Source organism: Podarcis pityusensis (assembly GCF_964106645.2).
Source record: "Podarcis pityusensis genome assembly, chromosome: 3".
Lineage (NCBI taxonomy): Eukaryota > Metazoa > Chordata > Lepidosauria > Squamata > Lacertidae > Podarcis > Podarcis pityusensis.
Window position 1 is genome coordinate 39861087 of NC_138026.1, and position 144179 is coordinate 40005265.

At 42.6% G+C, this 144179-nt stretch overlaps 3 protein-coding genes and 2 long non-coding RNA genes across 8 annotated transcripts in view; 2 read left to right on the top strand and 3 right to left on the bottom strand.

Annotated features, from left to right (window-relative positions):
- The first annotated feature begins 6596 nt into the window (after nt 1–6596).
- Nucleotides 6597–33812, top strand: SH3BGRL2 (SH3 domain binding glutamate rich protein like 2). The gene is made up of 4 exons (XM_080998884.1): nt 6597–6866; nt 19674–19859; nt 26840–26920; nt 28084–33812. Exons 1-4 carry the CDS (start codon nt 6822–6824, stop codon nt 28096–28098), a joined length of 327 nt encoding a protein of 108 aa, XP_080855010.1. The 5' UTR covers nt 6597–6821; the 3' UTR covers nt 28099–33812.
- Nucleotides 18494–72648, bottom strand: LOC308473406. The gene is made up of 2 exons (XR_013984072.1): nt 72300–72648; nt 18494–19360 (listed from the first exon to the last, which is right to left on the bottom strand). It is a non-coding gene; the product is annotated as an uncharacterized lncRNA (long non-coding RNA).
- On the bottom strand, nt 68280–70273 carry LOC308473413. Its single transcript, XR_013984079.1, has 2 exons — nt 69351–70273; nt 68280–68551 (listed from the first exon to the last, which is right to left on the bottom strand). It is a non-coding gene; the product is annotated as an uncharacterized lncRNA (long non-coding RNA).
- Nucleotides 72649–80937: 8289 nt separating the features above from the next.
- Nucleotides 80938–125960, bottom strand: ELOVL4 (ELOVL fatty acid elongase 4). Its single transcript, XM_080998876.1, has 6 exons — nt 125796–125960; nt 100757–100944; nt 97420–97500; nt 86899–87070; nt 84776–84903; nt 80938–83734 (listed from the first exon to the last, which is right to left on the bottom strand). The coding sequence occupies exons 1-6, from the start codon at nt 125884–125886 to the stop codon at nt 83465–83467; spliced, it is 930 nt and encodes a 309-aa protein (XP_080855002.1). The 5' UTR covers nt 125887–125960; the 3' UTR covers nt 80938–83464.
- A 7985-nt stretch (nt 125961–133945) lies between these two features.
- The window catches only part of TTK (TTK protein kinase), a 40780-nt gene continuing 30546 nt past the window's right edge, over nt 133946–144179 (top strand). Inside the window, exon 1 of one of the 4 annotated variants that reach the window (XM_080998858.1) lies at nt 133946–134557. In XM_080998858.1, coding sequence (XP_080854984.1) covers nt 134470–134557 — 88 coding nt within the window. In that variant the 5' untranslated portion in view covers nt 133946–134469. The other 3 variants (XM_080998859.1, XM_080998860.1, XM_080998861.1) reach the window with 3 other exon arrangements.

Genomic DNA, 144179 nt, shown 5'->3' on the forward strand with positions numbered 1-144179 from the left:
TGCAAAAATGAGAACACAAAATACATAATAAAACAAACAAGCAAGGCAATAACTCTGCCCCCCACAAACACATTTAAAAAGCCATTAAAATTTTAATCAGGCGAAGCTCTGGTTAAAGAGAAACATTTTTCACCTGGTGCCTAAAGATATGTAATGAAGGCACCAGGCAAGGCTCCACAAGTGGGGAGCCATTGCAGAAAAGGCCCATTCTCGTGTGGCCGCCCTCTGGACCTCTTGTGGAGGGGGCAGATGAAGAAGGGCCTCAGATGGTGATTGCAGGGTCCAGGGCAGTTCCTATGAACGGTCCTTGAGTTCTCTTATTTGAAAAAGCGGTTGTTACCTTTTGGATGTCATCAAATATATAGTATTATCATATTTAAATTCTGCAGCAAATTTTCTTATTACACATTTATTTCCAGCACTCCAGCTCTCCAGATGTGTTAAAAGTGTCTTCACCTTCAATTTATGCATTCCCAATACAGTGGTACCTCGGGTTAAGTACTTAGTTCGTTCCGGAGGTCTGTACTTAACCTGAAACTGTTCTTAACCTGAAGCAAACTGTTCCTAATCTGAAACTGTTCTTAACCTGAAGCTAATGGGGCCTCCCGCTGCCGCCGCGCCGCCGGAGCACGATTTCTGTTCTCAACCTGAAGCAAAGTTCTTAACCTGAAGCACTATTTCTGGGTTAGCGGAGTGTGTAACCTGAAGCGTATGTAACCTGAAGTGTATGTAACCCGAGGTACCACTGTATCACTTTTTATTTGCACGGGTATTTACTGACTTGTTGCTACATGCATACACACTCTCCGTCCCCAGCTGTTGTAGAAGCTAGATTTGACACATTTTGAGCCTTCTAACTTGATGACTGCTACTGAAGTGGAAAATTCTGTAGATTCTTTCTGTGGAAGAACACCACATTACTACTGTAGATATTTCTTTGAAGCAAAGAGAGTTTGTTTTCTGGTTTTAAACATTGTAGAAGTATTTCTTGGATTTTATTCGCTGCTCCACTGATTGCTGCAGCTTCATGTTTTTGTTTTGCTGCTTGATGAATGTTTCTAAGTAACTAAATGTTTTTAGTATTTTAACTGTTTGAAACTGTGTTAATGTGAAGTTTCTTTGTTTTGGATATGTTGGACAATAATGGCTTTACCTAATACTGCGTAACTAACAAACTAGCTAAACATGCAGTCTCCCACTCCATAGAAATCTGAAATTATGAACATGCTGCAACCATTAAGACAATGCAACCCTCACATACATATCTACACAGAAGTAAGCCCCATTGAATTCCACTTAACTTCTTCCTAGGTGAGTGTATATGAGACTGCAGTCTAAATCCCAATGCCTTTGCAGAGAATTTGACACTAAGGCCGCTTCCAGACCACCTGTTTTTGTTCATAGATGTCTTACCTTACCTTCACTATAGGGTCCCAGGGCAGGTTGCAACAACAGAAACAGTTCAGTGTAAAAAAGACCAAGCAACCAAACACAACACGCATCCTGATTTGTCAGTTTCTGGAGGGCGGAGGAAGCAGGTTTGTTGTTTAAAAGTGCCAAATCCACTTTTCCTGATTATGTGATTGAATCTTACCCACAAAATGGCAACAGTCTGGATGTGCACCCAATGTTGTTCCCTCCAGATGTTGTTGAACTACAACTGCCATCATCCCTGATCAATGGTCATGCTTCCCCAGCTAAGGAAGGCACACAACTGGTAGTAATTCCTTCTTGTCAAAAGCAGTAGCTGCTAAGGTGCCCCGAATGCATATGTGCACATGCTTCTAGTCTCTAGACCAGGTCTGTGCCCTGCAGAGCAGTTGCAGCAACAGTGGGACCACATACATCATCTTATGTATCCTCATCTGATGGTACATAACAAACTATGTACGCACCCAACCTGAGGCTTCTCTTATATGGAAGCCATGGCTGCTCTTTCCTCTTCAAGCCCCTCCTGATTCTAGGAGACATTGGGGTGGGGATGGCGGGGATTTGACTGGCCCATCCCTCACCTGAACAGTCTTTTCTCCCACCTCTGACTTGTCCTGCATGCCCACCTTGGTCTCTGACAGCTCTGACCCTTACTTTCTCCACTTCCCTTGCAGGCAGCACAAACCCCATAAACTGCTATCACCCTCTCTTGCATCAGTTGCCTGACTGGCCCCCTGTCTCCATCACATGCTCATCAAGAGCCCCACCGGTCCCTGACATCAAAACCTGTGTTACACAAGAAGTGTAGTTTTCCTAGCAAAGAATCATACTTGAGAAATAATCCTGGTCTGTTGCGAGGAGCCAGGGTAGAATTATCTGGCAGCTCTGGGGTGGAGTATGTGGACTGTTCAGTGTTAGTAAAGAGCAAATTTGCTGAGACACTGAAGGAGCCAAGACAGGAGTTGTTGAGTAAGAGGAAAAGTTAGTAGAATATGATAGGTTATGAGTGCAGCCTGGAAAATCGGGAAGGTCCAGAAATTATACTGCATTTAATACAACAGGGTCAAACTGGAGCAAGCATTTGATTTTGGATTTGGATTTGAAGACAAATCATGCAAAATCAACTGCTTCCTGATGGCAAAAGGAAACAAAAAAATTCCTTAAATAGCATGTTTATATAATTCCCTCTCTTTTAAATTCTGTTATATAATTCTAATTACATTAGTTCCTTATGAGTCTTTCTGTATTACTTTGTATATTAGGAAAGGCATCATGCAGTTCTGTCCTGTGTCTGAACTTCTACTTAGTTTGCAGTAGACTGCAGAATGAATGGTTGGTGAGTTACATTTCTGACCCAAACATGCAGGCTTCCCTTTGTTCTCTAGCCCTCCTTGCAGCCTGCATGTGGCCTTCTAGGCTCCTTCCAGATGGCAATTGTTGACGGCCTTTAACAGTGGCAATCCATAGTATATCTGTTTCACCCAACATATGTCTATTGATTGTTATGAATACAGCAGGGGACAGAAGGCTCCACAGATGCCCTTCAGCGTTTGACAGAGGTGAACTTTTCTGTTCTACAGACCTTTCCAGTAAATCACTGATGATGAGTCTGTTGTAGGATTTATTTAGGCAGTTTGGTATTTATTTTGGGGGCACTATACTGATTCTTTTTTCCCTTTTATTGTGTAGTCTGTTTCTAAAGATAGCTCTCTCCCCCCCCCCATGCTCATCTCAGTTGGGAAGCCTCTTCTGCCTATGGAGGCTCCTGGCACAACTTAAAGCCCTCATTGGGCACAGGTTTAACTTCTCCTGGCCCTACATAACAGTATTAACCGAACAGGGCTGAAGTGTACTGCTAAAAAAGAAAAAAGGACAAGCTCCTCCAAACTCTAGGTCTGGACAATATCTTTATTGGGGCCAACTAAAATTTCACAAAACGGTGGCAAGCTTTCTGAGTTCTCTAGAACTCGTTAATCAGGCAATATGTTACAAAAAGGAGAAGAGGGGAGGGAAAACAAAACAAAAAGTATACAAATTAGGCTGGAGGTTGTAGCCTGTAGGCTTAGTTCCAGGATAGCAGATCACCCCTAAAGTCGCATATGCACTAATACACTGCCCCCCTCCAGTTTGAAATTGTTCATGCTCTTCCTTAACATGCTGGCTTCAGTCTAGATTGATTCTAGATCCTGTTATCCAGAAGAGAGAGAGAGAATAAGAGTTTGGATTTGATATCCCGCTTTATCACTACCCGAAGGAGTCTCAAAGCGGCTAACATTCTCCTTTCCCTTCCTCCCCCACAACAAACACTCTGTGAGGTGAGTGGGGCTGAGAGACTTCAAAGAAGTGTGACTAGCCCAAGGTCACCCAGCAGCTGCATGTGGAGGAGCAGAGATGCGAACCCGGTTCACCAGATTACAGGTCTACCGCTCTTAATCACTACACCACACTGGAGAGAAAGAGTGGTGGTTACTTGATATGCATTTAAAACCCCTCTCCTGGACTAGGTTCTCCATGCCGATTCTTCCCTGAATACGCCCCAAGTGAACAAAGAAGGAAGTGTGATTGTGATCTTGGTAAACATTCACCCACAACATCATTGGGCAGGGGTGAATACATTCCCGACATTGCCAGGACTGCCTATATTTGTTTTCATCTGTTCCCAAATAGACACACTGAAGAATAAGGCAGAATCAATCTGCAATGAGCTTTTATTATCAGAATGAAACCAGTTTCTCAAAAAGTACGCTTTGGGGCCAAAAAAATATGCAATGGATCAGGCACATCCAACTCCCAAGAGACTGAGATCTACTCCCAGAGTGGTTGCGCTTTTTTCCGGAAGGATTGCAAAGAGTTGCTGAGCCTTTTTTAAGGTATAAAAACATAAATTGCTCACCATGAAACCTGACGCAACAGAGGGACAGAGCAAGAGGGGCAGGGGGTGGAGACCGTCACTCCTCTTTTTTAAAAATACAGTGATCGAGAAGGATCCCATGATCGACCGCATTCTACCAGGATCAACCGGTGATCAGCCGGTTGGACATGTCTGCAATAGGTCTAAAACAGGGGTTCCCAAACCATGGTCCACAGACATTCTGGTAGTTCATGGGAGGTCTGTAAAAATACAATTAAAAATCAACCCACACCTAGAACAGCACCTACAATTGTTACAAGAGGCTGAAAAATAATTGAGTGGTCCACCAAGACCCTCAACAGTTTTCAAGTGGTCGGGGGGGGGGGGCGAATTTTGAGGACCACTGTTCTGGATTGTTTATGGGCTACATAGGAAAAACAAATAGTCTCCACTGATTCTCAAATCAACTGATTCTTCTCGGATCAAGAAGTAACGGCTGTGCCCCATTTTTTAAAACATAAAATCTGGCTTGTAACCCAGATCCGTTCTACTCCTTAAAAACAAAAACACAGCTGTTCCTGGTTAGACAGGCAGCAGAAGTAAAGAGAAACCAGGCAGGCTTTTTATTGGCAAAGCCAGAGGTTAATTTTGTGGGAAATTGCAGTCAAACATAGCTAGCAAGTGTAGGGCTAGTTAAAGTATGAAGGCGTTAAGACCACAGAATTGTATTCCTAGACTCAACTTGGTCACGCCCCTCACCTAGAAGGAAGTTAACTTTCCTTCTTTGCTTGTTCTCTTTCACCATGTGACCTCACTGAGGTAGGATGAGCCTGAGTTTGCTCGCTACAGGCTCAGAGCATGTGCTTAGAGCTATTGCACTGTATTTTGTATCTCAGGATTTCTGCCTCTGTTGACTTGCTGCTGCCTGGATAAATGCATGAACCCTGACCCTTGGAACTTTGTAAGTATAACATTTTAAAACTTACAAAGGTATGTAGTCTGTTCAGTACTAAGAGGGGTAGAAATGGAGAAGCTCTGCTAACAGACTAAACATAATATTAAAAGGTCTAACAACCTATATTCATCACACTTCATTCTGCTGCATGATTCTTTGGTTTTAAAACTCTGCTGGGGGCTCTCTCTTGCAGGAGTGTTTGTTTAGCTCTGTGCTTTGATTCTAGGAATCCAGCCAATTCTTGTATTAGATACCCCACATGGGTGAGCTATATAGGTATTTTCCCCACAAACTTTGCATTTGTGGGGAAAATACATATATTTAATGAATAAAAGATTATTCATTAAATATGTTGCTTGGAAGATATGTTGCTTGGAAGACATATATAGGGTTGCCATATTTCAAACAGTGAGCTTGGGGGAGGGGCAAAAAGGGAACAGAGCAGAGGGAGGAATGCAGTGGCCAATGGAAAATCAGCAAACACGATACTACCGCTGTCCAGATTTTCCCAGACATTTTGCCGATTTCTGCCCAGACACTGCTGCCGACTGCAATATTCTGGATATAGGACATGCAAAGGCAGGTGATGGCTGAGTCGTTAAGCAAACAAAGGCAGGGATATGTACCATTACCCATTAGCAGAGACTCTGTACAGCAGAGAGGTGGCCTTCTAGCTGTGTGTTAGCAAAAGTTGCGTTCAGGATTGCAGTTTACCAGATGTTAGGTAGAGAAGAAAAGTTGCAGTCTGTTAAAGGTAGCAGGCTGCAGAGGGGGAGTCAGAGCACAATGTGGGTTGGCAGTTTGAATTCGAGGCTGCAGAAATGGGAGAAACGTTACCTTCTTGGAGTGTAACACTGGAAGCCCCTCCATCATAGGCTCAGGTTGTATATATGGGTAAATAAACCACATACTATAAAGACACCGCAGTCTCTGCCGTGCCTCATCTCCAAAGGTAGCACAAGTGCCTTGACCCCTGAATCTCACACAGCTTGGAGACTGCAGTGGCAGGTAACAAGACGGTGTTTGGAAGGCATATATAAATTGCATCTGTGTAAAGGATTGGGAAACAATCTGTCAAAGGGGTCAATTAAAAATGAGGCAAAAGGTAACAATGTGATGATTCTTACATGAAATAGGGTTAGACCTCTCTCCACCCTTTGCTCGCTGGCTTGTCTTGGTTTTAATTGCTAATCTTTTGAGTAATGAAGCGATGACGCAATGACTCAACACTGCTACCTCATAACATTTCACGACTGAGGTGGGGTGGGGAAAGGGCGTTTCCAGGCAGTCACAGGACTCCATTTCCCAGAGATCCCCGCGCACACCTTAACCCCTCCCTGCCGCTCGCTCGCTCGCTTTTATCTCCCGAATCCCGCTGCTAGCAGAAGCCACAACCTGCTTATCTGGGCGCGCTCGGGCTGCGCTTCAGCAGGGCTGTGTGTGGGCGCGCGCGCGGCTGCGGCTGAAGCCCGGGCTGGGCAATTGCGCTCACCTTTCCCTCGCTAAGCCGCCGGGGCAAGAGAGAGGGGTCGGCTGGCGGTGCGCCTTCGCCGGGCAAGAGGCGAATGTAGGCAGGGAGAGAAGATGGTGCTCCGAGTGTTCGTCGCTTCCCTCTCGGGCTCCGTGACGGTGAGTGGGGGAGAAGGGGAAAGGGAGGGCGAACGAAGGCAGGCGGGAGCCGCTTTGCGCTGCGCTCCTGGGGGACTTCCTTGGGGAAAGCCCCGCGGGCGACTGGCGGCTGGTCCCAAGGGGGACGCTGCGTCCCCTCAGCGCCGAACCAGACGCACCAGAACCGCCGCCCTGCAGGTGAACGGAAGGAGGGAGGGGAATCCCCGAGAAAACCGTCTCATCACCCCAGAGGTGGAGCAGTTCCATTGAATGGAGAGCATTTCGGGTTGCCCTATGGACGCTTCTGCGTCGCTCCCCGCGGAGGGACAGCGCTGTGTTTCACCTCTGGCTGGCCGAGAAGAAGGCGCTGGCTTTGGCTCACCCCGAGCTCTAGCGGCCCCTTTGGCACCCAGCCCGGCAGGACCTCCTGACGTGGTGCCTGGGTTTCTGATAAACGGGGCTTCTTTCCTTCCTACAAAAATAAGGCCAGGGAGACGAATCCTTCCTCCTTCCATCGAATCAAGCAGCTCAAAAACAGCACCAGGGTTGCAAACTTGAATAAAATATTTTGGGGGAGGGCAGGTAAGCCCCGTCCCACGTAATCGATCACATGACCTATACTATTTGAATGGCAATGCTCATCAACTTGTTGGGGGGGGGGCTCAGATATTTTATTTTTGGGGGAGTTGGCAAAGGGACCTCAGCCCTTAGGAGTTCGCTCCTGTGGTCTGAAGCGTTTTTGTCCCCTTTGGTCTCCAGCCCTGGGGGGGCCCCATGTGGTAGTAGTAGTTGTAATATGGCGATCTGGGTTTCTGATTTTGGACTTCTGTTTGTGAAAAGGTCAGGGAGACAGTTGGTTTTAAGTAAAAAGGGGGAAGGATTAAAGCACCTCAAAATCAGCACAGGATGATGAATGCTCTACTTGGGATGCGGAGGGGAGATGCACATAAGCTCGCATGGCTTGGGGGGCTGTTGGATCTGCTCAGATTGCTGCACATCTAGACTGTGGTTCTATTCACACGTATTTGGGCGTAAATTGAAACTTGATGCCACAATGCACTACTGGGTAAACATATAATCATCATGTGCAGTAAGGCAAATTTCATTAAGGCATTGTAATAGAAGACATTAAGAGACAGAAGAGGCAAAAAAAATATTTACGTAACTGAACCAAAATGTGTGTGCTGAAATATAATTTATACTGACACATGCTGAACTGTTGAACAAAAACTTGTTTTCTTTCCCGGTACCATAAAATATAGACTAGTGTAAGTCAAAGACGTATGGTAAATATTAATGTCTGAGTCACTGCGATCCTAACAACTTATCTCCCGCTGTTAGATTTAATGAATAATATTGACACATGATGAACAAATGTGCTGCTTAACTAGTAGTAGATGGCTTTAATTAATATAAAGATTTTTAGGTCACTTAAAAACCTGCCTTTTAACTGGTTAATCAGTTTACATTGAGGTATACTTGTTTTTGCTGGAACTTCAATGGAAGTGTCTTTTGAGTTTGAAATACTGAAGGAAGTGCAGCATGACTTGCAGTGTAATAGGCAAGAGGTGCAGCTTTTAGCTGGAAGGAAAGGCCAAGTTTACTATTCCCACCCCTCATCCATGTTATGGTAACACCCAAGAACGAAGACAGCCTCTTGTAATAGAACAGTGTCACTTGTAACTTACAGATGTCTCAATTTTAAAGTTGTTCCCTGCCATAATTGCCCCACTCCAAATCCTATACATGCGTACTTCATAGAATTGTAGAGTTTAGAAGGCCCTACGAGGGTCATCTAGTCCAACCCCCTGCAATGCAGGGATTTTTTGCTCTCCAAGGGGCTCCCATGACCCTGAGATTAAGAGTCTCATGCTCTACCAGTGTCATTTGCCACTAAGACTTTCTCAGTAAATATGCTTATGAACTACTTAAGCTGAATGAACTACATACTGAGCCAAGCTTTCAGCCCTTGTTCATAGTTCCCTAGCCCATGACCTGTGGGAACCTATTCTGCACACCATCTTAAAATAGTCCTAAATGCTCAAGAAAAGCTTTCAGGTTTCTGTGTTAGCAGCAAAAAAAATTCAAAGTGTCTTGTGGCACCTTAAAGACTAACTGTATAATTCTAACCATGTTTACCTACTAGTAAGACCTAATGAATTCAGTGAGACTTAACATCAGGTAAGAGAATGCAAGGCTGCAATACTAACTCCAGTCAGGAAAATCCAGTCCCTGGTTGGCTGGGCAGCCACAGGGCATGATGGAGCCACCGCTTCATCCACAGCCCCATCACTCATGCTAGCAGAGGTGAAAGGCAGGGTAGGTAAATGGCCTTGCTATCCTGGAGCTGGCACAGCAGTTGGGCTTCAGGGATCCAGCAGATTCCAGGATAGTACAACCACTCTCTGAAATGCCCCATTTTGAAGCTTTCCACGGATTACAAACAGTGAGGATCTTGCCGGCAGTATTTCTGCTAGCCCATTTGGTGTGCATCTATGCCAGTCAAGTGATTCACCCCAGCCCAGTGCAAAAGAGGTTTGGGTTGAAGCTTTAGTGTCTAAGGTGCTGCAGGACTCATTGTTGGACTTAGGCTCTGGACTGCAATACCTTAAGAACCACCTCTCCCCATATGAACTGACCCAGGCCCTGAGACCATCATCTTAAACCTTCCTTCATGTGCCTTCTTCACAGAAGGTCCAGAGGATGGCAATATGAGAACGGGTCTTTTCTGCAGTAGCTCTTCATTTGTGGAATGCTCTCCCCAGGGAAGTTTGTCTGGTGCCTTCATTTAGGTGCCAGGCAAAAGTTTTCCTCTATAGCCTGGCCTTTGGCATTTAACTACATATAGCTTTTTAGAAGTGGGTGGGGTAAGATTTTTTAATGTGTTTCTCTTTCCTTTTAGTTTTAATGTATCTATGTGGGGTTTATTGTTTGCTTGTTTATTTGCTTGTAAGTTGTTTTTGGTTGCCCTGAGCAAGAGAAAGCAACTAACAAATTTAATAAATAAGTAAACTTAGCTTGTATATCTTAGTCTGCATTCTTGCAACAGCACCAGTTTGGTATTAGTTTGATAATTTAAAGGTCCTAGGGCCAAGCAAACTATGTCACATTGAAAAATTAAATAAATTGTCACAGTCATGTAGTAGTACTAAAATCAAATCAATATTTCTTCTGGCTTTGTGTTAGTGGTTCAAATGTCCTATATCTTTGCCTTGGTGTAATTGCTTTTTCATATAACCAGAGACAACTGCGTATCCATTTCATCTTGTAATCCATTTATCTATTAGGACTGGTAATTCAGATTTCTGTAATTCTGCTAATTCTGGTATCTGAAAAGGTAATCTGATTGTAGTTATTGATCCACATATGTTCTTGAGCAGACTTATTGGAGAGCTTCTCTGTGATGGCAATGAATTGTGCTTCAGTAATGCTGGTACTGAACTTTGCATTCTGTACAAACATATACACACTGCATCTGTAGACCGTGCATTTCTGCTGGAAGACTTTTAGCTGTATAATATCTGTGTTCATTTCATTGGCACAATGAAAGTGGAACCTCCTAATACAGCTTAGCATGATGCATATGCAGTGCTCAGTGGCTAAGTACTAATGGCCAATAACAATTATTTATCCACGTCAGGAGCCTGCTGTGTAAACATAGATTCTTTTCGGCACTTGTACAATGTACAGTCATTGAACACTCATAATAGAAGCCTTCCTCCTATTATTACTGTCAGTTATTAGCAGCTAGCTTATATTGTAGTAATGCAACACCAACATATTTCGGTTTTGTCACATTTTTTTTTTTAAAGGGTGCAGATGCTTTCTGTGTATGACAGAGGTAGGGAATCTTTTATAGCCCAGTGGACCAGATTGTTATCTCCTCTACCTCCCACAGGCCAAGTTTGACAGGTGGGTAGAGCTGCCCACCTGTCAACCACTTGATGTCACAATTATGTCAAGTGACCTTTTTTTTTTGCTGTAGGGCTCTTAAGGAAAACTCCTCAAAATATTCTCTCCCTCTGCACTTAGAAAATGGCTTTACAGGTGCCTACAAACACACTGTCAGCCAAACCCTGGCCTTACCATTGGGCATCATAACAAGACAGGTGTGGGCAAGTAGGCATGGCTTGGCTGAACTGGCCTCATGGGCCTATTTAGGCCTGCAGACTGGAGGCCTCCCTGTTATGTATGGCGTAAAAGCTAGGGTACTGTAAGAGATGGGTTGCTTAGCGCACCTTGGAGTACAAGAAGTGCTAACCTTGTTTTTCCAGCAGAACTTGAGATATGCAGGTGGAACTCCCATGATATATTAGCAGTGCAATTCTGCTGGTGAAGAGGTGCTGACAGGGCTGGCAAAAACAGGGTGGAATCATGGGGGAGGATCACGACTTTACCCCCATTGGCTGCCAGCTTTTTACACCAGGAATTTCTTCCCATTGGCTTCAGTGGGAGCGGGAGAAACAAAACAAAATCTTGCCATAGTGGCATGACATAGCATAAGATAAGGTGTTGTTCAACACCCAGTTGCATCACACCACCAATTGTATATGAACCCTGCATAGGGAGATAACACATCAGATAAGAAGGTGCAGTGCATCCCGGGGCCATATATCTCTGGCTCCAAGTCACACATACCTAGAGCTCACAAAGGAATGTCCTGGTTTTTGGGGAGGGGAACTATGGAGAAAGGAGCACATTACCTAACAAGGGGGCTTTTCTGTGCACATTGCTAACGCTTCCCCTACTAGAACCCTGATAGGTACTCTGCCACGAGAGGATCAGCCTCCACTCTGTTCCAACAAAGTGAGTTCCCAGGAGAGAGTACCCCACATGGGTAAACAAGGGAAGAGAGGAAACCACTGTTTTAGTGGATAACTGCTGCACCCATCTACCACTTCCTTTGTCATATGCAAATACTTGGTTCCTCCTCGCAGGCTTTGCTCAAGGGCCAGGCCTTCCACTCCAGCCATTGCCACTGCTGCCCAATTCACCACCACTGATGGTGTTTAATAAAGGCTGTAACAATTCCAGCTGTGTCTCTGTTCCTGTAATGGTCAGCAGATAGGGTCCTACCACCCTTCCCATTGTAATGTACCTCAAGTATTAGCATCCAGGGACAGAGGGTTCTTCCCTTGCTTTCTGAAGATCCTGTGCTTGTTGATGGTCCTTGTACAGGATGGTGAGGGGAGCAACCCCAGAAAGTCATTGCCCTTCTGGCACTCTCCCCTCTTCTTTCCACCTACTCCTGTTACGGTTGTATCTCCAGCTGTTGGACCAGGAGAAGCGGAGGGGTTTAGGCGCATAGCAAGGTGATCCCAAGAGGCACCAGTAATTATAATGTGAATGAGCATGTGTGGCTAGATTGGATGGTGAGGTCTAAGTGAAAGCTGCCATGATGCCCTACAGTCACCATTTGCCAGTCACTTTGGCTATGTCATTGCTGAGGCTCAAGCCTTATTTAATCCCTCCCAACCTCAATTACGGTATATTCTAAGGGGAAGAGCAAGGGTGAACTCACTGTTTCCTGGATGCTCTCCATACACTTCCTTGAGCCCTCTGCATTATGTGTTGGGGGCTAAACTTTTGCAGTAGGGTGCCTGCTGTATTCAAATTGGCTCCTTATGTGTTTTGAAACCCCAACCAAGCCCAGACATGCTTTGGCACTTGCTACTGTTATGTGCCTCTGCTGCTTGTTTGTGTGGCTCTGTCCATTCTTTTGAAACGCATGGGATGCCTTTGCAGAAATTTGTACACAAGGAAGTGCTGTGTGTGTGAGAGAGAGTACTGAAAATTAGCAATCGAATCAATGTTTACTTGTTAGGAAAACCAACAAAAAAATATATTGTAGCATCTCAATTTATTTTAGTATAAGCCTTCATGCATCTGATGAAATACACTCCAGTACGCACACTTATATGCCATAACCAATGTGTCAGCCTTTGAGGTGGGATAAGGAACCCAGGACCCTCCAGATGTTGTTGAAGAACAGTTCCCACCCACCCTGAACATGGGGCAGATGGGATTTGGAGACCCACATAATCTGGATGATTGCAGCAAATTCCATGTGTTTGCTTCAAGGGATCCTTCCACTTACAAAATACCAATGTAGCTACATCTCTGGAACTTGCTACTTGGAAATAGGACCCAATGGATCTTGTATTCACTGAGTGCAAGCCTCACACTCTCAAATAAGTGTGTGTTTAGGATTGCAGCTTAAAATTCTTTTATTATTATTATTATTATTATTATATATTGTAGCTAATCTGTTTCTGTGGCTTTTTGTATTAGAAAATCAATGGAGCAACAAACTTTTAAGATGGGATGGGCATTGATAACGCTGACGAAATGTTGGACTTGATTTTGTCCAGCAGTGGTTCATCTTTTATTGCATCAAATGCAGACCTTTCCTCAAAGCCGGCAACAATGAAAAGCTGTTTCTGCACATGAAATGCATCCCCTCTGAGAACCTCTCTTCCACTTCTTCTCCCTACCCCGCTACCACAGAAAATAGGTTTCTCTTATTTCCAAGTGTGCCTCACTAATCATGTGGTGAGTGATTTCATTTCTGGCAGCACTTATTTGGAAGATGAGGGAAAGGAGGGTAACTGAATCTCCTTCTTGGCAATTTGCGCTGTCAGAAATTGCAGTGCCAAGCATCTATCTGGCTTGGAGAGGTACAACCCACTTCACCACACAAGCTTTTTGGGATCAAGTGTGCTGCTTCTGTAACCCCCCCCCCCCCGTTATTGCCTTTCATTGTTGAAAAACAATATCTGAATTTGATCATTTTCTGTGGGTTTGAAAAAGAAAACATTCAGTGCAATGGCAATGTCAGACAATTGGAATGCTTTGTCTGGCTTCTGATGGTGAGACATGAATGCAGTTGGAGAAGGCATCTTCTGTTGGGATACTGACAGGGAAACACAGTCCATCATGGCCCCCAAGCCGCCTCTGGACGTCCGTCGATCTCCCGTAGGCACGCAGTATCAGCAATTAGCGACATGAGCTCTAGAAATAGCCTGCCACATTCTAGAGCCAATGCACGCTCTATCAGCAGATAATGCACAGCAAAAGTTGCAGGCAGGAGAGCATTATTTACAAGTTTTATTCAGCGTTGATCAGAACAAAGAAAAACATGACTGCCTGCTTCAGTGTCTCTGACACACAGAGAGCGAAAACAAAGACACAACAGAAACATCCTGTGAAACAGGAAATACGCAGGCTGTGTGACTCAGAAAGCCTGCTCCCTTTTAAGGTGGAATGGAAATATCCTAACATCTTCTGCCTAAAAGATGGCCTCATACTCTACTGATCTTGGCATTCTGTTGAAGAGGGTCTCCTACATAAAGCATTTCGGTTCTGCACTGTACAGGAATTGGGCCTTAAGTGTGACACGTACCCTTTGGAACTTCATCCTGTTATATATCAGACAGGCCCCATCTCTATTGCTCTTTTGGCATCTATTGAAGACCTTCCTTTTCCATCAAGCCTCTTAAATAGAAATCTTTATCCTAGTTTGCATCTGCTGTACTGGATTTGAATTTTTTTATTCATATAGAATCATTTTCAAATGCCAAAGTTTTTTGTTTTTTTACCATGAAATCGCTTTAAGGTATTTTATGGAGGGAAACCTCTCAGATCCATGCTTTCTAGACACAGGACAAACAGAAGTGTGGACAAGCCCTTAAATGGAATCAAATAAAGCGTCCCTTCATTTCCATGCTGGTAGAATACACATTTGAAGTTCTAGAATTGTAGGTGCCTGTTCTTTCACCAAATAAAATTAGTTTTGCTGGAGTTATAAGTCCTTGCTCATTACTTCTTTGGAAGTGTGAAGGAAATAAAGCAACCCTTCTTGGGAATGTACGGCTGGAAGTTTTCCATCTTAACTTGTTGACACCTGTCTGGCGACTGCACATTTTTTGTGCCTACTTCTAAACTGCTTAATACAGTATTGACATTTGTTTAGCCGACTCTTGTTATCTATCTGCTGATTCTGCTTTCGGGCTAAGCTGCTGAATAAATTTGCTCCGACGTGCAGAAATGCTAGTCCTGTGTTCCCTACCAGTTGATGAGCTAATTGTCTCTGTTGAAAGGGGGAGTGTAAGCTCTGCTTGTGAACCAGCTGACAAATAACATATTTCAGAGGTTACTGCATTTTGCTTTGTCCATTGGCATTAATGCATTCACCGAGCTGAGCTTTCCCCATTTACATTCAAAATGTGTGTGTGTGTGTGTGTGTGTGTATAGCAATTAGCAAGTGCAAATCTCCCCCCCCCCCCTTTCCTATATTAGAAGTTTGGAATGGTGCACTTCAGTTTTATTCTTTTGGTCACTTTAAAGGCACTGGAACAAAAAGTGCACTCTGTATATTAATTACTTGTATATGAATGTTAATGTGGATTAACTAGGCACTTGCCAGTGTGGAGCAGTGAGAGACAGTGTGGTGTAGTGGTTAAGAGCAGTATGGTGTAGTGGTTAAGAGCGGTAGTCTCGTAATCTGGTGAACCGCGTTCGCGTCTCCGCTCCTCCACTCTTCCACATGCAGCTGCTGGGTGACCTTGGGCCAGTCACACTTCTTTGAAGTCTCTCAGCCCCACTCACCTCACAGAGTGTTTGCTGTGGGGGAGCAAGGGAAAGGAGAATGTTAGCCGGTTTGAGACTCCTTAGGGTAGTGATAAAGCGGGATATCAAATCCAAACTCTTCTTCTTCTTCTTCTTCTTCCAGCTGACCTGCAAGTATTTGGCTTGCTAGTTTGACACAGGATATGTAGTCTAGTGTCTCATGGTCCCATTGACTTTCATGCCTCCTTGATACCTTCTGCCAAAGTTGACCAGTCATCAGAGCTGTTGTGCCTCTCTGTTCCCATCCTGCCAAGAACATAGTCCTGCACAAGAGTTTCCCCTAGCCCATCTTTCCCACTAATCCACCAGATGAGTGGGGTATAAATAAAATAATAATAATAATAATAATAATAATAATAATTATTTCTCGTCTCTTTAGACTCATTTGTCCTGAGGCCCTTTCCTGCCACTGCATATAAACAGCAGATTATTTTCCTCATCTCCCTGCTATATGTTCTCTATATTTCATCCCCATGGCCTATGTCTTCCCTTTATTTCAGCTACGCTTCCTCTAGGGTATCTCTCAGTCTTCCATGCATCCTGGATTGAGAGTACAGTATACGCCATCAAATTTGAAACAACAAAACACACTCCTTTCATGGGGTGTATACACACTACCCACACTAGCAGGAAAATGTAGCTTTTTTCACTTCCCTGTGTCTACAGGTAGTGGAGTAGACTTGCATAGCCACCTTTATTAAAATACGATGATGTATACACAGCATATGCTTGTAGTTTCTGAAGCAACCCTGAACTCCCTTACGTTCCTATCCTAATCCTCTCTTTTACTTGGTCAGCATTGCTGGTTCTTGACTACATCTCTCCTCCTGGTGCTGAGATTGACAATCTGTTCCTGGTAGATAGATGTATATAATATGTGTAACACGATGCACAGTGAAAAACACATGTCATTGTTGTAAATGCAGTAGTGTATCTCCTGTGAGGTTTTGCTTCCTAGCCAAAGTTTCCTTCGCAGAAGTTGTACTTCTTCACAACAGTCTGTCAATGAACTTTTCCCCTTCCAGCAATTAGAACATTTTGCAAACAACCCAGGCAAAGATTGTAGTTGATAGTTAAAATGATATTAAAAGTGGCTATTATGTGTCACTGTCTCAATAACTCCACAATTCTACAGTTCTATGATTTTATGAAGTAGTGTGGTAACCCACTATTTTAGGAAATACTGGACTACAGGATAACACTTATTAAATATAATTGTGCTAACAAGTGAAAAAAGGGATTGTATGAGTATGTGTATTATTATTGTGTATGCATTTAATTATATATAATTAACTGCATACATGTAATACAATATAATCTCCCCCCCCCACTTGTTAACATAATTACATTTAATAAGAGTTGTCTTCTAGTCAAGCAAATCCATGGTCTGTAGACCTTTTTTTTTTTGCTAAGATTACATGTTTGAGCATAGAAAAATGTAATTTTCACAAAACAGAATGTTAGGTTAAAGGAATTAATGTTGAGTATACTCAACATTCTGGATGTCATCTGGTGAACCTGCATTTTTTGAAATTGAGGAATTTCTGCTGTATTTTTGAGGAGGACTAATGCGCCTGTTATCTTGCAAGCAAAACACAAACTCATACCAGTGATTCTAGATGTGAACAATATAATGTATATGTATAACATTACAATAACTCCTAGGCTGCATTGTTATGCTCATGGAACTAAATGCAATTTACATCTGAGTAAGCAAATACTGGTATATGTTGCCATTTATTGTAGCGCACTATATTGTGCTTCTATCTTTGCCATTTTTCAGACTGGAGATACGAGTGAAAAACACTCACCAGATTGTGCTCTATGGATTACTTGCTGTGAACAACCCATCTGTAAATCTCCATTTTCTGTCTTCTGAACAGTCATTAACAATGTATGTGCATACAGACATGTCCTTCATGAATTGCCATTACTAAATACATTTCCCACTTACAACAGCCAGCAACAGCAACAGCAAAGATGTAAAAGGCGCATAACAGGCATTAAGAGAGCCTCAATGCTATATTTTTTTTAAGAGGCAAAAGGATTGCACCGTGTTATAAGGACTAGACAGATCTTTGCAAAAATTAACCTCCCACTGCTGGGGTTTTTTTTATGTTTAAAAACTGGAGAGCATATTGCATGATAACATTCTCTCATCTCCCCACGCCCCAAATGTGTGGCACATTAGAAGTTAATTGAACATCTGCCTGAAGAAGCCAGCAGCTCTCCTGTGATGTACATAATGATGCGGTTGCCATGGCAAATAGCCACCGAATCACTGATTTTCGCCTTTCTCAGGCCCCCAGCGGGGCTTCTTAACAGAGTATTGCTCAGATGATCCCAGCATATGTCTTAGCTGAGTCAATGGCCTGCTGGAGAAACGGTTTTTATTGACTGTTGCCTAATTTCGCTCCATAACATCAACCCTTTCCCTTGAATTCAAGTTTAATTATTTGTAAGGAAACAAGAGACCCTGCCCTTTTCTGTTGAGGTGTCAACAGAGGCAAATTGGTAGCTTCATGTAACCCTAGAAAGCTAGAAAGCGATGACAAGGCCACTTAACCCACCCTGCGCTTTAAGAGTAATCCAGAATAAAATTGCTTTGGAGTGAATTTTGTGCAACCTATTGCGTCCAGGAATTCTATAGGTTCACAGAATAGTAAGATATTCAGGCATAGCCCATTGGAAACATTCTTCAGTTTCCAGTGAGGGGCTTCAATGCAAATATGAAAATTGGACATCTTCAAAAAAAAATATCTAATTTCAATCAGTTTAGCAATGAAGAAAGCTCTTATATATCAAACACATTGTTGGCATCCATCTCTCTCAAGAGACAATGGAGTGTGCATCTGGGGGTGAAGTCAAATGGCTGCTTTAGCAGCACGCAAGGTTGCATGGGGTGCAAGGTCCCGGGCTGCCCAGATAACAAGACCCACTCTTAGCCTTTCTGCTGTGGTCCAAAGGAAGGCACCAGCTTGGCTGCTGGAGTTGCCGGAAGGAGGCGTACAAGGTGCCATCCAATCATCTTAGCGATTCAACTCTGGATTTGTTTAGTGTTTACCCCTTTGCCTTTTCTCAGGGAGATACTCTTTTTTATCATAACAGTTGTAATCCTCTCAAGTCAGTTTAGAGGTGGCAGGCTTGGGGATTTCTGTCTTTCTCCTCATCACAACCCTGCAAGGAAGGCCAAACTGAGAGGCAGAGGCTGAAGATCACGCATCATGAATCCATATTCAGATAGCAAAGATGCCTTGTGTTGCTTCCTTCAGTTCGGCAGTGACGGAAGCTGTACTCTTCTCTTTTATCAAAGCATATTAAGGCCCAGGCAAGATGCTGGTTGCGTTATCTGGCATTTAGACAGGATAAGGTGAACAGCTTACTATGCTCTAGTGATTTATTCCCTGAGGGAACCAACAGAAACAAAAAATTAGAAAGCAGGCACAGCCAGTTAATAAGACACCCATGGCTGCGTCAACCACGTCTGCCTGCCTTATGTAATGAGGTTGCAGACAGAGAGTCCCGAGTGCTGACAGTATACTGAACTAAATACCAAATACCATTCGTTCATATATTGAGTCTGAGTGTGGCTCCATCTTGTCTGCCTCTCTTCACCCCTAGCTACATCAAGTGGAAGTGTATGGTGATCTACTCATTGTTCAGGTAGGTTAGCTAAGCTGGCGCTAATGGGCGCTGTAGTCCAAAGTATTTTCAAGGCATGATGAAGGTGTCTTCAAGGCACCAGGCTGATGGGTTAGTCCTGTTCAGTGCCTTCAGTGCTTCCCTTGTTGTCACATGGCTTAGGTCAGCTCCTTTGAATTTGGATGTATCAGGGAGACTTTTCTGCTTGTATCTAAACCTGCCCATTGATTCAGAGAATAAAAAACCTGTGGGGGAAAATAGAATTTAAAATTGGCCATAGGAATGAAAAGCTGCATCCTTGGATTCAATAGTTGCACTTAAGAGACCTGCATCGACAAGAACATTTTTTGTCTCCCAGTTCTACCATCATGGGGTTGTGATTGGGGGGGGGGGGATGCAGGAAATCCATCACACTTAAAAGCCCTGTTGCTAGAAATCAATTGTACTGCATGTCTTCAAAGTAACTTTATCCCACTAACTTGGTTTGCATAGTGTCTTAGCAAACAATTAAGTTGCATCCTGATTTTCTTTTGTTCCCCCTGCCCCCCCCCTTCCCAGATAAAGAAGAGGCAGCAAGACATTGTACGATTTCTGGAAGCCAACAAGATCAACTTTGAAGAGGTGGATATCACCATGTCGGAGGAGCAAAGGCGATGGATGTATAAAAACATTCCTCAAGACAAACAGCCTGCACAAGGCAACCCGCTCCCACCCCAGATTTTCAATGATGATCAGTACTGTGGAGTAAGTAACTTTTGAAGCTTCTATCTTTCTCACCTGTGTTAGCTTTGGCCATCCTCATCTTTGTGAACTGCATAAGCACCACTGGTTTTTCCTGACAACTCAAAAATCGAGAGAACGACCATAGTGGTACTTTGTTGTTGTTCCCATCCTGCATTGGTAGATAGCATGGCAATGAGGAATACCCTATGCAGAATGGTCAGGGTTAATGCTCAACTTTTGATCTGTTTTTTGGTATTTCCTACACTAACAATTTTGTATTTGGATCCTAAATGCTTGATCGTCTTTGTCTTGGAGCCACGCGCATGCTGCTTTGGGAAATTTCTAGGGCAGATTATTGACTCATTCCATTATTCAGTATCATCATTAAAAAGTCATTAAAAAGAATATTAAAATTGTTATTTCTAGTACCAGGGTTGTTTTTCTTCTGTATCCAAAAGGTTTGGGTTACTTTCTAGCCTATTGCTTATTGTAGGCAAAGGCAAACTCGGCCTTCCAGATGTTTTGGGACTACAACTCCCATGATCCCTAGCTAACAGGACCAGTGGTCAGGGATGATGGGAATTGTAGTCCCAAAACATCTGGAGGGCCGAGTTCGCCTATGCCTGGCTTATTGGCGACATGCTAGTTTTAATTCCTAAGCAAGTTCTTTTTGAAGGCTTTTTCATACAAAATTTGTCAGTGAAATTCTACTCAGTATTGATCCAGAGCAGATTCCAGTGTATAGTTAGCAGAGTAAAAACTTCCAGAACCCTCTTGAATAAAATAGAATAGGAAAGATCTCTACACATCAGATCAATACTTTCTGCACTAAGAAATGCCAACTGACAAAATTGTGGTCCTGAAGTGGTTTCATTCTGCAAATGTTTTAACACTTACCTTGTAAGATCACACACATGTAACCTCTTTGCTGATAATGACTTCATTATCCCGCTCACAAGGACTTGGCAGTAACTGGGCTATGGGATGTGTATTTGAACAGAAGACTCATCTGACCCTGCAGTTCATCCTTAGATGAAAGGATTGTGGACTCAAGGAGATCCAGCACTCAAATGCAAAAAAGTGCACAAATCACTCATTATGACTCTCACTCTCTCTCTCTCTCTCTCTCTCTCTCTGTGTGTGTGTGTGTTTTGGGGTGCGGTTGGGGAAGGACAGGATTATTGAAAAGATCTTAAGGCCTAACCTTCAAAGCACGACCAAAACCATTCATGTGTGTGTGTGTGTGTTAGCTGGGTTCGTTGTTGTTGTTATTGGGGGTTGGAGCTAATCTTACTAGTGTTTGTGCAGTAATTGCTGTGTCCCCATTGGATTATGATTGATCAGCAGAGTTGACCCCAGGCTTGTGGGGCATGCCTAAACACCCACCATCCTTGGACTGAGCCAACATCTGGAAATACCCTTGCACTATTATTTAATGCCAACATAATGGGACGATTCTGTTAATATATCTGAGTTCCCAGCATCTGCTTTAATCTCGTTCTAGTTGCTTGATTGTGCTGTCTTTGCAATTAAGTGTAATGAGCACCTGAGCTCTGAAAATTGATAATTGAAAACGGGAGCTTCAGTCTTGTGATGGTGGGGTCATGAGTGATCTAAATCTGATTTACAAAGTATTATTGGTGGTTCTGACCATCCTTGGAAAGCAGCCAAGCTCTGCCCTTTCTTGTTTTATATTCAGTGCAGTCTGTGCTTGACAAGCTGTTATCCATTTCTGCAACTATGGGAGCTTTCTTTGCCTTTCTGTATGTTTTCAGATGCTGTGGAGAAGGGTGAAGCAAACCTCTTTGCATATTTTCTCATGGTTGAGCAAGGACCCTGAAGATGGGTTTTTGCTGAAGATTTTTTCTGCAGATATAAGAGTAAAAAAGAACACCCTGTGTTCATCATTTTGCCTCTTCATTTCTCCCTGTGCATCATCATCAGTATCAATTTTGATTTATCACCTGCTTTTCATCCTAGGGCGCCAGGGAGGGTCACAACAATTTAAAATACAACATTAAAAACAAATTACATAATTACAGTGTGTGCGTGATTAAAAGAGAGAGACATAAAATCATGCTCTGATGCATGCTTTGAACACTGAGCTCAAAGGTGATAGTTTTACCTTTTAAAGCTTGTCACTGTTCTATGTATTTATGCAGTTCCTGCACACACACAAAATCTGCAAGGCATGATTGATAAATCCTTTCAAAGTGGCTTAATGATCTGTCTCTTCTGGTAATTTAGTTCATGCAAGGAGATGCAAAACTATACTTCATTTATCAGGGATGCTTCCTGGGTGACATTTTAAAGACAGCAGGTGTACTCTCAAGTCACCCGCAAATGTGTGTAAATGTGATGTGAAAATGAAAACACTCAGCACAATAAGCTGGGTTTCTCTATTAGGTGAGGACCAGAATTCTGCTCTTGAAACTGCCAAGGAAGGAACTGTTGCTTCAGTAGGGATGCTGTTATACCTGAATGCTCATTCATGGATGTTCCTGTGGTAGTTCTTGCATATGGACCTATGGCCTGCCAGATACTGCTGGGCTGCAATACAACTCCCATCATCCTTGGCCATGCTGGGTGCAGCTGATGGGAGCTGGAGTCTAGTAACACCTGGAGGACCACAGGTTCCCCCACCACTTATGGTAGGTAAGTCAGTAGGTCCAACTCTCAAATTGCAAAGGGGGGACAGAGAAGATGGGCAAGGGAACTGAGGCTGAAAGCAGTTTGCCTAAGGCAAACCAGTGAGTTCATGGCAGAAGTAAGATTGAAAGCCAGAGAGTTTCTGATTTTTGTAGCTCAGTCTCTCATCCACTTTGCCATATCAGGACAGCTAAATGCTTCCTCAGCTAAATCCTGGGATTTGATGGAATCTCCCCTTTGTGCAATCATTTTAATTAAAAGGAAGCCTTCTTGTTTTGATGCTGTGCAGTGATAACAGGATCTAAGTACAACTTTTCCATCCTGATATTTTGGGATCTTGGCTTCCACATATCAATTTCAGACAAACTTTGTGTATAGCTCAAAACGAAGCTGGACAACACCTGCATGGGTCTGCCTAAAGGTGTTTGGCCCATTCGTTATGCGTTGGTGGGATCCCTGTGTGCTGGGGCTTGTAGAATTTGGGTCCATCAAAGACAGTTATCTTACTTGCCAAACCCCACCATCCTACTTATTGGAGTTGTAGGCAGGTAGGGTTGAGAACAGAATGAGGACAGTTCTTAGGACATGAATCTCTTCATAGAATCATAGAGTCGGAAAGAACCACCCCATGCAATGCAGGAATCTTTTGCCCAACATGGGGCAAATCCTTGACACTGGAATAGTCTCATTCTCATCCCCCCTATTTACATAAAAAACAAATCAGGATTTTGCATATTCCCAACAAATACTTACAAAAACCTTTGAGAGTTTTTGTGAATACTCAAAAAGAATGCTTGCAAAACACTCGAGTTTCTTCCCAAGGCCGTTGGTGTCAGTTTTTAGAATCAAAACCATTGGGGCATCATTAATTAAAAAGCAAACAAGCACCCTTGCCTGTTGGGGATCCCTTCATCACATTATTTTGTGTGTAATGTGATGCTTGCTTGGATAGAATAAAGAGAAATCAACCTTCTTTACAAAATGGTTTCCTTTCATGTAAGAGATAGTGGTGGTGTGTGCATGTTGGATACTTGTTAAGACCAGCTTTTGTGTAGGAATATCTTATTGGAGGTATTAGAAGTTCACTTAACATTCACTTGAAGGAGGGGCCCTGTTGAGGATATGTTACCCCCGCTGCAACCCCCCACCCAGCCCCTGGCAACAGTGCTGATGGAATGAAGTGGTTGGAATCTTCCAACAGCAGCATCAAAAATATTTTTCAGTCCATGAGCCATATGCCTTCATGGGCCACCTTCCAGGAGCATGCTAGTGGTGGCCAGAGCAGTGGATGTTGCAATGCCATGAACAAGTCAGAGGTTTCTACACAAACATGCGTATCTCCATCCTCCAGCCAAATAAGTGAGGTAAATTATCACAGTCGAAGGACACATTCCAGCCAAAGAAGAAACACTTGCAGGGAGGGCCTGGAGCAAGTTCATTGAGGTGCTTGACCTACCATGAGTTCTAAGGTTCCACTGCAGCGTTCTGCTGTTGATCCTGTTAACTAGTCACTTGCCTGAAGATTTTCAACAGTTAAGTGAATGCGCTTGATTACTGTAGATCCTATAAATTGACAGTACAATCCCCAAAGAATATGAATATATTAAACTATGTGAGGCCTTTTTCTTCAGGGAAGTTTACAGCAGAATATCTTGCTTTCCTTTTAGATGTGTGGAACACAAATTGCTTCTTGTTGGCTGGACTCCAGTGAATTTTGCCTCTGTTGCCTTTTGGAATTCAGATGCCAGCCTGAGCCAAAGCTCATCAAACTTAGCCAGAGTTTCCTACCATATTACCCCCTGTTCATATGCTGTGTCTTGCAAGTAGAGTGGCACAGCTGTTTGGTCATTATGTGTGCAGGTTGCATTTCCTTGGCAAATTGTATAATGCTACTGCAGTGAATACTTCTTGAGCTCCCGGGGAGAAGCTAAACACATTCTCAAACTAATTTGCATGCTTTTAATGTAATTAGCAAAATAACTTGCATGCCCTTTCCATTTGTGCTGCAGGTGGTACATCTCATTTGGTGGGCATATTTCACTTAATCTCATTTCCTTCAGGAGATGGTCTGAGAGCACATGATACAGCCACTTTGCAGAAGCTAAGCAGGGCTGGGTCTGGTCAGTGCCTGAATGGGAGACTTAGAAACCTCTTGTACAGCACCTTGAGTTCCATGATGGAAGAAAGGTGGGATAGAAATGTGTGCAAATACATTACCAGTTCCATGTGCAAAATGCTTAAGTCAGTGCTAGGAAAAAGTACCTGGAAAAACTATTCGAATTTGGCAGACATAATGAACTTAACTGGCTTCCATTTTTCCAAACAGTTTAATACTTTCTCTTGCTTTAATATACCGTATATCTACAAATGTGATATTTTTACTTCTTTATGTAAAATCCAAATAGAAAAAGTGTGGATTCTAACAAGGCATGCACAAAAGTGTTGACTGAGATCTGTTGAGAGGGTTGATTGGTAATCCTAAACATGCTACTTAACATTTATAAGAGCTTTGGATACATTATGCCCTTAATTCTTACAACAATCTTGTAAAGCAGATCAATGTTATTCCTTTATTGCAGAGAAGAGGCTGAAAGTAGGTTAATTTAAGGGCAAGCTTCATATGCAGAAGGCTCCCTTGCAATATGGTGCAAGAGTAGAGAAAATTTGTGGGACAGAATTAACCCTTTTCCTACCAGATGGTTCTTGCCAGGTCATTTTTAAACACTGTGTGCATGTATACAGCTGCATTCCAAAAGTAGAAGCAAGGTGGGAAATGACCTCTGGGACATTTGTAGGTGAGAAGAGTTGGGTGCAGGATTTTCAGACTTTTCTCTAGCATGTACCTCTTTTCTCCACCACCCCACATTCATGTTATTTCAGCAAAAAAACAAAAACAAAAAAAAAACAAATTTTAAACATATACCAGTAGCTCCATCCTAAAGCAAGGTTGTGGCCGAAGCAAGGTCTGAACAGGGGTTTCTTAAGTAAATGCAGGTTGCACCACCGTTAAAGTGTCCCAGATTTTGGAACAGCTTCTCCAGAGTTGTATGCTCAGTCCTCTTACTGCCCAATTTTAGACATGTCGTGAGCTGGTCTTAGGTACAAATAGGGTTTCCTGAAAAAGGAGGATTGATGAGTAGCTGCAGGATGGAATTTTTAGCCCAAGTAGTTTTCACATGATCAGTAGTGAATGACGTGTCTTTTGTTTCTTTAAGCTTTTAACAACAAAGCCCCTATTCAGACCATAAGGCTCTTAGCAGAATGCTAAAGCAATAGGTTGCAAACAAAACTGAAGGGTGACGTTTAAACACACACAGAGGTTTGTCAAAATATCAACTCCCAAAAGCAGTGCAGAGAGAGCTTTCATTTGTAATCCCACAGAATCTAATTGCTCCTTAAAGCCAGGAATCTGGCCTTTATTGTCATTGAGACAGTGATATTAATCCTTTAAGAAGTCAAGGGGTTTGCTAGCTGGCTCTGAATAAATTTATTGATATTTCTGTAAGAAAAAAAATTAATCAGCTATCCCTTGCCCATTTTTTTGGGGGGGGGGGCAAGATATGAGGTAAACCTGCTATTGATTTATTGAACTTTTGTTTAGAAACCTGCCTTAGGAACAGGTGGCTCTTAGCTATACATTTTGGTGCCGCCTCAAGTTATGTTGCAGTCTTGTACAAACTTGCCGGCCTGGGAGTAATCCCCATTTAACTCAGTGGGGCCTACTTTTGAGTAGGCGTGCATAGGACTGAACCGTCAGGTTGTTTGCTTTCTTCTTATTATTTTTTAAAAAACTATTTAACATTTAGGCAATTTAACCAGAAATTGCAGCCTCTACTCCTTTTTTCACGTGAAACTTGAAACTAAGCCAATAGCTGAGAAAGCTGCAGAACCTGTTTCTGGGAAGTAGGCCTGAACTGTGTGTAGGCTGTTTGGTGAAATGCCAGAGCTGTTTGCTTCTTACAATGAACATATGTAGTTATATTACTGTGAATTATTAATCATTATCTCCGCTTCCACTCAGGGCAGTATGCTCGATGAACCAATGATCTTATTAAGTTCATCTGATAAACAGCTCTTTATGCTCCTTTGAATTGCTTTGATGGTGCCTGGATTTAACTAAATTTATTCTCTCTGCCTCCCTCCCTCTCTCTCCTTTTTCCATATCAATTACAAAGCAGGAGCAAGAACACACATTCTGAAATGATGGGTAAACTGGAATTATCCTTCCATTACTATAATAAAGTTACTCCTTTATATATCAGTAAGCATGATTATACTGCATCTCTGATACAATATCAGTGGGATGAAGTTCTAAAAATAACTTACCTTTCCCCCCCCCCCCTTCTCTCTAGGATTATGACTCATTTTTTGAAGCCAAGGAAAGCAACACCGTCTTTACGTTTCTTGGGTTGAAACCTAATTTGGCATCAAAGGTGAATATTTCATGATATGAGGCTTAATGAGATTCAACTTGTAGTTTTCAATGTATATTTTCTTTCTGGAATAGATGGCGTGTTCTTTGATTTGAAAAATGAATAAAGGGGTATGGGATATTTTTGGCAACATCTTAGCTTGAACCTAAAATAAGCACAATTGGTTATTTTTTCATAATTTATAAACACTTAAAGTCACAATGTACTCAGTTAAATCCAAGTAGCGCAATTGATTTTTTAATTCAGCTATTTTTAAATTTCTTTTCAAGTTTAGGGTTTGATACTAATAAAATATCAAAGAAATTGGTCCTCATTGCAACACGTGTATCTCCTACTGTGTTGCAAACTTACTGGATTTCCTGGGAATATTGCCAAACCAGGTCACAGTTTGCTTTGTGTGTGACCTGGAGTCATAGCTGGTTCCTTTGGCGTCCTCTTAGTGAGCAGATAAAGCTTAGAGCCTATTCCTATGAGGCACCTTTCCGTTGCTCTCTTAACTTGTTTGGCCCTATTGACCATCAGTCCTCCATGCTATCTTTTTAAAAAATTGGGATTGGCATAGGGGCAATTGAGGCTCAGCTACACAAACTATGATATGTAAGCCCTATTCATGCATTTCCTCCTCTACCCACTGTTAATCACATGGAAGAGGAAACAGAGAGGATGACTGCAATTGCCCTGCTCCTTCTATCCCATTCCCGGTCATTCTCCATTAAATGGTGGGTGACCCTCTACACCACTGCTGGGGAGCCTGTGGCCGTGTACTACAATCCCCTTCATCCTGTTCCTTGGCCATGCATGCTGGGGTTGATGGGAGTTGTAGTTTAGAGACATCTGGAGGGCCAAAGCACGAGCCTGTTTTTCTCATGTAGGCTTCCCATGTGCTTTTGAAGGGTTCTAAAATGCACAGGGAGTCTGCATGAGCAGAGCAGGTGTTTCTCATTTTCTGTTTTCAACTCTTGCTGATAAAGTTTTCGTTTAACATGCTTATTTGTCATGGTCATTGCTGCATTTTTTAAAAAAATGTATATTTCGATGCTTTATTATTTTAATGTTATGTGTGGTTCGTCACTTTTGAGTAATTTTTGTAAGGTAAAATAAGTGTTTGACAGAAATAACTATATAATTGTTGGTTCTTTTTTTAAAAAAAACAACAACAACAGGAGTCGGAGCCTTAGAACAAGTTCCTTGAGGATTCAGCAAGCACATTGTCTGGGTGAATGAAATTCTTGATGTCCAGCACACAACAGCTTCCGTAGTGGATCACTGTGATGCACACCAATATGCACCATTAATATTTTGTTTGACACTGAAAAGATGAAATAAGACAGTGGCTGCAAAAATGGGGTATATGGTGATGGTAAAATGGTAATGACGGGTGGGGGGTGTCCTTCCTTTTTCCCTTTTCTTTTTGCAAACATATTTGTGGTGGATGCTGGGTACCATTGACCCTAACAGTATCTGATGCCACATTTGAGACATTACTTCCATTCTGAAAGTGACAGGTGGGTGTGTTGAATCTGATTGTACAGTGAGCATTGTCAGAGTTTCAGATGTTTACTGCATTCTGAGCTGAGAGTTAATGGCAGGTGTAACCTGCTGTTCTTGAACACAGTTAAATGCTAAAGTCAGCAGCGTTGAGCTGCAAAGACACCACTCCAACAGAATATGTGCTAATTGTGCTATTTGTGCTGAAATGTGCTTATTGTGGTAGATGTGGCCTGGTATTACCTTTCTACTTGGAGGGGGCAGCGAATCAAATCTCACATCTCCCCTGGTTGGTATTCAGCAGCCAGTTCTTAAAACAACAGCCATCTTGCATGTACTTCATAGATTGCTCTGAGTTGCAACTTGATGGAAAAGAATTAGCTGGCAAGTATATTCTAAAATGAGAAGCTGACAAAATGGACCTTACCTCTTGATGAGAACACCAGGCATGTCTGCCATTTTGAGCTACATTACATGCATTTGCCAAAAAAATGTTTTGTATGAATTATAGATTTCCCCCCTACCTTACAAGCATTGATATTACTTAAAAACCCTATTGCTGTCAGTGAGATTAATTGTAGAACAAAGGTTAAAATCTGTAGTGTGCCATGTAATACAGTATAATCAGAGCCTGCAAAAGCATACAAGCCAGAACCTTAAGTAGATTAATAGTTCTATTGCCTTAAAAGTGGAAGGGTATTGGGGGGAGGGTTTCCTAAAGAAAGAAGCATTATATTTTTGCCTGTAAAATGTATCACTTTACATAATAGTGCTGGGTTGGACTAATGTGTTTAGCATCTTCCAGTTCAGAGTCCCAAATAGCTATACTTGGCAGTACGGATCGCCAATTCTGTGAATCTGTGTGGCATCTAAATGAAAAGTGTGGGACCAAACAATAGCAGCACAATCCTATGCATGTCTACTCAGAAGTGAGTTAAATAGGTGCATAGCATTGCAGCCTAGCTGGGTTTTAAAAGACCACTTATCAATTGAATATTTATTGTTTGAAGCGCAAGCACCCCCTGGAAAATATAGATGCTCTGATTTAAAGCTGGCATGAGGTGCACATAAGCCTGTCCCAGATCCAAGACAAAGTTCACAGTCAAGAGAAAGTTAATAATCTTACCAGTGGAAGAAGCTGGTTGTCTCTTGCTTGACTCTCGTTCATTTTAGTGGGCATTTGAGCATGACGAAAGCCCTCTTCAGGCATTCATATTAAGCGTAAACATGTGACGGAGGGCTGCAACGATGAACCCACCCTGCCCAGTCACTGTTACCATTTGGAGAGTAAATGTATGAAACAGGGAGCTTCCTGTTAGTTCCATGTGCCACAGCCTTGACTTTCTAGCTTTCTGAAATGTGTAAAAAGCTCCCAAAAGTACAGGAGAGTCCCTGCTCCACCTGTTTCTCACTCTCCAACACACAGGGAGCTATGAGAACAGGATCAGAGCTAGTGCACTCATCCCTGCAGTCTGCCTCACCTGTTTACACAGGATACGAAGACCTGAATACGGCTTTACTAGCTTTGGACTGGGGCTAAAGGACTTCACATATTTGTTGTGGGAGCGAATATGTCACTTATCCCCCCATTTGCTAGGGCTTCCTTTTTAATTTTGATCAGGGCATGTTCCTTGTGTGCATTTTGGATCCTCTGTATCAGGGCAATAGAATAGTTCAGGTGTTGGTCCTAAAAGTACTAAAGGAAAAGAGGAAGGTGCTATGGAATCTTTAATGATAAAATCACAGATGATTATAAAGCAGGCATAGGCAAACTCGGCCCTCCAGCTGTTTTGGGATTACAACTCCCATCATCCCTAGCTAACGGGACCAGTGGTCAGGGATGATGGGAGTTGTAGTCCCAAAACAGCTGGAGGGCCGAGTTTGGGGATGCTTGTTATAAAGTATTGTATATGAGCCCTATTTTGTTACTCATAGCTCAGGGAAGTTTTGAAAGCAGTTTTGTTGTTGGGGGCAGAACAAGTCTGCTCTTCTGGGATGTGTGGGGATGGCAGCTTAAAAGTCCACTGTGCTCTATCCATTCCACCAGGAGCATGCAAGTTCTTGAGCAGCTCTTTGGAGTCTAGTTAATTTTAATTATAATGGCGTTTGCAATAAGCAGAAGGCACATCATTTAAGATGCCTTAATGGGTTTTATGTGGGGTATGTGGGTGGGGGGAGTGTATTCTTAGAATGCAAGAATAGTTCAAAAGGTGCCCTGTTTTCATGCCTTTATCAGCTCTATAAATTCACTGGTGAATGCTATTTGATTTTTAATTCAGAGTTTGGCTTTCATTTTTATATTAAAATTTTGTAAGGTGCTTGAGTTCTTTCTGTTTTATTTTCATTATATTGCAGCCTTCTGGTTTTCTTTTATGTAAAAGAACATTAGAATGCATTCCTTTCAGTTGGTGGTTAAAACCCCCACTAAACTCTCATTTATTTTTATCTCTTTCTTGTCCTGCCTGTTCTGTTGTTTCCCAGCCCCTCCTAGGATGTACTCTTATCAGGAAAATTAATATGGAAAATTAATCTATCTCCATGGGAAATATTCCAATAGTTTGAGACTAGCTTTGATCTGCGTAAAAATATACCCCCCTCATGTGATCACCTGATATTATTTATTGTGATAAAAGGTATTTTTTTCCATGCGCAGTCACATCTGACAAAAAAAAAATAGTTGTGTTCATAAAGTGGGCCACATCCTTTAAAAAGCATAAATCAGTGCAGCTCTGTTGGAGCAGAGTTTATCGTCACTTAAAAGCATGCCAGACTCAAGAGTCATCACCATGTTTCATAAAGTTGGGATACACTATGATTTGGAAGAAAAGGAATTGACCGAATTATCAAATTCTGGACCAGCCAGTTTTGCTGCAAGGATTAGCTTTGCCTAAGGCAGGGGTGGCTAGTCCATGACCCTATGGAATTAGCCCCAGCCACTATGGCCAGGGGTCAAGGATGCTGGAAATTGTCTTCCCAACAGCAAAGCCACAGGTTCCTTATCTCTGGCATCAAATCTTAAGCAGATGTCCCCTTCCAATTTCTATATGGGATTAGCACTTGATGGAGGGAAAATGGGTCTCACTAATTCAGGTGTTCAACTCTACTTTTGAGCATAAAAGCTTGCTGCATCAGGTCAGTGTCTTACCTAGTCCAGCACCCTCTTCTCATAAGGGCCAATTGGATGCCTGTGGGAAGCCCCAACAGCAGGACCTTAGCTTTCAGCATGTGAGAAGAAGGCAGGAGAAGGACAAGTGTGCTGACTCTGTCTTTGTCCCCATCCCACCCTGGTCCCCAGGGGTAAACAGAGAACCTTTCTCTTGTGCAATGTGGGACCCTGCTCATGGTGGTGAAGCCCTAAACATGTAAGCGATCATTGGAAGAGGGCGTGTGTTGGATTAGGATATGTGACAGCTTCCCCGGTGTACCTTTTCTCTCATTGGGGAAGTGGAATGTCACTGTTTGCAGATCACACCCTTAGTTACTATTCAAAGCACTTGTGACATGTAAAGCGCTGCCTCAATTTACACTGGGAGAAGGGAGTTGTCCGTTTCTCTCCCTTCTCTGTTGCAGTTCTCAAAATCCTTTTGCAATCCATAAAAACCGTCAAAAAGCTAAAGCAGACCTGAGGGACTCTAAAACCTAGGCGTGGCTGTATGCCAAAGCAGTGAGAAGACCCATGTTACAAGTTGACCTTGGCTGCAACTAGTAGCTCAAGATGTTCTGCCCCTCCTCTTTCAATCCATCACCTTCTTTATCCATTTTCATTCTTTGCATGGGTCCCTCCCCCAATGTTCTTTTTCTGGAGGATATGGGGATGATTGACAGGACTCCATGATATTTGCCTCCATGTTGCAAAAGTGGCTACACACATTCCGAGAAGTATTAATTTTGACCAGGCCAGCTGTCGGCACAAATGACAAAGAAATTAATGTTTATTTCCAGTGTTTACATTTGGATTTCATCTCTCAATGCAAGCTGCCTTTTGCCCCTGAGTGCAGGTACCAGAGGACAAGCTAGATGCTGGCGTGTATGACTTCCTTTTTCCTGTTACTGTTTCTGTGTGTGTTTTAAAGTGAAAACTGACAATTTGGAAACACAGCCGCTGCTACATGTATGTTTTTTGTGTTCAGGTATCTGCTTGGAAGCAAAGTGAGAAGCCATCCTTGTATGGAGTTACAGTTCTCCTTAGTTTCTTAAAAGCTCTGTTGACACATGCATGCACATTATTCCATGAGTGCAGCACTCGGTGGTGACTTGCGTCTGTGAAAGAGCCGTTGTGTCACAAGCAGATCATTGATCTCACCCAACATCACTTCAAACACAATGTTGGGAGGTTTTTTCCCATGTAAGCACATTATATATTCAGCTGCAAGTAACCAAATGTTGAGTAACCAAGGTAATGTACATGAACAAGTCCTGCACAAATGGCTCCCATCCTTTCTCCTCTACGTTGTCTATGTCACTTTTTGCCAATGTTAGTCTTGTGCTTTTCTGATAAACCGTGTGTTGTAGAGGACCACCTATACACGCTCATGTAGCATTGTGGCACATCTGTTCAGCTATTTTACTGGCTGCTAGTTCAAGGCAGCAAACCAGATGTTTGGGAAAGGTCCTTTGGTTCGGCAAGTACAGTGCCGCAAGCCAGCCTAATGTTAAACCATAGTGCCATAGTTTCAGCAGACACTGTAGCATGCATTTGCCCCATTATGCGCTCCGTTGGCTGTGTGCACGACTTGGAGGGCCATTGCAAGTGCGTTCTTGAGGCATGTATGGCTCATAGAGCTCAGATCTACCGAACACATCAATTCTTAAAAACAACAAGGACACCTTAGGACATCTCACGGGAGCCTCCAAGGTGCCTAGCATGGTGCCTAATTGACAGTTGCTTGTCTTGGGGAAGATCAGTGAGTGCAGCACCTCCTGTCCTGGTGCTGAACAGACAAGTCTGCACCTGCCAGATTTTGACTTCCTGCTCAGCTATTTGGCATATTGAACTCACTTAGAGCAAGAACTGGCAAACCTAGATCCGGCTCCTGTGTCTTCAATACCAGGCAGCAGGAAAAGATTCACTAACGGCCCTTGGAGTGATTGGAAGAAGCTGAGTGTGTGACATCTCCCTGCTACACATTTCATACCAGGAATGGAAGCTTCTTTAAGGCAGGATATAGCAGCCCATCCAAGTATCCATTTCTCCCTGGCCTCTGTTTCCCCAAAGCCTGTTTCTTTTGTGCATTAAGGTATGGCACTGAATAATGTCAGACAAAGATTCCCATCTCTTCTGTTGTATAATATGACAGATGGAATTCTGTGTAATGTGTCTCAGGTGTACTGTGTTTAAAAATAAAAATAACTTTTATATTTAATGCTTAAATTGTCATATTAAACCTACATATGAAGAAGAGTATGGCTTCTGTGTGTTTGTCACATTCTGTTGGCATCTCTCATCTGTCCCTTAAAAGGCTGTGTCGTCTCTAAATGTGACCTCACAGAAACGGTTGTGGCCTCTCCTGTGTGTTTTGTAGACATTGTAATTTGGTATCTCGTGCTAACAGAAAATACTTATTAGGAGCAAGTGCCATTAAACGGAGGGGTTTGCTTTTGAGTAAACATGAGTAGGATTGTGTTGTTCGGCTGCAAACCCATAGCCACTTGTCAGAAATTGGCCCCATTGAAATCAGTGGGAGCTGCTTCTGAGTAGACTTGTCTAGGATTGCAGGAGTATATTTATTTAAGAGTACATCACTTTCTAAAACAAGCCCCAGGAAGAAGAGTGTTTTAAACTGGCAAAAGCTTTCTTAGGAGAGCAGAGAAAAAGTAGCACCCAGTTGATTTCATGAGTTTGCAAAAAGGTATCTTGTGTGTGAAATTATTTTCGCAAAGCAGTCTAAAATAAGCTGCTATTGATAAACAATTTTTAAAAAAGATCCTTGGTGTTATTTTCAGATTTCCAGCTGGTGTCTTTGATTTATTCTGTGAAGCAAAACCAATGTTTGTGAGGAGTGAATCTCTCCTCTTTTTTTTTAGCTTTCCAAATGTGAAATATTTCCCCTTTCCCTTTTATTTATGTCTACATTTATTCAAAGTATAATATTCTTCCTTTTAGAGCACAGCCCACACAAAGCAGTGTACAACTAGCAACTACACCACCCAAATTACATTTGTGTGGTTGTAAATATAAACGTCTTGAACCATAAGCAAACTCCAAGGCTGTTTGCTCTTGCTGCTCAGTTTCTGTTTGCACTGACTCAACCTATCCTACATTGAATACACCCCCTTAAACATGCCCACATTTCATTGGATGCCAGGATTGGGCACCCACCCATCCTCCTGTTCTCAACAAAGAAGAGGTGTAAAGAATTTCTCCCTGTGAACGAGCATGGGGGAGGTTGGTGGTGTGATGCCTTTTCTCCCATTGATGGGAGAAGAACATGCCCACACCATTTTGTACTCTTGTCTCTCTTTCTGCTGTTTAGATGTCCCGGTATTTTGTGTAGTGACACACATCCCAGAACAGCCATTTTGTGATATGCCAGTTGCAACCCCCTCCAGCAGTCATTTTGTGGAACAACTTATCAACATGCCCACTGCCCTCAAAGTGTTGATGACCTCTCCTAGAAAAACCACCTTGCAGGGATCATTTGTGCAGGATTGTGTGCTACTGTTCTGGCTTTCCAGACTGTAAATCTCCCCAGAGGCACACAAGGATGGCTACAAAAAACTACTACACAAGAAAAAGGGATTGGCATAGATGTGGCTGTGCTAAGGGCCACTGAATGTTTGCTGCAGTTTTGGGGCATCCAAAACCAAGGGCAGATGCATTAGGACAGGGGTAGGCAACTTGCTGCCCTCCAAATGTTGCGACTGCAACTCCCATCATCTTTGACCACTGGCTGTGCTCCCTGGGATGATGGAATTAGGATTCAAATAGCAACTGGAAGAAATCCTATTGGCTAATCCTTGCATTAGATTTTGTGTGTGTGTGTGTGTGTGTGTGTGTGTGTGTGTGTGTGAAATATGCTGTCTGTTGAGTCATTGGTTGGGTGATGCGACATGAATAAGAGTTGTGACCAGCACAAAGCTTTTTGCCAAAGCTTCAAAGAATAATTTCAGAGATTTAAAATGGGTTATCTGAAGTGGCACATCAGGATGTGTTTTAAGTGCAAAGAAGGAATTCTCTCTTGCACAAAAACTTAGCATTTATTATCTCCCTCAGACAGATGTAAATGCCAAAGTAGTATTGAAAGACGGGTAATGATTAAACTAAAGTCAACAACAACCACCCTAGTTTATGCAACGAGCATAACTTCATCCTTTGTTCCGTAAATGCAAAGCTTAAAGGTATTTCTACAAGGAGAGTAAAGTGCACTTCTGATCCTCTTTGAAACTGTTTGGCCTGCAGCAGAGGGAGATTGTTAATGGTGGACAGAATGCAAGGAAGACCTTGGATGCACGTTATAGGTTTTACATTCATGTTATAGACCAATTTAAACACAGATCAATGTAAGCCTCCTATAAAACTGCCTACATTTTCAGTTTCTTGAACTCATCAAGCTGCGTTAATAGATGTATTGTCAAGAAGCTGCTTGAGCAAAGCCCTCAGTGCAACAAAACATGATTTGCCGCTGCTTCAGTTCAGCTCTTTTGGACGTAGAAAGAGGTTTGTCACTAAATATAGCCTTCATTCTATTCGGGAACATAATCCAAAATCACCATGAATGCAATGCACACGCCTTTTGATCTACAAAATGTATATATGCTTCAGGGAGCAGTTGTGAAACAAAGGATTGCTTTTGGTGCATACATGTGAGGGCAGTCAGCAAGGCCGCTTGCTTGCAGACTGAAATGCTCAGGAGCAAGGGATGGTAAGATTGTGCAGTATGGTATTATGCATGGAGTATTTCTCCATGATAAATGTCCCTGAAGTTTGGGGCATACCTGGGCAAAGCAGCCCACAAAGGGAAAAAAGAATCCTGCAGCCTTTGGGACTCCAGGGACCATTGAATTGTGGTCATGATTTCCGCAATAACCAATACAGTTTACCTATTGTGTGTATTTCAAATACTTCACCACAAAAATTCACATATAATTGCCTCTGGGTTTGTTATTTCATGCAGGAAAGCAGACTTTAACTCAAAATGTTTGATAGATGGAAATGGATTCAGTTTTAAGAGATTATGCCTATAGAATTTTATATGCTTTTATTACCTTGAATATTAAATTGGGTTATCTTCAAACTTAATGGATACACACACACACACACACACACACATACAAGGATGGATAAAAATCCATATATATATGGATTTTTATCCATCCTTGTAGATGTATAAAAGAGCCTCACAATTCAGTTGTAGCTGCCCTGGCAACTGAATTGCACTGGCATAAGTCATGTATGAGTTGGCACTCTTATCTATTAATATAAGGGAAGTATTACTTCACCATTTAGAACTGTGATAAAGGAACGAACTTGAGATGTCTGCCATATGATCGAGTGGTGCTTTCCCGTTCTTCTCTGGGAAAGTTGAATGGAACAGTTGAGCATATCTCCTAGCGGCGCAGTTATGGGGTGGAGAAAAGTTCTGCATTTGGTTGATATGGGAACCATGTGTTCTCTGGACGCAGAATAACATTTAGTTGGTTTAAAAGCACCAGAGACTAGAGGGCCAGAATTTCTACATGTGAGTCCCATAGGCTTTAGAAGAGGGGAAGGGGGGAGAAATAACCCGAATACAAAGTACAAGGCTAGAATTAAATGCAAAATAGAAATAGAAATGGATGGGTTGAGCCTACTGGTGACCCCTGTTGTAGGGGAGTGAGCTGGCCAGTGGTCCTGGGACTCTGGAGTATAGACCTTGGTCAACAGCCAGACAGGAAGTACCTCTGGAGGCTACAGAGCTCTTCAGACTGCAACAAGAGTGGCACTAAGCAGTGCGGAGTGAGAAGTCTTGTTTTGTCCCACAAACAAAACACAGTACAGTGGTACCTCGGGTTAAGTACTTAATTTGTTCCAGAGGTCTGTACTTAACCTGAAACTGTTCTTAACCTGAAGCACCACTTTAGCTAATGGGGCCTCCTGCTGCTGCTGCGCCGCCAGAGTACGATTTCTCATCCTGAAGCAAAGTTCTTAACCTGAAGCACTATTTCTGGGTTAGCAGAGTCTTTAACCTGAAGCGTATGTAACCTGAAGCATCTGTAACCCGAGGTACCACTGTAGTTTGAGGGAAGGCATGACTCTGTCACATAAGACGTTTCACGTTGGGAAACACATTTACATTAAATAAAAGGTAGATATCTATCACACACTCAAATGATAGTCTGAAAACTATTGCATTAGCATAAGTCATGTATTAGTGGGCGCTCTTATCTTAGCCTGGAAACTGTCGCGGCCCCAAAGGAGAAAGGGCTGGAGAAAGTTCCACGGACCACAAACTGCTGCTCTTGATCTTCTTTGCTCCTGACCTAATTTGGGGCTTTGCAGACAGGAAGAATGGAAAAATCTTCCTCCAGTGAGAATATCCTCTCCACAGGGAGGCTCCAAAAGAAGATTGGGGCAAACAATATATGCTCTGTCTAGGGAATGGGGCAAGGGAGCATGAGTTGCAAGCTTCTCACATCCGTTGCTACTAATCCAGTTGCCTCAGGGCAATCTTGCACATGGTGTCTTTTTCTTTCGTGGATACAGAAAAAAGTATCCTCTTTTACAATCATATGTAAAAACTGGGCATGTGTTGGTGCACACATGTGGAACCCAATGGAACTATCTGTAAGTAGTGCAACCTGAAATGGACTCTCGTCGCCATGCATTTAGGAAGGGTCCAGTCCAGAACGATGCAACGCTATGCAAATGGTACAATGAAGAATCCCTTCACACAGTTTGGTTCCACTTGTTCCTACCACACTACAACTGCAATGCAATTGGAGGGGGTGGAGATAACTCTATGAATTTACTCTGAAATCTGTTCTGAGTATACAAACAGCTTAGAAAATTATAGGTGGTTTCTCTTTCTCTCTCAAACCAGACAACTCAAACTCCTTCAATGTAATCCTTGGTTAAAAAGCACTGGCCAAAGGTGATACCGTACATTAGGCATGGATTCCACCCCTTCCTGTTATTTGTTTAGGTGAAATGAATTGTGTGATGCTGACATCTAGAGGGCTACAGAAAAAAAACACGTTCTTGTTTGGAAAACCATGGCGGTACTTCATTAGTGGATACACAGAAACCATCCCAGAAATCGCATGACATTACATCCAGTACATGATCGCAAACATATGCTTGCCACCATACGTAAAAAGGTGGTGTGAAGCTGCAGTCAACCCCAACTCTCAGCAATGTATATCCGAATAATATTTGCAAACATGCATTTGTCGTGTGTGTTTGTGCGCACACGTAAGAAGCAGCCTCCTAATGCTCCATCTTCAAACTTTTTTAATTAGAGGATTCCCCCCCACACCCCACACCCCGAGACTGGGTTTTAGTCCACATTTACACACTACTAGATAGAATCTACTTAGCAGTAATGTCTCAGCGCTCATATAATCCAATATCCCCTCCCCCCCTTTCCATTTCTTCTCATGTTATACTTTTAACAGTTCTATAGGCTGGCAAAAAATTGCAAATGCAAATTATACCACAAATGTCAAGTGAACCCTGCCCACCCAGCCCCTCCCCCCAGTATAGTTTTCCTGGAGGAAAATGTAGATGCCTAGTTCAAATGATAAAGCTGATCACTTAGCTATACATTTACTTATTCATTTGTTCGTTCCTTGGTTCCTTTATTTTATATCCCGCCTTACCTCCCAAAGAAGTCCAAGGCAATCAACACATTAACAGTAAAAGCATAGTAAGTAAGTAAAAGCATTTCTAAAACTGCTTAGAACATTCTAAGGACAGTTAAAAACATTCCCTCTGCCGGTGATGGCAGGCTTGCCATGAACAGAGTCTTTCAACCATCATATGCTTGGGTAAATTCCTCCTAAAACCAGGCATGAGGGAGGCAGGTGCACCTCAACAGCGAGGACATTCCACAAATGGGGAAGCACCACTGAGAAGGACCTGTCACAAGTCAATTCCAACCAGGGATCTCCCAGAGGGGACACCATCAATGAAGCCTTAAGTGCCTGCCATAGGGTTGGAGACGGCTGATATTGGGGAAGGTGCTATGTTAGGGACTTAGGTCCCAAGCCATTTTAGGTACACGTCACATATTGATCTTTACTTTTATGCTACACTGGAAAGCATTTCTTCCCAAATCCTGAATGAACACAGAAATAACGGTCAATGTTCTGCCTAAAAGTTGATGGTCAATACTTTATTTGGTGAATGTTCACGTGTAAATTCTCACAATTTCGGGTGACTTTTCTGATTGCCTGAAAACACACCTGTACATTTCTCTTACTTTTCATAGATACATCAGTGGGTACTGGCAAACATTATTCATCCCTTTTCAGGCAATCATAAAGTTTCTCTGGGACTGTTAGCAGAAGCAGCATGCTTCCAGGAAGAACTTCTCCTGTTGGAGTGTGAAGGAGGACTGCTAGGGCCTGCTGTGCTGCAACCTGTTCCCTACCTGTATGGGATGCAGAACCTGGTAGGGATTAGCAGCTGGTGTTAGATGAAACTTCTGGGAATGACCTTGAAAATGTCCCAGACAAAGGAGCTCTGGAGGAAGGGAGAGGGGCAGCACCAGAGGGACTGCCTAAACTCTCCATCATGGCAGAGAGCAAACTCTGGTAGGAAGAACCCAGATGCCCAGTCTGCTTTGAACACTTTTACCCCAAAGTTTCCTGGAAATGTGGGTGAGTTCCTGGAAGAGACATGCAAGAAGGTCCCCCCCCCCCGCCTTCTTCAAATGCCTGTTCCAGAAAAAGTCTGAGTCAGAGCTGCCAGGAAAGGAGCCGCCAAAGGCACTCAAAACTCTGCTAAAAAACTGAAGGCGGAACTCGCTTCTTCTACCTGCTGCTGCTGCAATAGGCCTCACCTCTGGTCCACATGGGACAGACAGAGGTGCCTCTGTGGGTGTTGGATGGGGTCTTCCTGAACAGACAAGCAAAGCAGAGTGATGGACAAACCTAAGAACCGATAGCCATAGGCACACGGATATCTGCCGAGTCTTTCAGTCCCCCAGCAGCTAAGTGAGCAAGAGGACAGGATTCCTGTGCCTTTAGTAGCTGTGTAGCGGAGGAGGTTTCAGCAGGTGTAGCCTGTCCTGCAACTATTGCAGGTGCAGGAGCCCTGCCCTCTCCTTCCCTTGGGCCCACCCTGCATGTCACAGCTAGCAGGTGCAACAGATAGGTCCTTGCTTGTAAATTAAAGTGTGCCATTGCCTAAGCGCATGGCAAAGCCCATTCTTCTGTCGGGTGTGCTCTTACCTGCCAGGCCCTCTGGTGGCCTTGTTTGGAAATACAGTTAACAATAAGAGGACACTCAAGCACCCAAGGTGAGTTGAGTTGAATTGGAGCCCTGTCTCCAGCCACTATTTGTTCTGCTGCCATGCGCCTTGGTTCTGATCAGAAGTGTTTAGCTAGCAGTATCAGTTGGAGGAACATTTAGTGTTTAGCATCTAAGGAAGCTGTGCTTCCAAAGTTTTCCCTTGTGCTTGGTAGGAGCCCAACATTAATTTTGTCAATGTTGTCCTGGCTCTGGATTTGAGCTTTGGATATGAGCCAGCTGAGACTGGGGTTGTTGCATTACCTGATGAAGAACCGGTCTTGGGAGCACCCCCCACACTGGAGCAAAGGAACTTCAAAGGGAGACTGCAGCATGAAACTATTCAATTATAATGCAGCACATTAAGGGGGTCAATGCAGAGACAAATGATTGTTAAGACGAATTGGTTTATCAGTGCCAGGATGTCTGCATTACCAACACGTGTTCTGTGAATTAGAACTGCTAATTAGGTAGTACTAATGATCATCACTGTCTGCACTCTTCTACATTTCACTTCCCTCTGATTTCACTGCTTTCAGCCTCCCGTATGCATTTAGCTGGAACGCAGGAATACACTTCATGCATTGGATGAAGCTTGTGAAAACTTATTCCATAATAAAGTCTTTCTGGTGCCACAGCATGCTTTGTTCTTCTTGCTGAAAAGTCCCTCAGCTCCACTGTAAGGCCCAAGAGATCAGGGAGCACCCCTGGCAAGATGACACTTGCCTTCCAATTAGGTAGGTAGGTATTTATTTATTTGCAGCACAGAAAAACAAATAAAGAGTTTGATCCAGGTGGTTGTGGGGAGGGGTATGATGCTTGAGATGGATAAGACTGGAAGGAAGGACTTGTAAGGCTTCAGTTCACCTCTCGTCTACATCTCTGTTAGAGCAAATTGCTCAACTAGGCACTTCCAGACTGTTGCGATCTTCAGGTGGAACTCAGTGACACGGTGGGAAATTCAGGCTGTGCAATGATGGTTGATTTGGAGGAGCTCTTGAGCAGCAATTCCACTCCCTGCCAAGATCACACCACTTCATGCGCCCAGTCTCCAGGGGGTGAGAGACGTTTGGCGTTCCACTGCTTACCCAGGGTTGAGTTCCCTGGGAACGAAGGCACTAGAGATGGTGGTGTCTTTAGGCTACATGGTTTTGATTATACATATATATAACCCAAGCATAAGATTGGGGAGTGGGGGCTTGCAGCATTAACATTCCAACAGATTTTGCTTCCCCATCAGGTTTCCAGGTGGCCATCATTGTGTCTCGGCACATGGAGCAAGTCCAGCCTTTCTGTGTCTTTTCAACTCCAGACAGACTAAGACACAAGGCCGGTTCCTGGGCTATTCTCCAAGATGATGTAGCCTCCAGCCAGATGTCTCTAAGGTAGTGCATCTTAATTTGACCAACTCTTTAGACATGTAAGTGGATGCCTAACTGAGTTGGCCAGACGTATTAGCTTAACAAACGGACTAGTTTGACCACTTCAGCACTTCCTTCTACTACAGATTACATTGTTGCAGATACAAAATCGCAACCTTGGTTGGGACCAAAGACATCATCCAAGACACACACACACACACACACACACACACACACACAATCTGATGACTACACTTTCTGTGATAAGGGAGGTGATGGGGAAATGCATGTAGGGCAGTGAGAGTGGATTCTGACTAAGCTCTGATCTTCCCCCCACCACACCCCAGACACCACCCACCTTCCCCTTCCACATTTGCATTGACATGACAGTAAAGGCGTTCCACCTGCATAGCTCATCATTGCCACAGCTGTATCCCTATCTTCACTGTGTTGGCATATCACTGGCTTGCAGTGGTGCAAGGCTGTGTTGGGTGTGAGTCCACGCCACTCAGTGGGTGTAGCCCCAGGACAGGATTGTTCTGTTCATGTTCTTTGCTGTACTTTCCCAGGCAACTCACCTCTAGTTTCCCTAAATCACAACAGTCACAAGAAGATGGCACAATGTCTCCACAGATGCAAAGTGCAGACTGATGCATACCAGGGAACAGAAAACATGCACCCAGCGAAACAGGAGATTATCTCTTTACACAGAGGAACCAGCCTTTGAGAAACTGCATATTCAATACATTTTACAGGTAAAGTGGTACTTCGGGTTATGAACTTAATTTATTCTGTAGGTCCATTCTTAACCTGAAACTGTTCTTAACCTGAGGTACCACTTTAGCTAATGGGGCCTCCTGCTGCTCCTGCGCGATTTCTGTTCTCATCCTGAGGTAAAGTTCTTAACTCGAGGTACTACTTCCCAGTTAGCGGAGTTTGTAACCTGAAGTGTTTGTAACCCGAGGTGTTTGTAACCCGGGGTACCACTGTATTGCAGTCCACAGTATTTTGGGCCCAGGTTTCCAACTCCCTTTTACCACCACTACCCCCTGCAAAAAACCCTCAAACAAACAAAACAGTTTCCACTTGTGTATTTTTAGGCTTCAGGGATGTAAAGGTGAAGAAAGTTGCAAATTTACTTTACAATAAAGGTAAAGGATCCCTGGATGGTTAAGTCCAGTCAAAGGTGACTATGGGGTTGCAGCACTCATCTCGCTTTCAGGCCGAGGGAGCCGGCGTTTGTCCTCAGACAGCTTTCTGGGTCATGTGGCCAGCCTGACTAAGCTGCTTCTGGTGTAACAGAACACCATGAGGGAAACCAGAGCGCATGGAAACGCCATTTACCTTCCCGCCACAGTGGTACCTATTTATCTACTTGCACTGGCGTGATTTTGAACTGCTAGGTTGTCATGAGAGAGCATGCGAGAGGAGGAACCGCCAGCCATTGAAGCTATGCCACACTGGGCTCCACACTTGAGCTCCTCCCAATGATGCAGCATTGTGCATGTGTTGCGTGTTGTGTGCAAGATGTCGCATGCACATGGTGCATGCTGGACCCCCTCAGCCTTGGGCACAAGATGGCACCTTTCTCCTCTGCGTTAGAGAGAGAATGCAGCTGAAGAGGGCATTTGGGTCAGAGAAACCAATGTGGAGATCTTTGGACTTCAGCTTCTGGATGTGCGGTTGCGTGTTTGACGCTGGAGCAGTGTCAGAGTCTTGCGCTGCACTTACCAAAGGAGGCCGAGGAGCAAGGAGTCGCATTAGTTGATTGTCTAGACTTGTACCCATGATTAGCTTTGCCTAACTCTTCCCAGGGTTTCACTGTGGCCTTGAGGGAAGACTCCTCTGTGCCCAAACTATCTGGTTCGACAGGTGCACCTAGTTTTCTAGAGTCACAGCAAAAAAACTTACGTGAATAGGCTGTCCCCGCTCCTTTTTTTTTAAACAACAACAACAACCCACATGTATGATCCCTATGTTACAAGATACAATCTTAATCCATATTTTATGTGCATTACATATAATGAGCTGTGACTTAAGTGTTATGAATATGCATGTCTGAGCATGGCAGGTCAAATGAGGAGATGAATTGTGCTGCTTCCTGCAAGGTGATGGCAACATCAGGAGGTCTCCGCAGAGAGAACTCATACTGCATTTTTTCTGGCAAGAGAAAAATATGAAGCAACCTATTTGGAGCACTTCCAGGCTGTTACTGTTTTCAGGTGGGGTCCGGTCACATAAGTGCAAATTCAGGTTGTGCAGCTGATATGATGCCCTTGCACAACAAATCCACTTTCCCACAAAACTGGACCATTTATATATATTTTTTGCAATAAGGAAAGTGATGAGAAAGTGACCAGGAGGTGTGGAATAAGAACTGCTTGATGAGACATCGGACTACCTCCCTGCAAACCAATCAGAAGCACACACTCAAAAGCAGCTGATACCCAAAAGCGACTGATAGCATCTGGGCTCCCTGCTAACCGTGCAATGCTGGGCCTTGAAATGGGACTCCACCAAGGTGGGATGAAGTTGTAGGAAAGCATCTTGCATGGTGTAAGAAGGGGTTAAGGGCGCTTCAGCGTCCAAGTAAGCAGGAGGCTATTTCAGTTTTGGTACTTCACGAACCTGGGCTTCTGAGGGAAAGTGGGCTGCCTATGCTGAAATGATTCAGCCCAATTAATAGACCAGAACTTACTGAACTACTCTGTGAAGACCATATCAGGAGAGAACAAAATAAAATACATCTTGTTACAGAAATTACAGGGGGTGGGCACATGTTTAAAGTTGTTAAATGTTACCAATATTATGCATAAATGTATCCTTTTGACCTGACAGCTCAGAGAAGTTACCTAGCTTTAAAAATCATATAAAATCGACTCCTTTGCCAGTTTCCTTCATTCCACCGCCAATTTGCTTCATTGGCCAAGGACTTGGAAACCACTCGGTCCCTGCCATAATCCCTCAAGCGGGAGGTCACTTACTCACAGGAAGGTACTCATAGGTGTCAATCTCTGGGCAGGCACTCCTTCGGACTTGCCCAGGTGGCAGACTATGCAAACCAAAGTTCTATTGTCCCTTTGTAGTAGGTGCTTAGAATGTACTTCCCAATACATATCCCGTATCCGCCTGTTGCCCCAACACATTCCTTCTATGTTAACCCTCCCCTTTTCTGATGTAGCAATGATGTAGTGATGATGCTTAATGAACTGCATGCTGGGATAAGATAGAAACTTTTAAAAGTCCTTGTTGTTAGGATATTTCCATTCCACCTTAAAAGGGAGCAGGCTTTGTGAGTCACAGAGTCTGCGTATTTCCTGTTCACAGGATGTTTCTGTTGTGTCTATGCTTTCGTTCTCTCTGTGTCTGTAGACACTGAAGCTGGCAGTCATGTTTTCTTTGTTCTGATCAACGCTGAATAAACTTGTAAATAATGCTCTCCTGAGTACATCTTTCACTGTGCATTATCTGCTGATAGAGCGTGCATCAGCTCTGGAATGTGGCAAGCTATTTCCTGGAGCTCGTGTCGCTAATTGCTGATACTGCGTGTCTACGGGAGATCGATGGACGTCCGGAGGCCGGCTTGGGGGTCATGATGGACTTTGTCTCCCTGGCAGTATCCCAACACTTGTCACCCCATCCTCGGGGTTCAAAATTCCTCTTTGAACCTGTTGCTCAATAAACTTTGGTCTACAGCTATTTGCTCCGGTTGGTGGCTGGACTCCTTCCTTTATTCTGCAGGGACCCGCGGGCTCTGCCCAACGAGCTGGGTGACTGAGCAGCCTCACACCTAGATTTTTCCGTAACACATCTAAACAACATACAGGAGTGAAATATGCTTAAAAGTATACGCAAAAACATAGTTTTGTAAAACATAAAACAAAAATAATCTAAATTTTAAAAATACATTAAAATAGGGGAGAAACATACCAGAATGAATTTAGACTCTTAAAACCCAAAATCTCCTGGTGCTGGAGGCCTTTACCAAAAAAGTAGCTACTTCCAAGTCAACCACTGATTAGTTCCTTGCAACAGAAAGCTATTTCCCCCGCTTTCAACCTCCAATATTTAATGTTCTCTAGTAAGGACTCGGGAAGGTGTTCTCTAATATCAGAATAAAGCTGACATTCAAGAATATGGTGAGGCAAACCCCCTAGTCCTGGTGTGGTGAAAGGCCACTGGGCCTCAAAGTTTGCCAGGTTTCCCACATCTTGTGGAGGCAAATTGGGGAAAGCAGTAGTGTAAGTTAATCCCATTTCTGGCTGGTTCCCTTATTTTTTAAAGAAGTTCAGCACAATCCAGAGACTCACCCAGATGCAACTATGCACACAGAAAGGTATCCGCATAAACAGAGTTGTTTCTTCTCTTCTAGAGTGTGTGGACATTATGTGTTCCAACTTGAAGAACTTGCATCAGGCGAGAGGGAGGAGTGGATGGGAACATGGGAGGTGTTTGCCCAGCACTCTCATGAATCTTCATAACAAACCAGTGCACTGCTATGTGCACACCACAAGAGGGAAGGGGGGAACCTATGGAATTCATTCCCTGCAACATGTGGACAGCTGCCCCATGTATGGGCGTGGGTTATGCCCCTAATTTGCATTCATCCTTACGACTCAGCTTTAAGAATGTCTGATTCATGAAAATAGCTGTAGAAAAGGCCAAATGAATTCCTGAGCTAGACACAGCATGGCCAGTTGCGTCATGGACTATGAAAATAACGCAGTGAAATGTATGCACAAAATTAGGCAATACAGTATGCCTTCTTCCCAGCAGCCTTCTTTTCAAGCAAATCTCAATACAGTACTCTGTTTTCCTTCACTCAAAACACATCAAAAGTTCTCAAAAAACTGACCGGCCAAACTTCTGATCTGTTAAGATTCCATTGCATTCAGGACTTCAGTCAAAACATTCCCCAAAATTATGGCGAGTCTTCCCAAGCCAAAGATGCTTCTGTTTATGCTCACTTCACCTCAGAGATAACATTCTCTCTTAACAAAACTGCACCCGTGCAGGATGGAACGAGATCTCCTGTGGCAGAGACAAGATTCTCAATTCTGTTTGCATCTGACATGCGGGAACTCGGAAGCTTCCAGAGCCCAGTAAGCAAGTCTGAGAGCTTACATGCTCCCTGCCTTGCTGGAAATGTAAGGCTGGTTGTGTGTGGGTGGTTCAGGTCTATGGCTTTTTGTGGATATACACCATCCCTAGAACATAACCTGTCAGTGTTTGTAAAAAGCAAAAAAAAAGAAGGAAAGGGTTCTGACCTCCCTTTGTCTCCTCAGCCTGGTCCTCGGACCCTTGTCGGCACAAAAGAGTCCACGAGAATATCCTTGCAGAGTTTAATTCTTAAAAGTCTTTGTGCAAAAGCGACTGACACACAACAACACTACCAGCATTCACCAACCAACCAACCCAAACACCAGCCTCAGCACAAACTACCATTTCTCACTTATATATACAACCTGCTGCAGGCCGCTGAGTCATGCTGACCCAGCTTTATTCGCATTAAAGAAACAGCGGCCATTTTAGCCGTGACATAACCCCCATGCAAGTACTGTATATTGAGTCAGCTGTAAATACTTCCACAGTAAGCTGAGTAATGCATTCACAGAATTGTACCCATATGCTTGAACCCAGCTCATAGGACCAAGCCCTTACTAATACTGGCTCCGAATAGCACATTTTTCAGCTCTGAAAATGAATAGCAGGTGAGAAACAGAAATATATTTGGCAAAATGTAAAAGCTCCATTACAAACCTTTAGAGATCATATTGGCTCACAAATCTGGAAGCTTCTTAAGAGTGCTGTGCTGATGGATAACCTGCAGCAAGGATGCAATTGCTTTTAAGCCAAATAGGCAGCAAACCATCTGCTTTCCCACTGGGGAAGGACCCTTGTGAGAATAAAACACAAGAGAAACCCCAACCAAGCCTGATTTAGATGCAACTGCTAAAGTGGCTTTCTTGAAAGAACACAATTTAAATCCTGATGTGACGCAGGATGTGGAACTGCACTAGCTGAGCATGCGGCCTCCCAATCTGCCCCAGAAAGAAACCGGTTGCACCCATATTAAAAGCACAAACAAATTGAAAAGCAGGGATATTTTAAAAGCAAGGGTGGGCTACATCACAACGCCATTTTAGGCAGCTTGTAAAAAGAAGAATTTTGGGGCATAGGAACGAAGTTAGGGAGCTGCGTTTCTGATTCGTTCCATATTTGCTGAAGATTTCAAAAAGGTTTTTTTTTTTAATAATTCCACTGGGTGTGAAGTTGCTCATACATCTAGTCCAAGCCATTGTAATGCAGGACTCCTGCTCACAGCTGTCCCTGGGTGGGCTCGAACCACCAACCTTCTTGTTATGTACTGAGTTGAATAGGATCCAAAATGCAGCAGTCTGATTGGTCTTAGAACAATAGGATTCAGAATGCAGCAGTCTGATTGGTCCTAGAACAATGCAGCAGTATGATTGGTCCGCAGGAGCCACCCAATCCAGCTCGAGGTGGAAGTGGAATCCACAACCTGATTGGCCTACAGGAGAATTCCAGAATTAGCTAATCATGTGCAGCCCATTGTGTAAATAATGTATATAAAGCAGATACTTTGAGGGGACATTCATTCCTCCTCACCACTATGAGCTGAATAAAGAGCATGAAATCCACTCTTGACTCAGAGTATATTTCACTTCTGGTTAACAGCCAGATGCATTGACCCATTGTGTCACAGGATGTATATAATTCTGCCCTTTGGTCCTTAAAGAGCACTATTGGAGGCCCTAAATGTGTTTAGTGGTGCTTCCTCCCAGGAAAGTGTGCATAGGACTGCAACTTGTTTCCTGCCAGCCTCCCTTGGGTCCAATAGTCCATGTTTCAAGTAGGAGACCAGAAGAAACAATCACCACAGGGGTTTCTGAAGGCACTGCCTGGAGCCACTGCGAAAGGTTGGATCCCAGGCATCTCCAGGTTAGGCTGGGAAGGACTCCTACCTGAGACTCTGGAGAGGCCCCATCAGTCAGTTCAGAAATACTGAGCAAGACGGCACGTTGATCTCAAGTGCTATAAGGGAGAATCCCATGTCTATGCTGATGAGGTCCTGATCAACTAAACACATATTTCTTTTCTCTTTCCCTTAACTCCCAGAAAAATGTGGGGCAGCGGAATCTGTATTTACCCTGAAATGTTGTTTTGTTTTTGTTTTTTTAAAACAACCCAAAACCTCTACTGTCTATCCAATATTTATGGAATCTCTCCATAAGATTTTTATTCAAGGTTTTTATCCTGTTCCCCTTTGACATTTCCATACTATTCATCCAAACTAGCTCTTTAAAAGGCCGGGAAGGGGGGGGGGGGCTTCTTTTCACACTTACACTTTTTAATTATGTCTGACACTGCAGGGGGGAGGGCTGATATTTAAAATTTACTGTATGTTTTTGCTATCTTGAATAGGGGTAAATGCAAAAAAAGGGGAGACATCTGCTTTGCCATTGATGCAGCTTTTACACTCAGATTATATAAGCAGCTCTCAAACTGACCTCATTAAACATTGATCTAGCCATTTGTTACTCCTTTCTCAGCAGCTTCGGTGCATACTCATTAGCCAAGAAGATTTTTAGTTTGTTTATGTTAGCTCTCTTCTTTACTGGCTACAAGTCTCTATTCCCCCTCTTCCTTTTTCTCTCCCTTTCCCCCCTGAATCCTACCTATGTTTACTCAAGTAAGTTCCACTGTAGTCAAAGGCACTTACTCCCTCAAAGGTAGCAGAGGCTGGTGTCCACTGGGATGGGTAGGCAGGGAGGTCAACAGTAGGTGGCACCAGAGAGAATGACAGGCAGAGCCAACTAGTTCTGGCTTTGTCCCCATCCTCATCCCAGCTGAGTTTTACAGGGCAACACTGAAGCTCAGCATGAGACTCTTAATCTCAGGGTCATGGGTTTGAGCCCTACATAGGGCAAAATATTCTTGCATTGCAAGGGGTTGGACTAGATGAATCTATGATCCACACCATACATTTAAACATTTATAGCACTTTAATAGCCATGGCTCCCCCACAAAGAATCCTGGGAGCTGTTCTCAGGATTCCCTGAGGGAAACGATATGCTTCAAATATAAAGTAAATGTAAAGGACCCCTGGACGGTTAAGTCCAGTCATAGGTAACTATGAGCTGTGGCGTTCATCTCGCTTTCAGGCTGAGGGAGCCGGCATTTGTCCACAGACAGGTTTCCAGGTTATGTGGCCAGCATGACTTCTGGTGCAACAGGACATCATGACGGAATCCAGAATGCACATAAACACCATTTACCTTCCCACCGCAGAGGTACCTATTTATCTACTTGCACTGGAGTGCTTTCGAACTCCTAGGTTGGCAGGAGCTGGGACAGAGCAACAGGAGCTCAACCCGTTGTGAGGATTCGAACTGCTGACCTTCCGATCAGCAAGACCAAGAGGCTCAGTAGGGAAGCTACCCTGGATTGGAGTCGGACACGACTAAACGACTAAACAACAACAACAAAAGAAGGCAGGTAGGGGTTGGCTGAGGGCAGACCGAGGCTGGTGGGGCGTTGGCATGTATCATTGCCCTAATGAACCAGCCTCCACTGCTAGTAAGTGTGTTAAGGACTGCAGTCTGAAATTCAGGTGTTTTCGCTTCCCTGCTGATGTACAATGACTTTTCTCACATTCAGTTCAGCACTTTATTCCACCCACATTTGTAGCCTATAAATATCCAAGGTTCTGTTAGAAGCGTATCAGCACAGTTGCTGTGAAAAGGCTTCTTTTATGTAGCTATTGATACAATGACCGTCTCTTTCTTTACCCAGAAAATGCCTTGACACCGAGAAGCAGAATGAAATCTGGGACAGCGAAGTTTTAAAAAGTTAGTTCTCACTTTATAATGGAGGTGAAGAGGCACTGGTTACTGCAAACTCCAGATCAGGAGAACATTCCGCAGCGGTTTTACCTTCTGCACTGAATTTATTCCTCCCTGCTCCCTCGACAAAGCACAGAGCAGTACTTTAACAGAGAGAGAGAGAGAGAGAGAGAGAGAGATTCTTTCATATCTGGTGCAGAACAAATGTGTTAATTGGAAACATTTTAAAATGTAGCCGGGGTGGTGGTGATGGTCCTCTTTTTAAAAGGATTCCCTTCCAGAAGAAATACTAAACAAATAGGTTCATGCCACGATACACAAACAGCTTTCCAGCTGAATCACAATTCAGCCCAAGACACTCTTACCAAGAGAAGTGTGTGTAAAAGCAGGTACAAGCAAACAAATCTTGGGGTTTCTGGGTGCTAGAAACACTGCCCCCATCACTTACTGGCATTCCTAAAATCCCCTAACATTCATTATGTAGTAACTTGGGTTTATATTTAAAAAATGCAACGGAACTATGTTTATTGGAAAATGCAAAAAAGGGACAAATTTGGGGTGATAGCTGGGTGGAATCATTTGGTCTGATCTCTGATAATGTGCTTCTTATGTGTGAAATCCATGCTGTATTAATTTGTTTAGAAATAAATTCACTTATTAATAATTAACTAGAATTACATACTTGTTAATATAGATATCATGAAACACCCCATTAAAATTCAAGTATTAATTAATATAAATATTTCATTAAATGGTCAAATAGCCAATTCTAATAATTACCACACACACGCACATTGGATTTTTTTATAGCAGCAAAGCCTGTCCTTAAGTCTGTTATTTCCAATTCTCTTTTATACATATAGAACTGTGAGTTTCCAGTTATTCATTTCTCCCTTTATTATTTTATATGGGTGTATTATGCCAGCTAATTTAATGATAGCCAATTGTTCCCAGAGTTACCTAATCAATTCTTGGGGGGTTTTTTTGCTGCTTGAGTTTGTTTCAACATTTTAGCATACGTATATTCTTTCTGGAGTTGATATATACAGTATCTGGGCTTGATGCTTTCTAATAGTCATGTCACCCTGTGTATTATTTAGAAGGTGTAATAAATGTTCTGCTGCTCATGCCTGAAACTGAAACATTTCATTAAAAATAGTTGTTACTGATTGTCAATATGCTTTGGCCCTTCAATTTGTAAATATCTGAAAGCATGGTACATACAGTATGATGCTCTCCATGGTTCTGAACATAAATTTGCTATAAACAGCTCCTGGCAATACTTTATATCAGTTTAATGTGGGTGGCTCACATTGCTGAAAGCATCCTTAGGACTGATGCCCAAATTATATTTTTGTACTTACTTGAGGATGCATGCATGTAATGATGTGGCGTTGGCCACAGATGGAATTTTCATTTTGATTTGTACAGAAAGAAGCCCATCCAAGTCTTCAGGGAGACAAAACACACACACACTACATTATTATTAGTATTATTATTATTATTATTATTATTATTACAGCCATTCCCCCCTTTTTTTAAATGATATTTATTAAGAATTTTTAGAGTTACAAAAAAGAAACAAAAAAGAAAAAGGAAAAACAAAGGAAAAACAAGCCACAATCAAGCAATACAAATTAATAAAAATCAGAATCAAAAAATAACACATCACGATCAAAAGACAAAAATGTGCCACAAACATTTAAAAACAAATCCAATATTCTCAAATCCTTAATTGTCATTACCTTCTTTCTTTGACCTCCTCACCCCTCCCTTTTTTTGTATCCTAGTTATTAATTGTCACAGCAAATCCTTTCCATATTTCATAATATTCTGTCATTACATTACCTTAATCTATTTTAATCTTATCTTACTATAAAGAACCTTAAAATTTAAAACTTAGATCTTATTTATACCAATTTCTCATAACCATAATATTCTTACATAATTCTTTAAATATTTTTGCTAAAGCCAAATAATTTCGTTCCAACATTTTTCTAACGTTTATCAATTTTATAAAACAAATCCTAATAAAAAAAATGTTTTCCTTCCAATCTTCAACCAGCGTCTTTTCCTCCTGGTCCCGGGTTTTGTCAGTCCTTTCTATCTCATCAATCTAGCACATTAACCTGGTAATCTTATGTCCGAGGCCCTTAAGTCCCTTCCATGTCCCTTCCGCGGCTCTTCTTCATATTTATACCTGTACTTTACTTTGTCTCCTGCTCCTTTCACTCGTGGGAACTCCAACTTAACAATGTTTTTGACCCTTCTCGACAAATCAGCCCCTTTTCCATAGTCCGCACTAAACTCCATGTGGTATTTAAAAACATGTTTCAAAGTCCCTCCAAAATTGAGAGCCTCCACAACCCCAAACATCTCACGGCCCATTGCCAGACTTGAAAAGTCCAAACATCTCTGCATAGGGGGGTCTATCCACCCCCCCATTTCCAAACCAAACCAAACTTTATCTTTCCAAATCTGGCTTTTTCCAAGTTCATTTGTCAAATCCAAGAACTCATGTTCCTGCTGGGCCACAACTCCCTCCATCTCTGGCGCCCATGGTTCAGCAACATCCTCTCTCATCTGTTCTGTCAGAGCACACTCCTGATTTGAATCCTGGGTGGGCTCTATATAATTTCCCACTGCCTGTCCAAAATTTCTGATCGCATCAGTCATCAAGTCCGTCTTCTCATGTAGCTGTTCCAGTAGGGCACTTGTTTTACAGAAAGCACGCAGCAGAGCTTCTGAGTACATTGTTCTGCAACGTCAGAAGGCTATTCCCACGATCGTAATCTGTAACAGCTGCTAGCTCCCCGATTCAGAATTTGAAACTGTTTCACGGGCTCCCTCTAGGGTAAGAACTTCTTTTTGTTCTTTTCTTTTAAAGGCAGATCTGACAACAAAGTTTCCTTTTTCAGATATTTTGTCGATATTTGTTCCTTTAAAATATGAAAAGGAACAGTGGAACCACTATGTTTCTCTTCTTTTAACTATCTGTCAAAAACGTTTGTCTCTGGCCAATGAGCTTCCCAAAGAACATCAGTCCTGACACCCCGCTCCAGGATCAAGATGGTGGAAAGTTACTTTGCTTTACACTCTCTTCTGCAGGTTTAAACAGTCCGGAAAAAATCCCCCCTCTTCTCTTGCTTCCGAAGGGGGTTCAACAATTTTAAATGATGGAAGTTAATCCTTTACAAGCGATTTTCTGAACTCTAGTTTGCCATGTCTTTGCTTTGATCTATCTACAAAGAAACGGAAGGCTGACTTCCTGTTTAGACCTTCCCGTTTCAGTGCCAAATTAAAGTAAATTTTTAAGTCCAATTTTCCTTTCTACTCACAAATCATTATTTAGAGTCCAATTGTCCGAGATTTAAGTACTCATGGGTGATTATTTTAAAAGCCAAATTGTCCCAGGAAAAAGGCAGCGCTCTCCGGCAACGGCTGTGCAGCTTCGCTCCACGGAAGAAGCAGCTGACTCTCAGCACCGCGCCACTGCCCCCTCTTCGCTCCGGAGCCCGTTAGTGGGTTCCTTTGCGGGTTGGGGGGGCGCTAAAGGTGCCCGCCGAGTCCCATGGTCACAGGCTTCATCCGCCTGTGATTTTTGAAAGGGTCCCCGCTTCGCCGTAGCGGGAAAGACCCGTTTCCCGTGGAGCTGGTCCCTCCAAATCAGAGGGAGTCCGCTATTACCGATGGCGCCACCCCGGAAGCCATTTACAGCCATTCCCGTGGCTTGCAATATCTGCATGACTCTCTGCTGGTTGACTATACTTTAATAACTCTGCTTTAAAGCCATTGGGGTTTTTTTTTGGCTATACTTATATTTTTTATGGTTGCCTTCAGAAGTCCTTTTTAAGGAGTTAAAGGGAGGATATAAAATATTTGAGATGTAGAATTGGAGACACGAGCCCTATTCAATCATTGCCCTTATGCAGTTAACAATTGTATAAGGAGGAGAGTGGTTAATTGCTACCATGCCCATCTTATTCCACAACAATAGTTTGGTTTGCACTGTAAACACAGGCAACGGTTAAAACATCCCAGCTCTTCCTCTGGTTTGCCTTTTGCTCTCTTCCTTGAAAACAATGATCTTTAAGGTTTGTTGGCCTCATTGAGCAGATGGAATCAGCAATTCCGAGTGCAAGGAATTCTCCACAGCAGTGGAGGCACTGAGAGAATAATGGTATACAAAGTTATCCCCACCCAGCCAACTTGCATCAGCACCATTGCTGCCTCACCATGTCTTTGAGATAAATGGCTCCTCCTTGGAAATAAATTAGGGAGCTTTGGGCCTGGATAGCACACAATATTTGCATCCGAATATTAAGGTAAGGCTCCTCAGCAGCCAATAGGGTTGGTGTGGTAGCATCCGGTCACATATGGCTTTCATCTAAATGGACATTCTTTGTTTGGCAGGGCGACTTCTAATGTAAAATTGCTTCCATCAGAGTCCTGATCTGTTAAGACTAAAATCTGGAAGGCACCAGGGTGGTGATGGTGGTGGTGGGGCATTTGAATGGGTGGGAAGCATCTGAAGATGCCTTTTTGTAAGTTGAACATGAGTCCCCTGAACTGCTGGGTGCAAGCCTGCCATCCTTTACAGTTTAGCACTTTACAGTGATGCACTGCAAGTAAAGAAATGAAGCTTTTTAAAATACTCACATTGTCACATTGTCCTGCTACCCCAGTACTGCCCACTCTGACCAATAGTGGTTGTCCAGTATCTTAGGCATCGCTTGCTACTTGAGATCCTTTTAGCTGGAAATGACAGGGGTTGAACCTGGGACATTGAGATCCAGCGCCGATGGCCTTTTGGCGGTTCCTTCACTGTGAGAAGCCAAGTTACAGGGAACCAGGCAGAGGGCCTTCTCGGTCGTGGTGTCTGCCCTGTGGAACGCCCTCCCATCAGATGCCAAAGAGATAAACAACTATCTGACATTTAGAAGACATCTGAAGGCAGCCCTGTTTAGGGAAGTTTTTTAATGACTGAGGTTTTAATGTATTTTTAATCTTTGTTGGAAGCCACCCAGAGTGGCTGGGGAAACCTAGCCAGATGGGCAGGGTATAAATAATAAATTATTATTATTAATTATGATTATTATGATGATTATGATTATTATTAATTGGACCTCTGCATGTACAGTGGTACCTCAGGTTACATACGCTTCAGGTTATAGACTCCGCTAACCCAGAAATAGGGCTTCAGGTTAAGAACTTTGCTTCAGGATGAGAACAGAAATCATGCTCCGGCGGCGTGGCGGCAGCAGGAGGCCCCATTAGCTAAAGTGGTCCTTCAGGTTAAGAACAGTTTCAGGTTAAGAACGGACCTCTGGAACAAATTAAGTACTTAACCCTAGGTACCACTGTAATGAAGTCTTTGTACTATGGTCCCTTTCCTGTAAGTGAAAACACAATTACATTTTTGTCGCTTCTAAAGGGGAGACAGGAGTTGCAAAACGTGCCTTGCCCAAGACTTTGGGATGGTAAAATGAACTGGATGCTTTCCAGGTCACTCTCAGTCACTGCGTTACACAAAACCCACATTATGATTTAAGATAGAGGGAAGTGATTCGTCAGCATTCTGCTGATGTTGCGTGCAACATCAAATAGCTCTTTCCATTTTTATTAAGACTGCAAATTACAAAAACACGGGAAATCATTAACATTTTTTTCTTGATGAAAAATCCAGAAGCCTACCAATTTTATTTTTTTTTAAAAAATGTAGGGGAGGCGAGATATTTAATTGTACCCAAAGATTAAGTTATTCAAAAAGAGAGGTTTTTGTGATCCAAAACCTTGAGGGCATTCTCACCCACTGAATTCTAAATTAGAGAAGGAGAATTAATTATCTGATCTCCCTCACCCCGCTGACAACTCTCTCTTTGTTGTGTGCTTGTTCTCTTCTGGTTTCAAGGGCTAGCTTTCATGTGGCTGGGACAGGATTCGACACCTTTCAATGCTCATTAGCCAACAGGACCTACATTTCACTTAATGCTTCATCTTGAGTTATGCTTCTGTAAAGAAAAAAGGCGTGATATCGCTGGTTAGCATTGCCCAACTCCTTTTGTGTCCTTGCTTGTCAGAAGTTGCAGAAACAATGAATGTGGAGCTCTGGAGATCCCAGAAGCTTCTGCTTCAACTGTCCTGCATCCCGTGGCTTTGAAAATTCAATTTTCACATCTGAAAATAATGTGAAAATGACACCAACCACTGACAAACACCTTTGGTTGGGGGAAAAAAAATCTAATCTGCCTTTGTTTAATCAAACTAAATTTCTATAAAATGCCATTGTGCTTTTATACATTGTTTTATGACATAATCTAACCCCCCCAATTGATCAGAAAATTATGTTCTATTTTTAACTGCAGCCTCAAAATTACAACTTACAGTGTATAATGTAAAAGCCTCACAATTCCTGCACTGCAGGGGGTTGGGCTGGATTAGCCCCTTCCAAGTATGATTCTATAAAAAGCACCGTTTACTGACTGACCTAGATAATAAACTAATGAATGAAGAAAAGGTTTAGAAACTTGCATTTCAGTAGTCTGGTAAAGGTGGCATGTCTCAGACTAGTCGTTTGATCAGCATACATGATAATGAACAATGATTACTATGTAGAGAATAACATCATTGGCAAGATAATAATAATACTCAGTCCTTTTTTTTCAGGGAGTACTTAAGGGAACAGTACCAACACCTCTTTTAGTTGTTGTTCAAAAATGTGGCAAATATTGCAACAACTTCATGGTATTTTTCTACGGAGGGAAAACTGATAATACTTATTAATATCTAATAATACCATATAGCGCTTTCAAAGTGTTCAGAACATTTTACATACAGATGGGCAGGGTATAAATAAATGATGGTGATGATGATGATGTAATCCTTACAACAATCTTGTAGGATAAGTCAGTATTCATTATGCTCTATATTGTAGATGACAGGGTCTGTGGAACGAGAACAGCTTAAGACCACTGTGAGAATTCATGGCTGAAGTCAGATGTGAACCAGAGAACTTCTGATCTGCAGTTCAGTCTCTTAGCCACTGAAGAAGAAGAGGAGTTTGGATTTGATATCCCGCTTTATCACTACCCGAAGGAGTCTCAAAGCGGCTAACATTCTCCTTTCCCTTCCTCCCCCACAACAAACACTCTGTGAGGTGAGTGGGGCTGAGAGACTTCAAAAAAGTGTGACTGGCCCAAGGTCACCCAGCAGCTGCATGTGGAGGAGTGAGGAAGTGAACCCGGTTCACCAGATTAGGAGTCTACCGCTCTTAACCACTACACCACACTGGCTCCATGCTACAACAAAGAGATTTTACAGAAACCTCCCATGCAGTATCACACAACCATGCCAATATTTTATTTCTTAATTACATTCACTGCCTTTCTGTTCTTCCAAAGAGGTCAGGCAACCCTCACAGCAACCCTGTGGGAAAGGTTAGGCTGTTACCTGACCAGCTACATCACCGGCCCTGAACTTGTGGGTCAGGACAATTGTGAAGTAAGTCACACCAGGTGTACCACCACCATCTTCTTTAAACTTTTAGAAATGTGCTTTCTTTTAAAGCAGGGGTGAAGGGATTCTGCATTGTTGGACTACAACTCCCAACAGCCCCAGCCAGAATGGCCAATGGTCAGGGATGATGGGAATTTTGCCCAACAACATAGGGAGGGGCACAGGTTCCCCATCCCTGTTTTAAAGAGAAAGGGTTAAAAAAAAGTAAAGCAGAGAAATGGGAGAAATTGAAAGAAATAAAGAGAAAGATGGATGCAACGGTGGTGGTGTGGCAAGAGGTGAAAGACAAACAGAAATAGAAATAAATTAAAAGCAGTTCCCAGGCTGGGATTAAAGGTAGATTTCCACCTGAAAAGGTTGAAGATGGGGCGAGAAATGGTCTTGAGTAGAAGAACATGATGTTCAAAACTCTGGTCAGCTCACAGGAATTGGTGTATATATGACTTTAAGAAATAGACAAATATACAAAGTTTTCATATCACTTCTACCCTTTCTGCATGGATTGAAGGAAGGACCTTACACATCTGCCACGTATCCCGTGCATGGGGAGGATTTCAGACTGAGCAAAGAGATGCTCAGGTCTGTTTGATTCGCCTTGTGCAGACTGAGCATGCTCTCAAGACGCCCGTGTAACTGTGCCTTACAGGAAAAGGTGACAAACAAGCTGTCTTTGTGGGAGGTTGTCTGCCAGACTGATCTCCCTTTTTAAAAGACACCTGACACAGGCTGTCTTAATCAACCCAAACCCTCTAAGCTGTTTACAGAATATAGATACATACAATACATATGTTTTTATGAATAAATACATCATAAAGCACCCAATAAAATCAAACACTACAAATTGACATAACGTTTTAACAAAACATGAATAAAATCAGCAGGTTTAAAACACATCTGCACAATAAATTAAAATTACATGCCTGTGTAGGCTTGCCTAACCAAAAATGCTTTTAGTAGGCGCCATAAATAATACTGTGAAGGTGTCTGCCTAATAGCAATTACTGAGCTACAACTCTACAGCATCCATCTATCCTACATTTTTAATTAGCCCTTCTTCAGATCCTCAGTGGGCTATGCTTGTCTTGGAAGGTGCAGAGGTTAGGGTTAGGTTAGAGGTTAGGGTTAGAGGTTAGGGTTACCTCTTTATACACAGAGTTTAGGCATGGTAGTACTCATAATTGGTTTTAAAATGCACACATTTTGTGCAGAATAGATTTCTCCTTCATGTATGCTTGAAAACCACAGGCATTTTCTGATGGAAACTACTGTAACATTCAAAATTAACCCCTACTTCCCTATTATAGCCAACAGTCATGGGAACCAATGTAGATGAAACACATTCAAGAATTTAATGTCAGGATCCTCTGTTCTCCCTTTAGTTTGCACCATTCATTTAATGTAGCAATGTTGCTCCTGAATCCCAGGCATAGGACTGAAGAACAATTCACTCACAGCTTACATTAGTCCCGGGACATTATTTAAGATTAAGCCCAGGGTTGTATCCCCATCTAGTCAGTTATGTGACCAACTGGCCTACGGCCTATAAAAGTGACCACTTTTTTCCAGACTGAAACATGCCTATGTGAATGTAATTGAACTCACCCATTGCTATAACTTTTCTTCCTTTGGATGAATCCTTGATTTCATTCTTCATATTGAGAGCACCCTGAGCATTTGGTCTTCTGCTGGGGTGGGGAAGAGCACATCCCTGGGGCTAAATTACTCTTGGCACCCACAACGATTCTCACTGTGTCCCCACAGAGGCTGCTAGATTTGTTTTCTTCCTCAGCAGCTGTTAGCACTACTTCAGTAATACTCAGCAGATTAAAGTAGCCTGCATTTAATTAATTGCAATAAGCTACTGTAGTTGCTGTGGGCTTTTTTCCCCTTCCTAAGAGAGAGTTGGGCACTCTGAACAGTATTTTGATTTCCAAATGTAAAGCGGCAAGGCTAGCTGTGGCTCCTCTAGTACACCAGGGTGCAGAATTTTGCTCGGAGACACTTGGCCAAACTGTTTCCCCAATTTTCTTGCTGAGGCCTCCCTGGAGCCACCTCTCCCCAGTAACATTGCTGAAGTGCTTCCCTCCCCTCTATATCTGCCATCCATCATAGATGTTTGAGTTGAGTTTTCTGCGTTGTGGGGCCTTGGACTAATGACCCTTGGGGTCCCTTCCAGCTCTACAACTCTATGATTCTATTTTTCAAATGCTGCGGCAGTGCAAACAATGAATCACCAATCACACACCCACATCCAAAATCACAGAGCTAAGAGTTTGTGGGTGCCAGACTCCCCGAAATTCCTGGGTTCAGTAAGTGTTAGAATTTAATCAATGTCTGGAGTCTAACTGGATGCCACACTCCTAAGCCCTGGACGCAGCTTCCTGTGTTCAGGAGATCACCTAGGACAGGCATAGGCAAATTCAGCCCTCCAGCTGTTTTGGGACTACAATTCCCATCATCACTGACCACTGGTCCTGTTAGCTAGGGATGATGGGAGTTGTAGTCCCAAAACATCTGGAGGGCCAAGTTTGCCCATGCTTGACCTAGGAGATGAGCCATTAAGAAAACAAAGGAAAGGTAATAGGCCATTAAGAAAATGAATAGGAGAGTGGGCTCAGAGTTAGTTAAAAGACAAAGCCAGAGTTGAGAGTTTGCTGTGATGTGAGCTATAGGAAAAAAGGTTGCAGGCTCTTAAAGGGAGCAAGCTGTAGATGCTAGCAGATCACGATGGTTGCGTTCTGTTTGCATACAAGGCTGTGGCTGTGGACATGGGGGAGGGGGGACAAGACCCTTTGGGAGTGTTGATGCTGTGAGCCCCTCCATCGTAGGCTCAGGAATTGACCTGGCAACAGCACAAAGCTTTCATACTTAGATACGTATGGAAAAGGTGTAGGACAGTTGAGAAGAGTGCTGGACTGAGAGCCAGGAGATTTGGACTCAAGTTGCATAGCTAAGAAGGGATTTATCAGCTGACCTTGAGCTGGTCTCTCTCTCTCTCTCCTGCCCTCCCTTCAGTTCAGCAGTTTATTGTGAAGATAGAAACAAGGGGAGGAGACACCATGGGGTGGAGGGAGATGCTCAGTTTGATCTAAAGCCAAGCAATCCATTACAGTGTGGCTAACTTTTGGAACCAATTTATTTTCATAGAGGCACTCCACCTGAGAAGAAATCATCTTGAATGATAGTTATCACTCCCCCCCCAACTAAAATAAAAAGTATTGAAGCAACATATAATTAAGCATAAATGTAATATTCCACCCCCCAATGACAGCTCAGTTATAATGGGTCTAAAATTGATCTGGTGCTCTCTCTGAAAGCATCACTTTTATTATGGGTTTTTTTTTCATAGCAGGAAACCATTAAGATGGATGTGAAAAACGTGCATCCAATTAGCACTGCAGAGCTCAATAAATATTAGGAGGACTGGTTTCTCTTTTCCCAGACTCTTACCCCTATTCTTATAAAATCACAGACCTGGAAAGACTCCAAAAGTCATCTAGCCCACCCTTCCTGATACAGGAAATGCACTATCAACTTCAGTGTGCCCACAACCACATGCCACCTGTCTGCTTCCAGCCATCCAGGGCTGCATTCACTTGTGGGGTTTGTTGTGTTAGTTTAACTGTTTATAAGGCTAGAGCTTCTTGGTTTTTTAACATTCCTTTCATGCTACACAGACACATTCCATTACATCTTGCCCGCTGCTCTGCCGTGTTGTGGTAAATGTCATTCACATGGCAAGAACAAGCAGCAGACATCAACAGAGGTCAACTGAGATGTTGGTTTCGGCCACCCTGTATGCACATGATTCACTGTGACCCTCTCCCTCTATATGCTACCATTCTTCTAGGCAGAAATTTCTAGGCCAAAATACCAGTGTGCTCTTGTCAGGCAAAAAGGAGAGAGAGAGAAAAGAAACAGCGTGAGCCTTGAAATGGGTGGAGAGTTCAATGCATGCTGGTATATCACCTCATGACTCAACAACTCTGGTGTGAGCCCATGAAAACGGAGGGGGAAATTGCCAGGCAAAATTCCCACAATTTTCTAAGGGATTGCTTTTTCCTGGAATCATATAACACAAGTGCTAAACTTGTGCAATATTCCCTCAGTTTTCTAAGGGGCTTCTGTGCCGTGTGAAAACTCAAAAATAATGCACAAATCATCAGTTAGGGAAATGTTGTGGAAATGGACTATACCGCAGTGTAAATGCAGCCCAGAGCTGGCTGTTAACCTCCTCTTCTGTCTCAATAGCGCATGGAAGAGGATACTCACACAATCAGAAATAGGCTGGATCTAGACATATCAAAAAAGTGTTTCAGGAAAATGCATTCTAAACTTCGTAAAGGGAAATCGTGTTGGTGAAAAACAGGACTCTACAGCGCCATCTGGTGTCACAGTGTTATAAGCCTTATAAAATGCTTTTCCTTTACCAATGCAGCTGAGTCTCTAGTTGGCTTTGCCTGTCATTGGCTATGGCTCTGCCTGCTGTTCGTCTCCCTGCCTTCTGCTCTACCAGCCTCAATGGGCACCACTCACCACTGAAAGTCCACATCTTCTGAAGCTATGTATTCCGCTTTTGAACAGTCCATAACATCAGGATGGTCTGCTTAGAGCCCTGGGAGGACTGTGTGAGAATGATGTTTGAGTGAAACATTCCATAATCCCGGGTAAGTGTGTTTATTGTATACTGTTTGTATGTTGCTAGGTTTCTCTGTATAATTATGCCACCTATAGTTGTGCTTACAGCTAATGATCTACCAACAATAACAACAAAACCCCACAGCTGCGCAGGCTGCACATGAAAGACTTGGAAGTATTTCCTCAGGAATGTGGTGTTATCACTCTTCCCAAGTATGCTAGACTAAATGGAAGGGATTGAAAAAGACAAATTAGTCAAAACAGTCTTTCATCTGGTGTTCTGTCTTCTGAAATAGATTACAGTCTGCCATTTAATTTTAATGTTATTATTGTTTGTGTTCTGCATATTTTCCTCAAATTCAGTACAGTATTGTTCTCATATTTTGGATCTTGTTCTTGTTAGGATGAAGCTTTTTCCTAATTCCTGTTACAGTCCTGCACGCTGTTTCTCATAAGTAAGTATTCTTGGAGTAGCCAATGGTGTAATTGAAATCCAGCTGCGCTATCCCCTCTTTGCAGAGAGTGCAGGAGAACAATCCTCTGTAAATCATGTGTCTTTCGTTTCTGTCTAAGCAAGGCCTGGAGATGTGAGTAAACTGAATCAGATTTATTGTCCGTTGCCAGTAAGCCAACAAACAACTTCCTTTTGATAACATTTACTAACAAAAATAGCCAAAGTGAGCATTATTTATAGCTTTATTAAAAGCTATTGCATGGTCTGTAACTATTCTCCGAGGCAGTATTTTCTCCTTCCTAGAGTTTGCAAGACTTCAGAGGGGGATGTTAACGTTGCATCATTTCAGCAGGGGTAAAATATTTGCACTGCTATCACAATTATCCATTTCAATTTGCTACACTCTCTGCTCTCAAATCAGGACCATTTTGCAGCACGTTTGACACATGAGCTATACCTTTACAGCCCACTGTCTAGTTCCCACTTTCTCAAGAACTGTGGCCCTGGTATTATTTTCAATTTTCTTAGCCTGAAAACATGCTGAGACTGGCCTACTATTTCCTATAGCCAGGACCCTCCAGCCAATTATTTTGTTTCTGGTGGAACCTATGGCCTCTTTGGCCCATGGACCAATAGATTTGAATGTCCACCAAACAGCCAGTCAAACTGACCAATTGCTCTGCAGCTTGTAAAGGTAACAATAAAATACAAGTCTAAACCTGCTGAGAATTACAGGAAAGGGTGCTCTCAGTATCCTGATCATGGTTTTTATTCATGGCACCTTTCCCTGTCATTCTGAGGCAGATGTGGCAGTTTCATCTGACAGTGAATAAGCCTGGATTTAGACAAAACTGAGCTGTTGTTGTTTACATTTGTCAGTCATGATGTACAAAAAAGTCTCAAAGCAACTTAGCAAGATAAAATGCAAAGAATGTACAATACCAAATTCCTAAGATTCCCACAACACAAAATTCAGCCAACAACACAATAAGAAGGACAAGTCCTATTCCACCCACTAAAAGATAAGTGCTACAATAGAGGGTAACTGGGCCACCAAATGCCTGCGGAAATAAAATTGTCACTAGTGCCTAACAACTGACGATGGTGCCAGGCACATTCCACAAATGAGGGGCCACCAATGAAGAGGCCTATTTTCTCTCAGTTGAGGCACAAAGAGAAGGGTGTCATGTTCTTGTGTTGGATGGCCCTATGACTGGGAAAGTCATGGATATGCATGCAGCAGATGGATCACAAGGCCCCAGCCTAGTTTAAAAGCATCACCCTATATTACACTGCCTTACATCACCTGACTTTCATCTAAAGGTGAATTTCCAAATAGAAAAGCACAATGTCATAATTCAGAATAATTTCTTAACAATCAAAACAATTCTAGTCACTACAACCACAGGCAATATAAAATTACTAAACAGAAGGGTAGTTAATCAGAGTTCTCCAAAACATGGCTGAAAAGGTGTGCCTTAAGCACACATTTTAAACATATACAGAGTTGGCACCTGACACAAATCTAAAGACAAAGGGATTCAAAGCCTGGGTGCTACCACAGGAAAGGCCCCGTGGCATGCCAGCACCCGTCAAATCTCTGAGGGAAGTGGAATTCCTAGCAAGGCATCTCCTACCAGTCTTAACTCCAGGGCTGACCTGCACGGCCTGAATTATTACCTCAGTTTGATACAGTGGTAGGTAGAATATTAGACTTGGACAAGGGAAGCTGGGTGGCTGTTGGATGATATGGGAGCAGCCATACTAAACTAACCTACCTAACTTTCACACCAGTTTTCATGAAGCTAAAATTGAATAGCCCCATGTACGGTGGGATACAAATATGGTAAAAGTTTGCTTTTCTACCAAGAATCAAAGAAACACATGAGGAGGTATCGGGGAGTTCAGACCTTTCCTGACGTTCTCTCTGGAGAGAATCACATAGTTGTTTTATTGGCAATGGGGTAACTTGTGTCTTTCAGTGTTTTCTTGCTGATCCACTGGATGCACAGATAGCAAGCAGAAGCTGTAAGTTGTGAATCTGATTTCCAGGAAGAGGAAACACATCCGTGAGCGAGCAATGTTTGGGTGCAGCAGCTGGAGGGGAACCAGCTGTTCCTTCCCAGGAACATACAGGAACCAGCTGTTCCTTCTCAGAAAAGAGCTTGAGACAGAAGCAAGCATTAACTGTCTTTGCCCAACCCTTTCCGATCCCTGCACTTAGCCAGTTGTCAGTCAACATGGCGTCTCTTAGCCAGGATGCACCTTCATGTTTCATCATCAACACTGCACTATAAAGTTTGTGGTGTTCGGTTTTTCTGAGACGCTCGAATCTTGGTGACAAAAAACTGCCTATAAACTCTCTGAGTCATTTATAATAGAAAGGTAGCAGCAGGTTTCATGGTATTACCCAGGGATACGAGCAGCCTTTGTTTGCAGTCATTACAAGCAGAAGCAAATTCCCTTTGTTAGATGACAGAATGTGTCAGCAAATTATGCCTCCCTCAATAGATCATTATTTCTCCCTCAGAAAGCAGGGTTTGCAGAAACCTGATACTTTACACCTTGAGGAAAATGACTCACAAAGCATCTTCCAGATATCTTCCCGACTCCTGAAGGCAGCGGTATCTGAGGCCTGCTCTCTGAAGCTGGATTAAGTCAACGCAATAAAATAACAAGCACAAAACCTTTGTCATTTCAGTCTATTACCTAGTTAAGCAGAAGTGTTTAGTTCATGAGTCCAAGCAAGACTGGGGTTATGAGGATTAGTAGGTGTCATGGCCTTGATGAGTTACTGCTTCTCTCTTTTAATGATTTGGCATGTGTCTTACGTTACAGAGGACAGTCCTCTGTTTGAAGGACTGTGCAGGAAAAGTCCATTTTAGAGATAAAGGACCCAAGGAAGGCAGAGCAGGGGCCTTGGTCTGCCAAGCAACAACTAACATCTGGACAGCAGGTGTAGCAGGTACATAAAATGTTACAGGGTGCCTGAAGACAGGATCTTTTTTTAAAAAATAAATAAATTGCAGTCATCTTCTATAACATGTCATTGACCCAAGAAGCCTGTCTGAGTATTATTTTTCTTTATTAGTTGTCCCATGATGCTTCTCCAGTGTTGTTGCATTATTGTTGTTTAGAGAGACCCTCTTGAAGTATAGATAAAGGTAAAAGATAGATGACCCCCTGGATGGTTAAGTCCAGTTGAATTTGACTATGGGGTGCTCATCTCGCTTTCAGGCCGAAGGAGCCAACGTTTGTCCACAAACAGCTTTCCAGGTCATGTGGCCAGCATGACTAAACCGCTTCTGGTGCAATGGGACACCGTGACGGAAACCGGAGCACATGGAAACGCCGTTTACCTTCCTGCCACAGCAGTACCTATTTATCTACTCACGCTGGTGTGTTTTCGAACTGCTAGGTTGGCAGGAGCTGGGACAGAGCAACAGGAGCTCACTCTGTCGTGGGGATTTGAACCACTGACCTTGTGATTGGCAAGCCCAAGAGGCTCGGTGGTTTAGACCACAGAATCCCCTGCGTCCCCTTCACCTTTACATCCTGAAGTATAGTGCAACAACAGTGAGACAAGAAAAAAACTGATTTTTTCGTATAAGAAGTTACAAGAGTCCAGCAGGAAGTTACAGTATATTCACAGACAGGAAATGAAGTAGTATGCTTAGAGGTACCAGCCTGTTGGTTTTGGAATCAAGGTGCTCATACATAGAATCATAGAATTATAGAGTTGGAAGGGAGCCAGATGGTCATCTAGTCCAACCCCCTGCAAAGCAAGACACCTGCCTACAGCCGTCCCTGGGTGGGCTCGAACCACCAACCTTCTGGTTAACAGCCAGATGCACTGCCCATTGTGCTACAAGGATGTACTGTATGTAATTCTGCCCTCTTGTCCTTAAAGAGCACTATTAGACGCCCTAAATGAGTGGTTGTGTGTGTGTGTTTCATTAAACAGACTTGTATATTCTAGAGAGAATATCAGATTCTGGGGTGTGCGAACAAGATCCCTATTATGAATAAAACCAGCCAGCCTTTGTTTTTATTAGGGCCTGTGATATATGGAAGAAATTATGCTCCCTGGTGATTTAATTAGACTTCTCTGCTTTGCCTTGCCAGTCAGTGTGGAGTCTTCAAATATCCTGATCAGTGTTCAAGGTTGATATTCAGAAATACTGCTACATTAGTGGGTTTGTGTTTTTTAAAAAATCTCTTTCAGTTCTGAAATAAGATGCTAAATATTGATTTATTTATTTTTAAGACAGAAAGATGAATGGTATATCCTTGCGGAGACCTTCTCTTTTGAAATATTCCCAGCATGCTTTGTCTCCTTGTAACATTTAACAGAGAAATAAAGAAGCTTGGAATAATACCAGCAGGAATGTGCTGATAAGTAAGTATAAAAGGGCCATAAAATATTTGTGACTTGTCTGGACTTCCTGGGAAGCTAAGCTGCTATCCAATCTCCCTATAAAAGGCAGGGCATTTAATATGTGCACAGTAGACCAGAATTAGATAGATAATGTGGTGGTTTCATGACTCAGAAATTTAGATGCTTCCAAGTGTGTGTTCTGAACAGGAAAACAAGACAATGCATAACTTTTAATGGGGTGCAAATATTTTTATTTTGATGATGATGATGCAAAATTCAGGAGTCAGTGAAGTTTTGTAGGAGGCAGCTTGGAGAGGGGGAGAGATGTAGATTAGAGCTTGTGGAAGGCAGTGTCTTTATGAGTTTGTCCTGGTCTGTTTCATGCTCTGCCAGTAGCCACTTGAACATTCCTCAATTGGAAGGAACAAAGAGGGCTAGTGACCCTGTTTTTTGGCTTGTTTAGCCTACCTACGATGTAAGCTGAATTGCACTGAAAGTGACTGAGGAAGCTGGGGGGTGAGAGTCATTTTGTCTCTTCAATAGCATCTAGGGCTTTCCCGGGGTCGTGGAAGATGCAACCATTGGATGGTTGAGTCTCCGGTAATGTGATTAGGGGCGCCACAGAGATTTCGGCGTGGATTTCAGTTGGGCAGAGTAGGGGTGTGTGTTCTGCCGTGACCTGAGGAGATTCATGACCCATTTTTCGCTCCAAGTTAGGTGGAGTATTTGCCTCTTTTGTGGGCGCTAGATCTTCAAAGTTGCGGAGATAGAGTAATAACTCATCTAGTCTGTCCGTTATCTCTGTTTGTTCGGCTTTTGGCAGATGGGAGAAGGAGACAAGTAATTCCTGCTCCATCGAATTCTCAAGATGAGTAGCCTTTGATAGGAGGGGCATGGGGGTCTCTGTCCAACTAATTAAGTCTGAGGGTGGAGAGGTAGAGCTCGTAGTAGATGGAATGCCCTCATTTTTAATTGCTTTCCTTTTAACTGGAGAGTAGGGAATAAGAGGGCAAATCTTAGTGTTGATAAAAACTCTTGTGATAAAAATTCTATAATTAGTCAGGTAGCTTCGTAGGGACATCATATAAGTTGGAAGCTTTTTAGAATCAAAGGTATGAGGTGGCTAAATTTTGCACTTTAGTAATTAAGAAGCATAAATCTCTTCTGTTGAATGGCACACTGCGAAGTTCCCTTGTGTAACCTTTTTTCTTTTCTGAAGTTGTTGCTGATTTCTTGTTGTCTGATCTTGTGGTGTTTAGTGTCACTGGCTTTGGCCGCAATAAACTTGAAACTTGAAACTTGAGGAAGCTGACAAAGAAAAGAGACAAGGAAGGGATTAGGGAAGTAAGAGACAGGGGGAACATGACCCTTCCACTGGCTTGGCTAAGAAACCATCTGGCTCTTCCTCAAGTGACACCTATGCCTAGCAAGTCCAAGTCCAAGCAGTTTCCCACTTACCCTGTGCTTTCTAGGCTCAGGTCTCAGCGGTTTTGCCCTCCACTTTCCCCTGGAAAACCCGCTCTTTGGCGCTAAGTTGGAACAAAGAGCAGTCTGCAGAAAATCCCATTTCTGTTTGTTCCAATTCAGCGCTAAACCACGTGTTTCCATGGAGGAAAGCATTAGGGCAAACAGAACTGTGGTTGAGCCCTAGATCTCTTTTGAAACCATCCAAGCTGATTCATTTCCTGAATCTTCCAGTGTTCAGTTTCTGACAGAAGGAGAAAAACTTTCCTCTATCCACTTTCCCTACACTGTGCATTATTTCACACACTTCTATCACGTCTTCTCATATTCACCATTTCTCGAAACTAAAAAGCCCCAGAGATTGTAGAATTTCCTTATTGAGGAGTTGCTCCATCCCCCAAAATCATTTTGCTTGCCTTTTTCTGAACCTTTTCCAGATCTGCAATATCCTTTTTGAGCTACTTTTTTATTTAATGTTGGTGCCGAGTTCAGAATGTATATGATTCATCCGCCATTTTTTGTCTTTGTAAAGTCAGTTGTAGTACTATGTGTTTTCCTTAACAAATGATGCAGATGCTGTTAACTCAGTCACTATTTCCCCCTAGTGGTTGTTCAGAAAATGCATTCCTAAATGAGACACCCAGATGTTGAATAAGCCTGAAAAAAGCTTAGTTATATGAAGTGAATGGACTAAGGATCAGCTGTCTGTCAACAGGGAAGGCCCTTGTCTGATATGTAACACAAGAGAATTATAAACAGGAGGTTGTTTCTAATGTTAGTCATACTCATTATATTAGTCAGACCCATTAAAATTAATGGACATGGTTAATTTAGGTTTATTCATTTCTGTGGGTCTACTCTGAGTAGAAGTTAGTTGGATGCAATCTAGGGGCTCTTGCTTATGCCCAAGTAACTGAAGTAATTAAGAGTACAATGGAACTTCGTATGACTAAAAGAGCTCATTTAGGGTCATGATTATGATTCTATGTTCATGACTCTTTGATTACACATGCAGACACATGCATTAACATGTAAGGTATGTTGATCACAGGCATGAGTAGACCTGGCAACAGTCTTCATGGAGAAGTCATTTTAAAAGTTGTGCAAGACAGAAACAGCATTAAATGAAAAATAGTAGTAGTAGTAGTGGTAGTAGTAGTAATAATAATAATAATAATAATTTTATTTATATCCCCACCCATCTGGCTGGATTTCCCTAGCCACTCTGGGTGGCTCCCAGTACAAATAGCATTAAATGAAAAATACACCAGGACATAAAGCAGATCACACACTCCAGCATTTCATCAGAGGATGTGCCCCTTTTCCAGAAATGTCCTAATAAGAGGAGAATGAGACAAGCGTTTTTGTTTGAATAAGCTAATGTTGTGTACTGGCTGGCAGAGAACAAACCATTGCATTGCTGACAATAGACTTGCCCACATTATCCACCGCTTTAAAGCTCTGTGTCTGAGCACCCCTGTTTTTAATCTGGAGGTTTTCCCATGAAAACCTGCTCTTTAGAACTCAATTGGAGCAAACGTCAATCTACAGAAAACCGAAATTGATGTTTGCTGGGAATTGTCTGTAGATTCTCCTAGCCCTGCCTCAGTTGTCAAGGAAGGAAGTCATCGGACAAGTGACAGCAGGTGTCGATGACAAAATGTCTTTCTTCAGTAACAAGCAGGGAGGGGGAAAGCAGAGCCATGAAACAGCCTGAGGTTGCCATAAACCTCCGTCTTTTCCACACACACAACAGGAACCTCATGGGGGGAATTGCTGAAAATAGGTCATCGGATAGTAGGTGTGTATATAAGTGATATATACCAAAATGTTGGACTAGTATAGGTCAGTGGAGTTCATGTAGCTGGCATAATAATGTATTCTGAGTCCACAACAGAATTATTATATGGTAATCAGAACATCATTGATCCAACAATCTCTGTTCTCCTTCACATCACTCACAAAGAAACAGCTTTAATGCTTTGTTGGACATAAGGCCTCTATTTACAATTGCTTGGTTGCCTGTTGGGTTAGAATGTGAGAGTTTGACTCTCATAGGCATAGAAATCCAGATCCAAACCTTGGCTCTTGATCTCTTTTCATTCATCCAAGTGCAGGATCACACTAACGAGAAGCTGAGAAAGGTGTAACTTTCTTCCTGTCCCTTTTTTCCAGAGTTCATAACAAACGTTATGCTCATCCACTTTCTTTCCTAGGAGATTACGGTATTTCACGTCTCTAGATTAGGAGTATTAGGCACTAGTGATTTCTGTGTCTCCTTATATGCTGCTCCACATTAATTGCCACACCTCTGATTTATGCAGGCTTTGTTTCTTGTAATAAACCACCTCTTTTGAGTAGTCTTGTGTGAGCTCATGTTCTTGACAGTAATAAAGACTGGGTAGACACACAAGGGAACAGAGCTCAAATGTTTCACCTGTAAATGTTCCTGCCTCCTGTGTGTTTTGGAGTTATGTTTCACCTGCAACTGTTCCTGTGTGTTTTGGGGTCATGTACACGCACATGCACGCGCCTACATACGTGACAGCCCTTCCTCAGCAAGAGCTCAGGATGTTGTGTATCAAACAAAGGAAAAGACTACAACAACCTATCTATAGATACTAAAATTTTAGTACCAGACCATAAACACTGCAGGTGAAGAATGCAGCTCTTATTTATGAAACTTCAGGCAAATAAAAATGTTTCCAGGTGGCATCTGGAACCTAGCAATGTGGGAGACAGATACGTCTCCAAGAAGAGATAATTCTGGAGTTGAGAACTTACCTTGGAGAAGGTCCATCTACATGTCTTCTAACCCCAGATTCCGGCAGTTCCTGCAAGCAGGGGAGGCCCTTGCACAGTGATCTTAAATATTGATTTGGTTGGCATTGGAGGAGGAGCTCCTTAGGATGATTGGATCCCAAGCTATGTGGGGCCTTGGTTCACCAACACCTTGATTCGAGCCTGGTAGCATGCAGTCAGTCAAGGCAGAGATATTTTTGGACAGGTGTTATGGAATCCCAACCCATTTAATAACCTGCTGGTCACACAGTTGGACCATTGTAAGGTGCATTACAGGCTAGTTTGCACAGGTGAACATCCACCCTGCTGGAGATCCAGGCCTTTGAACGTATCACACGTTGTACTCCTAGCTCATGCCTTTTGGGCACACCTGTCTTGTGTAATGACTTCAGGATTGCCAAGGCAAGACCATGTGGCTAACTTTCCTAGCTTGGTACACATTGAAATGCTGACATGGCAAGCAGACTTACAAAGGCAATTTTGATTTTGGGGATCTTTCTCAAGGGCTGTTGGTATGCTGCCCAAGAAATAAGCAGCAAGCAGGATCAGTAGGGACACGATGTGCATCAGGTTCAGCATCCTTGCCACAAACTAGCTGCAGGGAAGGGAGCTGGTCGTTCTGAAAAGAAGTTTATGATAAGCAGCCATGCAGTAGGAGGGTGGCTAACAACCAGTCATCTGAGTTATGAGGCTGGTTTGGGCACTAGCTCTGTCCTGCTAAAGGACACTAGGGTCATATTCGCCCCACACATTTAAAGCTCTCTTGTACCATTTAGGCTTCCCTCCAAAAAATCCTGGGAACTGTAGTTTGCCAAGGGTGCTGGGAATAATCCCAGGATTATTTAGGGGAAATGTGGCTGTGGGACATTATGGGAAATTATGACTGTGACATAATTGTGATTTACATGGATGGTATGGATCTCTGGGTCCATGATTCTCTGGTGAATTGTCTTCTCCCATACCAACCACCTTCCCACTCTGTGAGATGAGATTGCAGGCTCCAAGCCATTCTGCCCAGGTATGACAAATTCCCTTCCCCACAGGCCAGGCATAGGCAAACTTGGCCCTCCAGATGCTTTGAGACTACAGTTCCCATCATCCCTGACCACTGGTCCTGCTAGCTAGGGATGATGGGAGTTGTTGTCCCAAAACATCTGGAGGGCCGAATTTGCCTATGCCTGCCATAGGCTGTTGCAAGGATGGGAATGGGTCGAGAAGAACCTTATGGAGTCCATGAGAAAGGGTGGTGGACTTGCTGATGGACTGATGGGCACTGTGTCCCACTTATGGAGGAGGCATGATGGCAAGAAGATAAAAGGGCTGCACCAATTATCAGTGAACATCTTGCCCTGGAAAGTACAGATAACCCCCTCTCTGGCCGTCTTTCGCTCACTGCTCTCATTTTGAAAAGAAATCTATCCATATTCTGCAAATAAAAGAATTAGTTTGATACTATACTATATTACACTGAAATATGTTTAGTTGTTTATCTGATGGCCCTTGAACCTTCCTGCCACACTTGCCATCCTCTCCTGCCCCCAGGCCCTTTGAGAACCGCTGAATTAAGATGGAGAGGAGAGAGAGATTTGTGTGTTGTCGGTAGGTTGGCGATTCCATTCTGAATCAGTCTGATATCTCTAATGGAAAAGCTATAGAGGCTCAACCAGTCTTTAGACTATGGCATGTCTAAAGTGAGGGAGCGGCTTAAGCACATGCAGGGCTTTTTCCATGGCAATGGGAATCCTGGCCAATCAGGGCTCTTGCCCTCATGGAGGTAACTCGGCAGGTGCAGAAGCTGCACCCTTCAGACAGAGCCAACCATATGGGAGCACAGGGGAGTGCCTGGCACTGAGTCAGTCCATTGGTCCCTCTAGCTTAGCACTGTCGGCACTGACTGGCAGCAGCTTTCCAGGGTTTCAGGCCAGGGACATTGCTGCCATATGCAGCAATACCATGGGATAGGGCTAGCCCTATATGTTACTGATGGCCTCTTTACACATTCAGTGCCTAGGGGTTCTGGAAGCTGGAATAGGGTGATAGTGTACTTGTGAGCCTGGGAATTTCCTGGGTATTCCTCCAACATTTCACCAATGAATATAGGGACATCCTAAGGAAAAGCAGGACATTCCGGGATCAAATCAGAAATTGGGACAGCTTCTGTAAATCCGGGACTGTCCCTGGAAAATAGGAACATTTGGAGAGTCTGTTTTCCATGCCTTTACACCTTCAAGATAGCAACAAAGGAAGCTGCCTTATACTGACTCAGACTATAGGCCCATCTAGTTCAGTACCATCTCTACTGACAGTGGCTCTCTAGGGATTCAGATAGGAAATTTACCCAGCTGCACCTGGGGATGCCAGGAATTGAACTCAGGACCTTCTGCATGAAAGGCAAGTGCTGTACCACTAAGCTACAACCCTTCCCTGTGGAAATGTTACTGATAGACTAAAATATCCACTTTGGGCTGCCATCTTAAACATACCTAATACAGCGTAGACTCCACTGAGCACAGTGGGTCTTATTTCCAAGTAAACATGAATAGGATCGGTCTGTTGGAAGTCAAGATGATGCCAACATGCAGGGATGCCAACTTGAATAGAATATTGAGGGGGGGGGGAGAGAAGAAGAAGAAGAAGAGTTTGGATTTGATATTCCACTTTATCACTACCCGAAGGAGTCTCAAAGCGGCTAACATTCTCCTTTCCCTTCCTCCCCCACAACAAACACTCTGTGAGGTGAGTGGGGCTGAGAGACTTCAGGGAGAAGTGTGACTAGCCCAAGGTCACCCAGCAGCTGCATGTGGAGGAGCGGGGAAGTGAACCCAGTTCACCAGATTACGAGTCTACTGCTCTTAACCACTACACCACACTGGCAGGTAATCCCTGCCCTGCATAATTGATCATGAGACATGGCACATGCATACCATTTGAGTGGCAATGCCCATCAACTTTAGGGCCCCCCAGGCCCCTCAAATATTTTATTGGGGAGCCGAAAGGACCTCGGCCCCTAGGAGTTGGCTCCTATGCTAACATGTTGCTGAGAGCAAGATAGCATGGTAGTTGTGTCATATTGACATGGATTCTAATGGATTCTGATGTCATGAATTCTAATATAATGAAAGAGAGGGCAAAAACAAAACAAAAAACAAAAGCTAAATACTTCTAAGCATTTATTTTTATTTTTGCTAACCCTATTATGTACAGTAGCCAGTGAAGCTCCAAATATTTCAAACATTCCCTAGAAACCAAAAGTTAGAATGGAGCATAAAATGGCACATATGTTAATTTATCAGCTTTTACCATTTGCTCTTGAAAATCAGCAGCAGAAAAATAATAATTAACTGCTAACAGCCGTTTTGTCTCATCTAATTCAAACCAAATGCATACACGACATAATAATTATACCGTTCTAGTTTTACACAGAATAAGCAAAGTCATTGTTACACTAATCCTTTACCAAATTCTCCCACCTATCAAAATAGCAAAATATTATTTTATACATTTTTTAAAAAGTTAATATGTCCATTCAGGGTAGTTTTACATATTTACACAAAAGCAGCACTTCATCAAAGAAGCTATCCAATTTTCTTAAAGGGAGCATTTGCAATGAAAGTTATGGCTGCAAGTCCTCATCCAGCCATTTTCACGCACAAATTCCATTGATTCCTGTAAGATGTATGCATGCATACACACATGCAGAACCTTAAAATCCCACATACAGCCCCAAATCTTAATAGTAGACAATTCCTAATATTGCAATACTTAATTCCTAAAAGTCAAGTCATAAAAATGTTTAAAGGCTAAAAGTACAAATCCTTGTAATTGAATCCCTAGGTTTATGAACAATTGTTGTAATATCTAGAACAGATTTTTAAAAATTGGATCACATCTATTGCCCCAGTCCATCTCTGTTTGCAGCCAATGAGAAGAAGGATCCGGCCCTTAATTTGAGGACACATGTGCCAAGAACAAGTGCTTTGATCATTAAGAAATATTTCGTACATTTCAACTAATCATAACATAGAATGCTACCTTGCATAAGGCAATACATGAACCTAACGATATAAAAACGCTTAAAGGCTTACATAAACTGACAATGAACGTTCCCTGGTATCTGTACCTGCAATAACAATGCCACATCAAAATGCGGTAATAAGACGTCTTCAGCAAATGCAGTTTCTTTGTCTCCAGTTTCCTGAGTCTGATCCAAACAGGCTTTCGGTCAGGTGCTTTGTAAGCAGATTTAAAGAGCTCTGAAGAGGACGCTCTATAAAATGCATAGACCCACACCGTGAGGATCGTTCTGTGAAATGAATGATGTGCAGCTTCTGGATCTGCTGAAGCTTACCTTTACAATTATTATACAGATATTGATTCAGCTGATCTAAGAAAACAGCCGTGGTGACTATTCAGGCATTGAGGGAAGCATAGCATATGCTATCCCGAACCAAGAAAAGGGTTGTTGATTTTTGCACTAGTGACTCAAATGCCTCAGATTAATGCAGATGTGTTCTCTAACATGTAACATCTGGTATTCAGAGAAGCCTGTTCAGTACAGATGTAGGAAAAGATGCTCCTACACAGAATATCCTAGGCTTGTTGCTATGTGAGCATTCTGTCAGTGCAATGATTTCTGCTTACACCATTGAATATTCTCTCCCCCCCCCCCCCAGAAATCTGCTCTAGGCGTTCCTCCAACCCTGTGGAGCAGATTTGGAAAAGGGTGTGGTATGAAAGGGGGCAGGAGGAGAGGGAGGGGGAAAGCAGAAAATCTTGCACTAACAGGACCTGTTAGTTGAAGCCTCCTAGATGCTGATGAGCACATCGGTACACAGCCAGCATGTGTACAGAGTTAGTCTACACATGTGTGGATGTCCATATAGAGGACTCCCTCCCTGGAAGAAGAATCTCTGCTGAGCAGGAATTGAGTCCCTGTGGGAACCACCCACCCATCCACACACAGTCCGATGATGATTGTGCATCACCCGGGTGCATGGCTAACCTATGTGTCAGCATTTGCCCAAGAGCCCATTTGCATAGATGTGCTGAATTTTAGGAAGATATGGCTTCATTATTTATACTTGGATTATATTTTTGTGTTTCTAAAGGCAGGTTTTAGTGTTAACTTGTTATTTTTTTCCAACATCAAACTCTTCCCTCCCCACCCAAAAAATTCTTGCTTTTGCGGAAAGATGCAGCTATCTAAAACCCGAATGAATACATCACACTATGATTTGCATGAAATCTATTTACAAAACATGCTAGCCACAATGCAAGCTGCTCATAATAAATGTTAAAATCGCACTCAAATAAACAGTTTATTTTGTTGCAGCTTTTACTAACATCTCCTGTGGATTTCAATAGCGTATACATTTATTGATAAATAGATTGTAAGAAGATTGTATCCAACATTAGTCCTACTTAGAGTAGACACAGTGAAATTAATGGACTTGACCAACTTATTTTGGGTCAATGGGTCTACTCTGTCAATGGGTCTACTCTGAGCAAAATGTAGTTGGCTCCAATCCGTAGTTTGTGTTGATCCCAGACATGCTCCAAGAACCAGAATTAAGGAGGAACTGACATTCTAGTTTTTGACAATACCAGTTTGTAGTTCATCTGGTTTTTTTTCTATTTGGTTTTGCGAAAGCAAACTATTGCACATCATTTCCGTAAGAAAGACAGAGGTTAAAAATGGAATAAACTAGATCATCATAGCTAATCCCACTTACAGATGACTACTGTAATGACTCTGAGCATGGCATGGTAATGTGTTTCTTATTGAATTTCAAATGAAATTGCTTATTGCAACTACCGGTAAACCAGTCCCAGGGATGCTTTGTCATCAATTGCAGCTACCTGAAGCAGTTTATTCATTCAATATGCATGGTCTATGGATAATGGGGCTACATTCAGCATTATAACATCTGCTCTTATTCATGCCACCAAGTGTGTTTGCAATCCTGCAAATGGTTGCTGTTGATGTGTGATACTGTTCATGCATGTGTAGCCAGTAGACCACTTCATAAAAATGAGTCACAGCATGCAAAGGCACTGGTTCATTTGGAGGAATGAAGCCTTGCTAGAATAAATAAACTAAAAGGCTTGAGATAAGCAATGGAGTCTCACATTATTCACCACCCCTTTAGTATCCTTTGCAAAAATGACATTCGTTTATCCTTTGAATTAACTGCTGCGCCATGCAGTGTGGCAAATCAAGGACTATCTCCCCATCACATGTAACTGCTCAGTTACTAGAAACCTGCCACACACACAAACCAGCTGCAGTTCTGCGTTTTGTGGAGACAAGAAAGCAAGTATAGACTCAGTAACACTCCATTGCTCTGAAATAAGTTTTAGCTACCTGAAAATCAGAAACATTTTTTGCTTATGATTTCTGACAAGCAAATTTACAAAGATGATTTATATCTCAAAACAACCCTGGAAAATCTATTTCCTGATGTTTGTATTTGACATACCATATATTCAAAATATTGTTTCGTGCAATCAGCCAGTATCAAATCTCCCCCTACCCCGCCAAATTGTAACATGCCAAAATCCAAGCTGGGGAATGCAAGCCCAACATGCATTAACTTAGCTGTCTACGCAGGACGTTTGATTTAAGAAAAGTACAAGATTAAAGGCCAGTTGGAAAGTGCTATTGGCATATCTTGGCTCCATCTTTCCCTTCCCCCACCACTGGAAAGGAGAAAGTGATGAGATGAGTTTCAGTAGAAATGACATCTATGGACGCAGTGCTAGATTTTTTTTTTAAGTTTTAAAAATAAAGTCTTTGAAATAGTTAAGACTAAATGTTGCAATGCTTATGGAGATTTCTGTGGGCCCCATGACAATTACCTGCTTTGCGTACAAGGTTAAGACAAAACATGGTTTAGCATGAACAGCAAAAACATGCAGGTACATGGAGTGTTCCTCCTCAGTCCTGCTGCTACTGTACTTTCTAGGGTTAAGCCATGATTTGGTTTTGCGTCACGTCCAAACCTGGGCTTGCCTCACCCAACAAACCACAACAAAGCATGTGTCCGGGTTTGGCCATAATGCTAAGCCAAACCATGACTTAGTGTTGGATAGTGCAGCAGCAGCAGCAGCAGCAGCAGGACCAAAGGAGAAGAGCACTGCAGCTGCAGTTTCTACTCTGGGAACCTGAACATTTTACTTTGCATTATGTATGTACTGGGTGTGGATGTCTTTCAAAATGTTGCTGGTACCTATTAAAGATGTCTGATAAAGGATACTGTAATCACCCCCAAAATGCACCATGAAGACACAGCTCTACTTTCCCTTTACATTTGCAGATGAGGCAGTGGATGCACTGTACCATTGTCTTGCCTTGGTAATGGACTGGATATGAGCCAATGAACTGAAACTTAATCCAGATAAGACAGAGGCAGATGACTATTAGAGGGTGGTTCCCTCAAACAGATGGGTGGGGTGTGGCCTACTCTGGATGGGATTATACTTTCTCAGAAGGAGCAGGAACATAGCTTGCGGGTACTCCTGGATCAATTATTGCAGCTTCAGGCTCAAGTGGCCTTGGTTCTGCTGAGTGTTTTCCCCCAGTGCTTTCAACTTGTGGCCCAGTCGTGCCCCTATTTGGACAGGGACTATTTGGATTACTGAGATGTGTCACACAGGGGGCTGCATACTGTTTGGAAACTGCAGCTGGTCCAAAATTCAGCAGCCTGATTGCTGACAGCCCAAATATATAAACACTCATTCTGGCGCAACTGCACTGGCTACCAATTAGTTTCTGGGCTCAATTTCTGGTTTTGACCTATAAAGCCTCAGGACCCCAATGACCTCAAGGACTGCCTCACCTCACACAAACTGACCTTGACCCTGTGGTCATCATGTGAGCCTTTCTCCACGTAGCTCCTCCATGGGAGGTGCAGAGGGTGGCAATACGAGAACAAGCCTTTTCAGTGGTGCCTCTCCACTTGTGGAATGCTCTACCCAGGGAGGCTTGCCATCTTTATCTATGTTTAGGTACCAGGCAGAAACCTTTTTTAGCCCTGGATTTTGGCCCCTCTTTTGAGGGGTTTCAGGTCTATCTGATCTCTGTTAATGTGGCCTGTCTTTTTTACTTGTATAGATGTGTTTTAAAACTTTTATTTGTTGGGTTTATATTATTTTTGTAAGTTATTTCAAGTCACTTTTGTGATAAAAGAGACTAACGAACAAATAAACATGATTTTAATTAAACCAGATCTGCCACACAGGCAAGCATGCCAGGATCTGTATCTTATTGTGGTGCAATTTGCATTGTCATCAGTGCCAACAAGTGCTTTGTTTACAAGCTACGCAGGATTTGGGTTTCCAGCAGCAATATTCTGGTGGAATTGCACCATAGGGTTAGTGTATGTTCTCATGGATATGAATCTACAATACACAAAGACCTAGGAGACTGTGGTATGCAAAAAAATCAAACCAAATGAAATCAAAGTCAAAAGCCACACCACCCTGGAAGAGAATATTCTCAGTACGACTGGCAAAGTCAATTATGTTGTCTGAAATAGGTGTTCCCCCCCCCCCACCGGGATGATGACAGAACACCACCCCATGCTGAAATCTCATTAGATTATAAAAAGGACAAAAGATCTGCAAACATCTTTTACTTTTTATTTCTATACATTAAGGGAATAATCCAGACAAGGTTGAGCACATGCAAGTCCCATTGATTTCAATGAAAAAGTTAAGCCCATGCTTAATTCTCCCCCAATAAAATCAACAGCCCTTTAAGCGTATCATGTCCCAAGATGTTTGTTGCCTGCAGGAGCAGCTGGCGGGGTTGAGCTGCCTTGCGTACTTGGCTTCCCAACACGGAGTTCGCTGCCAGTAACAGAGGCAGTGGAGTAACAGTTGAGGTTGTGGGGAGTTCAGCAGGTTGTTGGTACTGGAGCCAACCCACTGCTTGTGCTACTGTGCCTGCTGAAAACCAAGCTACCTGCAGTCCCTCCCTCCCTATTAACAGCAGTGACCCCCACATTCAGAAGCCAGGTGAGCAAGGTCACCCCACCCTGCTCTGCCAGCTGCCTACAACAACACCCACCTTTCGGCTCCATTTTGAAAAGCACAAAAGAAACAACCCTACTCAGAGAAGCTACTTGATGGTCCCAGACCAGTTAAGATTTAAGAGATCTGCTGTGTATTTCCACAGTGTCATCCTTAACAGGTTTATTCAGAAGTAAGTCTCACTGTGTTCCATGGGCCTACTCCCTAGTTAGGGCTGCAGCCCATGTCAGTATTTTCATACCCAGTTTGGGTTACTTTGGGAGACCAGCCTGCCAAATTAACCTGTAAAGATGATCTGTGTCCAGACATTTATAACCTTTCCAATTATACTTTTGGATTGCTTTGGAAGTGTTTTGGGCAAAACCAATAAGCCAGAGACATAGTAAATATTAGGAAATACGGGGGGGGGGGGGTTGTTCTCCTATCGTTTTTACAGACAATACAAGATGGGTAAAAGTAAAAACAGAATGTCCTGCGAGCTTCTGTCTCAACTAAATAGCTTTATTTTCATGATATAAAATACATTACTAGAGAGAAATCTCTTTCTCATAAATATATGAGGATGGCTCTGGTATTCAGAGCAGAGAAATCTAACGACCTCCTCAGTTCTAGTTCCAGCTGTGCCTCAAACTCAATCCAAGCTGGAGCAAATCATGACTTCTCTCCACATCCATTTCCAGGGCTGTGCAAATGGAGGATCCTTACTGTACTTTCTTCACAGTTGTGCAATAAAATGTATCCAGTCCATAGTGGAGTCGAACTTGAGGTACTCTGACAATAAGCGTTAGAGGCAAGCCATAATGGTGCAGCAGAAGGAATGATGAGCAGAACAGCCATGGAAATTAGACTTAGAGAAGCTGATGTGGAAGGGATGGAATCTTAACCAGCCAATATTGCTCTTGCAGTGACATGACTGCAAGAAGAATCAATTACAAGTCTATTTGTACAGTACCTGTAAAAAGATCATGAGCCCGCAAGTATTACAGTACTAGAGGCAAGACCACCTTGTGAGTAAACAGTTCACAACAATATTATCTACAGTGCATTTGCTCATGACATTTAAGCACTTGGGCCCCAATTTAACTAAATTTAATCATGACTTAAGTCCCACTGAACCCAATGGAACAAGCTGGTCGTGGCTAACTTGAGTTCTATTGTTGGGTGGAGGCTTTCAGCTGCAAGACTCTATGCTGATGAATTTCTCCTCTTTATATTTAACATGCCCAGTACTAAATAAGTAGGCCATTAGCAAAATAAAAATTTGAGTTCTGTCCTCCCCTCTACCACAATATAACATCCAACCATTTTAAGCATTAGCACCATGGGTTTCATGCAACTGGAGACAACAAACAATAGTTTCATGACATCTTAGAAACAAGGATTGTCTTAGACTTAGACCATGGTTTGTCATTTGTTTCAGATACAGACCTTTCAAATATGTCCTCTTCATTAATGAGAAAATACATTTAAAAAAATAATAATGAAATACTTTTTTTCTAATTAGAATAGAACAAAATTTATATTGGCAGACTCTGTATTTCAAAAATTAGTATTTAATGTTAGGTGTTACTTTCAAAAAATGAAGAGGTAGGTGCATTTCCACACAAGAGAAGTTGTAACAGATATAGTGGACAAATTAGGGTAACATGTAGTTTAAGAGACTATAAAACAAAACTATGATAAAAGAGGGCAAGAATAAATCCATGTCCTAATTAGGGAATGATTTGGTCTTAAAACAAATGATAGGTTCAGAAAGATTTATACAATATTCGTATTTTCAAAGAAATGTCTGCTCCAACAAGTCAACTGTACCCTTGGTTAATTGTAGTATTAACCATTGGATTGACAGGATATGCTTCAGCAATTCTTTCTTACATTACCAACACCAGCAGTCTAAAAGTTTACATAGAGATCATGAGAGTCTTAATAATTACATAATTACAATAGAATTTTTTAAGTTGAAGGGTTGTTGTTAAAACGATCTTCATAAATAATGTTTTCTATCTCTTCAATAACCTAAAGGTCAATTGGTATAGATAGGATAACGTTTCTTTCTCTTTTACAACCAATTTGGAGACTCCTCACTGCCAACAATGGTTAAGGCCTGGATCGAGTTACTCTCCTTTTGCTTTTTTCTGCTTTTTTCCATTTTCCACAACTAGACCATTTTCTGGTTTGCTTATACCATTAGCCACAACACCATTGGTAATCTTGCCATTCTTTACAGGCTGCTTGGGCATCTTGTATGTCCGATAGTAGAAGTTACCAAACAAGATAATGAAAGTGCTGGCATAGAAAATGACGCCCCAGTGCATCCATTTAGGAAAGGGACAGTCAATATAAATAGACATGGCTGTGTGGCCAATTGTCACGTGGAACTGAATCTGAAAAGGTAGAAAAACAGAATGTCAAAGATCCTGATCAATAAGCTTCTGCTCGATTGCATTTTATAATGTTTTTGGGGGGAAATCTGAATACTATACAGATATTGAAAAGAATTAACAGGCAAATTGCAAAACTGAAGGTATACTTTTAAAAAATGATTCACCAACACATCACAGAGAAATGATAATAGCTATTAGGTGGAAACGGAAAAAGAAGACAAGTTTCTCCTATTCTGCTATTCATAATATTCATGACCAACAACTAGGCTTTACTGTACTTTTCGGAACTGTTCTGCAGTGGCTCTTCAAACTCTGCTGAGTGACGACCACCACAATCCCTGGTCATTGCCCATGCTGCTTATGGCTGATGGGAGATGGAACCCTGAAGCTGGAGGGCCACAGGTTCCCCATGCCTGATCTACAGCCATGTATTTCGGAGAAGGGGGTGGTGGTCCATAAATCATCTCCCCTAATCTGGGTTGTTCCTCTGCCAGCAATATGGAGGGATTAATCTGGTCTTTAAAATCCAGAAAAGGATTGCATAAAATAATAACATAAGAATAGCCTGCTGGATCAGGCCAGTGGCCCAGCTAGTCTGGCATCCTGCTCCCCCAGTGGCCAACTTTTCACGTGTAAGACAACTATTTCATGCAGCCAAACCCTTTGTGCACAGTGTTATCACTGGATTCAGTGTGAACAGATTTCGATGAATTACCGTATACTTTCCATTCTACAGTTATTTCTAAGATATTCTGCATGCAAATAGGTATGTAAGATACTGTTTTGGTTCATACTCATTACCTGGAGCTATTTCTACACATTTCATTTCATTGTATTCAATTCTATTCTTTCATCTGGCTAGAATACCAATCTCATTCTTGGTTGCTCTTTCATGTCTATGGTGTGATCTGAGTACAGAGCATCTTGCTTCAAGAGGTACATGGTGTGTGTGGATGCATGACATCCACCTAGCTTTAAAGTTCTAGCATTCAAGGTTCTAAGTATCCTAGGTAATAGGTTTTTTTAAAAAAAATTACTTACCAGCTGCATTATGGTCAAGTATCGTTTCCACCAAAGGTACTTGTGAAATTTTGGGCCACAGGCAGCTAGTCCATAGTACATGTACATAATAACATGGATAAAAGCATTGATTTGTGCTCCAAAAAAAGCTGTCGAGAGGAAGAAACAAAGAATGATGTTATCTGAAAGTTGCAAGAGGTGTAACCTCATATTCTCCTTATTTCTATTATTCCCGTTACACATTAAAGTAAAAGCTTAGATAATTTGGTTTCATAGTACATTATAATAATTACAGCCTAGTATTCACAGTGGAAAGGTATTTTCTGTTCTAAATATAAAATATGGGAAACATTTGCAATGTACATCATATATCAGCTCATGGGGGGCAACCTCAGTGGCCGACAGAGATCTGTTCTCCCTCCTTCCGTGTGAGTGCACCTGCACATAGGCAATAAGCTGAACCATCGTGGACAACACCCCATATTGCCACTCAGTCCTCACCTTTTACCCTTCTCCTCCATTTGCAGGCACTGTACCCAGTCTAGCAGAATGTCCAAATTCTTATTCTTAGTTGTACGACATCATAAATATACATGGGGCTTTATAGAGTATAATATAAACAGGAAAAGGTGGAGGTTCCTGTCTTGAGGACCTTACCATCTAAATTAGCCTCTGTTGCATTACAACCCTGCTCTGACCTTTTACTCCCTTGCATGACACCCTGTGGCTTGTCTTGAGCCACACATCACCTGTAGGTAATAAAATGAGTGTTCTGGGATGGGTGGGGAGGTAAGGGCTGGTGTGTAAGCTGCAAAAGGTTGCCAAGTTCATTCAGTCATGCTTGCCAGGTCATAATGTGTCAGCAAAGCACCAATGATGGATGCAGCTCCACTGCTGTAAGTTGTCGCCTCCCTTTTGGGTTCTCATACCAGTCTCAAAGTAGACCCAATGAAACCACTGGACTTAATTAATGTCAATGAATCCACTCTGAGGATGACTTATTCAGTTATCACCTGAAATATTTTAACCACAGTGGATTTGCGATGTGCTGACTGTTAAATAATATCAACTGTTTTAAAAATACAGGGGGCATAAACAGAAATCACTCTTATTAGTTTACAGTGAACTCAGTAAGGAATGATGCCCAGGGAAGTCTGCACAGGATTACAAACTGTTCTCAAAATTCCAATATATTTGCAAAATCAAATTGCATACTCTGAAAAAAACAACAACAACAAAACCAGAAAAAGCCCCAAACCAAAACTATTTTGCAAAGGGCATTTTTCTATCTGGATCCGGAAGGAAGAAGTCATTCCTGTGCTCTCCTAATTAATGATGGTTATCAAGCTGTATGACATGATTAGCATGAATAGTCTTTGAAGAACTTATAATTTAAGAAAGGCAAAGCAAACCAAGGTCAGAATTACGGTATTACAGGAAATGAAGATGTTCCAAACGAGTTGTTGTGAATATAAGAAGAGCAAAATGTCTGGGAAATAATTACAGGGTTCTGCACTGTGTGTTTGCAAACAATTTCTGTGTTTAGAGTATAATGTATAGCTGTTGCCTGCTTTATATACTAGGCTTGCTAACAGACACACATACATATATATACTTATGCATATATAAAATGTAGTGAATCTGCTAATCATACTTTTCTGGAAGTAAATCCCATTGAAATGAACAGGACTTAATTCTGAATAAACATGAATAAGCTTGGGCCTTACATCCTTTAATCACCATGGAAATATTCTGGAATAAGCAAGGCAGAATAAAATAATCTCTTCTTTTTCATGGTTGCTGAATTTTAGATTGAGCAAGCCAGATGTATGTGTTGCTTCACACAGCAAGTTTACTTAAATGAAAAAAAGAAGGATTTGCATGCGAAATCCGAATCATGCATTCGTGCCCATGTGAAGTGTTTCCTAATTCCTAGTAGTGCAATCATATACTTCTTTCCTCCCCCTCATTTCCCAGAGAAGGAAGGAATCTACCCTTTAACTTTAGCATTCCAGAATTGAAAGGGCATTCCATTACTCCAGAAGGAAACAATATTTACAAGCTACTGTCAAAATGAATATTCGCTTCCAGGTAGAGTCCCCACTTTGTACTCCTTATTTGGGAAGATAAACAAGACTACTCACCTTGCCCTCCTGCAACCCATTTTATGCCAATCCACCACAAAGTAAACATAGTGTAATGGTGATAGACATGAAGAAAACTGATTTGGTTAAATTTTTTTCTTAGGATGAAGAATACTGTATCCAGATACTCAATTCCTTTTGATACGAAGTACCACCATAAAGCCCCAGCTATCTGTAATACAGAAAGAAGAGCATAAGAATTCATATACCAATTTGGAGTTCAGATACACAGACCATGTAGCCCAGTGTCTGCCATTACATAGACCTCTAGAGCTGAAGTCACTTACCTGAGGTTCTCCAAATATTGTACTACAATTCTCATCAGCCCTCACCAGCACAGACAATTGGTCCCAAAGGGATGCTGAAATTCAGCAACATCTGGAGGGCCAAAGATTCCCCACGTTTGTCTACAGTCTTGTTCACTACTACCTGATTCTTTGTTTAGAGTTTCTACAAGTTTATTTGTGGCTTCATTTCAAAGAGGTAAATAAAAAAGAAATCGTTTTTGTGCATTCTCTTTCTCTTAGGGGGGAAAAGGGCTTTTATAAACAAGATTGTGTTCTGTGAAGCCATTCATTGTGTGCTGTTCACTCCTTGAAATTAATAGACATTAATATATACACACCCCATCCAGCCCCCTCATCTCACAACAACAAAGATAAAACTGTAGCTTCAGAGACATGAATAGGACTTCAACTTAAACAAAACAAAACAGAATACCCTCTCAAAACGTATTGTAGCAATCTGACTATGAAAGAGCTAAATGTAGAACACAGTTTATTATTATGAGCTGGAACAAGACTCCAGTCAGTTTCTCCCCAGTTTCTCTAGAAAATAAACAGCCAATGTTCTTAGTCTACAAATAAAGTGAATTTTATTCATACTGCAGTCTTTAGCTACTGCTGGAAGCAAGCCCTATTTAATTCAATGGGGCTTATTTCTGAGTAGACATGTATAAAATCATGCTGTTAAACGGTGTTCCTATAACAAACAGCTGAAGCCTTAACTGATATTAATGTATTAGGAAAATGGACTTTGAAAAGACAACCTTCTCCATATGCCCACCAAAATGGCTGTAGAGGGTGGGGGTGGGGCTCTTCAGCAGATGGAGGCAAAAAGGAAGGAGAGGGAGGGGGAAATTGATTGTGAGAATGGATGCTTCATTTGACAATGGATTTCACCCTTTACATTTTGTTATTTATTTTATTTTAATTCTTTAGAAGCTGAGTGTACCACAGCTGCAGCACTGAAACCACAAGACACTAATGCAGATCTTTTAAAAAGGCCATTTTGTGACTCTTTTGCTTTTTTAATCTTTTAAAAATTCTTTTATGGCCATAAATAAATAGGTAAACAAAGGGCCCATGATTCCAGCACTGATGCACACTCCTCCCCAGTTTTATTTTTCAAAAAGCAGCAAGCATGTCGTCTTGGAACAAGGCAACCTCCCTCTACAAAAGAAAATATTGTTACAGTTCACTTTGACTGTCCAAATAACCTGTGGCACACTTTTAATTTAACCCCTTTAAGGTAAAACACCTTAGATTTAAAGTACTCATAACAAAATAAATGCACACTTACAGGTGTTCTAAGTCTGTAAACTGTTAATGGCACAACCTTATGTATGTTTATTCAGAAGTAACTGCTACTGAGCTCAGTAAGGTTTCTTCCCAAATAAGTGTGCATAGGAATTGAGCTTAAAGCACTTAAACTGGGCTGGGGTGACCCTATACACTATGCATGAAGTTACATCCTTTGAGTATATTGGATTAATAGATTATTAATAGGACAAGCAACAGGATAGTAATTATAGTAGGTAACTCCTTCCTGGCTGTTCAGTCTTTCAACACTGCAATACTAATAATAGGTAGTTATTCTACTTAGTGATTGTTAGTTCTTTTATTACAGGAAAAGTTTTTTGTAACGGTCCCTTATTTTTGTAACGGTCCCTTATCTGTCTTACACATGAAGAAGGCTGCAGGATCTAGTCAAGAGTCTATAATCTACGATGGAAACCTGATGGATCCATACCTGCATTCTATCCTTTATTTGTCTTTTAGAGCTCCACTCATCTTTACATTTAAAACAGCATTTTACAAATAATAGTGTATTACCACTCTGCCATTTTTTCAACTCGAAAGAGTGAAACAGTTTTTTCTTTTCTCCATATTTTGAACATTTCTTCCTTGGCATTTCTAATTAACACTGAAGAACCAAAAAGACCAACTACTTTGGATAAGGTTTAGGAAGAAAGAACATGTCAAAGAAGCATTAAAGAGTTTAGCTAATTATGCACTGATGATCTGGCAAATCAGATGAAAGCACTTTTTGCTTTTGGTTGACTATATTTATCACATTCTGAATTCTTGCCTCTTTCCCCAGACACTTTTGATATCAATGGTCCTCAAAATTGAGTGGGATATAAATAAAACCAGTTTGTTTCCTTCCCTGCTTGTTGCCAGACTTGCTCTGAGTCTTATAAGGCAAACTATTTGGGATACATGCGGGAGTAATGGGAAAGGAGAGGGAAGATGAAGGGAGACTCCTACAGAGCTAGGAGTTCCCAGATATAAAGGCTATTCAAAAGTGGTTTTAAAATGCACATTGCTCAAGAAGTAGCATTGTTTGCCCTGAGCCAGATAGTCATGTATTTAACTCCCACATCAAAGCCTGTGCTAACACCCTCTAATGATAGCTATAGTAGCTCTGAAGAGCGCTGCACTGATTAAGACACCACCTTTTGGGAGAAGTTAAAAAACAGAATGCTACATTCATTTTCATTAACTGATCAAATAAAGTTGTGACACTTACAAAGAATATTCAAGATTCTTACTTAACGTATATACAGCAAGTACTAAGGGTTGTTTCCAATGTTAGTCTTATTCAGAGTATACCCATTTAAATTGATAGGCATGACTACTAACATAGGTCCATTTATTTCAATGGGTCTACCTGGAGTATGACTTACTTGCATACAACCCTAGGAACTTTATCATGCTGCTTCTCTTACAGGAACTTGAGTGACACAACCTGTGCTTGAAAGATGGATGTTTAGGAGACTTGCAACTTCTGGATAAAAGTTTGTAACTTTTATATTACAAACGTTTACTATTACTATATGATCCTAACTAACCTAAAAGGAATGATCAATGCTTCTCTTACCTACGAAAAATACTATTGTGGGTGATTGTGCAGTCATTTTCCAGAAATGCATGCCTTTCCCTTCTCTGTTATGCGGAGTTCTTGCATTCAAAGTACATCTATATTAGGTTTGCCATATGTCCAAAAAATACCGGAAATGTACAGAAATTGGATGCTGGGGAAACTTTTTTAAATGTTAGAGATCTCCGGAATTTCCTGAACATATGGCAACTCGGGTGTTTTCGGTTTTCTGGTTTTTTAAAAAAAATCCAGGGGAGGTTGTGACCCAGCAGCAGTGGAAGTGATGAGAGGTCACTTCCCTTAGCCAGGGAGGGGGGGGCAGAGTGAGGAGATGTGGGACAGAGGAAGGCGATGCAGAGGCCTAGCCGCCCCTAGCGTGTTGAAAAAGGGACCCTGTGCCAGGGATGTCCCGTGGGTAGCTCAGTCGCAGCAGCAGAGGCCGTGAGAGAAGGTCTGCAGCTGGGCGCTCGGGAGCTGCTAGAATGGCCACCTCACCCAAGAGGGCTGAGGTGGCCATGTTGGTTTGGCTCGCCAGCCAGGCACCTCCTTGTTTTGCCGGGGCAGGATGCAGCCGTTCAGGGCCACCATCTCCTTCCAGCTGCAGCACCGTCAAGGCGGAGATGGGGGCCGGGCAGGTAATGGTGTGTGTGCGTGTGTGCAGGAAGCAGTTTAAATGAGACATGGATAGGCCTCGAAAGCGAGGGTAGCAAACTGTGTGGAAGAGGAACAAAACCAGCTGTGGTAAGTTCGAGGTTGTGGGGGGGGGGAGGTGGCAGTGCCTCACTACACATTTCTGAGGGTTGTTGGGGGCCTGAGCAGCTGGGTGGGGTATAGTAAAGGGGAAAGTAAGGTGAGGGGCTGTGTCAGAGAAAGGGGTGCATTGGGGCCTGGCCAAAGCTCAACAACTTTGGTGGCAAAAAAAAAAAAAAAAAGAACAACAATTTCGGTGGTGTCAGGAATTTTACTTTTTGAAATATGGCAAGCCTAATCTATATATCAAGGTGTATTTGATGGTGTGCACCATGTGGATGGCCAAATAGCTGCCCCTGTTGTTTTTTTACATAGCAATCTCTGCCCCTTCAATATACAATATAGCTGTATTTTTAATTAGGTGACTTTGCTAAGGTCAATATGCTGGCTTCTTTGTATTAATTTTGTTCCCGCAGTCACTCCTGCTGTGGACTGAAGGTGCAATTATCACCACTGTAATATGCTTCAGAAACCTAACTCTGGAAATGTCAAGGGGACAAGTAGAACCCACATTATTTTTAATATGTATATAAGTTGAAAATATACTATTAAATCTGGAAACGTTTGCCCTTTGTTTGCCCTTCTGGATCTGGAGTAAAAATGTGTGACAAGGTATAGACTAGACTCTCTTCAAGGGTATGTAAATATCTTAAATAAAATTATAAACAAATACCGCTTGGGTAGAAAACTTTAATTGCTATGGTCTGGGTTCACATGTCATCTAAACTATAATTTAAATAAACAATTTAATTTCATTTCCCCAAAGCAAACTATGAGCAGTAAATGAAGACCAAACCTTGGCTTCTGCTTATGATTTGTTTAAAGAAAAACAAACTGTGAGCCTGGGTTCAGAGAACATGGCAAGGCACACCATGGCTTTCTTCCCACCTGCAAAGTAACAGCAGAAGGAGAGGAGGAGCAAAGCACCCACCATTTCAGCAGCATGCGCCAGCACACTAATGGTTCACATTAAACCATTGTTTATTTTAACCATGGTTTATTTTAACTATGGTTTAATGTGACATGTAAACCATGGCCATATGAGAAATCGCACTGTGTTTTAGCAGAAATGACTAAAATTTAAGTGCATTTAGGAACAGAGAATAACAATTCAATCAGAAGGATGTCCTGATTGGTTCAGGTAGGACTGCAGTCTTAATATCCTAGAGGAATTATCCAGAGAAAGTTAAGTGTGCCTAAGGCTGCCATTCATGCACCATGGGATTAATCCCCATTGAGAACACTGAGCTTATTTCCAAATCAACTGATCAGGCCGCATGCCTGATGGGGATCAAAAGAACATGGTTAACTGCTTCAGTCATAAACCTATCAATCATTCTCTGTATTAGCAAACTCACTATGGTTTTGCTCTGACCAGAATGAAATGCCAAACCAAAACTGAAGAGCAGGTATTCCTAACTGTGGAAGAGTGATTAAAAAGAAATGAGATGCACAACATTCTATCTGCTTCTGTTGCATTCCATAAGGACTTTGCAGCTAGGAGACAGAAATGGTGAGTGAAATCAAACAGGCACTGTTCTCTAAAAGGGTCTTCATGATGTGTAGCATTTGGTTCCTTTGTTTGATAGTCAATAAGCTCAGGACTGTACGAAGTCTAGAACTCCACCATTCAGATGCACAATTATTCTCCTGACATGGGAACGCAACTGACCACAGACTTCCTAACTCCTTTTAATTTTCCAGCTCCAAATAATTTAAATTCCTCGTGACTGCTTATGCCTAGATTTCCCACAGCTCTACAAATACACCTTGTGACCTTTCAGTCCAAGAACATTAAATAAATGCAGATTTTATTTTACTACCCCGTTGTAAGTCGTCTGCTTTACTTTTTTTTGTGGGGCTTTTTTTTTTTTTGCTGAGATCCAAAGTGAAATAAAAACTGTAATTTAGCCAGCATTATACCTGAGGATATATGTAACTATTATTATCTCATTTTTCATATGAGCAAGAGAGAGGGGGCAGGGGAGATAAAGTATTTAGCAAGATTGCCCAAGGCCAGAGACGCAATCACTGACACAGATGAGAACATACAGTTTTACATGTATTATGCTTTCTGCACTGTGGTAATAGGTTAAGAACAGGCAAGTTGCATTGCTGGAAACAGCAGCAAAAAAAGTAGGACACAATTGTTGAATTGTGCTATAAACTTATAATAAAAGCTAGTTTGACAGACAGTAATGACATAATAACACATTCTAAAATGCCTAAAATGTTCTAAATATCAGAATTATTTCAGAAATGTGTTTAACTATTCCCCTGTCCCAGTAAGCATTGATACATGTAAAATCTAAGTCTGTTAAGACACCAGATGGCATAGAAAGATTACATTAACAACTACGATTAAAGGGTCAGTGAGAGGTCCCTGATCTTCATACCTTGCACTTCAGAGTCAACTTCACGTTTGTGGTAACTGATTTCACGGGGAGTTCTTTTAACAGTAGGCTTTTGCTTCCTTTGTTCTATGCCTGAGTAGTGCCAGCACTAGCCTTTTTTGAATGGGTACTACATAGCTTGTGGTGGGGTTTGCCAGGAGGTGGGGGACTAATGACAAGAAGGGGGGAAATAATAAAGTACAATCTACCAGTAAGCAGAATTTGCAGAGCACAACTTCTTTTGTATTGTTTCATTTTAAGGAAAAGAGATACACTTTGATCTAGATGAACACAGAGCACTTTTGTGCACAGAGAAGCACAGTTTTAGTAACTCACCTGTGTAAACTGGCTTCCTCCATTTAAATGGTTGGGAAAGTGTTCTCCAAAAGGGGAGCTTGTGTGCACATTGGCCTGGTTTGCACTTAATGCTAAGCCAAACTATAGCTTAGTGTGAATAAGCAAGTGTGTTGGCACCCTTAGCAAATTGTAGCCATCAACCCTCCCTTGCTTCTGCTGTTGCTGCGGTACCATGAGCTAAGCCATGGTTTGGCTTAGCATTACATGAAATCACGGGCTTGCGGTTTGTCTTGCTCCAAACAAACCATCAGTAGCAACCAAGGCATGTTCTTAGCTAACTGAATGTAGTTTAGGGAAGATAAATCACAAGCCTAGGTTTGCATCTATGGGTTGGTTCCCAGTGACAGGGAGGCAGTGGCAGGAGTAAAGGAGGAGTGATGTGGGTATGTTTTTCTAACTGTGCACCAGCACACTTGCTTATTCAAGCTTAGCTTTAGCATTATGTGCAAACCAGGCAATGAAACACTGCTGGGTTGTGGCAGGGCATTACAATACCACCCTTAATTATAAGGCAGGATGCTGAACTTTTAGAGTCAGAATGCCACACGACACAAACGTTAAAGAAGGATGATTATTTCCTAGTCTTTGCTTCCTAGTTATTTCAATATTTGCAAAAATTTAGTTAGAAAAATTAATCACACTTAGTCAATATTAAAAAAACAAACACAACACAGAGATCTGTAATATACAAGTAATATAATCCTTGATCCAAGCATACATCTTCCTTGATCCAAATATTTAGCACCATAGAACATGTCGCACCATCACCAATATTGTGAACATTCTGCCTGAAAAGATGACACACACATCAAAGCATCATAAGTTCCTCAACCTACAGTGTTCACAGAAGTCTTTGCTGTGAAGACAGTTCCATTTTTGGTCTACTACTCCCTAAAACCCTTTCTAAAGTGTGATCAAGGTCCATGGGAGACTATTCAATGCCGCAGAGAGATTCATTTTAATTCTTAATGAATGTTGCATAGCAGCAGAGGCTACTTGATTGCGCCTATAGTATTTCTCAAAGATAGCTATCTGTGCTTGAGTGTAGGTGTTTTTCTGAACTGAAGCCAAGTGGAAATTCTGCTTCTGTGTATGACATACTAGAATTAACAGGAGAGAGGAAACTTCTAGTCATTCGTTTGTTTCAGGGAGGGAACTAAATTATTGTTGCTAAATCCCATGATTTTATCAGTAGATTCACGTAATAGCAACTAGAATTAAGGTCTGTCAAAACATGCTGAAACAAAACTCAAATGTTGCCTCCCTAAATGTAATACAATGCAGTTGGTAGAAGCTGATACAGTTAATTTATAAATAACTAAGTACTGGAACTCCTCATTTTGAATCTGTTTTCCAGCTTTCAGTCTCTCATGGATTCACACAAATAACTGGAAATCAGTTTACAAGAGGTTATGTACAGAAATTATTTGTACATCTACATCAAAAGCACAGTCCAGCTTGCTGTTACTGCAGAATTTTGGTTATTATTTTTAAAGATCAGATTCACACTTGTGTTCTGTGACTTAGTATTAAAGCCAACTGGCTGCCTACAATGGTTCAGCAGATTTTCACCACGGCAACACAAACCCAAAGAGGAGTTGAAAACAAGAGATTAAAAATGCCTGAATTATCAGCATCTGATCTTAGGTGTGAAACAATATTTGCATTTGAAGCTTTATCTGAATCTGCATCCCTGGGAGAGCTTCTTATGGAGCAACCTAAAGCGTCTTCCATTTTCTATGGAGTATCCTGCAGCAGCATCTTCATATCGCAACCAGGACAAAAAAATTGTATAGAAATAAATGGTAATTGGGGCCCATTAACTGGTAACCCAGAAACAGTCACCATGGGGTCACTGACGAGCATGAGCTGGCATTTACTAGCAAGGAAATGTGTTTCAGCTAGGAGTGTACAACTGTCAACGAAGACAACTTACTATGAAGTAGTCATATGATTTTTATCTATAGTAGGTGTTATGGGTGTGCAGAAGACTGTGATGATGCCTTAGCCAAAAGGGAAGGATTCTAGCCTTGTCCAAGGTGAAGTTGGATTTGTACAAGGTGCCCTGAACTGAAGCAGGGACCCTACAAAGTGCTACATGGAGCCTTGGCAATTTGTGCATCCAAAAAGCAAGTGTCTGCTAAATGCAAGAACGATAGCTAAGCTTAGCATATTTACACTCACTGTTATAAGCAACTAAGAGCCACATACTACACCTGTACAGTCATACCTCGGGATAAATACACTTCAGGTTGAGCGCTTTCGAGTTGTGCTCTGTGGTGACCCGGAAGTAACGGAGTGCGTTACTTCTGGGTTTCGTCGCTTGCGCATGCGCAGATGGTCAAAATGCCGTCATGCGTATGCGCAGAAGCAGTGAAACATGACCTGTGCACGCGCAGATGCGTCTTACGTTCTGTTCGGGATGTGAACGGGGCTCCAGAATGGATCCCGTTCACATCCCGAGGTACTACTGTAATTTGTCACCATCGTTAACATCATACACAACCACACCCCTACAGGTAATAATAATCCATTATTGTGTTTGATCATATGTGGTGCCGACAGTAACTCAGAAGGAGGGGTGGGGAAATGGGCAGAGGTGTTGGCAGCAGCACTGGATGTTTTCAGTTTTCCCCATGCCAAACTCAAACACACCTTTATTGCTGCAGGCAACAGCAGAGTTACATAGCAGCTACAGGTTTCCTGGAGATGTTGGGGACTGAACCTGCGACCTTTTTCATGCAAAGCAGATGCTCGGCCACTGAGCTACGGCCCTTCCATAGTGGGAGCAGCAGCAGAGCCATAGTCTGAGACGAGTTTGAGTTAGCAGGGATCCAGCTATGATATCGACCTGCACTGCAGGAGCTGAGCAGGGGGAAAGTTCCTGGGCACTAAGCCACTACCAGCCTCATCATGCACCAGCATCAGACCCTCTTGCTCAGAGAAGAGGCAGAGAAGCCAGGCAGGAAGGGGAACAAGTGTGCAGAGAGAGCAAGCGAGAAATCCCCCTCTCAAGAAGCAGAAGCAACTACAAAGGATTTCGGGGTGGCAGAGGTATAGGTCTACAAGATTGAAGTTTTTCAATGCCAGCACTGAGACACTCAAACATACTGCTCAGTGTCCGACCAAGAGGCACCTATCAAAACCACTGAATTGGTGCCCCGAAACAAAAACACAGTGGAGAAAGCAAATCCCATTTAGTTCATCTGTGAAAGGTGCCTAGCTGTATTTGAGTTTACCCATTTGGGATTTCCCCCTCCTAAGGATTTTTTGGAGGATCAGCTAACCTCAGACCTAACTTGAGTTTGCTGAATCTTTCTTCTTGTATGTAAATTGTGTCTTTTTGGCTTTGTCTCTACAAGCATGGGATGACTTGAATTGGAAATATAGAGAATGATAGATATGCTTAAGACATTGTATCACGATTTTAAGCAAAACAAACCAACAAACCATGAATTTTTGGGTGAAACGACATGTTAGCATGCTTAAGCCAGACACTGTTATTCCCATGGAAGAGTAGCCGTGAGAGGCCCAGTCATCAAGGCGCACATCCAGGGCCCCACTGAAAACTGTCCCCTGAGTTGCTGTTTCTCTCCTCTTCAAAGCTGCTGTTTACAGGTGTGGGATATTATTTTTGGTGGGAAACTGGCACAGGGCCCCAGTCTAGATTTACTGCACTTTTTGTGTAAAACGTAACATGGTCCTTTAAAAAGTAAGTGTTTTGTGACAGCTTTGTATCAGTAATAGTTTGTTCTCAACAGAAAAAGAACTAGTAGCAGAAAACTGGCACAGTATGCTAATCATTCAAAAGCTGAGTTATGAATGGCAGACTTCACAACGGACATAAGTTACTACTCACCCTGACTTCATATTCATTATCTGAATAATCCACACTCTGACAGATATAGCTGTATCCTCGAGCTTTTGATGCCAAAAGTAGCTGAAAATGTTAAATTCACAAATTAATGTTTCATAGGCTTGTTAACGATTATTCATAAAAGCAATCACTTCTTTAATTTAAATATTTATTTGCAAATTGGCACAAAGAGGGGTCACAGTGCCTTGTAAAAGGCCTGCAGTTTAACCATATGTTCCTTCTTATTGTGAAGGACAGATGCACATTTAAATCCCCTTCAATGCACATTTAAACCCCCTGATTCTTCCAAGGAATCCTGGGAATTATTAGTTCCACCTCACAGAGCTACAGCTCCCAGCCCCCTTAACAAACGAGAGTTCCCAGGGTTCTTTGGAGAAAGCCATGAGCTTTAAATGTGTGGTATGGATCTGCCCAAAGCCTCATCTCCAGTGTGATGTGGCAATTCACTTCCAACTGAGGCCCTCACACACCTCGCCTTATAGCCTCCAGCAGCCTGTTTCTTCTCCATGTCCCTAGCATCCATATTACTCAACAAAAGCAGGATGAGAGAGTTGCTCACAGGGCCTAGGCAAGCCTAGGCAGCTTAGTGTCCCAAGGTGAGGTGCAGTCTTGCCTTTAAGTGACTGGTTTGTCAAGCTGATGCACTAGGCATGAGGGTGGCATTGCAGGTGTTAAGGATCATTCATACTGGAGTCTCATAAGAAGCTACTCCACCCCTTCTTCAGAAGGGCAGGGTTCTGGCCTGTGGCCTTTATGTGCAAATCGAAAAGGCAAATTAAAAAAATTAACTTCTCATTTCATAGCATCCCTCATTCAGGCATCAAACCACAGTCAACTAACTCTAAGCCTGCAAAACAACAAAACAAACTCCAAAATAAATAGAAATTCTGAAGACACCTGTCTTCCATTATTGGCTAGCTATTTAATATCTCCAATTCAAGTTTGCTTCAAGAAAACTTTCACAAGTGGCTTATAGACTGCGCATAATTTAGAGTGCTCCCATACAGGGCCGGGTATAATCTTAACTTTGCTGGACCATAAAACCATTTGGCTTTTCTGCTGGAAGGATGAAGTGTTTGATTATGGTTCTGTACCCAATATTAGCAGATGGGATTATATTTACAAAATTTCTCTGCTTCATCGTTGAACTGCAACAGCACTGAATACAGTTTTGGGGAGGATTTGTAGAACTGACTTTTGAAAACTAGCCTAAAGAAGAATTTCTCCCAATCGAGATAATCTCCAAAATAAAGATAATAGCTATTGAAATATTTCAATTTAATTTTCCGAAGGTACAGTATTACAATAATGATCTTGAGGAGAAGAAATGAAATTGGGATTCACAGTCCTATCAAAGAAGTTGTATTGTTAATTTCAACTGTTACAAATTGCTTTAAAGTAAGTATGTCACCAATTCAGCCCATCATGTACCAGGTGTTAGGACAAGCATACAGAGCACTCAACTCAGCAGAGCAGCAAGATGGAAAGTCTAAGGAAGAGGGAGAGCCTCCCCCCAGAGTTAAATGGTGGGGTAGGAGAGCTGCAAACAATGGCAATATATTTCACACCTGGCAACCAATGCGCCCCTTTGGTTTTAGATAGTACATGGGTAGACAAGTCTAAAAAGCCTGGGACACAGGAGGCACTTGTTAGGAGGCTTAGTTTGGTCAGAATTAAGTACACACTTCCAGAGTTAACACTAAATACATTACTTCTGGTAAATGAGCCACCATAGCCACTAAAGGGCTGTGAAAATTTGTGTCCAGGGCTTTTTAGACTCATCTTCCCATTTTGAAAACAAAGGGGCACATTGATTGCCTGATAAGAATTTTTTTCAGCTCTCCTATCCTACTATAAAGGTTATTCTGCAAGTGCAACCTTTTACGGTGCTCAACATTCTCCAAATCAAAGCGAATCTTCTCTCTGCATCTTAGATCATTATTAATGCATTCTTTATATTTTCTAAAACAATTATTTAGATTCAGGCAAGTCTGGTTTCAGACCTAGGACTGAGTCTGCCTTGGTTGCCCTGAAGGATACCCTTTACAGAGACCATGCAGCTTTCAGTACCATTCACCATGATATTCTCCTAGATCACCTCTATGAAATGGGAACTGGGGTCACTGTGCTACAGTGGTTTTGGTCTTACCTATGGGACTGAGTCCAGAGAATAGCATCGAGAGATTGCTTTGGCATTGGCATTGGAACTATTTTATCTCCAATGCTATTACAAATGTATATGTAGTGTAGCCACAGGCGTTTCGGTGTGCTGCTCTGGTTTCGGTGTTCCATTGAGCCAGAAGCGGCTTAGTTATGCTGGCCAGATGACCCGGAAAAACTGTCTGCGGACAAACGCCGGCTCCCTCGGCCTGTAAAGCGAGATGAGTGCCCCAACCCCAGAGTCGTCTGCGACTGGACTTAATTGTCAGGGGTCCTTTACCTTTTTTAGTCACAGGGAACAGTAATTAGGAGTTTGGGGACAAGGTGTTAGCAAGTAGGCTGACAACACTCAACTCTATTTGAATCAGGAGAAGCCCTGCACCAGTGCCAAGACACATTGGCGGGATGGATGAGGGGAAATAAGCTGAAGTTGAATCATGGCAAAACAGAGGCTCTGTAGAACAGCTATGTCCATTCCTGGACCAGGAGAGCTTGATCATAGTAGATCAGGCACTGGTGACTTCAAATTTGGATTGCCACAATGCACTCTATGTAGGGCTTTCCTTGTGATTGACCTGGAAACTACAGTCAGTGCAGAATGCTACAGAACAATTGCTGACATAATTGAGACCCTGTCAGCATATAACATGTCTACTCAAGAGATACGCACTGGTTGATAGTTTCTTACCAGGCAAACTCAAAGTGGCCCAAATCCGGCCCAGCAATCTGCCAAGGCTCCGTCTCCCAATCCTAGCACTGTTGTGCTCAATGCTGAGGACAAGAGATAAGTGCTCTGTCCACACCCTAGAGAGCCATCTTTAAAGAATTTGTAGAGCTATTTATTCTCCTGATTTGACATTGTGGCATAGTTTGCCGCTCAGTTTCTTAGCTTTTATGAATGCAACCTTCAGCAGAACCTAATGTATACAAAGTCAAATCATTCCAGTGTTAAATCACACACAGAGACAAAAACAAAAGCCAATGTAATGATCCCAAAGGTATTTTGTGGCAAATTAAAGAATTTATGAAGAGTAAAACACATTAATCAACAGTTTGATTCAAATACACCTGAAGACACATTTGCTTTTCACAACACATAAAAACCACTACAAAATTCTGAACTGTAAATAGCAAATCATATATGTAAAAAGAGTGGTACCTCTTTGAAAATATAGAAGTTAAGTAGAACCATTCCAAAGTTGTAAAAAATCAATAATGAGCGGAACTGGAAAGGCTCCCTTGTCTTCATCCATTTGGGACCAAGCCAAACAGTGAGGAGGTAAAGAGTACTTATAGCCAATGTGGGAAATGGAGACTGCATCAAGGGCCAGTCATCAACGCGTTTGTCTAGGAAAAAACAGACAAGAAATTATTGAGAACATGCTTTCTCATTTAAATTTGCAAAAAGCTTTCAGTTAAATAAGATTCATTGGTATAACTGCAGGCTCAAAGTGTTACACCTTGTATAACATTATGATAAAAATGTGCCTATATACAAGTAAGCCAAACAAGTCGTTAAAACACTTTCTGTTTCTATTACCAGTTGTAAAGTAAATTACATTGTTTAAAGTTCCAGCTGGATAACATCAGCCTTGTGCTTCCCACAGTCAAAATAAACAGTAAGAATACTTGATATTTAGAATCAGTGCTAGTCAGCGTAAAGTATATTTTCACAACATGGGTCACACACATGGTAGGAAGCAAGAGTGTGCCTTCCTTCTTCACCCACAGATCCCTCCTCTGAAATCCTTGGCTACTCACAGGGTGGTGGTGGGCAGTTACTTTTCACATCTTATTTCTTAACTTTGATTCTGCTGATAGTTGCTTTTTAATATAGCTGTGGTATCTGTAGCCTTTTAAAAATGTTTTATCAGTACAGTATCTGTAAGAACATTTAAATGAGACGTAGGTGTATAAAATCCAATATGTCAATCCACCACATGATTGAGGCCCTTGCACATTAGAATTTCTGCATGTTGCTCCTGTCAAGTATGCAATCCCCTCATGGGAACTGGGACAGTCTCACTGGGGCTGTGGGGGGGGGGAGGCGCATACTCGCTCCCCACCATGCCCCTAGGACAGATGAAGGGGCAGGCATCATTCAAACTGAATCAGCCCCAGATAGCTGAAGGCAGGCAGTGCCTTCTAAAAGTATGTACCTTGGTTCTCAAATGACTTAGCTACCGAACAAATTGGCTCCTGAACGCCACAAACCCGCAAGTGAGTGTTCTGGTTTGTCAACGTTTTTTGGAAGCTGAACATTCTTGAACTTAATCCATTCCGGGAGTCCGTTCGACTCCCGAAATCGTTAGCAAACCAAAACGCAGCTTCCGATTGGCTGCAGGAGCTTCCCGCGCTCAAGGGGAAGCCACGTCTTGGTTTGCTAACGGTTTCGGGAGTCGAATGGACTCCTGGAATGGATTAAGTTCAAGAACCAAGGTACCACTGTATAGTAACTCTAGAGATATCTCAGTTGTGAACTAATAGCTGTTTCTTATCTGATTGCCATATATATGTGTGTGTGTGTTTATTTTATGAAAAACAAGCAAACATAAACACCAAATACCCTAGCTGTGTGCAGTACAAGCAGCGCTTTTTTCCTAGAAAGTGTAACCCCTGAAAAAACAACACTGAGTACAAGTAACTGACTAATTCAAAGCACAAACAATGTGCATTGCTTTCCCCATCTCCACCCCCAACCTATGGTCCATTGGGCTTTTCATAGAAGAGAGGAATCTATGGGGAAACATGAAAAACAGCTGAAAAGAACAAACAGAAAACTGATGTGGAACAACGCTTGGGCATTGGACTTGCTATAAAAATGACAAAATTTGTTAATAACTCTGAAACTAAAAGTAAAGAAAGGGACATTCATGCTGACTGCATCCAGTAGGGATAAAGAAACAGCTGCTTTAATGAGGCAGCGCTGAGAGGTGGGGTGGGCATGGGTGGGAACCCAAGCAGCACAAAATGACATAAAATACTATTATTATTTATTAAATTTGCATTCCGCCCTTCATCCAAAGATCCCAGAGCAGTTCACAACAGGAAAATACAAAATGAGAAAACAAAATACATAATAAAATGAAAGGAAAAACAAAAGGATATCAATACACCCCACCCCACCCCCCGGGCCACAGAAATGCAAAGCAATGGAAGCAACAAGAGTATGTCTGCTCCAGCAGTCCCTTGGGGCCCGAATGAGTTAGTATTCACCTATTTCTGATATGCATCTGCTTCCGCCTTCTCAGAGTGATGCTTGAGTTAAATAGTTAATGTTCTGTAATTGCACCTGTGTCAAGTGCAATAAAACTGATGCACTATGCAAATTAAAAAAAAAAAAAGTACAGGCATTCAGAATGCCATGGAGACCTTGCAGCGAAGCTTGGGTTTTATTTTATTTTATTGGCTTCTGCAAGCAAATAAATGAGCGCCTTTCCTTTCTTTATTTTATTTATATTAGGGATCATGGACATTTCTGACAAAAACAAAAACAGGAGCAGAAATTGCTAGTGATTGTTTATTTAGCCTGTGTCCAAAATGGAACTCAGTCCAGTGAACAACTGGCATGGTTGCTTTTAGCCTGCAAGCAATACATAATTGATCATGTTTTCTCTCCATTTGCATTGTGTTTCCTTCACACTAAAATGAATGGGGTGGAATAACGTTATGACACAGATGACATAATATTGCTATGGTGAACAATGAAACAAATAGTGCAGTTTGTGTGGAAGACGAACTGCAGCCAAACAGAGGCAGTGCTGCATGTGGGGATCTGGGGCAGAATGGAAAGCGGTGCCTTCTTACCTCCCTAATTTATATACAGTGATACCTCGGGTTACATATGCTTCAGCTTACATACGCTTCAGGTTACTCCGCTAATCTGACTCCGCTAACCCAGAAACATTACCTCGGGTTAAGAACTTTGCTTCAGGATGAGAAAAGAAATTGTGCTCCGGCAGCGCAGCAGCAGCGGGAGGCCCCATTAGCTAAAGTGGTGCTTCAGCTTAAGAACAGTTTCAGGTTAAGAACAGACCTCTGGAACGAATTAAGTACTTAACCTGAGGTACCACTGTACTTTTTTTCTGTTAAGGGTTCTAAGGTGGCCTAAAATTTATAATATTAACATATTGTAATTTTGTGTACACAAATTCAGCGATGTAAATTTATAGTGAACATGAAAGAGAGAGAGATACATATAAAAGGGCTCTGATAGGTTGCGAGTTAGAATGGTAAAATGGTCAGGAACAGGACAATTCAAGATTTCATCCAGATCTGTCTTGCAAAAGCTTGGATAGATCCATATTGAAATAAGGACTGCTAATGCACACAGAATGTGCTTTTGAACAGGCATATATTTGTAGTACAGCAATCAAACTGAAAAGCAGTAAGACAGAGCACTGCCAACTCCTCCACTCCTTCCTCCTGTTGCAGAATAAATTGCCCCAGTGTTACCTGCCTGAGATGAGAGGAGACATTCCACTCGCCCCAGCATTAACAGACAAGAGGCGGCAGTTGAGGGGGCAGGTGAATAGTGTTATGGCTGGAAGGCTGCTCTAGATGTTAACTTTGGTTGTTTACAGCTTGTAAAATGGGATTATGTTTAATAATAGTAATAATAGTAAAAGAGGCTGCTGAAGTAGCGAAACCAGTCTCTTTGTCAAGTGAAGGTATCCAGCCAAGTCTGTTAAGTAGGTTTGTGATTGGTTGCCACCCAGAAACTACCAGTTGAAGAAGCTTCCAGAAGGTGGACTAAGGAGGGCATGCCTTGCCCCCTACATCAGCAGTGGGTGGCATCATCAGCAAGTGTCTCACCAAGAAAACAACAGACCAGACTTGTCTTGAAATGGGCTGGGAAGAGACACAGAGGCTTGGCTTGATCTCTGCGCTGAATTCAAAGCCATGGCTTTGGAGGGCCTCCAATGGTGGAGCAAGATCTGTGGGAGCGTTAATGTAGTGGGGTCTTCCAACTGATGCTCGGCTTGAATATATATGTGTAATACAGGGTGCCCACCTGCACACTCTACTCACCAACCCTATCTTCTTGCCTCAGTTTCCCTATCCACAACCACAATATCCCCCATTCGTCTGCCTTAGTTTCCCCTCAGGTCCATCTCCCTTCTCCATTTCTGTTTCCCTCTCCAAGACCACAGTATGTTCTTCATTCCTCAGCTTCTGAACCTATAAAAGAGTCACCACATCTCCCTCCAACTTCCACATACCGTCTCCCCCATCCTCAGCTTCCCGCCAAAAGGACAATGACGCATCTCCCCCTCAACCCAAAGACCACCCTCTCCCCCTGCAAAAGGACAACAAAATTTCTCCTCTCCCTTTTTCTCTTTTGTTTTTTCTTTCTCTCTCTCTCCCCTGCCAAGAAAACCTCCCTTGGTGCCAGGGAGTAAGGGAGGGAGGGAGAAGAGTCCCCTCAGCAGGTAAATGACAGCACCTCCCCTTTCCCGTTCTTCTCCTAAGGAGACCCATTTGGGCTCTGAGGTGAATTCCTGCAAGTCAGATTCCAAGTTTTGGCTCAGTTCATGTGCCTCATGTGCCCCCTAGCAGTAAAGACTGTCATTACAGCATGATACAAATATGTAAAAAAGGTGAAGGTACCCCTGACCGTTAGGTCCAGTTGTGGACGACTCTGGGGTTGCATGCTCATCTTGCTCTATAGGCCGAGGGAGCTGGTGTTTGTCTGCAGACAGCTTCCGGATCACGTGGCCAGCATGACTAAGCCAATTCTGGTGAACCAGAGTAGCGCATGGAAACGCCGTCTACCTTCCCACCGGATTGGTACCTATTTATCTACTTGCACTTGACGTGCTTTCGAACTGCTAGATGGGCAGGAGCTGGGACCAAACAACGGGCGCTCACCCCGTCACGGGGATTCGAACCGCCGACCTTCTGATCAGCAAGCCCTAGGCTCTGTGGTTTAGACCACAGCACCACCCGTGTCCCCTTGATACAAATATGTAGAAATAAATAAAAACATATTGCACAAAGACACCACCATCTTCAGAGACCATCATTCCAAGGAAACCAAACCTGAGGTGTGTGCTGCCTCCCATGAATCTGCCACTGCCAGGGATTGGGGTATATGCAACAATACTTTTTGCCAGACCACAGGAGAGGAGGTGCCTTGCTAGACTGCTCCATGTGCTGCCTCTGCTACCTCCTTCCACTTCCTACTGCTGAGCAGGACAACCTCCTCCTGCCTCAGACAAGTGTCTGCAGGGCTCTTCAGTCCCCTACATGAGTAAAGAGAGGAAAATGTGGCTGTGGCCAAGAGGTCCCACAGTGTCTGAAGCATAGCAGTGTTTGATTCAAAGCTATGCTACTGACACACAAACATATTCTTTTTTTTTTAAAGAGAGGACAATGTGCATTCACAGTTCACGGTGCTGTACTGTGCTCCTCTTTTTGAATGCCTATCTCTCTTGTCCCATTAGACAAGGTTGAAGCTCTTTGCACACAAAAATCATAATGTGAAGTGCAAAGAGCAACAGATGGCTCACCCTTCTCCTCACACAAACAGACTTGGGAGATTCCTTAACAAATTTCTGATTTTCAAGCCCTTGTCAGACCAGTTAAGCTTAAGTGTGGGGATATTTAGACATGCAAGACCAAGAGGCAACACCCAGCAAAGTGTACAAATTCCAAGTTAATTCCAAGTTTTAAATACGACTGTCGGGGGCGGATGGGCGGACCAAGAAACAAAACAAAGATAAATTAATATTCAGTGGATATAAAGCTTTGAAAAACCCACATTACAAGGAAGTGTTCCATCATTATCCCAGACAATGAGCCAAAATGACTTAAGAAGAACCAGAAACTTACAAATTGTTCTGGTCCAGCAGAACCACAGCTGTAAAAATGATAGCACTACATAATTTCATATTTCTGTTCCATATCATATCAGCTACTATATCCAACACCTTTTAAAAGTTTGATTGCAATGATTATATCTAGCATAGAAACATATCAAGACTTTTAAAAAAAGCTATTTTAAATTATGTTTATTACAGTGGTACCTCAGGTTACATACGCTTCAGGTTACAGACTCTGTTAACGCAGAAATAGTGCTTCAGGTTAAGAACTTCGCTTCAGGATGAGAACAGAAATCATGCTCTGGTGGCGTGGCGGCAGCAGGAGGCCCCATTAGCTAAAGTGGTGCTTCAGGTTAAGAACAGTTTCAGGTTAAGAACAGACCTCCGGAACGAATTAAGTACTTAACCCGAGGTACCACTGTATATGTGAAAAAGCAATAAAACACTTCATATATATATAAAAAGAGAATTTGAAGATTTTGGGGATTCTACCTTATGCCTATGAATTGGATCACTTAATACAAAACCCTAAACATTCTCTGGTGCAAATGGAACAAAATAACTATGAAGAACCATTGGTAAGTGAATACCACCCAAAAGACTGAAAAATATAGGATTGGTATCACGTAGGGATGTCAGAGTATTCTGACAAAAAATGGGGGGGGGGGTTTGAAAAAATGGCTGCAGTTTGAATGTTCATCTGTGGTTACACACATTCTTGTGGATTTTTGAAATGGTATGTGATGAATAACTATTTAAATTTTGTTTTGGCATTTCCTTTTTATTGAAATGAATGTAAATTACACAAAAGTTTACGTAAATTATGAAACTTACGTTAAATAGCAAACAACGAGATGAACAACCTAGTAGTTGGAAGAAACAAACTGTAGTGGAATAGAAAAAATGCTGACTTTGACAAATACAGGTCAGAATGGGAAACTGCTGCTTTCTTGCATCCCCAGTAGCGAATTATCTCATAGAATCCACTCTTAGAAATCATAGAACAAATGTTATCACCCATTTTCCTCTTTCAGTACAAGTTTAAAACATCCCTCCCATGAGGAAATGAACTGAGAAATCCTATTTACATTCTGGAGGGGGGAGAAGCAGATCCCAGATATAATCTACAGTGGTACCTCAGGTTACAGACACTTCAGGTTACAGAAGCTTCAGGTTACAGACTCCGCTAACCCAGAAATAGTACCTCGGGTTAAGAACTTTGCTTCAGGATGAGAACAGAAATCGTGTGGCGGCAGCGGGAGGCCCTATTAGCTAAAGTGGTGCTTCAGGTTAAGAACGGTTTCAGGTTAAGAACGGACCTCCAGAACGAATTAAGTTCTTAACCCGAGGTACCACTGTATTAGGAATTAAGGTAAAAGTCTAGGTCCTTAGATGCTGGTATTTAATTCCATTGGGGATGCACTTAGTAGACCACTTTATTTCACAAAAGAGCCAATTGCAGGAGTTTGGGGGACACACGGAGAGAGGAGAGCCGGGGAAGCCTCACTGTGCAAGCAGAAGTCCTTGTACAGGCTTCCCTTGATGGGACTCATCAAATCCCACCCTACGTGTATAGCTGCTCCATCTGCTTTTGGCCCTACCTTTGCTATTGTGATGTGCCCCCAGAGGATTGTCCAAGACTAAATGTGCCCCTCAGTCCAGTAAAGGGTTAGCCATCCTTGACAAAGACTGACAAATTTATGGCAGTACAGGATAAACTGTAGAGAAACATTGAAACAACAGAAGCAAAAGGCTATAGTGAGAACTTTGAGAAACCTGCCAATACTTTTCCAAGTGTATAACACCCTTCCCCCTTTTTTTGCTTTGTTTCTTGCAATAGAACTTTTTTTCTAAATTTATTGGCTGTTATCTTGCATCACTTTTAGTTTTAGAGAGTAAATTGAGTAGATTCCTGCCCTGTTTTATATTAATATTCAAATTTTTGTTGTTGCAATCATAGTGCTGTTAACTCTGCGCTTGTAAGAAATGTATCACAAAAATATTATCAAGAGGTACTGTATGTATTGTGCATGGCCAGTCTCTAAGAAAAAGATAAGCTTGATCAGTAACAGAAAATCCCCTCCTTGGGTGTGGTTCGCCATAAAACTCTGTAAGAACTAACTGGAAACTATGTAGCAAGTCCTAGTTGCGATTGCTGCTTTATGTTATTAAGGCAGATCTGTTGCAAGGTTTCCTCATAAAATAAGCAACCTTCCCTGTGGGATACATTGCAGATACTTTCTACTGAGACCATTGCTGCTAGGCTAAGCACATTCCTCTACCATTCTTCTGAGTCCTGTTCTGGGCATGGCTGCAACCTCTCCACAGGAACATCACAAACTGTTTTCATTATTTAAATCAGTCCTAAGGATCCTGAAGTGAGGTTCAACCAACCACCTCCTTTACTGTGGCTCAAAGTCTTTCTGCTTTATTCCTTTTCTCTCCAGAGGCAGATAAATACAGTGGTACCTTGGGTTACATACGCTTCAGGTTACACACTCCGCTAACCCAGAAATAGTGCTTCAGGTTAAGAACTTTGCTTCAGGATAAGAACAGAAATCGGGCTCCAGAGGTGCAGCGGCAGCAGGAGGTCCCATTAGCTAAAGTGGTGCTTCAGGTTAAGCACAGTTTCAGGTTAAGAACGGACCTCCGGAACGAATTAAGTACTTAACCCAAGGTACCACTGTATAGGCTTCACTGCCTGTTGGAGCACAGCTTTGTGGCCTTGCCTCATTCTCTCTTCATACATAAAAATTCCCCCCCTTTTTTGATCCCATGATGGAAGAAAGGTAAGATCTCCTTTGCTTATTCACATCAGGTAGGCGCCCTTACTATATCAACAAAATATATCAAAAATTTAAAGAAATATTTTTGCTTAGGCAAGCCTATCCGGACACATGGAATGCTGACATGTGCTTTAATCTCTTCTTAGTTTTACTGTTGATTTTAACTATCTTTTGAATGTTTTCAAATATCTGTTGTTAGCTGTTTTTACTGATAATTTTAAGGTTTTACTTTTTTCTGGAAACCACTCAGAGGTTCTTTACAATCAAGCAGTATATAAATTTTGTTAAATAAAAACAAACAAACAAAATTAGAAAAAATAAGTTTCGAGAAGAAATGAGAGCTCGATGTGCAGTCTTAGTAGTATAAGTCCTTTAGACTGCACACGGCAGCAAAAAGCCATAAGAAATAGCAGAGAATAATTGGGGAGAAGGATGGTGAAAAATGGCAGTCCCTATGGAAGTGCAACCCAATATATGTTTACTCAGAAGCAGGTTCCATTTTATTTCCCAAGTGGGACATAACCCCATATAAGCATTTTAAGACTAAAGTCTTAAAGGTCAGTTTCACCTTTGATACCAATACCTATTTTTTGTTTAGCACTTTGTAAAAGATTAACCATAAATGCCATCCAAAATGGGTGACAAAATGTCCCTGGGTTGGAAAGGAGTGGTGATGGGTTAATCTGCCTGATGTATCACTGAATACAACAAAAACGAGACTCTAAAGGTGCTTCAAGGCAGGTATTTATTGTGGGACAGGTGTTCCTTATGTATGCAAATTCATTGCAGCAGCCACATGACATCATCAGCATTAAAACACCAGCCCATATTCAATCCTACCCCATTTAATCAGGATTTCCCCTTTCCCAGGAAAATCTGACATGCTGCAACAACACATTTTTTTTAATATCTCAATGACCTGCAATATAAAGCCCCTATTTGAAAGCACCCTAAGAAAGGACTTAGGGATGGTGTTATGAATTATCTATCTATCTATACAGGTGTTATGTTATTGTTCCTTTCTTTTCCTTTTCAAGACAGATTTTCCACAATCTCACAAAAGTCAGAAGAAGCGCAGTGAAAAACACAGGAGGACAACATCTTATGGATGCCCCATAAAACAAGAATGAACAAATCCCGTGTTCAGATACATGACGATGCCTTACAGCCACATACAGATTTCAGTTTTGCTTCCACAAGGTGTCATGTGAGCGTATCAAGTCAACACTGAAACTGAACAATGCCTCCCTTTCGCCTATCTATTGTGATAATCTGTTTTATTTTCATCACACAGATTAGGGATGCAACAGGTTAAATTGGAGAAACTGACAATAGTCTAAATGTCTGGGTCTGAGCCCTTATATCACACAGGACTGCTATTGCACCTTCCTAGGCATGATGCTTATTAATGGCGACCTTTGCTTCACCCCTGCCTAGTATCCTCTAGCAGATCATGTCACTGCATCATAGGAAAAAGTCCTATTAATGTAAAATTTCACATTTTTTCCAAGTCTTCAATTGGTGTTAAAAGAACCTAGTTGTCTTCCCTCCCAAAAGGGCAAGGAAAGACCCCCATTTATGGGTCTCTATTTTAGTTCATATTTCGATCTTAAAAGTGTCCAATGAAGAATAATATGTTCTGAAAGGGCCTTAGGATAGTTTGCATAAAATTTAGTAAGTTAGAGTACAATCCTAACAATGTCTATACAGTGTCCTGAATTCAATGGACTCACTCCCAGGTAAATGGGGTTGGATTGCAGCTCTACTTATTTTTACAGTGGCATTTTTTTTTTTTTAAATGCTACCTAAAAGTGTTAACACTACAAAAAGGGAAGCACCGAACTACATACAGTGAGATATATATTAAGCAATTTCTATGCATGAGAAAAGAAAGGAGTGGTTATGAATGCTGCTGCAGCCACTGAAAATGAGTTGAGAGTTCCTTTATTAACAAAAAATAGTCCTGTACATATTTACTAAGAAGTAAAGCCTACTCTGTACAATAAGGCTTACTCTCAGGAAAATGTGTACAGGATTGTAGACTTCTGACATATAATTGTCTTAATTTTTATGTAGCCTTTGAGGGTTCAAATATATACTTACATGCAAAGTACCTAAGAAATGTCAACAATGTTTCTTTCTTATAAAGCACCTTTGAAAGGGGTGAATTCAAGTGAGAAATCAGGAGAGGAGGGGGTTGCAAATGAGGGTGCCCACATTTGGTGGACTGCAATATGGAAGCTTTATTTAAGGCACAAATTGTTTCCAGCTTTTCTTACAACTCTTACAAGTCATACAAGTACAATTGTAAATTAGCTGACAATTGTTTTTCCTAATCATATGTTCTATAACAAAACAGATTTGGGAAAAACACTGCATTTTCATTTGTGAGTTGAAACACATGAGCAAAGTTTACAAAAAGCTATTGTGTTATGTGCATCTGTCTCTTTGTTTCATGTCTTGCCAGCCCAGTAAATTTGTTCTTAACCTAAATTATAGGAGATAAAATCAGAATTACTCTTACATCTTTATTTTCTGCTCTGCTGAATGGACAGAATACATGACTATAAATTTTACAAGACTGGCTGGATGACATATGAGCATTTGTAAAAGATCACACAGCTACAATATACTAATAAATTAGCAGCTTCCGATGTCAAATGCATATATTTGCTTCATTTGACAATTGCCTATGCCTTTTCCTGATTAGCACTGATGGAGTGACCGAGTGGTTCAGTGGATTAATGCATTTGTCTTTCAAAGCCTAAGACCCAGATACTAATTTGATCACAAGCAAAATGGCTGCGTTGTTAGGAAACGGTTCAAAACAAATCACACACGTAAGCCTAGAGATACAGTATATCAGCTCTCTTTACGTTGGTAGACTATGTGTAAGTTGTATTGCTAATATACCAGCTACAATAAGTATCTTCCAGCATTAATTTTCACAATGTGTCGAAGGATGAATGGAAACTAACTCTTACAGTCAGTGTAATAATAACACATTGATAAATGTTCTATATATTTTGTATTTAATATATTAAAATTTAATTAAAATGCTTTAGGAACCCATAATCGTATTTTCAAAGCATTGTAAGTTTGGCCTGTGAGAAAACTGTATTTCACCTTCCAGTGCTCAATATAGTAAAAGTAAAAAATTAAGAAAAATTAGCACAATCAAGCCAAAATCCCACTCATCTCAGTGGGCGAGGTTTAAGTATGCATATAACTATCCAAGTTAAAATCAACAGGATATGGAAGTACTGGATCGTAAGTGTGAATTTCATCCTGAGTCTTTTTCATCTCTACTGCCATACTTAATTTGAAAAGCATTTTTTGGTGCTTGTTTTTTTTAAAGAAAGCTGTAATAGATCTTGGTAAATGCCCCTCATATATTACATCAGCATTTTTAAAAGTTAAATATTCATACAAAAAGCAAATTAATTCCTTAGCTATAAACCGCTACATGTTAATTCATCTGGGAAGCCTTACTAAGTATTAATAGCGATGGCTGCTATTTTCAGAGCAAAGGCACTTACAGGGCCAATCTAGCACATGCCTCCGTCCAATCAGCATGGCTCCTTATGATGTCTGCAATTGCATTACTAAGAGGGAAACATTCACTGTGAATAAATCTTTATAGCCCTTCCAGGATGCACTTTTCTCTGTAACGGCTTTTCAAAAAATCTTTGAGTATCCATTAGAACAATTTTAAATAACTTATCAGTCCAAAGTACTATCTGACTGATATTACTGAAACATCTGATCTTCTTGTTATGATAGTGAATAAAGAGTGTTTTGCGGATATTCTTCTATCACTCTCCATTGGTTCTGTTATCTCACTGAGTCTATCACTAATTTTAAAAATGACAAAGAAATCCAGAGGATTCGTGTTTGTTTGTTTGTTTGTTTGTTTGTTTGTTCATATATATTTAAAGACTCACACAAGCATTTGTATTTGACAGCAACAAAACATTTCACAAGGCTCCAGCTAGCATCCTGTAAGTAACTGGGCATACAATGTTTATAAGAATATGTTCTTAAACTTCCAAATAAATGGGCATGGCGCTATATTGAAGAACATGGGTGAAGCTTCACTACAAATTTTCAACTCCTCTTAAATCAAATAACTTAATGTAGAAAGCATGCCTGTCATAAAAAATTGTAGAACTGCCTGTCAATCAAATGCAACGCAGATGCTCATCACTGCACCTAATTTAACAATATTCTGTTGGGACATTCCCCTACCAGAATCAATTTTAGTACTACAATTCCAGCATACATATTTACTTAAAATGACTTTTGAACTTATTCAGTTTCTTTTCCTTTAGATACCAGTGTGCTGGTATCTAAAGGAAGTTTAATCTGAAGTGAGTTTAATCTGAAGGGTCACCATAACGACTGGGGACCATGCTAAATGGTGTGGGCTGTGGTGGTGGGCTGAGGGAAAAGGGAAGTTTGTGAAAAAAATGGACAAAAGGGCCTTCTCTAAGAAAGAGGACACATGAAGCTGCTGAGGAGAGCAGGAAAGTCGTCTTCTGCTTTGAATGCTCAGGAATTTTGTTTGGTCTGCATTTCAAAGTAATTATTTGATCTGCACCTCCTGGATTAATGTGCAGATTGGAATACAGTTATCTGTCATGGACTGGCTGGATGCAGAGGAGCGATAGGAGGAACGCCCAGGGGGAGAAGGCTCAGAGCCCAGGGAGTGGTGGTAGGACAACAATGAGTGGTCAGAGGGAGATGAGGGAGCAGACTGGGAGGAGGAGGTGTCGGAAGCTGAAGAGAGAGCAAGGTTTAGTGAGCAGGAAGAGGTTGTGGCACAGAGCAGTCCAGAATCAGAGGCAGAAGTGGAGGCTGGAGAAGTGGAGGGGGGCCCAAGAGGCAGAGATTAGGCAGGCTGCTGAAGAATCCAGGGGGTCTCCGTCTCCTGCTGTGGCCAGTTTCCCTTCCCCTGGTTTCCCAGAACCCACAAAGGTATGAAGAGAGCAAAGCAGAGACTGACAAGGAGTCAGAGTCTCAGATTGCTTGGGAAGGACCCAGGGGAACAGGAGCTTAGATTGCTGTGGGAAGGTGGAAACCTTCTGTGCTCACAACTGCTTCATTGGGGTAAGATCTTCTGGAAAGAGTTGCTGTGCTCACTAGGCCTGAGCTGTTTTGTTTCTTTGAATAAAAAATTAACTTCACTGACACCTTGTGAGTTATTGCTGACTTGCTTCTGACACCCACCCTGACATTATCCTTCAGATTTTGTACTTCTTAACTCAAAGAAATCCCAAAATGTGTATTTTAATATTCAATATGTTTCATAATATATACACCAGGGTTTCCCAAACTTTGGTTTCCAACTCTTTTTGGACTACAGTTCCCATCATCCCTCACCACTGGTCCTGCTAGCTAGGGGTGATGGGAGTTGTAGTCCAACAACAGCTGTAGACCCAAGTTTGGAAAACCCTGGTGTACAGTAAGAGAAAATACATTTAGAATGGCATAGTTTGTTAGAAAATGTGTTCCAATTTATGTATTTAAACTACCAATTTCTGTGCCAAGCTTTAAAAATAAAGTTGCAGATTAATGTGGAAGTGGAACAAAACAGACCTATAAATGAACACATTCAAAACTGGCATGGATAGGAAATGATGATCAATCCATTTCTAGCTTCCATCCACCCCCTTCTGCAGGTGCATTCAACATTATCTTCATCTGGCATAAGCATGTATATGTCTCTGCACATGTATGTACACACACTTTTGGTTTGGCATTAGAGGGTGAGCCCAGCCTTCCTTCCACCTCACACTATGCTCCTCCCCATTCCTTCTCTGGCACAACAGCAAGGAGACTGGAAGCTTCTGCTTCTGTTATAGTGTGTCATTCAAACCATAAACTGTGGTTAATCTTAGCTATGACTAGTGAAAACAAGCCAGCTCCAAGTGAAGCACAACGAACATTCAAAACAACACTCACTGGCAAAATCAACAGCTTCCTAGCTTTAATGTACCAAGTTAACAATTGTATTGGAACAACAACCATAACAACCAAAATGTGGTTCCAACTAAATCCTGAGCAAACACAGTCAAAATGAAACCCACTACCACAAATGTGGTCATAAAGTTGAATACAGATACCTGCCCTTTAATTATAGTGACATTCCCAGAATAACTCCGCCTTAATGAACTTGAGGCCAATTGGAGGAAAATTCCAGCCACATGGCTTCTGATGCCACCACAAACCTGGATATGGTAACTACTGAATGCAGAATTCCTACAAATGCAGTTTCAGCAAGACCCTACTTAAGTTTGACACACCGGGAGAATGAAAACTGCTGCTACAATTTAAGGCACTCTCTCCAAACATTTGCTCGCAGAATGTGAAAAACAATAGAAAAATTAATACTATTGCTGTGGATACTTCTCCCTCCATACTTCTGCCACTGTAGAATTAGGGGGCAGGGGCACTAAAACTCAAAATGCATCATTTCAGAAATACCTGGTAGTAATGGCAATAATGGAAATGCAAAGGATAATATAGGGAAAGCATATTAGTTCTAGCTGAAAATATAATGAATATTTATTGCAAAAGCAATTAAATAAAAATTGTCAAGGACTGGCAGGACTCTGACAAGTGCATGACAGAGGTGGGGGAGCTGGAGGTGGACCCAGGAGAGGGGCTAGTGATTTATGGGGCTTGGTGCCAGCTGTGAGACAGGATACAGGGTGGGGGGAAGGATCCATGCAGTCAAAGGTGGAGGTGGGGCTGCAGGATGGGTCACAAGCAGAGGAAGAGGTGAGGGGTGGGCCAGTCGAATTGTCACCATCCCTTTCCCCAATATCTCCTAAAACCAGAAGGGGCTTGAAGAGGGAATAAAAGCAATGACTTATATGCAGGAGAAATTATTGGGCGGTATTCAACACTAGTCCTCCTCTAAGTAAACCTGCTGAAGTTAATGGGGATGATTAACTTAGGTTAATTGATGTCAATAGGTCTACTCTGAGTAGGACTTAGTTGACTACTGCTCTTTATTATATTAAGGAATCTAGATTTAGTTTCCGTAAAATAATTTAAGCTGCAAATACATTTTGTGGCATTTTAGAGATACTAGTGTCATTAAGAGATGCCTGTGTCATTAACTTGGACTCCTGCAGCAATAGCACCTCTGAACTGCAAACATTCTGTTTTCCTTACGTAGGCTAGGAGGGAGGACCTTCTGTTTTTTATTTTCCTTCTGTTCCTTCAGTAATCATATACATGCTGTCAACTTGACCACACAACTGTTGCAATGGTCAGAGTAAGATTTTTGCAGGCACAGTAACTTGAAGGGGAGTTCTCCCTGCATTTCATTTTCAATTTGTATACCACCACCTTTCTACATCACTGTATTTAAGGCAGTTTAGAGACCGCAGAAATGGCAAAATGTGCAACAGCAAAAATCATGCTGCCATCCTATCAATCCAAAAGACAACAACAATAGGAAAACAAATTAGCAAAAGGCAAGAATCCAATTCACATGTGGCATTACAAGATAATGAAAATAATAATAAAACAAACAATAGAAACTAAAGAATCACCATCAATTAAAACAAGTTAAATCATTATAAACAACTAAGACAAACATCTGGAAAAATGCAATGCAGTGTGGCTGACCCTGTTCTGTGGAACAACATCCCTGTTGAACTGGTTAATTCAACAATACATGCTGTAGATTAAATCCTAGAAATTTTGCCAAGCTATGCTTCTCAAAACATATGAAAAACACAACACAGCATATGTCTGTCACTGAGATGAAAGGCAGTAGTGAATTGTCAAACACACAAAAATCACATGCTATATCACAAACATGCATGTTACAGTCCTATGGTTTAAACTACATCAATCAAATTTTCAGATATCTTAAGGGCTGTCACATGGAAAAGGTAGCATGCTTGTTTTCTCCTGCTCTTGAGGGTAGGACTCGAGGCAATGGCTTCAAGTTACAAGAAAGGAGTTTCCAACCAACATTCAGAAAACTTTCTGACGATAAGAGCTCTTTGGCAGTGGAACAGACTCCCACGAGAGGTGGTGGACTCTCCTTCCTTGGAAGTTTTTAAGCAGAGGTTGGATGGCCATCTGTCATGGATGCTTTAGCTGAAATTCCTGCATTGCAGGGGGTTGGACTAGATGACCCTTGGGTCCCTTCCAACTCTAAGATTCTATGAAACCATTCAGTTACCTTTCCTTGTTTACAGTAGCAATCCGCTGCATGCTGATGCATACGAGCATCACCTTTACCAAAGATGACTAGTGCTGCTACCTCTGATTTGTTTATTCACCATATTTGTATTGCATTTCTCTTCCATAAAGCTCAGATAACCCAAAAGAGAAATTGTATTTTAAGTTCACAATAACCCATGTGACAAAAGCAAAGCTAAGAGATTGTGACTTGTCTAATGACCACTCTGCGAGCTTCTTGACTGGCGCTGGCTGACTGCTATTTGTCCCTTAGTAGGACAATAGGAAGCTGCCTTATACTTGGTCCATCTAGCTCTACCCTTGGTTCGTCTAGCTCAGAACTGCTGAAACTGATGGACAGCGGCTCTCCAGGACTTCATAGAGGGATCTCTTCCTTGGGATGTTCCATATGCAAAGCTGATGCTTAAGCACTGAGCTACATTCCTTCCCCTGTGTTCCACTATACACACACAATGGGGTGTTGATTTGGAATTTCCACTCTTTAGTCTTACTCTTGCAAAGATGATCCACATATGGAGGAGCCTATTATTAAAACACTATCCTTGCTAGACTACGGCAACAAAGTAAGGATACCAGCAACTTGAAATGAATGTGAGTTGTACAAAAGAGCAATTGCACAAAACCTACTGGTGTCCTAGGCATTGTTACATTAAAAGTTTCTGCCTTTCTGAAGCTTCCATGCATTTCAATAGAAATGTTACACAGAAGAAACTCTCAGGTAAACTACAATCATAATATCCAGCCAAGGGTGGCATTAGAAACACCCACATACCTCCTGCCAAGTGTGCTTAAAAATCTAATTGTGACCATTTGATTGCTAGGCAAAGGTAATTTCCACAGACTGAGCTATTTCTTTATCCACTGGTAATGCTGTAGCCAAACAGCCCACAAAATACATAGAATATGGATGCTTTAGTTAGGATTCCTGCATTGCAGGGGGTTGGACAACATATCACTCGGGGTCCCTTCAAACTCTACGATTCTATGATAATACAAAATATATAAGCCTTCTGTATTAAAATGGGGTTGATGTTATAAGAATGAGGCTTTAACTTGTCATATACATAAGAACATATCCACCATGACTGCCAATTTGTTTCTGGGTCCCAATTCAAGGTGCTTATACTGGCATTTAAACCCCTAACCAAGCTAGTCCTCAAATATCCTTCCCTACAGACTCTCTAGGATCAGATCAGCAAAGGGTGGTGACTTGGTAGTTTCACTGCACTCAAAAGTTCATGGTGGTGGTGGCGGCCCAGAAGAGGGCATTCTCTGTGGCAGTAACAAGTGGATACCCCTGAAATAGCATGTTTGGGAGGTGAGGAGAAGGCAGAGCTGGCACAGCACAGAATCCACCGCAACCCAAGACAGCCTGCTAACATCATGTGATTGCAACAGCTCTGTCTCCTCTCCATCCTTTGTGTGGTGGCAATATAGTGTTTGTCCATTGGGGCAGGTGCACTGGGCTGCTCAGCAGCTGGACTCCCCTGGTGGTTCAGGCCAATGAAATCAGGCAAAGTTGGGCAGAGGGACACATTTGCCTCATCCAAATCAGGGGTCTGGATCACTCTTCCCAATCTTACCTGAAACTGCTATGGGGAGAATGTTATTTGTTGTTTCTTGTTATCTGAATGGTAAAAATTTGCTTAGGATCTATGCAAGCTGTCTGTCCACTTGGTCTTAGATATAACTTTGGTAAGCACAGGGTGGGGAGGGAGTTTATAGTGAAGTCTGAAGCACCTCAAAATGCCTCTGGCAAGTAAAAGAACATGATCCTACGCACACTTACTTAAAAGTAAACTCCAGTGATCAGTAAGGGACTTCTGTGTAAAAAGGCCCAATAAACTTGAAATCTAATGGATCATTTTGTGTAGCGTAACACCACCAGAATTTGTTTTTTAATGTTCTGTGTGGCACCTTCACTAATAACTTCTATGAACAGAGGAAAGGGCGGTCACTATTTCTTCTGTCAGCACACTCCCTAGGCTAGGTCACATGTGAAAATGTATTGCCACAGGGCAAGAAAATTGCAAAGCACAATAAACTGTATCTCAGGATTAGATTTCCTGGAAAAATATATAACTGAATAATACTTCTTTAATCACCTGCAGACCTGTAGTCCTTTGAAGTGTGCACTGAGTTTCTGATGAGAAACATCTCTCCACCCCATTCCTATCCCAGCACTATAAGCTAGGAAGTATATTGAAATGCACAGAGATCAAACTGAAGGGATGTATGAATACTGCCTCTGCAGCAATTGCTCAAAATCATGGGTGGGGAACCTGTGGCCCTCAAAATGCTGTTGGGCTCTAGCTCCCATTATTCCTGATCACTGGCAATGCTGGCCAGGACTGATGAGAGTTGGAGTCCAATAATACCTGCAAGGCCACAGGTTTCTCCTCCTTGATTTTAGTAAAATGCTGAGGAGCAAAACAGTTCCATTTGTTCTGCTCATACAGCCATTAGCCTCCTGAGAGAACGTCCCTGCAAAACTAGAAGGAACATGGAGCAAAGTTACATTGGAGTCAAAATGCATAGCTATTCAATTATTCTACTGGCTGTAATATTAAATATTATGTGTTGGACCTATCTAGGTTAAGTCACGCTTAGAGTAAGCCCATCAAAATCAATGTGACTTGATATTTGTGATGAAACTTCAGCCTCAGTGATTTCAATGGCTCTATGCGAAGCACAACTGAGTTGGGATCCAAACCTATATTTTATCCCCGCAAATTACCACAATAAATGAGACTATGAGACAATGTGTTGTGGAAATAAGAACTCTGATTTACCCATCATACCCAATGAATGCTCAGTCAAAAACAATATATCAGTGGCAGATAACAAAGAAGCAGGTACAGTTCTATATCACCTTGCTTGGGCATAAGACCCAATAAACTCAGCAGACTTATTCTGAGTGAACACGTGCAGGTATTCAGTATAGCTGCCTTCCTAAACCTGGTGACCTCCAAATATTGTGGACTACAACTTCTATCATCCGTAATTGATGGCTATCAAGGCTGGGGCTAATAGGGGTTGTATCTAAAACATCTGGAGGGTACCAGGTTGGGGAAGCCTGATGTATAGGATTTTGCTGTTGAGTTCAGTTCATTGTTCTATCATAAAACAGGATCTCCCCACCCTACTGATGGTGCAATTCAGGTGTTAAACTTGAAATGTAGGAAGAGGTACAAGAGGTACCTAAAACCTAAGTTTGCATAGCAATTCTGGGGAACCTGCCAGTTGGACTGCTTTTTCAAGCATCCCAGTTTATCTTTCTATCTGGAATAGGTCAGATTATCACTGAGACCAGAACAATCCCCTTGGTGAACTGAAACTATAAAAGGGATTTATTTGTAATCTGTAAACATGAGGTTTTCTCTTTACTTGGCAACCCTTCACACACAAGCCCAAATCTGCTTCTGCGCATTAAGGGACGCTGAGCATCAAGATGCTGAGCATCTGATGTTGTGCAAAGCTATTCATACTGTACACACCTGGAAGCGCTCTCCCGTTTGATCACTGCGCTCAGATTTGCACATTGATCTCTTGCCCATATGGACCACCCCACAGATTTCAATGAAGGCACCTGATCCATACACAGAAGGTATGCATGTGTGGATTTGGTCCTTCCAATGAAATGAATGGAAAATGTTCTGGGGAGAGTTCTGTGTGCCCATTAACTTGTAGTTTGAGTTTATGGTTTTAGAAGTTCACTTCTCCCAGTAATATTATTAACTTATGATCATGCTCAAGTGCTTTGAAGTGAAGAGTCTACAGGTTAAAAACAAAAACAAAAAACAAGAGGCAAAAAATATTCTTGGACAAGGGCTCTCCTTAGCTGGAATAATGGCCGAGAATTCTTAGATTTTCTTCCACCACTACTTTTCATATTGCTTAATAACTGGGTGCATATATATTTACTATAAAGCTATGTTCATTGAATATATTGGGTCATTTTACCACTTATTCAGAACTGCTAGTCAGAAATCTGCCTTTTCAGGACTAATGCCTTTTTTAAAATAAAGTGATCACATGGAACTAAAGCCATAAAGATGCTGTATAACATTGATAATAATAACTTGGTATATATCAGTATTACTAATAATCTTTCAGAAGACTTCAGATTTATATTAACCTCCTAGTCAAGCAATAGCTGCTCAATTTCTAATTTATAAACACACACACACACACACACACACACACACACAATTTCACCCAACATTCTTTCTTATCTCTTACATCCTGCAGGTTCTCAACTTATAGAAAGCAAGAAATTAGAAACACAGCGAACAATTTTTGAACATTAAAGCAGCTAATTCACATTCTGCTTTACCATGATGCAATTTCTGAGCAGTCAACTTGTGACAGAAATTCATGCTATACTCTGTGATTGATGAAATCTCTTCCAGAAAGCAACTTCCAGAAAATTATCACATTGTATGAGTGATACAGTTGCATGAGTTGGCCTTGAGGGACCTAATTAGAGTTGCGAAAGAACAATAAAAAATATTTAGGAATCTGATTTTAGAAATATGAGAATGCTGAGAACAATGAAGGGAAACTGTGTAGGTGTCGGGGGGGGGATTATTCATTCCTTGTGCAATGTTGCTGTGTAGTGATGTTTCCAACATGGTGAAATGTCTTATTCATTGAGCAATATTAACACATGGCAAAAGCCTTTACAATATGACTGTTGGGCAAGGCCACAGCATGGTATAATTTCAAGATGATGTGGATTGAGAAATGATGCTGCGGAGCAACAGATGATCTGATTCATCTGTTGAGTAGCATCACTGCTATTATCAAGGAGCTCTACAATCTGATAGACAAACCCACATTTTTGAAACAACAAACACCAGTATTTGCATGCATCAGGGATTAGTATTCAGGAAATATTACAACAAGCATGAGAATGTGGCCAGGAAAATATGGAGTAAAGAGTAAAGGAGTGCCCATCCTATTGAAAGCATCATCCAACACCTCAAGCTTTCCTGACTCTCTCAGTAGCATAGACAGTGACACAGAGGTTACGCAGAGTTATAGCATATAATCATATCACAGAATTGTAGAGTTGGAAGGGACTACAAGCGTTATCTAGTCCAACCCCCTGCAATGCAGGAATCCTTCGCCCATTGGGGGGCTTCAACACGTGACCCTGAGATTAAGAGTCTCATGCTCTACCAACTGAGCCAAAATTTGCTCCATCCTTGTTCTAAAATAAAGCTTCGGAAAAGGAAGGCAACAGTTAACACTGGGTGGTAGTTAAATGCATGCTGGAAGCCCACAGATCAATGTTGTCTTCAGCCATTAAGGATGGGGTGGGGGCATTAGCCACCCAGATGTTGGGACTCCAACTCCCATCAGTCCTAGCAGCATGGCCAGTAGTCAGGGATGATGGGAACTGATGTCCAAAAACATCTGGAGGAGCACAAGCTACCCACCCCTGTAGTAAATAAATAGCTGTACTGTTATAAATTTAAAAACGTTGGCGCTGTATAACCAAATGATCCAGCACATTGCACTGTAATAATGTTACTTGGTGAAAGAGAAATCAATCTGCCCTAGCAGTGCCGCTACAGAACTGCATTTATTTCAAACAGCGTTGGGGTGTGGCTTCTTCAAGAACCAATTAAATGAATGGAAAGATGCAGCCGCAGTGCTTGGAGGACTCCTCCTACAGTACTGTGACATCAGGATACAAAAATTATTTTGATTCTAAAAAACTGCATGCGCCGATAAGGGCTGCAAGAGCACACTCTCAGAGCTTGCTTACAAGTAATTTTGACGGATTTGGAGGCCAGTATGTTTAGGAAAGCAGCTGAAATCCCATATAGTTCCTCACCCACAGCTACACTATGTCCCCACAATCTCATGGTTCTCCAAAGAGCCCAAAAATGAATAAACTAAAATGTCCTACTTTAACATTTTTAACTGGGGTGTGTGTTCTTTTGTCACAGAGGCATCTCAGATTATGCCATACAATTGACACCTATGTATGGCAATCTAAAACAGTTGACTAAGCAAGATAAGTTAGGCACTATTTTCTCAGCAGTTTAAATGATAATTAGTATTCCCTCAAAGAGAGGAAGACAGCGGAGTGAGTCCATATCATAGCATTCTGGTTTGCTGCCAAATTCTTCCACACTAATAGTCTACCTTCTTCTATAAGAGCTGATATTTTGGCTGTTGCTGATTTGTGCAATGTAAACTCTAGCAATTCTGAGGCAAAGTAGTTATTAATTAGGACCACAAAACTACTTTGCTATTAAAACCTTGTATTTAAAAGTTTCTTAGAGATGACTAGCACAGCAGTTTGCTTTTATGTTAAATGAGAATCATATAAAAGCACTGTAGGAATGAAAATGGCTCATTGAAAACATACAACTACAGCATTTTACTCAATCTTTTACATTTTGGGGAAATGCAGATGTTGGTTAATATATCTGAAGTATGTCTGAAAGTGAGATCAGGAGATGAAGTGCAATAATGCAGATCAAGCAAGAATGTGCTGTCTCAACTGAAAACGTAAGATTAATTTACAATCCAACAGATGGCAGAAAGGGATGAGAATAGGAATGAAGGCAGCTCATGCAATAATGAGTTACTAGGATCTATAACCAGGGCCACTTGGATTCCATAGCAGTGAAATCCATCATAGGTTCATTGTAGAGCCATCTTGGCATTCAATAAGTACCTGACAATCTTTACAGCTGTGCAGAAGTGATACTTAAGAGTAAAACGTGTACATAAAAGACAGTCCTGCCTTCTTTAAGATAAATGCAGTCATACACATTCATTAAGTGCATCTCTGCCCTTTAATGAGTATGTATTAAAAAATATTGTTTAGTGTGTTGTTCAGGTATGCCCTTCATAAGCCAGAATTGTATGTACAAATACTGACAAATACTGCCCAACATCCTTGCCACTGCATATGTGAAGCCACTCAAAGACTGCAATCCTATGCCCATTTACCTGGGAGTAAATCTCACTGACCTAAGTGGGACTGAATTCTAAGCAAACATGCACAGGATTGCACAGTACATTTCTGACTCTTTGGCCTTGTTCCAAATTCCAGCTGTAGCTATTTTATTACTGATCCTACTTGATGGATATTGATCTATCCAGCATCAATTCTGCAATAACATCTCATCTTGAAAACGGGGAAGGGAAGGGAAGGGGGTGGGGGAAGAGCCTACACCTTATAAAATGAAATGTGAGACCAGACCTTGAACTCCATTTCATTTAAATTAAACCACACATAGCCATCTCACGAAACTCTGCTATAACATTCAGATTACAATGCAAACCAGTCTATCTTACCAAAATGGGATCTGCCTTAAGCCTAATATCTAATGTGTCATGATGTCATGATGGCAAATGACCCCAGGGCTGTTTTCCCAGTGTGTCCTCCACATGTTCCCAAAGCTAACCCTGTAACAATGGGAGGTGGGGGGAGACACTTTGCAAACATCTCCATTTCTCATTGCGGGCCTGGGCCCAAGAGCAGCAACGTGACTGGCACGTTCCCAGTTTGCGCGGAAAGCTCCGCTATGCAGTGATGGAACACAGTGACCCGCAATTAACATGGTTACCATCGCAGCCAAGTCTCCAGTAACAAAGGATTTGGAATCTGTCACAATGGGGTGGGGAATCTTTTTACATTTAATATATACAGTATCTGTATATGTATATATATGTATGCATATTTGCAGTTTCCACCCAATATTCAGGCAGCTGCGTGGGAGCTGCTGGAAGAAAACCTTATGCAGCAAACTTAAACGGAGCCTGCTCCTCCTGCTGCACTTCTAGCTGGCGGTCCCCCTAAGGGGAATGACGGTGAAGTGAAAAGAAAAAGAAGAAAGACCACACCGAAAACATCCACTTTCAGAGCTATTGGCTGCTTGGGGGTGGGGTGGGGGAGAGAGCGCTTAAACAGGCCCCATCTAAGCCAGATCCAGATCCGCGTCGCAACCTTCCTTCCCAGACCCGCTTTCCCAGAAGCCACGGAGCCATTTTGACCGCTGTGTGACAGTGACAGCAGGCGAGGAATTGGAGACGGAGCGCGGGTGGGGGCTGCTGCTGCCTGGCCGTCTCTTTGCGGCCTGGACGAGGGAAGGGGATGGAGGGAGACGGGGATGGAGCTGAGGCGGCGGCGGGAGCAGCAAGAGATGGCAGAGGAGGCGGCGGCGGCAGGTGCCTTGTGGCCAGCCAGGCGCGCTAAGAGGATGCGGCTTGGCCTGGGATAAGGCGCCTGCAGGAAGCGCGGCTGCGGAGAAGGAGGCTGCGGGGAGCTTAACAAAGGCTCGGCAGCGCGTTGCTTGGCCGGCCGGCCGGCGGGCGCGCACACAGGCTCGGTTACCTCGGATGGTCCAGGTCCAGCGGTAGAACTCCAAGGTGTCGTTCACCACGTTGGCGATGAGGCCCGGCTCCCCGGCGGCGGAGTGGCCCATGGCTGCTTGGCTGGCTGGCTGGCTGGCTGGCAGGCAGGCAGGGCAAGCGAGCGAGCGAGCAGCGGCGGCGGCGGCGGCAGAGGAGCCGGCGGGACTGGTCGGGGCGCGCGCGCGTCTGTCGCTGTGCGCCGGGGCTGCTGCTGCTGCGGCCGCTACTGCTGCTGTTCTTGCTGAGAATGAAATTTAAATCTCTGTCTCTGGGTATCTATCTGCAGGCCCCGCCTCGCTTCAGACGACTCCCGTGCCCGGGGCCAGGGAGGGAGGGAAAAGGCAGAAGAACAGGCGCCGAGGCTGGAGGCACCTTGGGATGGAGAGGAGCGCTTAGCTCGGCTTGCGTCACGTGGCCGTCGCCTTTCCCGGGGGCAGCGCACAAAGCGCTCGTCCAGGCGCACGCGCACAGACCAGGGGCGGGGGCGCGCGCGCTCAGAGCTGAACCACCTGCTTTATTGATCACGGCGGGGGCGGGATTGCTTGGTCTCTTCGCTCGATCCCAGTGTGGGGCGTCCATAAGGCCAGACGCATACGGCCCCCATTGCAGCGCCTGGCGTGGGTGGGTTTCCCCCGTTGCCACGGAGGAGCGCTGGCACTGGGGGACCCTTCAGGCAGTGTGACCCCCCACACCCCAAAAGAGACCGTGTCGCCCCACTCCTTTGCCTGTTTATTTATATTCCTTTCCACCAAGCCACTCCGAGTGGCATGCACCCTCCTCCCGCCCTTGGTCCGCATGTTGAATCCTCACAACAGCCCTGTGAGATAGGTTGCCCCGAGAGACCTCAATGGGGATTTGTTGCCTTTTCACAGTAGCAACTCGAAGCGACTAAATGTAGAAACAAACGTTTAAAACTACTGGTAGAAGAAGAAATAAGGACCTTTTGTGGGGGCTTTTGACTCCAGAGTGATCTTGATTCTGCACTTGTGGCAGCTCCAGCTGAAGTAGCGAGCGCCACTGTTGAGAATGTGTAGTGGGATCAGGTTCCGCTTGCGCAATCTGCTGCTGTGGGCACGGTGCTGGCAGCATTTAGCCACATGCCCTCTAGACATTTAGCCACATGCCCTCTATTTCTCCCTAACATAATTATCAGGTGAGGGCCACCTTTCCTGGCTTATTAAATCTAGCAGAGGTGGGCTGACTTGGTTGGGTCCACAGTGTAGTTAAACACTTCATTACCTGTGGGTGTGGTGCAACAGTTCCCAAAGAAACCAACTCTGGACCCCTTAGACTACCAGTCCATGACACAGATTAGTTTGACCCATTCCAATTTGGGTTCAGGCCTGGCCGCAGGACTGTGTCGGGCTTGGTCACCCTGATGGATGGCCTTTGCAGAGAGTGGGACAGGAAGAGTGAGACCTTGCTGCTACTGTTTCTTGATCTCTTATTGGAATTTGATACCATCCATCGACCATGGCGTCTTCCTGGACTGGCTCCAAGGAAATGGGAATTGGGGGCACTGTACTACAGTGGTTCCAATCCCACCTTTGAGACCGTGTCCAGAAAGTAGCATCTGGAGAGTGCTTTTCAGCCCCCTGGTGTCACAGGCAGGGGCAATGTGTTGTGTTTTGCCACCTGAGGCGAAATGGGAAGCTGCGACCCCACCCTGCCGCCACTGGGATGCGTGGCAGCGCTCACAAAGCTGTGACGATAATGGTGGGTTCCAGCGAGATCTCACAGAGTGTACCGATTGTGAGATGTCTTTGGAAGCTGCCGCCACCTCATAGGCAGCTTGGCCCTGGCTGCAGGACATGATTTTATCTCCAATCTCATATGGATTTATCTCCATATGAACATGAAAGTCACTGGTTGGCTTGGGGGCAAGGTGCCGCCAGAATGCAAATGCACCCCGCTCTATTTCTCCTTGACATAATTATCAGGCGAGGCCATACAGTCCCTGGGTCAGTGCCTGAATGCAATGGGACAACAGATGAAGCAAAACAAGCTGAGCTGCCAAGACAGAGGTATTGTGGGTAGGCAGTTCCCATATCTAAGAAATGGGTCAACTCCCTACCCTGGACTCCCCCAAAGGAGCAGGTTCACAGCTTGGGGTGCTTCTGCATCCAGCTCTGCCACAGGAGTCTCAGGTAGCCTCAGTGGCCAGAAGCATTTGGTACGACAGCTATGACCATTCCTGAACTGGGAAAACTTGGCCACAGGATTTCATGAATTGGTTACTTCAAGACTGGGTTACTGTAATGCACTGGGGGGGGGGGGGGGCTTCCCTTGTGCTGGAGCCACAAACTGCAGTTAGTGAAGAATACTGCAGCATGACTGCTGACAGGAGCAAGGCCTTGTCAGCATATAACACGTGTGCTAAGAGATCTGCACTGGCTGCTAATCTGCGACTGGGCCATGCTCAAGCTGTTCCTATTGGTATACAAAGCCCTTAAGGACTTGGGATCAGTTTACCCGTGAGATCACCTTATCCCCATATATTCCCTCTTGACCACTTTGTTCTGTGGAAGTAGCACTGCTACAAGTGCCACATAATATCATCCCCAAATCTGTAAGAAATCGATCTTTTAGTGTGACGGCATCTACACTTCGGAATTCCCTGCCTATTGACATCAAGCAGGCGCCATCACTGTACTTTTTTTTTAGGCACCTGATAATTTTTTTTAAAAAATTCTTTAGACAAGCCTACCCAGATATCTAGAATGCTGATATGTTTTTAGGTTTTTTGCTGGAAATTTAAAATTGTTTTTACTGATAATTTTATTGTTAATTCTTTTTGTAGTCCACTGAACTTCTTCTTCTTTTTACAATCAAGCAGTATATACAGGTGAAAGTCGGAAAATTAGAATATTGTGGAAAAGTTCATTTATTTCAGTAATTCAACTTAAAAGGTGAAACTAATATATGAGATAGGCTCATGACATGCAAAGCGAGATATGTCAAGCCTTTATTTGTGATAATTGTAATGATCCTGGCGTACAGCTGATGAAAACCCCAAATTAACAATCTCAGAAAATTAGAATATTAAATGAAATCAGCAAAACAAGGACTGCAAATAGAGCAATATTGGACCTCTGAGAAGTAGAAGCATGCACATGTACTCAGTACTTGGTTTGGGCCCCTTTTGCATCAGCAAGGTCTGATGTCTCTCATCTTTCTCTTGGCAATGCCCCATAGATTCTCTATGGGGTTCAGGTCAGGCGAGTTTGCTGGCCGATCAAGCACAGTAATCCCATGGGCATTGAACCAGGTTTTGGTACTTTTGGCAGTGTGGGCAGGTGACAAAGTCCTGCTGGAAAATGAAATCAGCATCCCCATAAAGCTCGTCTGCGGAAGGAAGCACGAAGTGCTCCAAAATCTCCTGGTAGACGGCTGCGTTGACCCTGGACTTAATGAAGCACAGTAGACCAACACCAGCTGATGACATGGCTCCCCAAATCTCTTTTCTGATGAGAGCAGCTTTTGCATCTCATTTGGAAACCAAGGACCCAGAGTCTGGAGGAAGAATGGGGAGGCACACAATGCCAGATGCTTGAAGTCCAATGTGAAGTTTCCACAGTCTGTGCTGATTTGGGGAGCCATGTCATCAGCTGGTGTTGGTCTACTGTGCTTCATTAAGTCCAGGGTCAACGCAGCCATCTACCAGGAGATTTTGGAGCACTTCATGGTTCCTTCCGCAGACGAGCTTTATGGGGAAGCTGGCCATGGGTTGGCCACATTCTCTTACGGTCAATCTCTGGGGTGGGGTGGGGGTGAATGCCAGTAGTGATTGGGGCCAGAGGCAAATGTGGGTGGAGGAAATGGTGCAATTCCCAACCTTGAAGAGTAGGAATATACATTCCATCCATGGAGAAGAATGCCTACTCAACTGATAAACATGGTGATGCCACACCAGTCCATCTATACTCTGGACAATCCACTTCACAGCGTCCTTTGTTGTCTGCATCATCCATTGAACTTGGCCATTTGCTTGAGGATAATGAGGTGCAATGGCGACAGCTTGGATAAGGTGGTCCACAAATTCACTGAACTCCATTGATATGAACACAGACCCATTGTCAGAGGCTACAGCATCTGGCAATCCATGTGTTGCAAATAATTGTTGCAAGGTTGTGATGGTTGCAGCAGATGTTTGAGATGGGACTAAGAGCCCTTTAAGCCTTTTTGAGAAGGAATTCACCACAGTCAAGAAGTTAGTCCCTTGAAATGGTCCTGCAAAATCAATATTGTCTTGACCATCTCATGGGAACATAGAGGTCTTTGGTAGGTTATGCCAAGTAGCCTGGCATGTGCTGCACTCATTGACAATCTTTACAAAGTTAGAGTCAATTCCAGGTCACCAGACATAGCTATTATCCAATGCTTTCATGCATATGATTCATGCATATGCTGCACAAAGTGTGGGCAAGATGGTTTGACAATTACATTCTAGGATAACAACATGGTTTATCCATAAAATACATCCTTTATGAGCAGACAGCTCATGTTGGTGGCTAGTGAATAACTTGAATTCATCAGACAGTTTTGCAACTGACCACCCACACCACCCCCAGAAAGACACGAAGTACTAGAAGATCTGAAGAAGTTACTACTGCAGCTTGATCAGGTTGCAGAGGTACACATGGAAGAAGAAGAAGAGGAGTTTGGATTTGATATCCCGCCTTTCACTCCCTTTAAGGAGTCTCAAAGCGGCTAACATTCTCCTTTCCCTTCCTCCCCCACAACAAACACTCTGTGAGGTGAGTGGGGCTGAGAGACTTCAAAGAAGTGTGACTGGCCCAAGGTCACCCAGCAGCTGCATGTGGAGGAGCGGAGACGCGAACCCAGTTCCCCAGATTACGAGACTATCGCTCTTAACCACTACACCACACTGGCTCTCCAGCTTCCAACATCAAAACTTCCATTGGAGGTAGCACATCACAATCTGGTTTCCATAATGGCATATGGCTCAGGGCATCAGCCTTAGAAATTGTTCTTCCTGACTTGTAGACTTGTAGATCATCAGGGGTTTGGCCTGGGTGTTCATCAGTATGTGGAGGATACCCAGGTCTACCTCTCTTTTAAATCAGAACCAGTGAAGGCGGTGAAGCTCCTGTGTGAGTGACTGGAGGCGGTTGATGGATGCAGGGCAGCTAACAGATTGAAGTTGAATCCTGACAAGACAGAAGTACTGTTTTGGGGGGACAGGGAGCAGGCAGGTGTGGCGGACTCCCTGGTCCTGAATGGGGTAACTGTGCCCCCAAAGGACCAGGTGCGCAGCCTGGGAGTAATTTTGGACTCGCAGCAGTCCATGGAGGCACAAGCCAATTCTGTGTCCAGAGCAGCTGTCTACCATTTCCATCTGGTACACAGGCTGAGACCCTACCTGCCCATGGACTGCCTTGCCAGGGTGGTGAAAACTCTAGTTATCTCCTGCTTGGACTACTGCAATGGACTCTACGTGGGGCTACCTTTGAAGGTGACCTGGAAACTACAACTAATCCAGAATGCGGCAGCTAGACTGGTGACTGGGAGTGGCTGCCAAGACCACATAACACCAGTCCTGAAAAACCTACATTGGCTCCCAGTACGTTTCCGAGCACAATTCAAAGTGTTGGTGCTGACCTTTAACAGCCCTAAAAGGATTTGGCCCAGTATACCTGAAGGAGCATCTCCATCCCCATCGTTCAGCCTGGACACTGAAGTCCAGCTCCGAGGGCTTTCTGGCAGTTCCCTCACTGTGAGAAGTGAGGCTACAGGGAACCAGACAGAGGGCCTTCTCGGTAGTGGCGAACACCCTGTGGAATGCCCTCCCATCAGATGGCAAGGAAATAAACAACTATCTGACTTTTAAAAGACATCTGAAGGCATCCCTGTTTAGGGAAGTTTTTAGGTATGAATAATAAATAATAATAATTATTATATGGACAAGTGTATTGTCATAAAAACTGAGCAAAAGACTCCAGCACAGAATGCATAGGCTTATTGATACGGTGTAAGTGGCTTATTCCCTGTGCAGTTGCAATCTCTTAAAGTCTCACCTTATCATTAGGCTTAATAGTGGCACTATTGGTGCAGCCTACTGGGTGTGTGTAACTGGTTCAAAGACTTATTGTTTGATGAGATGCTCAAGATCTCCCTCAGTTTTTCTCCTTGCAAGGCAAAAGACAAGTTTCTGGGCTTCATGTGAATTTATGCAATAATTGAATCCAGATGGAATGACACTGACTCCCCGTTGTAAGCTCCCAGTTCCTCAGAGAAAACACTGGGAAATCTGTTGACAACTTGGCTTGCAGTGATGCCATGAATTCCTTGGACACTGATTACTAGTGGTCCGATTCAGTTCCTTCCCAAGAGGCTCTCACACTGTCCCTTTGCAATGTTGAGTGGAAGCTTCCATTTGAAAGAGCCATACAGCACATTCACATCACAGCTTCTAGCAGTGTCAACCACCTTCTCATTGTAATCACAAAGTATATTTGTTGGCCTCAACTCTGGCAACGGATCCCGAGATAAAATGTGATGAAAGGCATCTTTATTGATTATTGATAATCCAGAACCAGAATCCATTTTTATTTATGAGGACATCTGGAAAAATTGCAGAATACATAGGCATGCTGAAACTGATACAACTTCTGGACTTCACCGCCATACAGTCAGGATCTATTGCAGTTCCTAGTGGATTTTAAATGGTATACTTGCTCAAGTTGGCCATAATTTTTGCAAAATCTGCACTAAGTGTCCTTGAATTTGCAAAGAGAGTGTTGATGCAAACCTCCACAGCCTGTGCTGGGCTAGGTAGACCTGGTTTTATCCGCAGATGATATGGGGGGGGGGGATACATTTCCTGTGTTCTGTTGACCCTGCTGCTACATGTTCTCTGCCTGCTTGCTATGAACAGCATTTATTTTCAAATCTGTCCCTGTAATTTCTGTAACATGTAGTGATGCAGTGTCACTGGGTAGGGCCTTCTCTTGAGCCAGTATAAATGACAAATTTGGCAGTGTTGAAGTGCTTCATCATAAACACCACAAACAAGGCGATATCATTCCTAGCATGCCATCTACGAAACCCTCAAAACTGCACTTGAGACAGTGTAGCTCTGCAACAGAAGCAGTAATGCTATGGGGGGAGGGTAGAATCCCTGTGACCCACATGTATGAACATGGGGCTAAGCTTTGGTGACCTCTAGGTTGGATTGTTGCAATGCGTCATGCATGGGGCTGTCTCTGAAGATACTCAGAATCTTCAACTGGTGCAAAATTCAATGGCCAGATTACTCACCAGAACAAGACATATATTGAGCATATAACACCAATCCTGGCCCAACTTCACTGGCCGCCAATTAGTTTCTGGGCCCAATTCAAAGTGCTAGTGTTGACCTATAAGGCCTTACATGGCTCAGGACCTCAGTACTTTATACAGACTGACCCGGACCCTGTGCTTGTCATCCAAGACAAGCTCTATGTCCCCTCTCTCCGAGAGGTTTGTAGAATGCTCTCTTCAGAGAGGCTTGCCTGGTGCCACCATTATATGTTTTGAGGCGCCAGGCAAAAACATTCCTCTTTACCCTTGCATTCGGCTATTAAATAATCTATAGCATGTTAAATATGTGTGTGGGGAGGGGACTGTTATTATGATTCTTTTATCATTATGCTGTCTATCATTATGCTATGTGTTATGTTTTTATTACAGTATTATGCTCTGTTGTTAATGTTGTACACCACCCTGGGTGATAAATCAGGAAAATAATATCCAATAATAAATAAGAATGTGTGGCATGAACATAGACATCCTGGCTTTAATAGCAGTGAAACAGGAAGAGAATAGCAGATCAGCAATTTCAAAGGAGGGGCCTCAAAATGTAGGCCTTGAAGGATTCTTACCTAGTCCTGTTGACAGAGTGCTTCCAATAATTATACATTATTCTTGGCAGGTTAAGGAATAGGTCAAGGGCTTGTCTATCTAAAAGGTGTTAATATGGCTGAAGTCATGCTTCATATCTGTCTGGGAGCAGGAAGATGAGTCATTCAGAACCATACAATTTTCTCAAGAAGGTAATCTGATGCTTATGGGAAACCCACATACAGGACCAATTGGAGCACTTAACACCTAATAGGCATTATTGAAATCTGGTGAGATAAGACTCAAGACTGGAATGTAGAAATTGAGGGGTATAACCTGTTCAAAAGGAATAGACCGAACAGGAAGGGAGGAGGAGGAGTATACGTAAAGGATGTGTACACTTGTGAAGAGATCCATTACCTGGAGCACAGAAGGCAGATATGGGTACAAATTGTAGGAGAAAGAAATAGCAGTGACCTTACTGTGCAGGTCTGCTATTGACCGCCAAACGAGACTGAAGACTTGGATGATGGCTTCCTAGAGCAGATTACCAAGCATTCAAAAAGGAGAGATACAGTAGTCATGGGAGACTTCAACTCCCTTGATATCTATTGGGACTCAAACTCTGCCAAAAATGTAAGGTTCAACAAATTCCTCTATTGCCTTGATGTCAGTTTCATTTCCCAGAAGGTGGAAGGAGCAACAAGAGGATCATCTAACTTGAACCTGGTCCTCACCAACAGGGAGTAACTGACTGATGAAGTGGAGGTACTCGGGAACTTGGGAGGAAGTGATCATGACCTCCTGATTTCATGATACAGTGGCAAGGGAAAGTTGAGTGTAGTTGGACATGCACTCTGGACTTTAAGAAGGCAAAGAACTACTGGGTGAGATCCCATGGTCAGAAATACTCAGAAGGGAGTCCAAGGTGGATGGGAGTTTCTTAAAGGTAAAATTTTGAAGGCACAAATGCAGGCAATATCAACAAGAATGAAAAGTGGGAGGCATCTAAAGAAACCGGTGTGGCTGTATAAGGAGCTTAGAGATGAGCGAAGATATAAGAAGTGGAAGAAGGGGGAAATCATAAAGGAGGAGTATACAAAAGTAGCCACAGTTGCAGGGAGAAGTCGGGCAGGCGGGCCAAAGCTCAGAATGATCTCAAGCTTGCAAGAGAGGTTAAAAATAATTTGAAAAGATTTCTTCAGCTATGTTTGAAACAAGAGGAAATACAAGCAAGTAGTAGGTTCTCTGCATAGAGAAGATGGAGAAATGCTACTTGGTAACAGAGAGAAGTCAGAACTGCTCAACACCTAAAGGTAAAGGTACCCCTGCCCGTACGGGCCAGTCTTGACAGACTCTAGGGTTGTGCGCCCATCTCACTTAAGAGGCCGGGGGCCAGCGCTGTCCGGAGACACTTCCGGGTCACGTGGCCAGCGTGACAAAGCTGCATCTGGCGAGCCAGCGCAGCACACGGAAACGCCGTTTACCTTCCCGCCAGTAAGCGGTCCCTATTTATCTACTTGCACCCGGGGGTGCTTTCGAACTGCTAGATTGGCAGGCGCTGGGACCGAGCAATGGGAGCGCACCCCGCCGTGGGGATTCGAACCGCATACCTTTCGATCGGCAAGCCCTAGGCGCTGAGGCTTTTACCCACAGCGCCACCCGCGTTCCATCGCTCAACACCTACTTCGCCCAAAAAGAAAGCAGTGTTCAACCTGGTGATAAACAGAATACATGATGAAAGGAGGAAGCTGCAGCCCAAGACATGAAAAGAGGTTGTAAGGGAACACTTACCGGTAGCTACTTCAAATGAATTCAGATCTCCAGGGCCTGATGAGCTGCATCCAAGGCTACTAAAGGAGCTTGTGGATGTAATCTCAGAGCCTGTCTATTATCTATGAGAATTCCTGGAGAACAGGTGAGGTCTCTGCAGACTGGAGGTGGGCAGATATTGTCCCTATCTTCAAAAAAGGCGGGAAAGAAGACCTAGGTAACTACCAACCGGTGAGCTTGACAGTGATACCAGGAAAGGTCCTAGAACAGATAATTAAACAGCCTTTGAGCACTTAGGAAAGGATGCTGTGATTACTAAGACCCAGCATGGGTTTCTCAAAAACAAGTCATGCCAGACAAATCTAACTTCTTTTTTTGATAAAGTTACAAGCTTGGTGGATTAGGGGAATGCTGTGGACGTAGTGTTTATTGATTTCAGCAACACTTTTGACAAAGTCCCCCATAATATTCTTGCAGAGAAGCTGGTAAAATGTGGGCTAGATGAGGTAGCTGTTAGGTGGATTTGTAGCTGGTTTACTGACTGAACCCAAAGAATACTCAATAATGGTTCCTTATCATCTTGGGGAAAAACTGACAAGTGGGGCACCACAGGGTGCTGTCTTGGGACCGTTGTTGTTTAACATCTTCATAAATGACCTGAACGAAGGAATTGAGGGGGTGCTCATTAAATTTGCAGATGACTAAACTGGGAGGGATAGCTAAGACAGAGTGGGGGATTCAAGATGCCCTTCAATCTGTTGATTGAAGAACTGGGCCCAAACTAATAAAATGAATTTTAATAGGGACAAATGTCAGGTTCTGCACTTAGACAGGAATATCCAGCTGCACCAGTTTACGATGGAAGACACCTGGCTTGTCAGCAGTACATGTGAAAAGGATCTAGGGATCTCAGTAGATCCCAAGCTTAACATGAATCAACAATTTGATGCAGCAGCAAAAAAAGTGAATGCTATTCTAGGCTGCATGAACAGAAGTGTCTGTGTCAAAGGAAGCAATAGTACCACTCTATTCTGCCTTGGTCAGACCACACCTCAAATTTTGTGTCCAGTTCTGGGCACCACAATTTAAGAAAGATATTAACACGCTGGAATGTATGCAGAGCAGGGCGACCAAGATGCTCAAGGGTTTGGAAGCCAAGCCTTATGAGGAACAGCTGAGAGAGTTGCATATGTTTGGACTGCCCCCTTATTCCCTCACCCCAGTAATGCTAGATCTTTGCATCCCTGCTCTTCTAGTTAGTCACTGAAAGGCAGGAGAGAAGTAGAAAGACTGAAAAGGTAGCGGGGAGGACTCCCAAAGGAAAACAATGGTCCCTATAAAACCAATTAATCAATTTGCAAAGGCCAGAGTAAAGAAGCACATATTTAGCAACCAACAGAAGCTGTAAAAATATGGTACTAGAGGCACCTCTCTCTCGAGGTCTACATTCTCGAGGCTATCACTGAGATGGCCTCAATGTGGTTGTGCTATCTATATTTGTATCATGGGCAGCTGAAGATGGGAAGTGGGGCAAAGAGCACAGGAAAAATATAGTTGAAGAAGGTAGGTATGACTTGCCTCCCTTGCATCACATATAGGCTATGCTCACAGTCTTATTTAATATTGCAGATAAACCAACTATAGTATTGACAAATTACTGATAAATTCATGACAGACACACAGGACTTTCTGTTTGCCATGCAATTTTACACAGTGCATTTGTTTTTTTAAAAAGGTTGTTTGAATATCTGTTTAAAGTATTGCTATCACAACATCTAACACACACTAGGTGTGGTGAATATACTTTTGCAAGATTCATTTGTCGACTCTTGAGCATAAAAATGTGCCCAAGTGATGCTTAGGTGTTATGTTGAAATTAGAGTAACATGTATGGTCAAATCTAAAGCACTTTTCCACATAACAAGTTGAACACTTCACTGTCTCACACATTGCAGGTGTGTGCTGTTGTTACAACACCTACCGTAATAGGTGTGTCAGCTACCTTAAGGTGTGTACTTGTTTGCAAGAATGATTCTGTATCCTGACTTTCACATTAATATTCATCTAATCTTCCTGTAAGTAAGTGGCTTTGATTTAATTTTTAGCATTATGTGATAAGAGCACAGTCATCTGTCAGCAATGAAATAGGGATAGTAACCTGGATGATTCAGTTAATTGAACTTTTTATACTGACAGAATTATTCTTCAATGTTTCCTTTGGAGACACATCTATTAAAAATATGGTTTACCAGAGCTTCTTAAGAACCTTAAGGAAGTATTTACATTAATGGTTTTAGGCTGTGCATTATAAACCCAGTTAACTAGCAAAAGTCCCTTTAAGATAGGTTAGTGTTTTATTTACTGTATTAAAATGTATTGGACTGGTATGTGTATTAACATCTGAATTAGGAGAGGCTATACAGTCCCTGGGGCAGTGCATGGATGCAGTTGTGAGATGAATGAGAAAAACCAAGCTGAACTAGAATCCTAGCAAGACAGAGGCACTGTCAGTGAATATTTCCTATGTCCAAGAAATTGGTCATGCCCACCCTGGACGAGGTTGCACTCCCCCTGAAAGAGTAGGATCACAGTCTGGGGGCACTTTTGGTTCCAGCTCTGTTACTGGAGGCTCAGGTAGCCTCTGTGGCTAGACTTGCCTTTTACCAACTGCAATTGATGCAACCATTCCTCAGCTGGGGAAGTTGGGCCACAGCAGTTCATGCGTTGTCTACTTCAAGACTGGATTACTGCAATGTGCTCTATGTGGGGCTTCCCTTGCGCTTGATTCAGAAGCTGTAGTTAGTCCAGAAAGTTGTAGCACAATTGCTGAAAACAGTGAGATCACAGAATCATAGAGCAGGAAGGACCACAGACAGCCATCTAGTCCAGCCCCTGCAATGCAGAAATCTCAACTAAATCATCCATGACAGATGGCTATCTTTCTTCTGCTTAAAAACCTCCAATGAAGTACAGTCCGTTGCCGCTCATGGGAGTCTGTTCCACTGTCAAACAGCTCTTACTGTCCAAAAGTTATCCGGGTTTAGTTGGAATCTCCTTGTCAGCCTATAATACTTGTGCTCAGAAAACTGCACTGGGCCAAGTTTCATGGGTGTAAAGCCCTTAACAACTTGAGACCTGTTTACCTCTGAGATTGCCTTACCCCATATACGGCCACATGACCACTTTGATCTGCAGAACTAGCACTATTATAACCACCATTCCATATTTGTAAAAAATTAGTATTTTAGTGTGGCAGCACCTGCACTCTGGAACTATTGCCATCTTCTTGGCACCCGCCAAAAACTTTTTTGTTTAGAAAAGCCTACCCAGTCTGTAAAATACTAATGTATGTTTCAATTTGTTTATAGTTTACTGCTGATTTTATTTTTGAATGTTTTTTAAAGAGTTGTTTTTACTGACAATTTTCTCTCTTTGTAAACCACTTTGAGGGTTCTTGGGTGTGTGTTTTTTACAATCAAGCACTGTATAATTACATGAGATAAATAAATATTATGGTATAAAAATTAGTGAGTTGCTATTTATGGGACGCGGGCGGCACTGTGGTCTAAACCACTGAGCCTAGGGCTTGCCGATCCGAAAGTCAGTGGTTCGAATCCCCGCAATGGGGTGAGCTCCCATTGCTCGGTCTCAGCTCCTGCCAACCTAGCAGTTCAAAAGCATGTCAAAGTGCAAGTAGATAAATAGGTACCACTCTGGTGGGAAGGTAAACGGCATTTCCATGTGCTGCTCTGGTTCGCCACAAGCGGCTTAGTCATGCTGGCCACATAACCTGGAAACTGTACACCAGCTCCCTCGGCCAATAAAGCAAGATGAGCGCTGCAACCCCAGAGTCGTCCGCGACTGGACCTACAGTCAGGGGTCCCTTTACCTTTATTTATAGTTAGTTGATTTTTGTTGACGTTTAGTCGTGTCCGACTCTTCGTGACCCCATGGACCAGAGCACGCCAGGCACTCCTGTCTTCCACTGCCTCCCGCAATTTGGTCAAACTCACATTAGTAGCTTCGAGAACACTGTCCAACCATCTCGTCCTCTGTCGTCGCCTTCTCCTTGTGCGCTCAACCTTTCCCAACATCACGGTCTTTTCCAGGGAGTCTTCTCTTCTCATGAGGTGGCCAAAGTATTGGAGCCTCAGCTTCAGGTTCTGTCCTTCCAGTGAGCACTCAGGGCTGCTTTCCTTCAGAATGGAGAGGTTTGATCTTCTTGCAGTCCATGGGACTCTCAAGAGTCTCCTCCAGCACCATAATTCAAAAGCATCAATTCTTCGGCAATCAGCCTTCTTTATGGTCCAGCTCTCACTTCCATACATCACTACCAGGAAAACCATAGCTTTAACTATACAGACCTTTGTCGGCCAGGTGATGTCTCTGCTTTTTAAGATGCTGTCTAGGTTTGTCATTGCTTTTCTCCCAAGGGAGGAGCTGCTATAGCATAACAAATGCAGGACAAAGACAGAGCAGAACATTTGTGGGTATAATAAGCTATGGGGTTTATCAGGAGGTTTTGGGGTATGCACAAGTGTGGCCACCAGAGAACTTTTGCACTTGCAAACTAAGATGCTGTCTAGGTATTTATATTAATGACATGATTCTTATTTGTTTGATATCATCAAACGCCCCTGCACCTTTACTTAAAGACTGCACAACCTATGTACACATGCAGTTGATCTTACTGACTTCAACAATTTGTACACTTGCTTGAAAGGAAGCCCCCAGTGAAGTAAATGGGAATTGTTTGCAGACAAACCTGTTTAGAGCTGCCATGCGAAATACCTCACTTTTGGATATTACATGAATGCCTTGTTGCAACAGGTTCCACAAACTACCCACTCCACCACAGCAGTAACCTACTTGGCTTTCGGCACATCATTTTGTACTCTCTCTCACACAGAGAGAGAAGTAATTCCCATTGAGTTCAAGTTTAAGGCCTGCAGCCTTAAACGTCCACACTGATCTTTTTCCTTTTTAGAAGAAAAATAACAATAAAGTAAAGAGAGAAGCTTAAGAGTTTAATGTGAGAATTTTGATTTCCTGCTGGACTCCCAAGATCTGTTGTTGATCTCCCCCTCCTCAAATTTATTTCCTTTATAAAGTCAAAACACTGGGTCCTGTATAGACTGCGCTGTCAAGTCCGTTTCATATTCTTTGGGTCAGTTTTGGGGTCGTCGTCTCCCACCCCCACCAATGATCTTCCTTGTGCAAAGGGAGGCAGCCAAGGCTGCTCCTAAGCAGCGCTGGAAAGCAGCTAGAGAGCTCGGAGGGTGGCGGGGCGGGGACGACGACGACGCAAGTCTCCCTATGGCCATTAAAGGCGCGTGGAGACTACCGTAGTCGCCACTGTCGCGCTGGGCTTCCCTGCCACCTCCGGCCTCAGCTGCGCTCCTGTTTTGTTACCTCACGTGCCCAAGAAGGGGCGGGGCCTCCCGCCTTCCATGACGTCACCCCTCACAGCCGCTCTCATCCCGCAGAGTCGGATTGAACGGACTGGCTGGGGCGGAATGACCCTCGGGTGGCAGGGAGGGGCGGGGCTTTCTCTACGTCATTGCAGCGCGCTCTCTGCCAGTTCCAAGGTTTCGCTTCGTTTCGGCTTTCCCCGTCACGAGGGCCGCCGAACCCTTTTCGCGTCCACTTCTGCGCAAGCCCATAGGAAGCCGGCGGCGGCGGGCGGAGTGTGTGGAGGGGGAAAGAAAGAGGCCCGCCGGCTCGTCAATCAAACGGCGCGCCAATCGGGAGCTGGGCGCATCTTTTTGGCGTTTACAGAACCGGCCAATCAGGAGCCAGTTTTCGGTTGGTGACGGAATTTAAACTGAGGAAAGCTGTTATTTCCCCCCCCCCGTCCCACCCCTTTCCGTGGAGCGTCCTGGAAGGCATGGAAAAATCAAAAACAAACGGTAAGTCTCGTCTTACCCGCCCGCCCCGGGTCCGGGGGCGGGGGCAGTTTAGCCTTTGCGAGTGTCTGGCTCGTTGGTGAGGAGGCTGCCCTCCGTTGCCTGCTTGCTCGCCCGGCCTTTTCTCCCCTGACGGGTGAGAGACCGTGTGGGAATATTACACAAGGAAGCATCCCTTGGGCTTTGGGTGAGCTGACCACATACAATATAAGAGAGCTGACCTTGGGAGGGGGGGGTCCCTTGGTGGCTTCTCCCCACTGGCCGCTCTCAGTGCTGGGAACCAGTGCGGGATTTGCGTATAAGCTAAACAAGCTATAGCTTAGGGCCCTACTCTCTTGCCCCCCCCCCCATTAAAGGAAGAAAAAACTACTATGATACCATATATAAATATTATAATTATATTTAGTTGTATTTCAATTCAACAACTAAATACCATATTTTTCCATGTGTAACATGCCCCCATGTATAAGACGCCCCCTGTTTTTGGCGACCCAGAATTAAGAAAATGGGGCGAGATTGCCCCCCCTGTATGACTACCCCCTCCTTGTTTCCCCAGTTTTTTTAATTGATTTTCCAAATTTAAAACACACAAAAAGGAAAGACATTGCAATATTAAAAATAAAAACGAACATATAAACACCTAACTGTTAGAAGCCCAATTTACCGGTAGTTTCCATTGTTAAGTGACTTCCTCAAATCCCTCCTAACTGAATTTCAATAGATCTCATTGTAGCAGTTTTCCAATATCCACTTTTCAATAAGATTAACTTATTCAAATTACTATCTTCCTTCCTTTTCATAATATTTTCAATCCATAATGTTATACAATTCAACCTATTTTAATCCTAGGCCAATGTGGTACTTACAAGTAATTCTACTTACGTTATATTAGAATATCTAGCTGAATAGTCCTTAAATTTCTTCCATTCTTCTTGATGTTCCTCCTATTTCTGATCACGTATTCTTCCAGTCAGGTTGGCCAGCTCCAAAAAGTCCAACATCTTCATCTGCCATTCCTCCACTGTTAGTATTTCTTGCAATTTCCAATTTTTGGCTAGCAAAATTCTTGCTGCAGTTGTGGCATACAAAAACAGTCCAACATCTTTTTTGGGCAATTCCAGCCCTATTATTCCAAGTAGAGAGGCTTCTGGTTTCTTAATAACATTATTTTAATAACATTATTTTTTAGTAAAAAAAACCCTAGTCTTTCACATGGAAAAGTACAGTCCATAATTTGTTATGTGCAAATGGCTTTAGATACCTATTAGGTCCATAAATTACCATTTACGATATATTCAACCCAAAAAACAGCGACAACAGGGCCCCATTAGCTTCAGTATCTTAGGGCCTCATCAAACCTACCATAAATCTGGTCCTGCTGGGAACATAGGAAGCTACCAGCTACCTGCTGGGAACATAGGAAGCCAGACTACTGACCCATTTAATTCAGTATCGTCTTGCACGGTTTCACACAGCAGGCTTTTGCAGCTCCTTATCTTGAAATGATGAGGATTGAACCTGGGACCTTTTGCATGCAAAGCATGTGCTTAATAATATAATAATAATAATTTTTGCACCCTGCCCATCGTACTGGGTTGCCCCACACACTTTGGGTGGCTTCCAACATATATAAAAACATAATAAAACATTAAACATCAACCAGCTTCTCTATACAGGACTGCCTTGAGATGTCTTCTAAAGGTTATCTAGTTACTCATCTCCTGAGCTACAGCCCTTTTCCCTACTAAATAAATAAAACATAGGGTTTTTTCCTTGTCTTATTCCCGTGCTGGGGACGGGGGACTTGATGTTTATTTTCATCCGTGTCTTCCTGGATGAAATTAAAAATCGAGCTTGAAGTCACATCTCTAAAATGCGATGTTGTATCAGAGGATTTATATGCCCCATCCTTCCATTAGTAGCATGTTGTTGCTAACAATATAGTCCAGCAATAAAAAATACTGGCAACAAAGCAACGTATGCAAAGTAGCAGTGTCAGCATGGAAGTTAATTACCGTATTTTTCGCCCTATAGGACGCACCTTTCCCCCTCCAAAAATGAAGGGGAAATGTGTGTGCATCCTATGGGGTGAGTGCAGGCTTTCGCTGAAGCCTGGAGAGCGAGGGGGGTCGGTGCGCACCGACCCCTCTCGCTCTCCAGGCTTCAGGAAGCTATTCGCTAGCTGTGGGAGACGCAGCTCTCCCACAGCTAGCGGAGACCTTGCCGGCACCCAGAAGCTTGGGGCGCGCTGAGCTCAGCACGCCCCAAGCTTCGGGCTTAGCGCAGCGCTCCGCTAGCCGTGGCTGCCACGGCTTGCGGATAGCAGCCTGTTCTGGGGGCTGGGGTCGGGGGAAGCTCGGGCTTCCCCCGCCCCAGCCCCGCACCTGGGGGGGAAATAATTTTTTTTTCTTTATTCCCCCCCCAAAAAACTAGGTGCGTCCTACGGGGCGATAAATACGGTATATTACTAAGACCTGGGCAAACAAAAAGCCCTAACCACAATTAATTAGGGAGTAACACTTTGCCTATTTCTCCACTATCACCAAACTCCTTTGCCCCCAACCATATGAAAATATGAGCTCCATAAACTACTCTTTCTTGGTCAAATTGGAGCCACTGCATTTTTTATATCAAACAAGAATTCATCTCCTTAAACCAGGACTTAATGTTGGCTAGGAAGGAAGAGATTATAAGTGCCTTCATAGTCAGAAGAGTTCAAAGGATCCGAGGCTCCACTCTAAATGCAACTGACAGGCTTTGAGGATGTTGCTTGAGTAGTGTTGAGTAGTGTTGCTATCCTAAAATATAGTAGCATTGCACAGATGAAACCACACTAATTGTGG

Coding starts and splice junctions, on each gene's coding strand:
- SH3BGRL2 (XM_080998884.1), top strand. CDS start 6,822: ATGGTGCTCCGAGTGTTCGTCGCTTCCCTCTCGGGCTCCGTGACG. Junction 6,867..19,673: donor CCCTCTCGGGCTCCGTGACG/GTGAGTGGGGGA, acceptor CCCCCTTCCCAG/ATAAAGAAGAGGCAGCAAGA. Junction 19,860..26,839: donor ATGATGATCAGTACTGTGGA/GTAAGTAACTTT, acceptor CCTTCTCTCTAG/GATTATGACTCATTTTTTGA.
- ELOVL4 (XM_080998876.1), bottom strand. CDS start 125,886: ATGGGCCACTCCGCCGCCGGGGAGCCGGGCCTCATCGCCAACGTGGTG. Junction 97,501..100,756: donor ACTTCTATATTTTCAAAGAG/GTACCACTCTTT, acceptor TAACATTTTCAG/CTACTTTTGGCATCAAAAGC. Junction 83,735..84,775: donor ACTTGACCATAATGCAGCTG/GTAAGTAATTTT, acceptor CTACCTTTTCAG/ATTCAGTTCCACGTGACAAT.